This window comes from Dasypus novemcinctus, chromosome 6, assembly GCF_030445035.2.
Source record: "Dasypus novemcinctus isolate mDasNov1 chromosome 6, mDasNov1.1.hap2, whole genome shotgun sequence".
In the NCBI taxonomy this organism is placed as follows: domain Eukaryota; kingdom Metazoa; phylum Chordata; class Mammalia; order Cingulata; family Dasypodidae; genus Dasypus; species Dasypus novemcinctus.
The window spans coordinates 122,726,435-122,870,613 of NC_080678.1; the positions used below are offsets into that span (position 1 = coordinate 122,726,435).

Consider the following 144,179-nt stretch of genomic DNA (forward strand, 5'->3'; position numbering starts at 1 on the left):
ATAACCTCTTATAATACTCTTTATTTCTGTGGGGTTGTGGTGATACCCCTTCATTTCTTATTTTATGCATTTGCATTTTCGATTTTTCTTTGTTAACCTAGCTAAGGGTTTGTCAATTTTATTAATCTTCTGAAAGAACCAGCTTTTGCTTTTGTTTATTTTCTCTAGTTCTTTCTCCTTTTCAGTTTCATTTAGCTCTCCTCTAATCTTTATTCTTCAGTCTCCTTTTTGTGTTAGTTTTATCTTTTCCTCATTCCTTTAGGTGTGAAGTTAGGTCTTCGATTTTAGCTCTTCTTCTTTTTTAACATAGGCATCCATGGCAATGAACTTCTCTCTTGATACAGTTTTTGCCGAATTCCATAGGTTTTGATACATTGTGTTGTCATTTTCATTTGTTTCATTGATTTCTTTTGTGATTTTCTCCTTGACCTGCTGTTTGTTTAAGAGTGTATTGTTTTGGAAGAATATTCCTTGTTCATGGATAGGAAGACTAAATATTATTAAGATGTCTATCCTACCAAAACTGATCTACACATTCAATGCAATCCCAATAAAAATCAACACAGCCTTCTTTAAGGAACTAGAAAAACTAACTATGAAATTTATTTGGAAAGGAAAGAGACCCCAAATAGCCAAAGACATACTGAAAAATAAAAATGAAATTGGAGGAATCACACTACCTGACTTCAAAACATACTACAGAGCTACAGTAGTGAAAACAGCATGGTATTGGCATAAGGAGAAACACACAGACCAATGGAATCGAATTGAAAGCTCTGATATAGAACGTCACATATATATCCATATAATATTCGATAAAGCCACCAAACCCTCTCAGCTGGGAGAGAGTGGCCTATTCAACAAATGGTGCCTGGAGAACTGGATAGCCATATGTAGAAGAATGAAAGAGGATTACCATCTCACACCTTATACAAAGATCAACTCAAGATGGATCAAAGACCTAAATATAAGACCCAAGACCATAAAAACCTTGGAAAGCAGTGTAGGGAAACATCTACAGGATCTTGTAATAGGAAATGGCTTCATGAATATCACACCAAAAGCACTAGCAGCAAAAGAACTAATAGATAAATGGGACTTCCTCAAAATTAAAGCCTTCTGCACCTCAAAGGAGTTTGTCAAGAAAGTAAAAAGGGAGCCCACACAGTGGGAGAAAATATTTGGCAACCATATATCTGATAAGAAACTTATAACTTGCATATATAAAGAACTCATATATCTTGAAAATAAAAAGATAAACAACCTATTTAAAAAATAGGAAAAAGATTTAAACAGACACTTCTCCAAAGAGGAAATACAAATGGCTAAAAAGCACATGAAAAAATGCTCCAAATCTCTAGCTATCAGGGAAATGCAAATCAAAACTACAATGAGATACCATCTTACTCCCATAAGATTGGCAGCTATAAAAAAAACAGAAGAATACAAATGCTGGAGAGGATGTGAAGAAAGGGGAACACTCATCCACTGCTGGTGGGAATGCAGAAGGATCCAACCATTCTGGAGGACAGTTTGGCGGTTTCTCAAAAAGCTAACCATAGATTTGCCATATGATCCAGCAATACCACTGCTGGGTATATACCCATCAGAACTGAAAACAAGGACACAAACCGATATATGTACACCAATGTTCATAGCAGCATTGTTCACTATCGCCAAAAGTTGGAATCAACCCAAATGCCCATCAACAGATGAGTGGATCAATAAAATGTGGTATATACCCACAATGGAATACTACGCGGCTGTAAGAACAAATACACTACAAACACACTTGATAACATGGATGAATCTTGAGAACCTTATGTTGAGTGAAGCAACCCAGGCATTGAAGGACAAATACTACATGACCTCAGTGATATGAAATAAACAAGCTGCCTCAGAGAGCTAGAGACTGAATGATAGGCTTACAGGAAATCGGGGGGTGGAGGAAGGATGTGAGCCGACATCTGCAGGGGTGGAATTTATGATGAGCTGGTGGTAAGTATGAACACAAAGAAGAGATAAAATGGGGGCAAGGGGTTGCCTTTGGGTGGGGCTTTGCGGGTTTGAGGGGGGCTGGGGATGGGCGGATGGGTAATATTGCCCAAAAAGTGGGGGGAGGGAGGGGTAGCATACAACACAGGAGAGTGTCAGGTGTTGGTTGAGAGTAAAATGCTGAGAAAATCGTATCAAAATATAATTAAGAGGGTTACCTGTTTAGGATGCTCGGAAGGGATGGTCCGATGCGTGACGGGCTCCTGGGGAATGTCTGAATGCTCATTTTGCCAGAGTGGGTGATACCATTGGGTAGAGACCCAAGTAGTGAGAGTGGGGGTGGACCCACATCCTGGGGAGGACTAATGCCATCAAATAGAGGGAACTGTATCTCTCGAGAGAAAGGGTGGCTCCCAGGGCATTGGGGCAGCTGAGCAAGTTAGGACCTGAACACTGTTGCAAGTATCTCTGGACGTGGCTCCTCGGGAAATGGAGGTTGGCTGTCACTGTGGGCACCAAGGGGATGGGAAAATGGATGTTAAATGTGTGAAACCAAGGTAAATGTGGGGTAAGAGAGGAGTTTCATGAGAGTACACAAGGATGGATATAAAATATGTAATATTACATCATAAACATATAGGGGACGACAGAATGATAATGTAAACCATAATGTAAAACATAGGATAACTAAAAATGTTAGAAAACTGTGTGTCCTAAAGTATGCACCACAATGTAAGCACAGATGTCACCTGGTTTGAAAGCTATTGTCTCAGACTCTGTACATCACTTTAAGTAAATATGTTGTGAATAGGTTGTAAGAGTATCGCTGTGGAAGGGAAAAGGTTTTGTGGTGGATGTGTGGGAGTGCTGTATATTGCATACATGAATTGCTGTGGTCTAGGGCTCTTGTGAAGAGAAGTTCAATAATTAGGGGGAAAAAAAAAGGAAAAGAAAAAGATAGGATGTAGAATTTTTCCAAGTCAACACTTATTCTATATCTAACCTTTAAACCCATCGCTATATCCCATTTTGCTAGTAAGAGATTCTGACATTATATTGGGGCTTCAATATTCAGGAAGTTCTGGATCCTAGAGTGGTCCAACAATGGCAGCGGAGGAATACTGGTATAGGATACTATTGACAGGGGATATATGGCTGACAGGGAGCTATACAGGGCATATGTCCAGGGTGCATGGTAATGTTTGGATATACTCATAGCGGCAACAATTTAAAACTAAAGCTGGGGGGGTACTGGGTCCCTGGCCGGGGGTGCTGTGCCGTGGTCCCTAGGGGAGCAGCGGCAGTCCCCCAAGTGCAGTGGCAAGGACCGAGAAGGAATGAGGGTCCAACAGTGAGCCCCTGATACTAATGACTATGCTTGTGAGCCTATATGCCTGAAATAAGAACAAGGCCTAGAGCAGCACTGTGCCTGGGAATTTCCTCCTGACAGCCTTCATGTTACTCAAATGTGGCCAGTCTCGCAGCCTAACTCAGCATCTAGATGCAATGCCTTCCCCCTAGTGTGGGACATGACACCCGGGGATGAGCCTCCCTGGCACCGAGGGATCACTATCAACTAACAACTGATAATGCAACTGGAAAATGACCTTGAATTGAAGGTTCGATGCGGATCAGTAGAATATCCCTGTCTACATAGAATAATATGACTTTAAAATGCTGTTTGATCTAATGTAAGGGGGAAATAGAAAGGAGAAATGAGTTCATATGGCTATGAGTGTTTAAAAAAAAAAAAGAGTCTGGAGGCTGTCAGAAGGATTTCCCTTATGCACAACTGAGCAGAGTCTAAGAGACAGATAAAGTAGATACAATCCCCAGGTATTGGTTCCTTTGAGGGCTAAAGGGACCCACGGGTTCTATGGTCATGGCAGATAGGGTTCACTGCCATGTCAGATGGCCCTTCTTTGGATCTGGTGTTTCTGCGTGATGAAACTGGACCCAGAGGGGATCTCTTTTCATAAGACTATCATGCTACTTTACTGGAATTGTAGTTGGTATTGGGGTTTAAGATATATTTAGGGGATTGAATCTTTTTACTGACAATATGATAGCCAGGCCCTGAGCCTCAACAGACTCCAGCTCCTACAATTGGATTTATTGGACTCACCTCACTCAGCTAAGATGGAGTTGAAGAAGGACAACCACCACACCATGGAGCCTAGAGTGCCTACAACTGAAAGCAGGAGGATTGCATCCAGTAACCATGTGGAATCTGAGCCTCCTCTTGACATAGACGTGCAACGGACACAACCAATCCAAGGACCACAGAGAAAAGGTGGCATTGGAGTGGGAAAAGTGGACATGGTGGCTGATGGGTATGGGGAAAGGCAGGAAGAGATGAGATGTGGAGGCGCCTTTGGGACTTGGAGTTGCCCTGGATGGTGCTTCAGGGGCAATCACCAGACATTGTAAATCCTCCCAGGGCTCACTGGATGGAATGGGGAAGAGTGTGGGCCATGATGTGGACCAATGACCATGAGGTACAGAGATACCCAGAGATGTACTTACCAAATGCAAAGGATGTGTCATCATGATGGGAGTGAGTGTTGCTGGGGAGGGGGGAGAGGGGTGCGGTGGGGGTGGTGGGGTTGAATGGAATCTCATATTTTTTTAATGTAATATTTTTACAAAATCAATAAAAAAAAAAAAGAGTGTATTGTTTAACATCCATATCTTTGTGCTTAATCTGGTTCTCTGCCCCTAACTGATTTCCAGCTTTATTCCATTGTGGTCAGAGAAATTATTTTCATAATTTCAATCTTTCTAAATCATTCAGAGTTTTTTTTGTGACCTAGCATGTGGTCTATCCTGGAGAATGCTCCATGTGTGATCAAGAAGATTGTATTTGGGTGTAATATTCTAATATTCTGTATATGTCTATTAGGTACAGATCCTTTAATATATTATTCAAGGTGTCTGTTTATTTATTGATGTTCTGTCACAATGTTCTGTCTAATGGTGATAATGGCATATTAAAGTCCCTGACTATAATTGTAGAGGCATCTATTTACCCACTTAGTTTTCCCAATGTTTTCCTCATGCATTTTGAGGGACCCTGGTTAGGTGAATAAATGTTTTTTTTTTTTTTAAGATTTATTTATTTATTTATTTCTCTCCCCTTCCCCCACCCCGCCCTGGTTGTCTGTTCTCTGTGTCTATTTGCTGCGTCTTCTTCTTTGTCTGCTTCTGTTGTTGTCAACAGCATGGGAATCTGTGTTTCTTTTTGTTGTGTCATCTTGTTTGTCAACTCTCCGTGTGTGAAGTGCCATTCCTGAGCAGGCTGCACTTTCTTTCACGCTGGGTGGCTCTCCTTATGTGGCGCACTCCTTGCGCATGGGGCTCCCCTACATGGGGACACCCCTGAGTGGCACGGCATTCCTTGCACGCATCAGCACTGCACATGGACGAGCTCCACATGGGTCAAGAAGGCCCAGGTTTTGAACCGTGGACCTATCATGTGGTAGATGGACACCCTAACCACTGGGCAAGTCCACTTCCCTGAATAAATGTTTACAATTGTTCTTTCTTCTTGATAGATTATCCCTTTTATTAATATAAAATGCCCCTTTTTGTCTCTGACAATAATTTTGCATTTAAAGCCTATTTCGTCTGATATTAGTATATCTACTTTCACCCTTTTTTGGTTATTGTTTTCATGTAAAATTGTTTTCCAACCATTCACATTCAGTTTCCTTCCATTGCTGGGTCTATGGTGACTTTCCTGTAGACAGCATATAGATGGGCCATATTTTCTTATATATTCTGCCAATCTGTGTCTCTAGATTGAAGAGTTCAATAGTTTTACATTAGCCATATTTTCTTTAGGTTTATGTATGCCATATATTGTTTTTATTTCTCTTTTTACCTTTTTAGTTATTCTTACCAATAATTTTTGTTCTTACACTGCCCTCCAACCCTCTCCATTTTTTCCCTCTCAACATGCAGAACTTTCTTTTGTATATCTTGACAAGCATGTTTCTTATTGACAAAAACACTTAATTTGTGTTTATCTGTAAATATTTTGAACTCTCCCTCATTTTTTGAGTGTGTTTATTTATTTTTTAATCTTTTTTAAAGATATATAGATCACACAAAATGTTACATTAAAAATATAAGAGGTTCTCATATACCCCACTCCCTTCACCCTCCACTCTTTCCACATTGACAACTTCTTTCACTAGTGTGGTACATTCATTGCATTTTTTTTTCTTTGTTGCTTTATTTTTTTTTTAATATTTATTTATCTTTTATTGATTTTGTAAATATATTACATTAAAAATATATATGAGGTCCCATTCAACCCCACCACCCCCACCCCACCACTTCCCCCAACAAAATTCACTACCATCATCATGACACATCCATTGCATTTGGTAAGTACATCTCTGGGCATCTCTGCACCTCATGGTCAATGGTCCACATTATGGCCCACACTCTCCCCCATTCCATCCAGTGGGCCCTGGGAGGATTTACAGTGTCCGGTGATTGCCCCTGAAGCACCATCCAGGGCAACTCCAAGTCCCAAAGGCGCCTCCACATCTCATCTCTTCCTGCCATTCCCCATACCCATCAGCCACCATGTCCACTTTTCCCACTCCAATGCCACCTTTTCTCTGTGGACCTTGGATTGGTTGTGTCCGTTGCACCTCTATGTCAAGAGGAGGCTCAGATTCCACATGGATACTGGATGCAATCCTCCTGCTTTCAGTTGTAGGCACTCTAGGCTCCATGGTGTGGTGGTTGTCCTTCTTCAAAGCCATCTTAGCTGAGTGAAGTGAGTCCAATAAATCTGATTGTAGGAGCTGGAGTCTGTTGAGGCTCAGGGCCTGGCTATCATATTGTCAGTCCAGAGATTCAAATCCCCTAAATATATCTTAAACCCCAATACCAACTACAATTCCAGTAAAGTAGCATGAAAGTCTTATGAAAAGAGATCCCATCTGAGTCCAGTTTCATCACGCAGAAACACCAGCTCCAAAAAAGGGCCATCTGACATGGCAGTGAACCCCATCTGCCATGACCATAGAACCCGTGAGTCTTTTTAGCTCTCCAATGAACCAATACCTGGGGATTGTATCTACTTTATCTGTCTCTTAGACTCTGCTCAGTTGTGCATAAGGGCAATCCTTCTGACAGCCTCCAGACTCTTTTTTAGAGACTTGTAGCCATATAAACTCATTTCTCCTTTCCTTTTCCCCCTTACATTAGGTCAAACAGCATTTTAAAGTCATGTTATTATATGTAGACAGGGATATTCTGCTGATCCGCATCGAACCTTCAATTCGAGGTCATTTTTCCAGTTGCATCATCAGTTGGTAGTTGATAGTGATCCCTCAGTGCCAGCGAGGCTCATCCCTGGGTGTCATGTCCCACGCTGGGGGGAAGGCATTGCATTTAGATGCTGAGTTAGGTTTCAAGTCTGGCCACATTTGAGTAACATGAAGGCTGTCAGGAGGAAATTCCTAGGCACAGTGCTGCTCTAGGCCTTGTTCTTATTTCAGGCATATAGGCTCACAAGCATAGTCATTAGTATCAGGGGCTCGCTGTTGGACCCTCATTTGATGAGTACATTTTGGAACACTGCTACACAGCATGGATTATAGTTTATGCTGTAGTTTATACTCTCTCCCAGTCCATTCAGTGGGTTATGGCAGAATATATAATGCCTTGCATCTGTCCCTGCAATATCATTGAAGACAACTCCAAGTCCCCAAAATGCCCCCATATCACACCTCTCTTTCCCTCTCACTGTCTTCAGCAACTCCTGTGGCCACTGTCTATATTAATGATATAATATCTTCTATTGCTGGAGTCAAAAAAATTTTATAGTAGAATACCAGGATGTCCACTCTAATCCATATTTTTTCCTCCATCCTGAGGACCCTGGGATGGCGATGTCCACTCCACCTCTAAATTTAGAGGGTGCTTAGATCCCACATGGCTGATGGATGGGATTCTCCCACTTGCAGCTGTAGACTCTCTCAGTTCCCTGGTATGGTGGTTGACCATCATCACTTCCCTGTTAGCTGACCTGGGTAAGCCCAACGGAATGGAAAGTAGGTGTTGCAACTCTACTGAGGCTCAGGGCCCAGCTGGCACATAGACAGTCCAGAGATTCAAGTCTCTTGAGCATACAGCATCCTCAGCACAAACAACAGGTTCAATAAAAACGGACAGAAGAGGCATGTGTAGAGAGGTCACATCTCAGTCCAAATCCATTACACTCAGGAGCACAAATTCAAAAGTAGGGCCCACTGGCAAAGCACTGAACTCCAGAGCCATCTGTCATGACAGTTGAACTTGGGTGTCTCCATAACCCTCTGGAGCATCAGTACCTTGGTTTGTATCTACTTTGGCTATCTTTGAGATCCTGCTGAGATGTTCATAACCCCAAAATTAAAGGCCCAAGACAAGACCAGATGGCTTCGCAGTGAAGAATCTAATACCATTCTTGCTCAACCTCTTCCAAAAATTGAAAAGTAAGGAATGCTACAAAATTTAGGCTCTGAAGCCAACATCACCCTGACAAGAATGCAAGTGGACACAGAAGAACACACTGCAAATGGACACAGAGAGCAGACAACAGGGAGGATGGGAGGGGGGAGAGATATAAATAAAAAATAAATCTTTTTTAAAAGGCAAATAGAAATATAATTAAAAAAGAAAATTATAGATAAATATCGCTAATGAATATAGATGTAAAAATCTTCAACAAAATACTTCCTAACCAAATTCAAAAGCACATTAAATTATACACCATAATCTTATGTTTTTTGTTCTGAGGTACTGGTGCCAGGGATTGAAATCAGGAGTTCGTATGTGGGAAGCTGGCACTCAAGCACTGAGCCACATTGGTTCTCCAGCTTAGTTCTTTTTTTGTTTACTTATTATTTGTTTTTTTGTTTTTAGGAGGCACCAGGAACTGAAAATAAGACCTCTTATGTGGGAAGCAGGTGCTCAACTGCTTGACCAACATTAACTCCCTGATCAAATGGGTTTTATAACAGGTATGCAAGGATGGTTCAGCATAAGAAAATCAATCAGTGCAATATACCACATTAATAAATTGAAGAATAAAGATCACTTGATTTTTTTTATCAAGTGATCATTTTATCTTAAATGATCCATAAAACGCATTTGACAAAATATAACATCCATTTGAGATAAAAACTCTCTGAAACATAGCAATAGAAGAAAACTCTCTCAACATGATGTCACATATGAAAAACTCAAGACTAACATTGTACTGAACGGTGAAAGACCATTTTTTTCCCAATGACATAGGAAAAAAACAAGGATGTCCAGTATTTCTGCTGTTATTCAATATTGCACTTGATGTTCTAGCTATAGCAATTAGGCAAGTAAAAGATATAAAATGCACCCAAATAGGAAAGGAAGAAGTAAAAATTTCACAATTCCATAATAATAAGATCTGATATTAAAAAATTCTAAAAAATCCACAGCAAAACTACTAGAACTAATAGAAAACACCAGCATAGTGGCAGAATACAAGATTCATTTTAATATGCAAAAAGTCAGTAGAGTTTCCATATACTACTAATGAGAAAACTGAGGAGGGAGTTAGGGAAAAAATTCCATTTACAATATTGACTAAAATAATCAAATATTTAGAAATAAACAGCAAAAGGGCCAATATTCAGAGAACTACAAAACATTATTAAAAAAAACAAGGAAGACCTCAATAAATTGAAGTACATTCTGTGTTCATGTTGTTAGAAGTTTAAATATCACTAAGATGTCAATTTTACCCAAAATGATCTCTAAATTTAATGCAATCCTGATACAAATTCAAACAGCCTACTTTGTAAAATTGGAAAAGCCAATTACCAAATTTATTGAGGCACGTGGGCCCCTGAATAGCCAAAATTACCTTAAAAAAGAAACACGAAATTGAAGGATTCTCATTTCCTGTCTTTAAAGCATATTATCTATCTAAACTGGTAATAAACAACATGTACTGGCATAAAGATTGATTGATTGATGGGATTGAATCAAGAGTTCAAAATAGGTCCCCACATCTGTGGTCAAGTGATTTTTGACAAGGATGTGAAACCAACCTAGCTGAGTTAGAATAGTTTATTCAAAAAATGGTGCTGCTAAAACTGGATACCCATATCTCAAAGAAAGAAAAGGATCCTGTGGTGTTTAGGCTATTGTGTCAACTCAGCCAGGTAATTGTGCCCAGTTGTTTGGTTAAGCAATCACTGGGCTAACTGCAATACAAGGGCATTTATGGAATTTACTGCAGTGGTAAATCATAGATAGCTGGTTATAATTACATCAATCAGGGAGATTGCCATCAGCAGTGAGTGATACTTAACCCAATCAGGTGAATGCCTTAAAAGGGGAAGTGATTCCAACATTGAGAAGGAATTTTCCCAGCTTGTTTTTGGGCAGCCAGCATCTCCCAGAACTCATCAAGAATCTTCACTGGGTTTTCATTGCCTGTCTGTGAAACCTGGACTTGTGCATCCCCACGGCTGAGTGAGAGACTTTTATATAATTGCATACTACTGACAGATACCTCTTGTTGATTCTGTTTTCCTAGAGAACCCTGACTAATGCAGATCCCTATCTCATACCTCATTAACTTAAATTAACTCAAAATAGGTCAAGAACCTAAATATAGAAGTCTAGAAACATAAAACACCTAGAAGAAAATGTAGAGAAACAACTTTAAGCTCTTGTGGGAGGTGGTAGCTTCTTGGTGCTTACAACGAAACCACAAACAATAAAAGATAAATTAGATAAATAGGACTTAGGACTTACTCAAAATGAAACACTTTTGTGTTTCAAACAATTTTTTTATGAAGGTAAAAAGGCAAACTATTCAATGGGAGAAAATCTTCAGTAACCATATATGCAACATGAGTTTTATTTCCATGTCATATAAAGAAATCACAAAACTCAATGACAGAAAACCAACCCAATTAAAAAAATGGGCAAAAGACTTGAATAGACATTTTTTCAAAGAGGAAATACAAATGACCTAATAGGTCATGAAAAGATGCTCAGCATTAGCAGCTATTAGAGAAATGCCAATCAAGACTACAATGAGATAACATTTCATGCCTTTCAGAATGGCAATTAAAAAAAAAACACATAAAATGATGGTGCTGGAGAGCATGTGGAGAAATATGAACACTTCTTCACTGTTGGTGGGAATGTAAATAGTGTTGCCTCTGCAGAGGATGATTTGATGATCCCTCAGGAAGCTAAATATAGAACTGCTCTATGATCCAGCAATTCTATTACTAGGAATATATACAGAAGGACTGAAAGCAAGGATGCTAACAGATATTTGCACACCCATGTTCATAGTGGTATTACTGATAATTGCTAAAAGTTAGAAACAGGTTAAATGCCAATCAACTGACGAATGGATAAACAAAATGTGGTGTGTATATATATATATATATACATTATGGAATACCATTCAGGTGTAAGAAAAAATGAAATTGGGATGCATGTGACAACAAGGATGAACCTTGATATTAGGTTGAGTGAAATAAGACAGAAACAAAAGGATGAATATATGTTTTCACTGGTATGGACAGAATACTATTAGTAAGCTTATGGAATTACAGTATACAGCATAAGTTAGTAGGAGAAGAATGCTGGTTAAGAAGGGGGAGATGATCCTGAATGTATGTAGAATGTTTAATAAGGTGAATTATAAATATGCTGTAATGCATAGAGTTTATAGCAACATTAGAATGACTAGTACACATAGTGCTTATTTAAAACCTGGGATTGTAGTTGAAAGATGTAGTCTAGGGAGGTTAATGTTAATTGAAAGACAGCATAAGAATAATCTAGGGGTTATATAACAGCGATTTTGGTGGTAGAGGTGGATTGTGGTTAATACTATAAATACAAGAATGTTCTTCAACTATAAGATATGAAGAATTTGGTGATAAGTAGGAAAAATACAACTAATATAATTTATAGACTATAGTTAACCAAAAATATCATAATATTTTAAAAGAAGGTACTATATTAATGCTAAAGGTAAAAAAAAGGGTTTAGCTTTATGAGATATGAATATGATTAAGCATTTTTTCTTCAACTTATTCATTAAGAAGGGGATGTTCATTGGTCATGACATTTAACCAATCTCTATTTATCTTTCTTTTTTTTTTACAGGCTAAAAATAGTTTATTTCAAAGGCTGTGGCAGAACAAACTAAAAGTTCTTTTCCATCTCTGGACCTATAAAGGAACCTTCAAAAATAATGAAGCACACAAGCCAGTGTCCATATATTCTTCTTCCGTCTAGCTGGTCAGAATTTATCTAATTATTACAATCTTCAGGAGCATAAGCCCACTGTCTAAGAGACTCAAGTAATGGAATTCCTTTTCATTCTAATATTCAAAGGTCAAAACAATACTAATACTACTGCTATGAATGACCCCTCACTCCAACTCATCAAAAAAGACCACCATCCTCTTTCAGGAAGCTAACAGGTGGGCAGGCGATAGGGATCCACCTGGAAAACCAAGCATCCAAGCACGAGAGGAAGGACAGGGTCACACAGGGACAAGGCAGGGCACTAGCTCCACCCTCGGAGCTTCCAGTGAGCAGAGCTGGGAAGAGATCAACCCTTTAACCCTAAGAACTGCCCTCGGCCGTGTTTCGCGTCCAACCCAGCTTGGGCCACGGCCCAGTGAGAGCCCGAGCGTAGACAAAGTCCAAGCACCGAGCCGTGCACACGGCTCTATGTCAGCGGACCTGACCTCCCCGCCGCCTCCCGCGGAGGTGAGAGTGGATTGGAGGAGCCCATAGCCCGCCGCACCCCCCGCCCCCGCCCTGTCGAGCCTGGGGCCGGAGGGACACAGCCCGCTGGGCAGCCTGGGCCGGGAGGGGCGGGAAGGTCCCGGGCGCGGAGGCCCCAGCCGAGGGCGGCGACATCGGCGACCCCTTTGGCCTCGCAGGCGGCACAGTCCTCGTCGTCCTCCCTCAGCAGCGTGCACAGAGTGAGCTGGTGCTGGCGGTTCAGCTTCTGAGCCTTCTCCCGGCAGCAGCTCGACGTCTTCTCCGCGGCGGGACGAGAAGCCCGGGCCAGCCAAGCGGGCGGCCGAGTGAGGACGGGGCCAGGCAGCGCGACGGCGCCTGGAGCGCCGGGGCTGCGGGAGGACCCACCCAGAGAAGCCGGGCGGCGGCGGTTGTGGCAGCGCCGACGCGCCCCGCCTCCCCGCCGGGCCGCACTGCCCAGCCCGCGGGAGTAGGGTGAGGTTGTTTATAGGGTTAACTAAGATAAATGTAGCTGGACAGAATTTTTTAGATTGATACCTACACAAATTGTTAAGCTGCCTTTTGTTTATTAGTTTATTTTTTGAAGTTGAGATAAAGTTAGAAAAAAAAATCATTGAAGCAGTTCATTTAGCTCGTGGTTGAATTCCTGCGACCGAACTAGGAGGTCCAGGATTCAATCTCTAGTACCTTTAAAAAAACAGTCAATGGCGGGGGTGACGTCATCAAACAGCGTCGGAAGCCGTATCTGGAAAAAATGTTCGCTGATACTCTGGAGAATGGTGGAGACCGGAGGATTCCGCAAATGCTGAACTGAAGAAAGAGAAAGAGAAAGATAATCGGGTAGGAAATTTCCATCCGGGACCTACAGGTCCTTCTGCCTTCCCTCTCGGTGGGTCCCGTGCAAAACTTGGGAGTTCTCCGAGGCAGCAAGCAGCCTGGATCCCTCTTACCAGGGAAACAGATTTTGGAACTGACAGCAGTGAGTTAGAACCCCACGCATATCCAGGTACAGAGACAGAAGCCCACAGAGACCCAGTGCTGAAAACCAGTTGCCGCGGGGTGCTGAAAACAAGGGCCCCCATTTTAGGGGTTGGGGAGTAAGATCGCAGCAGAATGACTATGGACGAGCGGTGCACTCAGCCAGTCCAGTTAGTGTTGGTGGAATTCCCTTAATGCAGAACGGACTTTTCTGGGGGGTCCCATCTTTCTGGAATGACCCTGTCTGACTCCCAAAGGCAGGGTAAACTGGTAGGGAAGAAACTTTCGGTGGAAAAGCCAACGGAGAAAAATGGAGGCGGAGGGTTGAAACAAACTGCTCCTAGACAGGAGAGTCCCAGAAATTAAGTGTAAGGAAAATGGGGCACTGAATGAGGAAGAGAATTTAAACAAATTGTAGGAGCTGGAGACAGATATCTGCCCAAAAACAAACAGAACAGATCATGATTCCTGGAGAAGAAGGAGAGGAAATAACCTGGCAAGTTATGGTAGATTGTAACGTTTCACTTTCTGGTGAAAGAAGCACTTACAAGAGCTAGAAACGAAGTTAAGCTTCAGTTTACTGAAACTTAGCATGAAAGACTCCATCTAGGGCCTATTTCCCTTAGTTTGATCTGGCTCTCAGGCATTAAGAGTTGCAATCAAAATGTAAGGTGCTGAGCCCATTTTCAGTTACTGCCTAAGGTCTTGCAGTAGTACTTGCAGGTTATTTTCATGTTGGGTTTATAGGTGGTCATGATGCCAGACTTTCCATGATCATCATTTTTATATCATCCCAGACAAAAATCATTTGCTGGGCAAATGATCCAAGACATAAAGAAATCACAAGTGGCTGGGACACACATTCAAAACCCTTGAGAGAAAACAGTATACCAGGGAGAGTATAATGAGTACTAGAGTGATAAAAGGCCCAACTGCTCCATCATAGTATACTCCTAAGCCCAGGACCCATGCATGATATCACCCAACTGAAATCAATGTGATCCAATCAGGGCCTTTAGGAAAGCTTTACTGTTTAAACAATGCGGTCTATTTAATTATTTCATGCAATTGCATTTCACATTCCCCAAACGTGTGTATCCAGGTACCACAGGTGATGTTGGCAATGGCAAAAATGCCATCTTGTTTCAGCCAATAAGTAACAGGTTTGACAATGCTATTGTCTAAAGCACTTTTAACTACTAAATCAAACGACTTGCTGTGCAGCTATAGCTCTAGCATTAGATTAGTAATTTCTCCTATTGTGATTAGTAAATATCTAATTTTGTTTTCATTTGTGTTAACTGCAAGCCAAGTCAGCAGCAATCTGCCAGAAGAAGCAAACCCAGAATCATCAACTCCTTGGGTAAATCCTGTTTTGCCTGAGATTATAGATTGAGGGGAATGTTCCAGTAAGAAGTTTCATATTTATTATAAATTCCTAAGGGACTGTGAGGAGACAAAATGCACACTGACCAAACATTTGTTAGCTATTAAGGTAATTTACTGCCCAGGCAAACATCCGATAAAATTTCCACAATAAACATATTGCCTGACAGAAAAATGTAACTACAGTCAAGATGATGTTTATAAATTCATTACTAGGAATACTATCATTTGTCCTCAGTATCCAAGGGACTGTGGTATTAAGAGTTCAAGTGAAGAGCTGACCAAAATGTATTTTTGTTGTGAATTTTTTGCTGGTCCAATACCGTAAACCTGAAAGCGGACATGCATTGTTAAGGTAACTTGTAGTTTGTGGAGGCCTGTGAGTTATTATAATAAGTTTTCCAAACTCTTTATGATATCTTTATAATTCTCTCAACCAATTGTGTCTATAGTATGGTTGATACTGAGCAAAAACAGTTTTTTCCTTGTAATACACTTTAAGATCCGTTCCTGAGATACTGTGGTTCCAAGTGAGAAAGTTCATTTGCTAGGATAGCAAAGACATCATTGATCTATCAGTAGCCCAAAAATCTGCCAGTCAGACTGGAATAACCATCACAATAGTAAATATACACAATGGTAAGCCTAGTCTATGATATACAGATAAAATAAGGGAAAAAACATCTATATAAAAATTCAAGAATCATAAACTTTAGTTAATTCTTAAATTTTGGTTACAAGGTTATAGATCCAAGAAGGCTTAAAGCAGAGTAAAGAAGACCTTGGTTCTAGTATTCGTATTTGATATGAAGCAAATGGTGCTGCTTGATCCAAAGAGACTGAAGCATTTGTGATAAGAAGAAATTTGTTTTGGTTAGAACAATGTGGTCCCTTGCAATGTGTGTAGATCAGGGTTTATGGTGACAACTCCAACAGTCTGCAAGGTTACCTTCCTTTGAAATGTCCTTAGAGAAGCAGACAGTGGCATTGTCTTACCAAGCTAGTGCAAGGACAAAGCATAGGGAAATATAAAGATTTTATGCATTATGAGTATTAGTAAGGTAGAGTCTACGTGAGGACTTAGTTATGTTAGCACTTTATCTGTCACCTTGGGAATAAGTCATTTACTTTGTGATATTTTCTACTTCCCTTCCTAGGTTGTTTGATTTTTAAGTCTCCATAATTAGTCTAAGAGTCTAATGGAATTTTTTTTTTAAATTAAATTGTCTTTTTTTTAAAGATACATAGATGACAGAAAAATGTTGCATTAAAAAACATAAGAGGTTCCAACATAGCCCACACCCCAACTCCCACTCCTCTCACATCAACAACCTCTTTCATCATTGTGGCACATTCATTGCATTTGAGAATACATTTTGGGGCACTGCTACACAGCATTGATTACAGTTTACATTGTTGTTTATACTCTCTCCCAGTAGATTCAGTGGGTTATGGCAGGATATATAATGTCCAGCATCTGTTCCTGCAATATCATTTAGGACAACTCCAAGTCCTGAAAGTATCTCCAGTCTCATCTCTTCTTCCCTCTCTCTGCCCTCAGCAACTACTGTGGCCACTTTCTCCAGATCAATGCTATGGTTTCTTCCATTACTAGTCACAATAGTTCTATAGTAGAATACCAGTAAGTCCACTCTAATCCATATTTTATTCTTCCATCCTGTGGACCCTGGGTTGGTGATGTCCACTCCATCTCTATATTGAGAGGGGGCTTAGATCCCACATGGTTGATGGATGTGATTAGTTATGTCCATGGCTCAACACCTGTAATTAAGTTCCATTGTCTGAAGTTAGGAGTACTTGGCAGGGTTCCTTTTAATGAGAATCTGGGACTGTCTTTTGTCTGTGTCACTTCCAGTAGACCAATTATCCTGGTGAAATATGATTAACAGAGCATCTGTTATATGAGACAGGAAAGGTATCTTACTTTTTGGAGATAATCTTTGGCATAATGCTTTAAGGATTTGCAAATTGGGTCATGTCATGGTGTGACAATAAGTGATCAGTTCTCAATTTATTCTCAAAGATAGGTCTGCTAGGAACAATTTCATGTGGGGAGAATGTGAGTTTCCTAAAAGGAATTCTTTGAATAAACAGAGGGCCAAAGGTAAAATTTTGGGCCAGGAAAGGCTAGGTCCTTTAGTTAGTTTAGACAGTATTACAACTGTTTTACTAGTGGCTGTTTTTGCACGAAAATATGCCAGTGCATTTCTAAAAATATTCAGGCTTAAACCTTTTTGTGTATGCTTTTATCTTAGTGATGGAAACAGTAGATGGAAGTAAATTGGCAGAAAGGAGATAATTTACTGGTCCAAAATTTTCAGCAGGCATACCCGAAGTGAAGAACCCTTTTAGCTTCCATAGCATGCTGAAATTAGTAAGGATCTGGGGTTCTTAACCAGGGGAAAGATTTCAGGGGGTCTGCGAGCTTGGATTGAAATTTTTAATTTTAGGCATGCTGACACTGATTGTCATAAAACTATCTGCCGCTACCTTCTGAGAAGTCGGTGGTCTTCACCTGACTGGGAAAAGGGACCAAGGAAAAAATGAACCCTTGCTATAGATGTTAACCAAATTTCTTTCTGGTAGATAGCAGGGTTGGGTAGGAGCACAGAGTTCACCCTTTTTTTGTGGAAAAAAATTGTGAATGGCTATCTTATTCAATCAGTATAGCCTGTTTGGAAGGTACCATTAACAGCTCTAGCATAAGAAGCATTAACAAATAGAATGACATCTATCATGTCATAAGAGCATGTGTGTAGTCATTAATTTTGAAGTTAATAGTTTACAGTCATGGGGCATCCCTTGATTGGATAAAGATAGCAGAGTAGCAAGTTAAATAACATTGCAGCATTTTAGGTGAAGGCTAAGGGGTGAAGTAGAAGGATCACTTAAAAAGTTAGGTTTCTGGAGGAAAAATGTTAGGCCTGCTCAGAGTTAAGTTTGCTGAGGCTGTAATTATTTTGGCAGTTTCTGCTGAATCTTTAACACAATTTAGGTAAGAACAGACAACTGCATCGAGGTGGAGGCTCTAAATATGCAATACATTTGGAGTTTCCCCTATGTTCTTGAATTAACATCTCTAAGACTTGGTTATATAACCTTTTATTCCAATTATTTCCTGTTAAAAGGCGAATAGATCAGATTGAGTCTATGAAAATAATACAATACCATAAATTTAAGAATATTCAGTAAGAGTTTCAAATTCTGGAGGGGTCAGGCAAAAGATAAGATGAGTATTTTATGAATTATAGGTAGCTTAATTTAGTAAGGGATCCCTTGTGTCTAGAAAATACAACAATAAAATATTAGCAATAATCCAAAGAAAGCTATGATCATTCTTTATCAGTTCATTTAGCCCTAAGTAATTAATCTGTGTTTCATTAGATCTTCTGTTATCAATATCAAGAACCTATCAATTTCTTCATTAAAATTCTGGAGATCTTGAATCAGTACAGTGGTATGCTCTCAAAGTTATTTAAGGAATGTCATTAGAAGCTGGTTCCTCAGATAACTTGGTTTAGTCCTTCCCTGTAGGACTCTTGAGACAGCCCTTTATATTGAAGATGAAGCACACTGGCCTGTAGCTGATTGTGTTTTCAGGGAAGCATCAGAATAAAAACTATTGACAGAAAACTTAAAATGTTCATGGCTAACTTATTGCTGTTTTTCAAAAGTGAACAATAAGATGATAGGTCACAATAAATTAAGAACAACTGAATTTATTGCCAATAATACTACTGTCTAATATTAGACTTATCAGTATTTGGACAACTCATGGACGCTGAGGATATTGACAAGTCTCTAAGAACTTTATATAATTTCTGAAATACTTAAATTAATAACATTTTATCCTATAATTTAACCAACAGAAAGTTACAAAATCATTTTTAATTTGGTAACACTTCCTATGCAACTGATAACATATCAAATAAAACTAACTAGTTTATCACCTCTCCTTTGACAAGGTGAAAGGAAAAATCCTTTGTGATTTTTCAAGGGCCTTCTGTAAAATCCCAAATGAGTTTGAGATCAAAATTTTATTTATGTTTCAATTTTTGGAGGGAAGCTGTCAAAAGTTGTCAGGTTTTAGCATTTTGATAAATAGGACCATGGGAAACTGAAACAATATTTAGTTTCTTATTTAATAAAAATAACAAAATATTTAAAAAATAGAGGGAGTAGCATGGTGGTAAAAAAGTTCTTTGTTTCAAAAGTGAGAAGTAATTTTCTAAAATAATTAAATTATGTTTATATAAAGGATAGCACAGGGGATTTTTCTAAGATACCGAATCTTTTCCTCTAAACAGGTTGCTCAGATGTTTTAGAAAAACATTTTCTTATTAAAAGTAGAGCAGTAATCCAAGGATACTTTGTCATTGTAAAGGAAAGAAAATCAAATACTAGTTTTGCATTAAGATACTGTCTAAGGAAACTTAAAAATCTTATAAACCTATCAAATCTTAACCACCCATGACCATGACAGATAAAATCCCTTTTCTGAAAACCTTCTCCAACTTTCTATATCCATGCAGATTGTCCTATATATTCCTTTTTAGCTTCTGTAAAAACTGTCATTTTACTTTTGACAGAACTATTTTCCATTCCCTTTACAAAACACATCCTGCATACCTTACATATTATCAAAAGGTCTTGTAAACTGCCTTCAACCCAACATCCTTCAAAACTCAAGTCTTCCATGGTATAGCTTATATCATTACTTCTTTCCATTTTATGACTGAGCAAAATTCCGAAGGATGGATTTTACACATTGTGGTTATCCATTTATTGGGTGATAGAAATTTGGATTGTTTGTACCCATTTTTGTTAATAATGCTAATATGAACATTTGTATACAATTATTTAAATATCTTTCTTTAGTTTTGGGGGATATATGTCAAAGAAGAGAATTACTAGATGACCAGCTACTTCTGTGTGTATCTTATTGAAGGACTGCATAAATATTTTCCAAATGGTTGTACCACTGTATATACCTCCCAGCTATGTGAAAGGATTCCAATTTCTCCACATCCTTACCAACAGTTATTTTAGATTTTCAAGAACGTATAACCATCCCAGCAGGTTTGAAGTGATGTCAGATTTTGGTGTTAATTTCCTTATCCCTAATAACTTAAGATATTGAGCATTATTTCATGTGTTTGTTATCCAATTGCATATATTCCTTGGAAAAAAAGTCTATTCAAATACTTTGCCCATTTTTAATTAAATTATTTGTCTTTATGTTAAAACGTAAGGGATTTTTAAAAATATATGCATTCTGGGATATTAGGCACTTCTCAGATATGTGCTTGGAGAGGATTTTTTCCTTTATGCAGGTTATCTTTTCACTTTCTTGATAGGCTTTCCTGTGATTAAAAAGTTTTTAATTCTTGTGACAAACAATTTATTTGTTTCTAGTGTTTTTAATGTCATATCTAAGCATCAATTGCCACATCCAAAGTAATGAAAAATTATCCCTATATTTACTTGAGAGATATAGTTTTGCTCTTACATTTACCTCTCTAAATGACTTATTTATACATATTTAAAGATAAGAATCAAAATTCATGCTTTCCATGTACATATTTTGTTGTTCCACCACCATATGGTGAAGACATTGTTCTTTCCTGAGTGCAAGACCTTGGTGCCATTTATGTTGAAAATAAATTGATATATGTTTATTTCTGAAGTATCAAGTCTATTTCATTATTTTAGATGTTTAGCTTAATGCCAGTATCACACTATTTTAATAAAAGTAGATTTGTATTATGTTTTGAAGTACAGAATTGGATATCTTCTAGTATTGTTCTTTTTCAGTATAATTTTATCCATTAAGTTCCCTTTATAGTTCTGTGATTTCAAAGGTAAGCTCTTATATTTATTTTTAAACAAATCAACTTTATTGATAAATACTAATAAAGCATAAAATTCCTCTGAAATGTTCAGTCAGTGGTATTTGGTATAATCACATAGTTGTGCATTCATCATGTCCATCATGAAGAATTTCCTTCTTTCTTTGTTTTTCTAATTATTATTATTATATTTTTTATATGCACTATGAGATTTTGATATGCATTTATTGTATCTCTAAATGTTTTGGGGTAGAATTGCCACCTAACTATTTTAAATCTGCCATTCCATTAAATGAGAAGTCTTTCCATTTATTTAGGTCCTCTTTAATTTCTTTCAGCAATATTTTATAGGTATTATACAAATCTTGCATACCTTGGTTAAATTTACTCATGGCAATTTTATTATTTTTGATGCCTCTGAAAGTTAATTTTTTCTTAATTTTCTTTTTGGTTTCCTCACAGTTTGTTTGCCTAAGTACAACTGACTTTCGCATGCTAACTTTTATCCTGCAATTTTACTGCATTTGTTAGCTCTAAAAGTTAGGGTGTATATGTGCAAGAGTATAAGGAGACATGTTTGTGTGGCTGCTATAGGGTTTTTCTAAATATAATATCATGTCATCTCAGAATAGAGATAATATTCTTATTCTAAAACATATATTTTTCATATATTTTTAAAATTTAGATGAAATTAATATAGCATAAAATTAACCATTTTTAAGTGTGAAATACAGTGGCATTGAGTACATTCACAAGATTGTACAACCTTCTGTATCTAGGTCCGAAGTATTTATATCACACCAAAGGATACCTTGTACCCATTTACTAGTCACATCCCATTTTCCCCCATCCCCTGTTCCTGGCTTTCACTAATCTGCTTCTCCTCTCTATGGACTTGCTATTCTGGGTATTTCATATAAATGGAATACAATGGTTTGTAGTTTTGTGAGATTGGTTTCTTTCACTTAGCAGAATGTCTAAAATATATTTTTATTAAAGAGTTGTGAAATTACACAACAATCATGAACATGTGTGGAATTCCCATACAACCGTCCATCAACACACTATACTTTGTGGAACATTTGTTACAAATTATGAGATAATGCCATGAGACTATTACCACTAACTGTGGTCTATAGTATTCATTTTGTTAATTTTTTCCATCCCCCTATTATGAGCACAGTACATGTTTGCATTGATACAAAAATATTACAGTATTGCTGTTAACAATAGTCCATAGTCAGGAGACCTGAATCTCTGGACTGTTCATGAGACAGCCAGGCCCTGAGCCTCAGCAGACTTGCAAATCCTACCCTCTGGTTTATTGGACTTGCCCCAGCCAGCTAACAGGGAGGTGAAGAAGGTTAACCACCACACCAGGGAGCCAAGAGTGCCTACAACTGCAAGCAGGAGAACTGCATCCATCATCCATGTGGAATATAAACCCCCTCTCAATATAGAGGTGGAGTGGACATAACCATCCCAGGGACCACAGGATGGAGACCTAGAGTATGGATTAGAGTGGACTTACTGATATTCTACTATGGAACTATTGCGATTAGTAATGGAGTAAATTGTAGCATTGATGTGGAGAAAGTGGCCATGGTAGCTGCTGAGGGTAGGGAGAGGGAAGAACAGATCTGATGTGAGGGCATTTTCAGGACTTGGAATTGTCCTGGGTGGTACAACAGAGACAGATGCTGGACATTGTATGTCCTGCCATGGCCCACTGGGTGGACAGGGGGTGAGTGTAAACTACAGTGTAAACCATTATCCATATGGTGCAGCAGTGCTCCAAAATATATTCACCAAATGCAGTGGATGTCCCACAATGATAAAGGAGGTTGATGTGGGAGAAGTGGGTGAGGGGGGTGGGGACTATATGGGGACCTCATATTTTTTGAATGTAACATAAAAAAAATAGAACAAGAAATAGTGCAAATAATGCATAGTTTTCATTAACTGTATTTTTCCCGTGCTTCTCCACATTTTTACTACCTTGCAATATTGATGTACATTTGTTGTATTTCATGAAAGGACGTTTTGTATTTGTACTATTAACCAAAATTCTCATCTACCTCTGGGTGCACTATGCTATTCAGTCCCTAGATTATTTTAGAGCTTTCTTTCAATTCACATTTACATACCAAGACTACCCTTTTCAGCCTCAATCCCATTTATAGACCAGCTGCATTAGTTCTACTCACTATATGTTACCATCCATTTCCACACATTTGCAGTCAAGTTAATGAAAACTGGAAAGTGGACTTGGCCCAATGGATAGGGCGTCTGCCTACCACATGGGAAATCTGTGGTTCAACCCCAGGCCTCCTTGACCCATGTGGAGCTGGCCCATGCGCAGCACTGATGCGCACAAGGAGTGTCCTGCTGTGCAGGAGTGCCCTGCCACGCAGGGATGTCCCCTGCGTAGGGGAGCCCCAAGCGCAAGGACTGCACCCTGTAAGGAGAACTGCCCGGTACAAAAGGAAGTGCAGCCTGCCCAAGAATGGTGCCGCACACACAGAGAGCTGACACAACAAGATGACGCAACAAAAAGAAACACAGATTCCTGGTGCCACTAATAAGGATAGAAGCGGTCACAGAAGAACACACAGTGAATGGACACAGAGAGCAGACAACTGGGGGGAGGAAGGGGAGAGAAATTTAAAAAAAGTTAATGAAAACTTCCACATACATTAAGCATCAGTACACCACCTCAGCCCTCTTCTTATCTCCTAACAACCTTTAGGTTATAACTTCAAGCATTTATTCTTCATATTTACTTCGTATTAGTGAGATGATGCAATATTTGTCCTTTTGTTTCTGGCTATTTCACTAAAAAAATAATGTCTTGAAGTTCATCCATGTTTTCATATATGTCCCAATTTCATTTTTTCTTAAAGCAGCATGGAATTCCATCATATCTATATACCACACTTTGTTTATCCATTCATTGATGGACATGTGACTTGCTTCCATTTTTTGGCAACTATGAACATTGGTGTGCAAATGTCTCTTTGCATCACAATTTTCAATTCTTCTGAATATGTTCCTAGAAGAGGAATTGTTGGATCGTATGGCAAATCTATATTTAGCTTCCTCAGGAACTGCCAATCTGTCTTCCACAGAGGCTGCGCCATTTGACAATCCCACCAACAGTGAAGGAGTGTTCCTATTTCTCCACATCTTCTTCAGCACTTGTTTTCTGTTTTTAAATAATGGACATTCTGTGTGGAATGAGGTGATATCTCATTGTCATTTCGATTTGTATATCCCTAACAGCTAGTGATATTGAGCAGTTTTTCATGTCCTTTTTGGCCATTTGAATTTACTTCTTGGAGAAATATCTATTTAAGTCTTTTGTGTATTTTTAAAATTGAATTCCTTGCTTTTTGTTGTTGAATTGTATGATCTCTTTAAATAGAATGTGTTATTAGATATGTGTTTTCCAAATATTTTTCCCATTGAGTGGCCTGCCTTTTCACTTTCTTGGCAAAGTCCAATGAATCACAAAAATGCTTTTCAGTTTGAGGAGGTCTTATTTATCCCTTTTTCTTTCATTGCTCATGATTTCAGTATAAGGTTGAAGAGTCCACCTCATACCACCAGGTATTGAAGATGTTTTTTCCTATATTTCTTGTAGGAGCTTTATGGTTCTAGCTCTTATATTTAGGTCTTTGATCCATTTTGAGTTAAGTTTTATAAAAAGTGTGAGAAAGGGGTCCTATTTCTTTCTTTTGGCTATGGATATCCAGTTCTCCCAGCACCATTTGTTGAATAAATTATTCTGCCCCTACTGGGTGGCTTTAACAGCCTTGTCAAAAATCAGTTGACCACAGATGTGATTGTCTGTCCGTTTGGTTCCATTGGTCTGTGTGTCTATCTTCAGGCCACTACCATGCTGTTTTTTTTTTTTTTTACCACTGTAGCTGGGTAATATGTTTTAATGTCCAAAGTGAAAACCTTCCATCTTCACTTTTAATTTTTAGGATGTTTCTATTTGAGGCTACTTATCCTTCCAAATAAATTCATTATTATGTTTTCTATTTATGTACAAAATAGAAGTTTTATCAGGATTGCATAGAATCTGTATATCAATTTTGGTAGAATTGATTTTTACTAATAATTAGTCTTCCTATCCATGAGCATGGAATGTTTTTCCATTTATTTTGGTCTTTTTAAATTTCTTTTAGCAATTTATTATGGTTTTCTGAATACAAGTGCTCTACATCCTTGGTTAAGCTTATTCCTAAATATTTGATTCTTTTAGATGCTTTTCTAAATGGATTTTCCCCCATGAATTCCTGCTCAGATTGTGCATTATTAGTGTATAGAAATATTTTTGCATATTAACTTCTATCTTGTCACTCTACTGAAGTAGTTTATTAGGTCTAGCAGTTTTGTTATAGATTTTTCAGGACTTCCTAGGTATAAGATTTTATTATGTGCAAATAGTGAAAGTTTTACTTCTTTTCCAGTTTGGGTGACTTTTATTACTTTTTCTTGATCATTTGCTCCAGCTAGAACATCTAGTAGTATACTGAAGAACAGTGGTGTCAAGACATCCTAGTCCTGTTTTTGATCTCAGTGAGAAAATTTTCACTCTTTCAATATTGAGTACAGTATTCACTTTGGTTTTTTCATATATGGCCTCTGTCATGTTGAGAAAGTTTCCTCCAATTCCTCTTTCGTAGTATTTTTATCAAGAAAGAATGCTTTCCTTTGTAAAATACCTTTTCTGCATCAATTGATAAGATCATGTGATTTTTCTTCTTTGATTTATTAATGTGATGTATTACTCTGATTTTCTTGTGTTGAACCATCTTGCATGCCTGCTATGCAACCTATTTGGTCATGAAGAATGATTCTTTTTATTTGTTATTGTATTTACTTAGCATGTATTTTGTTGGGAATTTTTGTATCAATATTCATTAGGGAAATGGATCTACAATTTTCTTTTTGAAATATCTTTATCTGGCTTTGGTGTTAGGGTGATATTGGCTAAAGAGAATGAGTTCAGTAGTGTTCCTTCTTGTTCAGTTTTTGGAAGAGCTTAAGATTGGTATTAGATCTTCTTTGAATGCTTGGTAGAACTCACCTGTGAAACCTGGCCCTAGGCTTTTCATTTTGGGGAATTCTTTGATAATAGTTTCAATCTCTTGTGATTGGTGTGTTTAGGTCTCATATTTCTTTAAAGGTCAGTGTAGTTTGTTTGTACATTCCTAGGAATTCTTCCATTTCATCTACATTGTCTAGTTTTTTGGTGTACACTTGTTCACAGTATACTCTTTTTAAACAAATCAATTTTATTGGTACATATTAATAAAGCATACAATTCATCCAAAGTTTACAATCAATGGTATTTGGTATAATCTCATAGCTGTGCCATTATCACTTCAATCATTATTAGAGAATTTTTGTTATTTCAATGATAATAAACAAATACCTATTTCTGGCTATTCTTGCAGGATTATTTCTTTATTAAGCTGTTTTATTGAGATACAGTCACATCCCATATGATCTATCCAAACTGTCAGATCAGTGGCTTTTAATAGAATCACAATTTTGCACATTCATCATGATGAAAAGTTTTACAGTTTCATTACTTCAAACAGAAAGAGTCCATGTCCCTTAGCATTCCTTCCCCAGTCCTACATAACCATGAATCTTATTTCATCTTTATAAATTTACTTATATTTGCATTTTACATAAATAGAATCACTTTATATGTTTCACCATATATTTATTTTATAATAGCACAAACATACAGTATTTGTCCTCTTGTGTCTGACTTGCTTCACTCAACATAAAGTCCCCCAGGTTCATCCATGTTGTCATTTGCTTTATGACTTCATTTTTTCCTACATGTGCATAATATCCATCATGTGAATTTACCACAGTTTGTTAATCCATTCATTGGTTGATGAACACCTGGGTTGTTTCAAATTTTTGGCAATCATGAATGTTTCTATGAACATTGATGTACAGATGTCTGTTCATGTCACTGATCTCTTCTTTTTGGTATATATCCAGTAAAAGTAATGCAGGGTCATGTGGGAAATTTATATTCAAATTTTTTAGGAATTGCTAAACAGGTATCTAAGGTGACTGTACCATTCTACGTTCCCACCAGCGATGAATAAGTTTTCCTATGTATCCACAGCCTCTCCAACAATTGCAGTTCTCTTCTTAATAGTGCCCATTCTGATAGGTGTGAAATGATACTTCATTGTAGTTTTGATTTGCATTTCCCTAACCATTAGTGATGTTCAACATTTTTTTCCTGTGTTTTTTGCCATTTTTATTTCTTCTTTGTCAAATATCTATTCAGGTCTTTTGCTAATTTTTTAAATTGGATCATTTGTATTTTTATTGTTGAATTGTAACATCTATTTTTATATAATGGATATTAAACCCTTATCAGACATGTAATTGCTAGTTATTTTTTTCCCATTGAGTTGGCTGCCTTTTTGCCTTTTGACAGTCATGTGAGGTGCAAAAGTACTTAATTTTGAGGAGGTCAGATTTATCTATTTTTTCTTTTGTTGCACATGCTTTGGTGTAAGGTCCAAGAAACCACCACCTATCAAAATGTCTTTAAATATTTCTCTACATATTCTAGTAGTTTTATGGTCCTGGCTTTTATATTTAGGTCTTTGACCCATTTTGAGTTGATTCTTGTCTTTAGAGTGAGGTAGGGGTCTTCTTTCTTTTTTTTTTGGTTATGAATATCCAATCTTCCAGCACCATTTTTAAAAGAGACTGTTCTGCCCCATTAACATGGACTTTTAGATTTGTCAAAAATCAGTTGGCTGTAGAGGTGAAAGTTTATTTCTGGACTCTCAATTCTATTCCACTGACAATGAGTCTGTCTTCATGCCAGTACCATGCTGTTTTGACCACTGCAGCTTGGTAATATGTTTCAAGTTCAGGTAGTGAAATTCCTCCCATGTTGTTCTTCCTTTTTAGGATGCTTTTGGCTTTTTGGGTGTACTTTCCAATCTAAATGAACTTGCTAATTATGTTTTCTGTAGAGTAGCCTGTTGGAAATTTGATTGGTATTGCATTTAATCTATAAATCTCTTTCAGTAGGATAGATATCTTCATAATATTTAGTCCTCCAATCCATGAGCACAGAATGTCTTTGCATTTGCTTGGTTCTTCATTGATTTCTTTTAGCTTTTTTTTTTTTTTTTTTTAGTCTTCTGTACATAGACCCTTACTTATATTGTTTATTTAACTCCTAGGTATTTGAGTTTGTTTGTTTTTTTGTTGTTGTTATTATAAGGGGGAATTTTCCTCTTGATTCCTCAGATTATTCAGTACTAGTGTATAAAAACATTACTTATTTTTGCATGTTTATCTTGTATCCTGCTATTTTGCTGAACTCATTTATTAGCTCAAGTAGCTTTGTTTTAGACATTTCAGAATTTTCTAAATATAGATCATGCCATCCACAAATAGAGTTTTACTCCCTCTTTCCTATTTGGATCCCTTTAATTTTTTCTTTCTTCTAGCTAGAACTTTTAGTACCATGTTGAATAACAACAGTGACAGTGGTCATCCTTGTCTTGTTCCCAATCTGAGAGGGAAAGCTTTCAACCATTCCCCATTGGGTACAATGTTGGCTGTGGGTCTTTAATATATGTTTTTTACCGTATTGAGGAATTTTCGCTCTCTTTACTATCTTTGAATTGTTTTTATCAAGAAAAGATGCTGGATTTTGTTGAATGCCTTTTCTGTATCAATTGAAATAGTCATGTTTTTTTTTTTCTTTCACTTTGTTAATGTAGTGTATTTTGTAGATTGATTTTCTTATGTTGAACAAGGTTTGCATACCAGGAATAAATCCCACTTGGGTATGACTTGCAAGTATTTTCTTGGGAATTCTTTAGCATCTGTGTTAGAGAAATTGGTCTGTAATTTTCTTTTCTTGTAGTGTCTTAATCTGGCTTTGCAATTAGGGTGATGTTGGCTTCATAAAATGTGTTGGGGAAGTGGACTTGGCCCAATGGATAGGGCATCCGCCTACCACATGGGAAGTCTGTGGTTCAAACCCTGGGCCTCCTTGACCCTTGTGGAGCTGGCCCATGCGCAGTGCTGATGCATGCAAGGAGTGCCCTGTCACACAGGGGTGTCCCCCACAGGGGAGCCCCATGCACAAGGAATGTGCCCTGTAAGGAGAGCTGCCCAGCTCAAAAGAAAGTGCAGCCTGCCTAAGAATGGCACCACACACACAGAGAGCTGACACAAGATGATGCAACAAAAAGAAACACAGATTCCTGCTGTCACTGATAAGGATAGAAGCGGTCACAGAAGAACACACAACGAATGGACACAGAGAGCAGATAATGGGCGGAGGGAGGAAGGGAGAGAAATAAATAAAAAATAAATCTTTAAAAAAATGTGTTGTGTAATTTTCCCTCTTCAATTCAATTTCTTGGATGAGTTTAAACAGGATGGTGTTAGTTTCAAAATGCTTGGTAGAACTCACCTGTCAAGCCATCTGGTCCTGGGCTTTTCATTGTTGAGAGATTTTGATGATGGATTCAATGTTTAAATGTGACTGGTTTGTTAAGTTCTTGCATTTCTTGTAGTGTCAGTCTAGGTTGTTTGTGCATTTCTAGGAATTTGTCCATTTCATCTAGGTTGTCTAGTTTGTTGGCATAAAAATTCTCATATCCTCCTGTGATCCTTTTTATCTTTGTGGGGTCAGTTGTAACTTCCCCCATTTCAGTTCTGGTTGTATTTATTTGCATCTCTTTTTTTCCTTTGTTATTTTAGGTGCGGGTTAGTCAATTTTATTCATCTTTTCAAAGAATCAGCTTTTGCTTTTGTTGATTTTCTCTATTGTTTTTTTTTGTTGTTGTTATTCTCAATTTCATTGATTTCTGCTATAACCCTTTTTATTTATTTCCTTCTTATTTTTGAATTGATTAGCTGTTATTTTTCTAGTTTTTCTAATTGTTGTTAGATCATTGATTTTAGCTCTTTTTTAATACAGGTGTTTAGTGCTATACATTTCCTTCTTAAGATTGCTTTTGCTCTATCCCATAAGTTTTGATAATTTGTGGTCTTTACGTTTTTCTCAATATATTTACTGATTTCACTTGGAATTTCTTCTTTGACCCACTGATTATTTAGGAATGTGTTTAGCCTCCACACTTTTGTGAATTTACCTCTTATTATTGATTTCCAGTTTTATTCCTTTATGATCTGAGAAGGTACTTTGTATAATTTTAATCTTTTTACATTTATTGAAAGCTGTATTGTGCCCTAACGTGGTCTATATGTTTAATCTGCTGAATTTTGATGCAGTGTTCTTTATATGTCTTTTAGGCCTAACTCTTTTATCATATAGTTCAAATTCTCTGCTTCCTTGTTGATATTCTTTAGAGCTGTTCTATCTAGTTACGTTTATGCTTTGTTGAAGTCTCCAATGATTATTGTAGAGATGTCTATTTCTCCATTCAGTTTTGCCGGAATTTGCCACATGTATTTTGAGGTACCCTAATTAGGTATAGTAGATATTTATGACTGTTATATCTTCCTGGTGGATTGCCCATTTTATTATTATGTAAAAGTCTTATCTCTTATAACTTTTTTGTTTAGCTAGGCCAGTAGTTTATTTAATTAACTGAATGAAGATAATAGAAATGGGAGAAAATAACAGATTATGGGTCCCAGGTAATCTTGCAGGCTGGTCCAGTCAGAAATAAAGAGCACTCATATGATTGGTTGCTTTTTAAATCATTAATTATCCCTCCCCTTGTTAATGTTCAGGGGAGGAATTTGCTGTTTTGATTGGTTATCCCACCAATCAATTTCCTACTGTGTGTGTGTGTTGGGGGCGGGGGGGGGGGTAATGATAATGCCCCTTGAGATTATCCAGGGCTTTTCCTTGATTCCAGAGGAAATCTGGTTCTGAATGGAAAATTCTCAAGAGCTTATTCCAGCCACCATTGGCAGTCTTTTCCTTGGTGGATTCCAGGTCGATTTCATGACCACATGATTCACAGCCAGGTTTTCTGTCAGTTCAAACATTCATCCTCTCATTCCCTAAAGTAGCCTGTCTCAATAATGAGGTAGGTTACTAAGAAAAGGGCTTTCCCTGTTCCTAACACAATTGGCAAGAGCACCTGGGTTCTTGTCCTGGTACAGGGACATAAAAAGTTGAACATAGGGGATTTCCAACCATTTTCTTTCCTTCCTACACAAGAGATCTAACTGGAATATAATTAATGGCCCCATTCTATGGCTACCTTAGCCCTCTTATAAATTATATTGTGACCCACCAGTCTTGCAGAAGAAGATAGTCTCTTCCTCTTTAGACCAGGTGTGGGTAGCTCATCCCAGGTCCTGAGACCCCCAGTAGGGAGTCTGTGGTACTTTTTCTGGTCCTCCCTTATTTCCTGCTCCCCCTGCCTCAACTCCTGTCCTCCGGGCCTTGGATGTGAAGGTGGGCTTCTGCACTGGTCCACAGCCATCCACCAATGTATCCTGTGGGGTGTTATAAGGCTGGAGGCCCATGACCCTGCCAGCAAAACTAGATGTAGGGAGTCCTGCAGAGTGACCAGGACCAGCATGCATCTCAGGATGAGGCTGGAGCCAGGTACTAAGCCAGCCTGCAGAGGTCCAGAAGGGAGCAAGTGATGACCACTGGGGCCCTGGCCTCAAATAACTCTTATAACTCTTGTGTTTAAAAGTCTGTTTTGTCTGATATTAGTATAACTACCTCTGCTCTATTTTGGTTATAATTTGTGTGGTGTATGTTTTTCCAACCTTTCACTTTTAGCTGGTTTGTATCCCTGGGTCTAATGTGAGTCTCTTAAAGGCAGAATATGGATGACTCGTGTTTTTTATCCATTCTGTTAGCCTATATCTTTTGATTGGGGAGCTTAATCCATTCACATTCAATGGTATTAGTGTAAATGCATTAGTTTTTGGAAAAAATATATTTTATAAAATATTGCTCACATTTATAATAATTTTTATTGATACATATTAATAAAGTATAAAATTCATTCAATTTTTTATTGCTGTAATAAGAATGAAAAGTTTCTAATCGTGATTGTATAATGAATGCATAGCTATGTGGTTCTATCAAATACCATTGATTGTAAATCTGTTTTAATCTTTTATTATCTTTTCTTTAAAGATACATAGATCAACAAAATTGTACACTAAAAAAATATAAGAGGTTCCCATATACCCCACTCTCCCCCCAACTCCTCCCACGTCAACAACTTCTTTCATCAGTGTGGCACATTCATTGCATTTGATGAATACATTTTGAGGCACTGCTACACAGCATTGATTACAGTTTACATTGTAGTTTACACTGTCTCCCAATCCATTCAGTGGGTTATGGAAGGATATATAATGTCCTGTATTTGTCCCTGCAGTATCATTCAGGATAACTCCAAGTCCTGAAAATGCCCCCTTCTTCCCTCTTCCTGCCCTCAGGAACTCCCATGGCCACTGTCTCCACATCAGTGATACATTTTCTTCCATTGCTACAGTCACAATAATTCTGCAGTAGAATATCAGTAAGTTCACTGTAATCCATATTTTATTCCTCCATTCTGAGGACCCTGGGATGATAACATCTACTTCACCTCTAAATCGAGAGGGGGCTTAGATCCCACATGGCTGATGGATGGGATTCTTCTGCTTGCAGCTATAGACTCTTGGTTCCCTGGTGTGTGGTTGATCTTCTTCACCTCCCTCTTTGCTTGTCTGGGTAAGGCCAATGAATCAGAGAGTAGGTGTTTCAGCTCTGCTGAGCCTCAAGGCCCAGCTGGCACATGGACAGTACAGAGATACCAGTCTCCTGAACATACACCAACTGCAGCACCAACCATAGGTTCAGTAAAAGTGACAGAAAAAGCATGCATAGAGAGGTCACATCTGAGTCCAACTCCATCAAACTCAGGAGCATTATTTCCAAAGTAGGGCCCACTGGTAATTCACCAAACTCCAAAGCCATTTGTCATAACTGTAGGACCTGGGTGTCTCAGTAGCCCTCAGGAGCACCATTACCTGGGGTTGTATCTATTTTGGCTGTCTCTGAGAACCTGCTGACGTGAGTAAGCACAATCCTCTAATGACCTTCCCTTTCATTTTGAAGTATCTTAGCTGTATAAACTCATTTGTCTTCACCATTTCCCCCATTCAAGATCTTTTTCTAATTGTATCACCAGCTGGTCCTTGTTAGTAATCCCTTGGCACCAGGGAGGCTCATCCCTAGGAGTCATGTCCCATGCTGGGGTGGGGGGAAGGTAATGCATTTACATGCTGAGTTTGGCTTAGAGAGTGGCCACATTTGAGCAACATGGAGGCTCTCAGGAGGTAAATCTTAGGCACTGTGAAGCTCTAGGGCTTGTTGAAGTTTCAAGCACACAGACTCATAAGCATGTTCTTCACTATCAAGAGCCCATCACTGGACCATCCTTCTGTGGTCTTTGCCCTTTTACTTGGATTGTTGCTGCTCCATTGGAGAGTGCAGTAGATTTTCCTGGAATGGGAACTCAGCACTCCCTCCATTGTCCTGTGATACTCTACCCTCTATGTCAATTCCCAATGAACATGTGAACATATCTGAAAATCTTATATGCATATACTGGAGAACTCCCTCACACCCAAGCATTTCCCATCAATGACAGCCCCATCAGTGCTCCTCCTGTGCCCTAGTTGAACCCCTCTCTGATTCAAAAGTTCTTCAAAAACGAAGTCTAATATATTGTCCAATTCCATGATTGATTGGAAATTGAAATAGTAATGATAGGTTTAAAGATTTGAAATTGAATACATAAAAATTTAGAGAAACTAAAATAAAGTGAAAAATAAACTGGGGCATCAAGAAATGAAAAATACAAAAAAATTTTTTGGCATTTTATCTTTCATCGAGGTAATACATGTTGCCATATATGTAAAGTCACAAGGCAATCTCTTCCATGTCTTCCTCAATGATACAACCTTTTTTTAAAAAATTATGTAATCAAAAAAGTTTTAGGTCCCAATAAAGTCACATATAGAATATAGGGAACTCCCATATACACAGCATCAAACATTTCCCCCTTCCCCAGCAATGATCTTTCTACATGTGTATGTTACATTTGCTGCAGGTGATGTACAGTATTGAAACATAGCTCCTAACCATGGTTCCATTGTGGTTTACATTATGGTTTATATTTCCGACTGTACACTTTTATAAATTTTTGGTTATATTATGGTTTACATTATGATTTATATTTTAGACTATACACCTTTATAAATTTTGGTGATACTTAACATGGCCTGTATCCATCATTGCAGGGTCCTGCAGAACACTTTGATTATGCCCCAGTTAACCCATCTTCCAACTATTCTATTCCTCTCTCCCCCTCTCCTCAGGGCCCACGGTGATACACAAGTTTCACTGATTGGAGGACAAGATTCATAGATACTTGGAAAAATGCTGAGGGCTTGACAAACTACTCTGTCCTCCCCCATTGGGAGCCACCCATATTCCTGAGAAACACCCACCCCTCTGAGGGCATCAGGCCTCCCAAGGATGGGGGTATAACACCTTCTCATTGTATGGGTCTCCACCCACTGAAATAACACACTGACATGATGAGCACCCTCACACTCCATATAAGCCTGCCCAGGTGCACCCTGTGCCAGATGGCCCAGTCAAACACCTGAAACCAGTATCCCTTCCTTGTTATATTTTCTAAAGAGTTTTCTCAACATAGTTTCAATCACTTACCCAACAATCTCCCATGTTCACTTGGTCCCCCTCAAAGTTCCCCCCAATTCCTTGGACCATCTGACCTATCCTGCCAACCAAGGCCCCCCTCAAGCCTGCAACACCCAACGCAATAGTATCTCAATGCCCCTGTCTTAACCTTTGCTGCACAACTACTTACCTCCACTTTATCATAGATTTTGCCCATGTGGGCATTGGCTCACAATCTTCATCTCTCCCCCTATTTCCTATAAGCCTATCCCCCAGTCTCTAGCTCACTGAGACAGCTTGATTTGCTTAATTCATATCAGAGGGGCCATATAGTATTTGTCCTTCAATAGGTGACTTGCTTCACCCAATATAAGATCCTCAAGATTCATCGGTTATCCCATCTGTTAGTACTGTATTCCTTCTTATAGCTGAGTAGTATTCCATTATATATGTAAACCACATTTTGTGTATCCATTCATCTGTTGACAGATATTTGGGTTGATTCCAACTTTAGGCTATAGTGACTAATGCTGCTATGAACATTGGTGGGCATATATCTGTTTGTGTCTTTGTTTTCAGTTCTTCTGGGTATATACCCAGCAATTCCATTGCTGGGTCCTATGGCAAATCATGGTATAGTTTTTTGAGGAACCACCAAACTGTCCTCCACAGTGGCTGGACTCTTCTACATTCCCACCAATAGTGGATGAGGGTTCCTATTCCTCCATATCCTCTCCAACGCTTGTAGTCCTCTGTGTTTTTTAAAATTTATTTTTAAAGATTTATTTATTTCTCTACCCACCCCTCTCTCCCCCAGTTGTGTGTTCTCTGTGTCCATTTGCTGCATGTTCTTGTCCGCTTCTGTTGTCAGCGACACGGGAATCTGTCTCTTTTTTGTTGCATCATCTTGCTGTGTCAACTCTCTGTGTGTGCGGCACCATTCCTGGGCAGGCTGCACTTTATTTCGCACTGGGCGGCTGTCCTTACGGGGCGCACTCCTTGCACATGGGGCTCCCCTACATGGGGACACCCCTGTGTGGCATGGCACTCCTTGAGCGCGCATCAGCACTGCACATGGGCCAGCTCCACATGGGTCAAGGAGCCTGGGTTTGAACCGCGGACCCCCCCATGTGGTATGTGGATGCCCTATCCATTGGGCCAAGTCTGTGTTTTTAATAGCCACCAGTCTAATGGGTGTAAGATGGTATCTTACTGTAGTTTTGATTTGCATTTTCTGGATAGCTAATGATGTCGAGCATCTTTTCATGTGCTTTTTAGCCATTTGTATATCTTCTTTGGACAGTGTTCAAATCTCTTGCCCATTTTTTAAAAGGGTTGTTAGACTTTTTATTTTTTGAGATATAAGATTTCTTTATATGTGCTGGATATTAGGCTCCTATCAGATATATGGTTACCAAATATTTTCTCCCATTGTGTTGGCTGTCTTCACTTTCTTGTTAAACTCCTTTGAGGTTCAAGAGGCTTTTATTTTGAGAAAGTCCCATTTATCTATTTTTTCTTTTGTTGCTCGTGCTTTGGGTGTGAAATTCATGAAGCCATTTCCTATTACAAGGTCATGTAGATGCTTTCCTACATTGTCTTCCATGGTTTTTATGGTCTTGGCTCTTTTATTTAGATCTTTGATCCATCTTGAGTTAATTTTTGTATAAAGCGTGAGATATGTTCCTCTCTCATTCTTTTGGTATGGATGTCCAGTTGTCTGAACACCATTTGTTGAAGAGACCATTCTCTCCTAGTTAGATGAGTTTAGTGGCCTTGTCAAATATCAGTTGACTATAATGTGAGGATCTATATCAGAACTCTCAGTTTGGTTCCATTGGTCAGTATGTCTATCCTTGTGCCAGTGTCATGCAGGTTTTTTTTGTTTTTTTTGTTTTTTTGTTTTTTTTTTAATTAATTTTTTTTATTGACTTTGTAATAATGTTACATTAAAAATATATATGTGAGGTCCCATTCATCCCCACCCCCCCACCCCCCCTCTCCCCCCCCAACAACACTCGTTTCCATCATCATGACACATCCATTGGATTTGGTAAATACATCTTTGGGCACCTCTGCACCTTATAGACAATGGTCCACATCATGGCCCCCACTCTCCTCCATTCCATCCAGTGGGCCCTATGAGGATTTACAATGTCCGGTGATTACCTCTGAGGCACCATCCAGGGCAGCTCCATGTCCCAAAGACGCCTCCATCTCTCATCTCCTCCTGCCCTTCCCCATACCCATCGTCCACCATGTCCACTTTTCCCAATTCCATGCCACCTCTTCTATGTGGACATTGGATTGGTTGTGTCCATTGCACCTCTATGTCAAGAGGAGGCTCAGATTCCACATGGATGCTGGATGCAGTCCTCCCATTTTCAGTTGTAATCACTCTAGGCTCCACGGTGTGGTGATTGTCCTTCTTCAACTCCATCTTAGCTGAGTGTGGTAAGTCCAATAAATCAGATTGTAGGTGCTGGAGTCTGTTGAGGCTCAGGACCTGGCTATCACATTGTCGGTCCAGAGATTCAAATCCCCTAAATATATCTTAAACCCCAACGTTAACTGCACCTCCGGCACATTAGCATGAAAGACTTATGAAGGGAGATCCCATCTGAGTCCAGATTCATCACACATACACACCATTTCCAAAGAGGGGCCATCTGCCCTGATAGTTAACCCCATCGGTCATGACCATAACTCTCATGGGTCTCTTTAGCCTTCAAAGGAACCATTATCTGGGGGTTGTATCTGCTTTATCTGTCTCTCTGACTCTGCTCAGTTGTGCATGAGGGCAATCCTTCTGCCAGCCTCCAGACTCTTTTTTAGAAACTCGTAGCCATATAAACTCATTTCTCCTTTCCATTTCCCCCTTACTTTAGGTCAAACAGCATTTTAAAGTCATGGTATTTTATGTAGACATCGATATTCTGCTGATCCGCATTGAACCTTCCGTATAAGGTCCTTTTCCAGTTGCATCATCAGTTGGTATTTGATAGTGGTCCCTCGTTGCCAGGGAGGCTCATCCCTGGGTGTCATGTCCCACGCTGGAGGGAAGGCATTGCATTTACATGCTGAGTTTGGCTTCGAGACTGGCCACATTTGAGTAACATGAAGGCTGACAGGAGGAAATTCCCAGGCACAATGTTGCTCTAGGCCTTGTTCTTATTTTAGGTTTATCAGCTCACAAGCATAGTCATTAGCATCAGGGGCTCACCGTTGAACCCTCACTCCCTCCCGGTCCCCGCCGCTGTACCTGGGAGACTGTCGCTGCTCCCCTAGGGACCACGACAGAGCACCACTGGCCAGGAACCCAGTACCCCCCCTGCTGTGGTTTCCAATTGTTGCCACCATGAGTATATCCAATCATTACCATGCACCCTGGACATATGTTCTGTATAGCTCCCTGTCAGCCATATATCACCTGTCATTGGTATCCCATACCAGTATTCCTCCTTTGCCATTGTTGAAACACTCTGTGATCCAGAACTCCCCGAAATTTGAGGCCCAATATAATGTCATGGTCCCTTACTAGGGAATGGCATATAGCGATGGGTTTAAAGGATAGATAAAGAACTTGGATAAAGTTAAATAAAGAACTTAGATAAAGAATGTTGACTTGAAAAAATTTCCACATCCTATCCTTTTTTTTTCCCCCCCCCCCTAATTATTCAGCATTTCTTCATAGGAGTCCTAGACCACAGCAATGCATATATACAATATACAGCACTCCCATACATCCATCACAAAACCTTTTCCCTTCCACAGCGATACTCTTACACCCTATTCACATCATATTTACTTAAAGTGATGTACAGAGTCTGAGACATTAGCTTTCTAACAAGGTAATATCTGTGCTTACATTATGGTGCATACTTTAGGATACACAGTTCTTTACATTTTTAGTTATCCTATGTTTTACATTATGGTTTACATTATCAGTCTATCATCTCCTATATGTTATGGTGTAATATTACATGTTTTATATCCATCCTTGTGTACTCTCAAGAAACTCCTCTCTTGCCCCCCATTTACTTTGGTTCCACACATTTAGCGTCCATTTTCCCTTCCACCTTGGTGCCCACAGTGACAGCCAACCTCCGTTTCCTGAGGAGCCACTTCCAGAGATAGATGGAATAGTGTTCAGGGCCTAACCTGCTCAACTGCCCCAATGCCCTGGGGGCCACCCTTTCTCTCGAGGGATAGAGTTCCCTCTATTTGGTGGCATCAGTCCTCCCCAGGATGTGGGTCCACCCCCACTCTCACTACTTGGGATTCTACCCCATGGTGTCACCCACTCTGGCAGAATGAGCATTTAGACATTCCCCAGGAGCCCGTCCTGCTTCAGACCCTCCCCTCCGAGCATTCTAAACAGGTAACCCTCTTTATTATATTTTGTTATGATTTTCTCGGCATTTTACTCTCCACCACCTCCTGTCCCTCTCCTGTGTTCGTATGCTACCCCTCCCTCCCCCCACTTTTGGGCACCGTTACCCAACCGTCCCTCCCCAGCCACCCTCAAACCCGTAAAGCCCCAACAAAAGGTAACCCCTTGCCCCCATTTTATCTCTTCTTTGTGTTCATACTTACCACCCTCTCGTCTTAAATTGCACCCCTGCAGACATCGGCTCATATCCTTCCTCCACCCTCCGATTTCCTGTAAGCCTATCGTTCAGTCTCTTGCTATCTAGGGCAGCTTGGTTATTTCATATCATTGAGGTCATGTAGTATTTGTCCTTCAATGTCTGGGTTGCTTCACTCAACATAAGGTTCTCAAGATTCATCCATGTTATCACATGTGTTTGTAGTGTGTTTGTTCTTACAGCCGAGTAGTATTCCATTGTGTGTATATACCACATTTTATTGATCCACTCATCTGTTGATGGGCATTTGGGTTGATCCCAACTTTTGGCAATAGTGAACAATGCTGCTATGAACATTGGTGTACATATATCGGTTTGTGTCCTTGTTTTCAGTTCTGCTGGGTATATACCCAGTAGTGGTATTGCTGGGTCATATGGCAAATCTATGGCTAGTTTTTTGAGAAACCGCCATACTGTCCTCCAGAATGGTTGGATCCTTCTGCATTCCCACCAGCAGTGGATGAGTGTTCCCCTTCCTTCACATCCTCTCCAGCACTTGTATTCTTCTGTTTTTTTCATAGCTGCCAATCTTATGGGTGTAAGATGGTATCTCATTGTAGTTTTGATTTGCATTTCCCTGATAGCTAGAGATTTGGAACATTTTTTCATGTGCTTTCTTGCCATTTGTATTTCTTCTTCGGAGAAGTGTCTGTTTAAGTCTTTTTCCCATTTTTTAAATGGGTTGTTTATCTTTTTATTTTCAAGATATAGGAGTTCTTTATATATGCAAGTTATAAGTTTCTTATCAGATATATGATTGCCAAATATTTTCTCCCACTGTGTGGGCTCCCTTTTTACTTTCTTGACAAACTCCTTTGAGGTGCAGAAGGCTTTAATTTTGAGGAAGTCCCATTTATCTATTAGTTCTTTTGCTGCTCGTGCTTTTGGTGAGATATTCATAAATCCATTTCCTATTACTAGGTCCTGTAGATGTTTCCCTACACTGCTTTCTAAGGTTTTTATGGTCTTGGCTCTTATATTTAGGTCTTTGATCCATCTTGAGTTGATCTTTGTATAAGGTGTGAGATGGTAATCCTCTTTCATTCTTCTACATATGGCTATCCAGTTCTCCAGACACCATTTGTTGAATAGGCCACTCTCTCCCAATTGAGAGGGTTTGGTGGGTTTATCGAATATTATGTGGCTGTATATGTGAGGTTCTATATCAGAGGTTTCAATTCGATTCCATTGGTCTATGTGTCTCTCTTTATGCCAATACCATGCTGTTTTCACCACCGTAGCTTTATAGTATGTTTTGAAGTCAGGTAGTGTGATTCCTCCAATTTCGTTTTTCTTTTTCAGTATGTCTTTGGCTATTCGGGGTCTCCTTCCTTTCCAAATAAATTTCATAGTTAGTTTTTCTAGTTCCTTAAAGAATGCTGCGTTGATTTTTATTGGGATTGCATTGAATGTGTAGATCAGTTTTGGTAGGATAGACATCTTAATAATGTTCAGTCTTCCTATCCATGAACAAGGAATAGTCTTCCATTTATTTAGGTCTTCTTTGATTTCCTTGAACAATCTTGTATAATTCTCGTTGTATAAGTTCTTTACCTCTTTAGTTAAATTTATTCCTAAGTATTTGATTTTTTTATTTACTATTGTGAATGGTATTTGTTTCTTGATTTCCTCCTGATCTTGCTCATTATTGGTGTACAGAAATGCTACTGATTTTTGCGCATTGATCTTATAACCTGCGACTTTACTAAACTCATTTATGAGTTCTAGAATCTTCGTTGTAGATCTCTCAGGGTTTTCTATGTATAGGATCATGTCATCTGCAAATAATGAAATTTTGACTTCTTCCTTTCCAATTTGAATGCCTTTTATTTCTGGTTCTTGCCTCAGTGCTCGTGCAAGTACTTCTAAGACAATGTTAAATAGGAGCGGAGACAGTGGGCATCCTTGTCTTGTTCCTGAGTTTAGAGGGAAGGAGTCTAGGATTTCTCCATTGTAAACAATATTGGCTTTAGGTTTTTCATATATACTCTTTATCATGTTCAAAAAATTCCCTTGTATTCCAATCTTTTGGAGTGTTTTTATCAAGAAAGGGTGCTGTATTTTGTCAAATGCTTTTTCTGCATCAATAGATATAATCATGTGATTTTTTTCCTTCAATCTGTTTATATGGTGTATTACGTTGATTGATTTTCTTATGTTGAACCATCCTTGCATACCTGGGATGAATCCCACTTGGTCGTGGTGTATAATACGTTTAATGTGTTGTTGAATACGATTAGCAAGTATTTTGTTGAGTATTTTTGCGTCTAGGTTCATTAGAGAAATTGGTCTGTAATTTTCCTTTCTTGTGATGTCTTTGTTTGGCTTTGGTACTAGGGTAATGTTGGCATCATAGAAGGAGTTGGGTAATGTTCTTTCCGTTTCGATGTTTTGGAATAGTTTCAGCAGGATTGGTGTCAGTTCTTTCCGGAATGTTTTGTAGAATTCACCTGTGAAACCATCTGGCCCTGGGCTCTTCTTAGTTGGGAGATTTTTGATAACTGATTCTATCTCTCTGCTTGTGATTGGTTTGTTAAGATCATCAATTTCTTCTTTCGTCAATATGGGCTGCTTATGTGTTTCTAGGAATTTGTCCATTTCCTCTAGATTGTCATTTTTGTTGGAATATAGTTTTTCAAAATATCCTCTTATGATAGTCTTTATTTCTGTGGGGTCAGTGGTGATATCGCCTTTCTCATTTCTTATTTTGTGTATTTGCATCTTCTCTCTTTTTTTCTTTGTTAGTGTTGCTAAAGGTTTGTCAATTTTGTTAATCTTCTCAAAAAACCAGCTCTTGGTTTTGTTTATCTGTTCAAGTGCTTTCTTATTTTCTATTTCATTTAGTTCTGCTCTTATCTTTGTTATTTCCTTCCTTCTTCTTCCTGTTGGGTTACTTTGTTGTTGTTTTTCAGTTCCTTCAAATGTGCAGTTAGTTCTTCAATTTTTGCTCTTTCTTCTTTTTTGATATATGAATTTATGGCTATAAACTTCCCTCTCAGTACTGCTTTTGCTGCATCCCATAAATTTTGGTATGTTGTGTTGTCATTATCATTTGTTTCAAGGTAGTCATTGATTTCTTTTGAGATTTCCTCTTTGACCCACTGTTTTTCTAAGAGTGTGCTGTTTAATTTCCAAATCGTGGGGTGAAATCTGGGCTTCTGTCCCTTGCAAATCTCCAGCTTGAATCCACTGTGGTCAGAGATAATGTTTTGTATGATTTCAATCTTTCTGAATTCGTTCAGCCTTTCTTTGTGGCCTAGCATATGATCTATCTTGGAGAATGATCCATGTGCGCTTGAGAAAAATGTATATCCTGCTGTGTTTGGGTGTAGCGATCTATATATGTCTATTAGATCGAGCTCCTCTAATATACTATTCAGATGTTTTGTTTCTTTGGTGATTCTCTTTTGAGATGTTCTGTCCAGATTTGATAGTGGTGTATTGAAATCCCCCACTATAATTGTAGATGTATCTATACTTTCACTTAGTTTTTCCAGCGTTTGCCTGACGTATTTAGAGGCACCCTTGTTAGGGGCATAGATATTTATGATTGTTCGATCTTCTTGACAGATTTTCCCTTTCACTAAAATGTAGTATCCTTCTTTGTCTCTCACAATTGTTTCACATTTAAAGTCTATTTTGTCTGATATTAATATAGCTACTCCTGCCTTTTTTTGGTTATTGTTAGCTTGTATGATTGTTTTCCAGCCATTCACTTTCAGTCTCCATGCGTCTCTGGGTCTAAGATGTGTCTCTTGTAGACAGCATATGGATGGGTCATATTTCCTTATCCAATGTCCCAGTCTGAATCTTTTGATAGGTGAGTTTAATCCGTTGACATTCAGTGTTATTACTATCAAGGAATTATTTGTGTTAGCCATATTTTGATTGGATTTGTGTTTGTCATATTTTGTTTGTATATATTTTTTTGTCTTTTTTGTTGTTGTTGTTGGTCTTATACTCTCCTCCAACTTTGCCTTTCCTGTTTTTTCCTTTCTTCCTGCAGAACTCCCTTTAGAATTTCTTGAAGGGGAGGTTTCTTGTTGGTATACTCTTTCAGTTTCTGTTTGTCTGTGAATATTTTGAACTCTCCATCATGTTTGAATGCTAGTTTAGCTGGATAGAGTATTCTTGGTTGGAAGTTCTTTTCCTTTAGTACCTTGACTATATCATACCACTGTCTTCTTGCCTCCATGGTTTCAGAAGAGAAATCAGCACTTAATCTAATTGAGCTTCCCTTGTATGTGATGGTTTTCTTTTCTCTTGCTGCTTTTAGGATTTTCTCTTTGTCTTGAGCCTTGGATAATTTGATAAGTATATGTCTTGGGGTGGGCCTGTTGGGGTTTATGACTTGTGGAGTGCGCTGTGCTTCTTGGATATGGACATCTGTCTCTTTCAGTAGATTTGGGAAGTTTTCAGCCATTATTTCCTGCAACACTCCTTCTGACCCCTTTCCCTTCTCTTCACCTTCTGGAATGCCTATAATACGTATGTTTGAGCGTTTTGCATTGTCATTCAGGTCCCTAAATCCTAATTGGATTTTTTCTATCTTCTTATTGACCCCTTCTACTATCTGTTTGATTTCTGATGTACTGTCTTCCACATCACTAATTCTCTGCTCTGTCTCTTCTAGCCTGCTGATATTTGCTGCAAGTGTATTTTTGATTTCTTGAACTGTGGTGTTCATTCCCATCATATCTGTTATGTTTTTGCGTATGTCTGCAATTTCCCCTCCAAGTGATGTCTTCATGTTGTTAACCTCTTTCATTACTGCATCAAATTTGTCGGTGATAAATGTTCTGAGTTCTTTCATTGCTTGTGCCAAGTTTTGCTCCCCTTCGTGATTATTGGTTTGTTGATTGGATTCAGTCATGTTTTCCTGATTATTGGTTTGGTTTGTAGATTTTTGTTGCTTTCTGGTCATCTCTTTATTTTGTCGAATTTAATCAGTTCCTTAGCTTCTTTGTCTACTTTTGGAGGTTAATTAGTTGTTATTTTTGCATAGGTGTTATATCTTCTCTTTGTCACTTTTTTCTTCTTATTCAAGTTACTTGTTGTTGGTTAGGTTCACTTTAGAAGAAAGTATTAGTGTTGGGGAAAGGCAATTGTGTCAGCAAGGGAAAAGTGTAAAGTAGTATTAGTAATGTATGTTAACAAAGCAAGAATATGAGATCTGGGAGGATGGAGGTTAGATTCATGTAGATTGTATAGAGTTATAGCTGTAGGTAGAGTACCTTTTATGAAGTAGATGCAGAATATGGTATGAACTACAAAGCTATTGTTTTCATGAGAGAGGGAAAAAGAAAAGAAAGGTAATAGTTTCAAGAGTGGATAACAGACAGAAAACAGGACAAAGGTATTAGAAATTAAGAGTTAGAAAGTTTGTGGATCAAAGAATGGGAGGTGGGGGGTGGAATATAGGAGAGACAGTAGATGATAGTGGATATGAAGATGCAGGGGAAGGGGGATAGTGTAGGTAGCCTAAATCAGTTCACACAGAAATGAGGTAGTGGAGGATGGGAAAACCCAGTAAATATGAGGTGTTCCCTGTAGCACCTATTGTGTACTTGAATTAAAATAAAATAAGTGGAAAATGAGGGACAAGAGGGAAAGAGAAAACCGGAAAAAAAAAAACACTAATTATAATAAAGAAAAAAAAGAAAGACAAGAAGAAAGAAAGAAAGAAAAAGAGGATAGGCACACGGTGGGGAACATATAGGGCGAAGAGAGATTCAGGTATACACGTGTCACAATTACAACACTATCTAAAACAACAAGCAAAGAAACCCCTAAATAACTGTATATATATATAAAAAAAAAAAGGACTTTGGGGGGCACGCTAGGAGAAAAGACTAGAGGATAATGCAATATTAGCAATCAGGGCGTCAAAAAGAGTAGAAAATAAGATAAAGTGAAAATAGAAACAAAACAATATGAACCAATAAAGATAAAACGCCAACGTTAAGGTCCAGAGCACTCAAGGACCCCAGGTAGACCCCAGGGCGTGATGGGTTCGGGGGTGGAAAGTCTGAGACACTGAAGACTCAAGAGGTGTGAGTCTGGGGTGTGGACCGCCAGAGTCCAGGGGACCCAGACCTGGCAACCTCAAATCTGGTCCACAGAAAGCTTAGGAGCCCCGCAGTGCAACACAGCCCTCAGGGATCCCCGTAGCTGGGTGCCAGCCCCGTGGGGGAAGCCAGATCGGCGAATTCTATATTGAATGTCTGATCTCTGAAATTCACCTAACTCCTCAGGGTATCAGCCTTTGGACAGCTCCCTCCCTGTGCTCACACGCAACGGCCACTTGAGGGCGCCTCTACACCACGGCCAGTTCAATGACCCAGATCCCAAGCCCCGCCGGGTGGGGTGGGCTTCAGCTGGAAACGCCGAAAACAGACTCTAAGATCCTAAATCCCAAACTTCGCAAAATATTCCCCAATCTGCTTCCAGACGTGTCCTCCTCCCTCACTGCACCCTACAACAGTCTCCCAATTGTGTCCCCTTATTGTCCAAAATCCAATTCCGTTGCAGATCGGCAGCCGGACCTGTGGGGATGGGGCTCCAGGCGGAAGCCCCCCTGTCCGGAGGCTAAAACGTCCCCCGCTTCACAGGGAAACACCGTCTGTCTCCGCAAATCAATCTGCAAAGGAGTCTTGTCCCAACAATCCCTCACCAGCCAGCCCAGTATCCGCGAATTTTTCAGCACCACAAAGCCTCTAGAATGAGGAAAAAAAAAACAAAAACCCTGGCCGCCGCGGCTCCGGAGCTGCCGGAGCGCCCGCTACCGCGGCTCCGCCCACCCAAGGAGGGAACTTCCCGCGCCCAGCTGGGACCCCCGTTTATATATTATAGACGTATCCTCTCTGTTACCTTCCCACCGAATTGACGTGCAGACACCTTCCAACCAGCAAAAATCCCCGAAACAGCGCGGTCCCAAAGAGCCTTCAACGCTGCCCAGCCGCCCCCTGCAGAGACACTACCAGGCAAGCTCACGCTGCCACCATCTTGCCGGAAAACCCTCTGTCATGCAGTTTTGACCACTGTAGCTTTGTAGTATGTTTTAAAGTCAAGTAGTGTGATACTCTGATCTTATTTTTCTTTTTTAATGTATTTCTGGCTATTTGGGGCCCCTCACTCTTACTTAGCTTTTCGATTCAGTAAAAATGCTGTGGTAATTTTTATTGGGATTGTGTTAAATTTGTAAATCAGTTTGTGTAGGTTAAACACCTTAATGATGTTTAGTCTTCTTATCTATGTACAGGGAATATTCTTCCATTCATTTAGGTCTTCTTTGATTTCCTTAACAGTATTATGTTGTTCTCTTTGTACAACTCATTTACATCTTATTTCAATTTATTCCTAGAAATATGATTCTCTTAGTTGCTCTTGTAAATAAGATTTTTCCGATTTCCTCCTCTGATTGCTCATTATTGGTGTTCAATAGTGATACTGATTTTTGCACATTGATCTTTTGAACAGCCAGTATACCAAACTCATTTGGAAGCTCTAAAAGCTTTGCTGTAGACATCTCAGTGCTTTCTATGTATAGGATCAAATCATCTGCATATAGTAAAATTTTTCTTCATCCTTTACAATTTTGATCACTTTTGTATCTTTTTCCTGTTTAGTACTTTTTACTGTCTAAGTACTTCTAACACAGTGTTAAATGAGAGCAGTGAATGTGGGCATCCTTGTCTTGTTCCAGATCTTAGAGGGAAAGCTTTTAGTATTCCACTATTGAATATGATGTTCATTTTTGGTATTTCAAAAATACTCTTTATCATATTGAAGAAGTTTCCTTCTATTCCTACCTTTTGAATTTTTTTTAAATCAGGAAACGGTGCTGTATTTTGTTAAATGCTTTTTTTTTTGCATCTATAGAGGTGATCATATGTTTTCTGTGTGTGTGTGTGTGATCTCTTTATGTGGTGTTTTATATTTATTGATTTTCTTCTGTTGAGCCATCCTTGCTTACCAGGGATGAAACCCTCTTGGTCATAGTGTGTAATTCATTTGTTGTGTCATTGAATATGATTGACTATTTTGTTGAGGATTTTAGCATCTAGGGTTATTAGAGAGATTGGTCTATTGTTTTCTGTTCTTGTGTCGTCTTTGTTTGGCTTTGGTGTTAGGGAGCTGTTGGCATCGTAGAATGACTTAGACAGTGTTTCCTCAACCTCTATGTTTTGGAAGAGTTTAAGCAGGAATGGTGTTAGTTTTTTCTGGAATATTTGGTAGAATTTACATGTGAAGCCCTCTAGTCCTGGGTTCTTCCTGTTTGGGAGGTTTTGATGACTAATTATATCTCTTTAGTTGTGATTGGTTTGCTGTGTTCATCATTTTCTTCTCTCATCAATGTAGGCTGCTTGTTTGTTTGTAGGAATTTGTCCATTTTCTATAAATTGTCCATCTTGTTAGGAAACAGTTTTTTAAAATATCCTCTTTTGATAATCTTTAATTGAGTGGGGTCAGTGCTGAAGATTCCTTCCTCATTTCTTATTTTATGTATTTGCATATTCTTTTTTCCTTTGTTAGTCTCAGTAAGGGCTTGTCAATTTTATTAATCTCAAAGAACTGACTTTAGTTTTCTGTTTATGTTTTCTAATGCATTCCTTTTTAAAATTTTTTTATTATTTTATTCATTTTTTAAAAAAATATTACATTAAAAAAAATGAGGTCCCTATTCACCCCCCACCGCCCCCACCCCACCACTCCCCCCACAGTAACAGTCTCCCCCATCATCATGATACATCCATTGCATCTGGTAAGTACATCTCTGGGCATCGCAGCACCCCATGGTCAATGGTCCACACCATAGCCCACACTCTCCCACGTTCCATCCAGTGGGCCATGGGAGGACATACAATGTCCGGCAATTGTCCCTGCAGCACCACCCAGGACAACTCCAAGTCCTGAAAATGCCTCCACATCTCATCTCTTCCTTCCATTCCTCGCACCCAGCAGCCACCATGGCCACTTTTTCCACACCAGTGCCACATTTTCCTGATTATTAACCACAATAGTTCATGAATAGAATATCATTAAGTCCACTCTAATCCTTACTGTATTCCTCCTTCCTGTGGACCTTGGCTTGGTTGTGTCCATTCCACATCTATGTCAAGAGGGGGCTTAGATTCCACATGGATGCGGCGGCTTGCTCGGTCGGTAGAGGTGGGGTCTGGCTGCGGACGAGGGGTCAGTCCAGCTTTGGACGAGGGGTCGGTCCCGCTTGGGACGAGGGGTCGGTCCCACTTGGAACGAGGGGTCGGTCCGGTAGCAGACGAGGGGTCGGTCTCACAGGGGTTGCACGGTTCGGCTGATGGGGTCGCCCGGCAAAGCCTGCGACGAAGGGGTCGCCCGGAGAAGCAGGTGATGAACTGGGGTAAAGGGAGGCCAAGCCCTTGTCGGGGGCTCTCAGGACTGGAGGGCGCAAGGCAGAAAAACTACCACGGAGACAAGGTAAACACGCAAGTCCACTTTATTGAGGGAGAGGCAACAGTTTTATAAGGGCTGGGGAAGGCTGATTGGTCGAAGCCACGCCCTGTTCTGATTGGTTGCCAGCGAAAGGTCAGTGGGCGGTACTGGACGGGGGAGGGGTGGTGATTAGGGATTGGCTGTCGCTGTTGCTGGGGGAAGTGGCAGGGTTTAGTGATTGGTGGCTGCTGTTGCTGGGGTGGGGGGCAGACTGGAGTTTCCCACCCACGCCTGGCTGTTGCTGCTGTTGGGGGAGGGGAAAAGGGCAGACTGGATTTCTCCGCCCTGCGCCTGCGCAGGGAGAAAGAAGAAGAAGGGTGCCGCCCCACAAGGCATCGTGTGGCGTCATCTGGGATGAGGGGCGGCCGCGGAAGCATGGCTGCCGAGAAGGGGAGACCCGAGGGCACTCTGCGTCCATGCCAAGCTCCCTTCAGGGGTGGCGGTGAGTCCGACCAGCCACCCTATTATGGGGGCATCGGAATTAGGCCTACCGCGGCTGCTCCCCCGCCAGGCCAGCAAACCACACTTCAGCCCGAGGGGTGACCGCACATGGATACTGGCTGCAATCCTCCTGCTTTCAGTTGTAGGCACTCTAGGCCCCATGGTATGGTGGTTGACATTCTTCAACTCCATGTTAGCTGAGTGGGTTAAGTCCAATAAATCAGAGTGTAGGAGCTGAAGTCTGTTGAGGCTCAGGGCCTGGCTACCATATTGTAAGTCCAGAGACTCAAATCCCCTAGATATATCTTAAACCCCAGCACCAACTACAATTCCAGTAAAGTAGCATGAAAGGCTTGTGAAAAGAGATCCCATCTGAGTCCAGCTCCATCAAGCAGAAACACCAACTCCAAAGAAGGGCCAACTGACATGGCAGTGAACTCCATCTGCCATGACCGTAAAACCTGTGGGTCTCTTTAGCCCTCAAAAGAACCAGTACCTGGGGTTGTTATCTACTTTATCTGTCTCTGAGACCCTGCTCAGGTGTGCATAAGGGCAATCCTTCTAACAACCTCCAGACTCTTTTTTAGAGACTCATAGCCATATAAACTCATTTGTTCTTTCCATTTCCCCCTTACTTTAGGTCAAACAGCATTTTTAACTCCTGTTATTAAATGTAGACAGGTATATTTTGCTGGTCCACGTTGAACCTTTAATTCAAGGTCATTTTCTAGTTACGTCAAAAGCTGGTACTTGGTACTGATCCCTCGGTGCCAGGGAGGATCATCCCAGGGTATCATGTCCCGCACTGGGGGGAAGGCATTGCATTTACATGCTGAGTTTGGCTTCGAGACTGGCCACATTTGAGTAACATGGAGGCTGTCAGGAGGGAACTCTTACGCACAGTGCTACTCTACACCTTGTTCTTATTTCAGGTGTATAGGCTCACAAGCATATTCATTAGTATCAGGAGCTCACTGTTGGACCCTCATTCCTACCTGGTCCTTGCCGTTGCACCCAGGGGACTGCCACTGCTCCCCTAGGGACCACGACAGAGCCCCCACCAGCCAGGAACCCAGTACACCCCCAGCTGTTGTTTTTAATTGTTTCCACTATGAGTATATCCAAACATTTCCATGCACCCTGGACACATGCCCTGTATAACTCCCTGTCAACCATATATCGCCTGTCAATAACATCCCATACCAGTATTCCTCTGCTGCCATTGTTGAACCACTCTGTGATCCAAAACTTCCTGAAAAGTGAAGCCCAATATAATGTCAGGTTCCCTTACTAGTAAAATGGAATATAGCAATGAGTTTAAAGGTTAGATATAGAATACATTTGATTTGGAAAAATTCTACATCCTATCATTTTCTTTTCTTTTTTCCTAATTATTGAGCTTCTCTTCACAAGAGCCTTAGATCACAGTAATTCATATATACAGTACTCCCACGTATCCAATATAAGCCCTTTACCCTTCCATAGTGATAATCTTTTAACTTATTCATATCATATTTACTGAAACTGATGTACAGATATTGAGACAATAGCTTTCATACAAGGTAACATTTGTTTTTACATTGTGGTTTATACTTTAGGCTATACAGTTTTCTAAATTTTTAGTTATCCTATGTTTTACATTATGGTTTACATTATTAGTCTGTCGTCCCCATATGTTTTTAATGTAATATTATATGTTTTATATCCATCCTTGTGTACTCTTGTGAAACACTTCTATTGCCCTCACAGTTATGTTGGTTCCATCTATTCAATATCTATTTCCCTCTCTCCTTGGGGCCCACAGTGATAGTCAATCTTCATTTCTTGAGGAGCCATGTTCAGAGATATTTGCAACAGTGTTGAGGGCTTGACTTGCTCAACTGCCCGAACGCCCTGGGAGCCACCATTTCTCTTGAGAGATACAGTTCCCTTATTTGATGGCATTAGTCCTCCCAAGGATGTGGGTCTACCTTCACTCTCATTATATGGGTCTTTACCCAATGGTATAACCCACTCTGGCAAAATGAGCATTCAGATATTCCCTAGGAGTCTGTCTTGCATCAGATTATCCCCTTTAAGTATCTTAAACAGGTAACTTTCCTAATTATATTTTGAAAAGGTTTTCTCAGCATTATACCCTCAACCAACACCTGACAATCTCCTATGTTCGTATGTTGCCCCACCCTCCCCCCAATTTCTTGGGCAATATTACCCATCCGCCCATCCCTAGCCCCCCTCAAACCCGCAAAGCCCCACCCAAAGGTAACCCAATGCCCCCATTTTATCCCTTCCTTGTACACATACTTGCCTCTAGCTTATCATACATTTCACCCATGTAGATGTCAGCTTACATCCTTCCTCTAACCCCCGATTTCCTGTAAGCCTATCTTCCAGTCTCTAGCTCTCTGAGGCAGCTTGCTTATTTCATATCATTGAGGTCATGTAGTATTTGTCCTTCAATGCCTGGGTTGCTTCACTGAATATAAGATTCATCCATGTTATCACGTGTGTTTGTAGAGTATTTGTTCTTAAAGCCGAGTAGTATTCCATTGTATGTATATACCACATTTTATTGATCCACTCATCTGTTGATGGGCATTTGGGTTGATTCCAACTTTTGGCAATAGTGTACAATGCTGCTATGAACATTGGTGTGCATATATCAGTTTGTGTCCTTGTTTTCAGTTCTGATGGGTATATATGGCAAATCAGTGGTTAGTTTTTTGAGAAACCACCAAACTGTCCTCCAGAATGGTTGGATCCTTCTGCATTCCCACCAGCAGTGGATGAGTGTTCCCATTTCTTCACATTCTCTCCAGCATTTGTATTCTTCTTTTGTTTCATAGCTGGCAAACTTATGGGAGTAAGATTGTGTCTCATTGTATTTTTGATTTGCATTTCCCTGATAGCTAAAGATTTGGAGCATTTTTTCATTTGCTTTTTAGCCATTTGTATTTCTTCTTTGGAGAAGTGTCTGTTTAAATCTTTTTCCCATTTTTTAAATGGGTTGTTTATTTTTTTATTTTCAAGATATAGGAGTTCTTTATATATGCAAGTTATAAGTCTCTTTTCGGATATATGGTTGCCAAATATTTCCTCCCATTGTGTAGGCTCCCTTTTTACTTTCTTGACAAACTCCTTTGAGGTGCAGAAGGCTTTCATTTTGAGGAAGTCCCATTTATCTATTTGTTCTTTTGCTGCTCGTGCTTTTGGTGTGATGTTCATGAAGCCAGTTCCTATTACAAGGTCTTGTAGATGTTTCCCTACACTGCTTTCCAAGGTCTTTATGGTCTTGGTTCTTCTATTTAGGTCTTTGATCCATCTTCAGTTGATCTTTGTATAAGGTGTGAGATGGTAATCCTCTTTCATTCTTCTACGTATGGATATCCAGTTCTCCAGGCAACATTTGTTGAATAGGCCATTCTTTCCCAGTTGAGAGGGTTGGTGGCTTTATCGAATATTATGTGGCTATGTATATGAGGTTCTATATCAGAGCTTTCAATTCGATTCCATTGGTCTGTGTGTCCCTCCTTATGCCAATACCATGCTGTTTTCACTACTGTAGCTTTGTAGTATGTTTTGAAGTCAGGTAGTGTGATTCCTCCAATTTCCGTTTTCTTTTTCAATATGTCTTTGGCTATTTGGGGCCTTTTTCCTTTCCAAATAAATTTCATAGTTAGTTTTTCTAGTTCCTTAAAGAAGGCTGTGTTCATTTTTATTGGGATTGAATTGAAAATGTAGATCAGTTTTGGTAGGATAGACATCTTAATAAAATTTTGTCTTCCTATCCATGAACAGGTTATATTCTTCCGTTTATTTAGGTCTTTGATTTCCTTGAACAGTCTTGTATAGTTCTCGGTGTATAAGTTTTGTACATCTTTAGTTAAATTTATTCCTAAGTATGCGATTTTTTTATTTACTATTGTGGTGGTATTTGTTTCTTGATTTCCTCCTGAGCTTGCTCATTATTGGTGTACAGAAATGCTACTGATTTTTGCGCATTGATCTTAAAACCTGCGACTTTACTAAACTCATTTATGAGTTCTAGAAGCTTTGTTGTAGACCTCTCAGGGTTTTCTATGTATAGGATCATGTAATCTGCAAATAATGAAATTTTGACTTCTTCCTTTCCAATTTGAATGCCTTTTATATCTGGTTCTTGCCTCAGTGCTTCTATGACAGTGTTAAATAGAAGGGGAGAGGGTGGGCATCCTTGTCTTTTTCCTGACTTTAGAGGGAAGGATTTTAGGATTTCTCCATTGTAAATGATGTTGGCGGTGGGTTTTTCATATATACTCTTTATCATGTTCAAAAAATTTCCTTGTATTCTGATTTTTTGGAGTGCTTTTATCAAGAAAGGGTGCTGCATTTTGTCAAATGCTTTTTCTGCATCTATAGATATAATCATGTGATTTTTTTTTGTTCAATCTGTTTCTATGGTGTATTACATTGATTTTCTTATGTTGAACTATCCTTGCATAACTGGAATGAATCCTACTTGGTCATGGTGTATAATTCGTTGAATATATTGTTGGATACGATTAGCAAGTATTTTGGTAAGTATTTTTGCATGTAGGTTCATTAGAGAAATTGGTCTGTAATTTTCCTTTCTTGTGTCTTTGTTTGGCTTTGGTGCTAGGGTAATGTTGTCATCATAGAAGGAGTTAGGCAATGTTCCTTCTGTTTTGATTTTTTGGAATAGTTTCAGCAGGATTGGTGTTAGTTCTTTCCGGATTATTTTGTAGAATAAACGTGTGAAGCTGTCTGGCCCTGGGCTCTTCTTAGTTGGGAGATTTTTAATGACTGATTCTATCTCTTTACTTGTGATTTGTTTGTTGAGATCATCAATTTCTTCTTTTGTCAATATAGGCTGCTTATGTGTTTCTAGGAATTTGTCCATTTCCTCTGAATTTTCATTTTTGTTGGAATATAGTTTTTCAAAGTATCCTCTTATGATAGTCTTTATTTCTGTGGGGTGAGTGGTGATATCTCCTTTCTCAATTCTTGTTTTTTGTTTTTGCATCTTCTCTCTTTTTTTCTTTGTTAGTCTTGCTAAAGTTTGTCAATTTTATTGATCTTCTTAAAAAACCAGCTCTTGGTCTTGTTTATCTTTTCAAGTGCTTTCTTATTTTCTATTTCATTTAGTTCTGCTCTTATCTTTGTTATTTCTTTCTTTCTTTTTCCTGTGGGATTACTTTGTTGTTTTTTTACTGATTCCTCAGAATGTGCAGTTAGTTCTTCAATTTTTGCTCTTTCTTCTATTTTAATGTATGAATTTATGGCTATAAAATTCCATCTCAGTACTGCTTTGTTGCTTCTCATAAATTTTGGTATGTTGTGTTATCATTATCATTTGTTTCAAGGTTGTTACTGATTTCTTTTGAGATTTTCTCTTTGACCCACTTTTTTTCTAAGAGTGTGCTGTTTAATTTCCATATCTTGGTGTGAGATCTGGGCCTCTGGCCCTTGCAGATTTCCGTCTTCACTCCACTGTAGTCAGAGATATTATTTTGTATGATTTTGAACTTTCTGAATTCATTAAGCCTTTGTGGCCTAGCATATGGTCTATCTTGGAGAATGATCCATGTGCACTTGAGAAAAGTGTATATCCTGCTGTGTTTGGGTGTAATGATCTGTATATGTCTGTTTGATCCAGGTCCTCTAATATACTGTTTAAATATTTTGTTTCTTTAGTGATTCTCTTTTGAGATGTTCTTTCCAGAGTTGATAGTGGTGTATTAAATTCCCCCACTATAATTGTATATGCATCTATTCTTTCACTTAGTTTTTCCAGCGTTTGCCTCACGTATTTAGAGGCGCCCTTGTTAGTAGCATAAATATTTATGATTGTTCATTCTTCTTAAGAGATTGTCCCTTTCACTCATATGTAGTGTCTTTCTTTGTCTCTCACAATTGTTTCACCTTTAAAGTCTATTTTGTCTGATATTAATATAGCTATTCCTGCCTTTTTTTGGGTATTGTTTCCTTGTAAGATTGTTTTCCAACCATTCACTTTCAGCCTCCATGAATCTGTGGTTCTAAGGTGTGTTTCTTGTTGACAGCATATTTCCTTATCCCATGTCTCAGTCTGAATCTTTTGATAGGTGAGTTTAATCTATTGACATTCAGTGTTATTACTTTCAAGCAATTATTTATGTTAGCCATATTTTGATTGGACCTGTGTTTGTAATATTTTGGTTTTTTTTCCTTCTCTTTTTGTCTTTTTTGTTGCTCTTACACTCTCCTCCTACTCTGCCTGTCCTGTTTTTTCCCTTCTTCCTGCAGAACTCCCTTTAGAATTTCTTGAAAGGGAGGTTTCTTGTTGGCATACTCTTTCAGTTTCTCTTTATCTGTGAATATTTTGAACTCTCCATCATTTTTGAATGCTAGTTTAGCTGGATAGAGTATTCTTGGTTGGAAATGTTTTTCTTTTAATACCTTGACTATATCATACCACTGCCTACTTGCTTCCATGGTTTCAGATGAGAAATCAGCACTTAATCTTATGGAGCTTCCCTTGTATGTGATGGTTTTCTTTTCTCTTGCTGCTTTTAGAATTTTCTCTTTGTCTTGAGCATTGGATAATTTGACAAGTATATGTCTTCGGGTGGGCCTGTTGGGGTTTATGATGTTTGGGGCGCATTGTGCTTCTTGGCTATGTACAGTTGTCTCTTTCAGTAGATTTGGGAAGTTTTCAGCCATTATTTCCTGAAACACTCCTTCTGACCCCTTTGTCTTCTCTTCTCCTTCGGCGATGCCTATAATACGTATGTTTGTGCGTTTTGCATTGTCATTCAGATCCCTAAGTCCTAGCTGGATTTTTTCTATCTTTTTGTCGATCAATTCTACTATCTGTTTGATTTCTGATGTACTGTCTTCCACATTGCTAATTCTCTCCTCTGCCTCTTCTAATCTGCTGCTATTTGCTGCAAGTGTATTTTTGATTTCTTGATCTGTGGTGTTCATTCCCATCATATCTGTTATCTTTTTGCGTATGTCTGCAATTTCATCTGCAAATGTTGTCTTCATATTGTTAACCTCTTCCTTTACTTCATTAAATTTGTCTGTGATATATGTTCTGAGATCTCTAATTACTTGTGCGAAGTTCTGCTCCCTTTCCTGGTTTTTAGTTTGTTCATTAGATTCAGCCATGTTTTTCCAATTACTGGTTTGTTTTGTAGGTTTTTGTTGCTGTCTGGTCATCATTTTATCTTGACGGGTTTAATCAATTCCTTAGCTTCTTTGTCTAGTCTTGGGGATTAATTATCTGTTGTTTTTGCGTAAGTGTTATATCTTCTCTTTGTCACTTTGTTCTTATTCTAATTTCTTATTGCTGGCTGAGTTCACTTTGAAGGAAAGTATTAGGGTCACGGAAAGGCAATTGTATAAGAAAGGAAAATGTGTAAAGTAGTATTGGTAATAAATGTTAACAGAACAACAGTATGAGATCTGGGTGGATGGATATTAGATTCATGTAAGTTGTGTAGAGTTATAGCATTAAGTAGAGTACCTATAATGAGGTAGTCGACTGAATATGGTAGGAGTATGGTATGAATAAAAAACTAGTGTTTTCGTGAGAGAGGGAAAGAGAAAAGAAAGACAATGGTTTTAAGAGTGGATAAAGACAGAAAACAAAACAAACGTATAAGAAATTAAAAGTTAGAGAATTTGGGGATCAAAGAAAGGGAGGTGGAATATAGGAGAGACAGTAGATGATGGAGGATATCAAGATGTGGGGTAAATGGGATAGTGTAGGTGGCCAAAATCAATTCACACAGAAATGAGGCAATGGAAGATGAGGAAACCCAGCAAATGTGAGGTGTTCCCTGCAGCACCTATTGTATAATTAAGATAAAATAAAATAAGAAGGAAATGAAGGACAAGAGAAAGAAAAAAGAAAAGAAAGATAGAAAAAGGGGGGATGGTAAAGAAAAGAGAGGGGATCAAGTAAGGAAAAGATAAGAAGATATAGAACAACAACAACAGCAACAACAACAAAAAACCCCTAAATAAATGAAGAAAAAGACCTTGGGGGGTACAATGGGAGAAAAGACTAGGAAATTATGCAATATTAGCAACCAGAACAATAAAAAATAAAAAGTAAAATGTAAAAAAAACAAAACATTTTTGAGGCTAGGACAATGAAGGACCTCAGATGGTCCTCAGGGCATGGTGGATTCAGGGATGGAAAGTCTGTGATATTGCAGACTCAAGAGGTGTGCGTCTCTGGGGTGTGGGCCACCAGGGCTTAGGGGACACAGACCTGGCAACCTCAAGTCCGGTTAAAAGGGAGCCTGGGTGCACTGCAGTGCAACACAGCCTTCAGGGATCCCCGTAGCTGAGTGCTAGCCCTATGGGGGAGGTCACATCCTCAAACTCTGACCTATGTGTCAGAAACCCACAATTCCCCCTCTCACTAGGGTCTCTTCTGTGGCTGTATCACCAATTCGACTTCAGGACACCTCCCACCCTGCAAGCCCCTGAAACAGCCAGGTGGGTGCGCCTCTACACTGCAGCCAATTTAAGGATGCTGCAGGTCAGCAGCCAGGCCCAGGGGGCGGGGCTCCAGCCGGAAGTACTGATATCAGTGTCAGAAACCAAAAATCCCATGCCTCGCAAAAGATTCCCCTAATCGACTTCCAGACACCTCCCACCCTGCTAGCCTCCGAAACAACTTCCTGGTGACATCTCTTCACTGTGAGTGATCCAAGGCCACTGCAGATCTGCATCCAGGCCCAGGGTGTAGGGCTCTGGCCAGAATCGCTGTTATTCGTGTCAGAAATCAAAAATTCCCCGCCCCACAAAACACTCTGTCTGTCTCACCAAACCGGTCTCCGAAGGCCTCCTGCCCCGCAAGCCCCTGAATAGCCTGCTCAGGGCTTATGAATTCCCGAGCACCGCAGAGCCTCCAGGAATCACTGCGTTGCTGGTGCCGCAGTGCCGCCTGCCCCAGGGGGAGCGTCCTGTGCACAGCCCCCAACTCCGTGTAAGAGAGCCTCAATTTTATCTTTTACATGAATCTTCTCTGTTACCTTCCCACCCAATCAATGTCCAGACACCTCCTGTCCTGGAAAATCCTGAAACAGCCCAGTTCTGAAGAATTTCTAATGCTGCCCAGCCGCTTCTCTGCAAGAGAGACTATAAGGTGCACTCACTCAGCCACCATCTTGCCTTGCCTCCCTTGCATTCCTTTTTTTAAAAGTCTCTCACAGTACATTTATTTTTTTTTCTCTTTTTTTTAAGTGTTACATTCAGAAAACATAAGAGGCTCCTATATACCCCCCACCCCCTCACCCCACTCCTCCCACATCAACAACCTCTTTCACCATCATGGCACATTCATTGCATTTGTTGAATACATTTTGGAGCACTGCTGCACCACATGGATAATGGTTTACATTGTAGTTTACACTCTCCTCCAGTCCACCCTGTGGGTCATGGCAAGACATAAAATGTCCTGCATCTGACCCTGCAGTACCACCCAGGAAAACTCTAAGTCCTAGATTCTATATGAATGATGGATGCAGTTCTACTTGCAGTTGTAGGCACTCTTGGCTCCCTGGTGTGGTGGTTGACCTTCTTCACCTCCCTGTTAGCTGACCAGGGTAAGTCCAATAAACCAGAAGGTAGGAGTTGAAAGTCTCCTGGGGTTCAGGGCCTGGCTGTCACATGAACAGTCCAGAGATTCAGGTCTCCTGAGTATAGAACAACCCAGCATGAACCACAGGTTCAATAAAAGTGACAGAAGAGGCAAGTGTGAAAAGGTCACCTCTGAGTCCAACTCCATCACACTCAGGAACACAAATTCCAAAGTAGGGCCAACTGGCATGGCACTGAACTCCAGAGCCATCCGCCATGACCATAGGACCTGTGGGTCTCTGTAGCCCTCAGGAGAACTAGTACCTGGGATTGCATCTACTTTTGCTGTCTCTGGGACCCTGCTGAAGCATGCATAAGCATGACCTCTCGACCTCCCAACTCTTTTGGAGACTCATGGCCATATAAAGTCATTTCTCATTTCCATTTCTCCCTTGTATTCAAGGTCAAAAAGCAGTTTATAACACCTGATATTACTTGTAGGCTGAGATATTCTGCTGGTCTGAGTTGACCCTTTTTTATGAGGTCTTTTTCCTAGTTACATCATCAGCTGGTGCTTGGTAGTAATCCCTCGGTGCCAGGGAGGCTCATCCCAGGAGTCATGTTCCAGGCTGGTGGGAAGGTAATGCATTTACATGCTGAATTTGGCTTAGAGAGTGGCCACATTTGAGCAGCATGGAGGCTCTCAGGAGGTAACTCTTAGGCACCCTGCAACTCTAGGCCTAGTTCATATTTCAGGTGCACACTCTCATTAGCATAGTCGTCAGTAGCAAGGGCTCATTGTTGGACCATCCTTCTTTATTGGTCTTTGCCATTCCACTTGGGGGATTGTTGCTGTTCCATTGGGGAATGTTGTACAGCTCCCCTGGCTAGGAACTCAGCACTCCCACAGTTGTGATTTTTAATGTAACTCCTATGAAAATATCCAAACATATTTATATACTCTGTATACATGCCCTGGAAAACTCCCTCCCAACCATGTGCCCCCCATCAATAACACCCCACACCAGTGATCCTCCCCTGCCAGAGTTGAACCTCTCTGTGGTTCAAAACTTCTTCAAAAATGGAACCTATTATATTGCCAAGTTCCATTAATAGTAAAATGGAATATAGTGATGGGTTTAAAAGTTATATATAGAATACATAGTAATTTAGAAAAATTAAATAAAAGAAAAATAAATTGGGGTATCAAAAAATGAAAAGGCTTTGTTTTTGATATTTTGCCTTTCACTATTGCAATAGATGTTGCCCTCTATGTACAGTGGCAAGGCAGTTTCTTTCATTTCTTCCTCAGTGTCTATATACATTCTTTTTTTTTTTTTTCCAATTTTTAAGTTTGTCTTCACAAAAGTTTTAGATCACAGTAATTCACATATACTGTATAGGGTACTCCCACATATCCAACATCAAATACTTTGACCCTTCCCCAGAAATGATCTTTTTACATGTTAATATTATATTTGCTGCAGCTGATGTACAGATATTAAAACATAGCTTTCAAATATGGTTCCATTTGTTTCTGCATTATGGTTTATATTTTAGACTATTCAATTTCTAAAGTTTTAGTTATCTTATGTTTTACATTATGGTTTACACTTTAGCCTATAGATTTTTATACATTTTTGGTATAATTTAACATGTCCTATATCCACCATTGCATGATCTTATAGAACACATCCATTACCCCACAGTTACACTGATTCCATCTGTTCAATACATCTTTCCCCCTCCCCTCAGGGTCCACAGTGACAATCTGCATTACTTAAAGGACCATATTCACATATAATTGCAACAATGTTGAGGGCTTGACATACTCGACTGCCCTAACCCATTGGGAACCACCAATTCTCAAGAGATAGAATTCCCTCTGAGAATATTAGTCCTCCCCAGGATGTGGGAATACCTTCGCATTCATTTTATGAGTCTCTGCAGAATGATATAACCCACTATGACAAAATGAGCACTCACACTCTTTCTCGAAGCCTTCCCTTTGTCAGATGCCCCCCCCCTTAAGCATCTTGAACAGGCATCTTTCCTTATTATATTTTCTAAAGATTTTTCTTAACATTATTGTTTCAACCACATACTTGTCAATCTCCTATTTTCAAACTCCCCCACTCTCTCCCTAGTTTATTGGGCCATCTGACCCATCCTCCTATCCCTAGCCCCCTTCAAGCCTGCAAAGCCCCACCTAAAGTTATCCCTATGCCCCCATTTTGTCCCTTCTCTGTACAAATACTTACCTCCAGCTTATCATAGATCTCACCCATGTAGGTGTCAGCTCACAACCTTCATCTCCCCCAAATTCCTTTAAGGCTATCATCCAGTCTCTAGCTCTCTGAGACAGCTTGGTTTACTTATTTCATATCAGTAAGGTCATGTAGTATTTGTCCTTCAATGCCTGGCTTGCTTCACTCAACATAAGGTCCTCAAGACTCATCCATGTTATAATATGTGTTTGTAATGTATTCTTATAGCTGAGTAGTATTCCTTTGTATGTATATACCACATTTTATTTATCCATTCATCTGTTGATGGGCATTTGGGTTGATTCCAACTTTTGGCAATAGTGAATAGTGTTACTATGAACATTCTAGTGCATTCTTATTTTCAAGTTCATTTATTTCTGCTCTAATCTTTGTTATGTCATTCTTTCTCCTTGCTTTGTGATTCGTTTTTGTTCTTTTTCTAGTTCATCCAGGTGAGCATTTAGGTTTTGATTTTAGGTCTTTTTTTTTTTTAATATACACATATATGTCTATGAATTTCCCTCCCAGTACTGCTTTTGCTGCATCTCATAGGTTTTTATATGGTTTGTTGTCATTTCATTTTTTTCCAGATAGTTACTGATTTCTTTCGGTGATTTCTTCCTTGATGCATGGATTATCTAAGAGTGTTTTAACTTCCATATCTTTGCCCCTAATCTCTTTTTCTGACCCTTACTTATTTCATTCCATTGTGGTCAGAGAAATTATTTTTTATAATTTCAATCTTTTGAATTTATCAGATGTTGTTCTGTGGCCTAGCATGTGTTCCCTGCTAGAGGATAATCCATGTGCCCTTGAGAAGCATGTATATCCCACTGTATTTGGATGTAATGTTCTGTGTATGTCTTTTAGGTCCAGATCCTCTAATGTATTATTCATGGTCTCTGTTTCTTTACTGATCCTCTGTTGAGTTGTTCTGTCTTTTGGTGGTAATCATATACTAAATTCCACCAATATAATTGTAGGGGCATCTATTATTCCAGTTAGTTTTTCCAATGTTCCTGTCAATTATTTTGATCTGATTTATGTACCTTCTTTTTAGGTACATAATGTTTATGATTGTTCTTTCTTCTTGATACATTTTCCCTTTTATTAATATATAGTGTCTTTCTTTGTCTCTTACAATAGTTTTGCATTTAATGTTTATTTTGTCTGATATTAGTATAGCTACTCCTGGCCTTTTCTGATTATTGTGTCCATGTACAATTATTTTACAATCATTCACTTTTGACTTCTTTTCATCCCTGGGTCTTAGATGAGTTTCTTGTAGATAGCATATAGATGGTCATATTTCCTTGTCCATTCTGCCAATCTTTGTCTGTTGATTGGAGAGTTTATCCATTAATATTCAATGTTATTACTTTCAAGGAATTACTTACATTAGCGATATTCTTTTTAGATTTATGTATGTCAATTTGTTGTTTCACTTTTATTGTTTGTTCTTACACTCTCATCCAACTCTTTCTCTCCTGTTTTTTCCTTTCATTCTGCAGAACTCCCTTTAGTATTTCTTGAAGGGCAAGTTTCTTATTGAAATACTCTTTAATTTTGTTTACCTGTGAATACTTTTAACTGTACCTCAGCTTTGCTGGATAGAGAATTCTTGCCTGGATTTTTTTTTTCTCTTCACAACTTGTAGCAGTTTGGTATAGTTATATATCCCACAAATAGATATTGGATTATGTTTGTAAACTGGTCTATACCTGGTTGTGAATAAATTATGATAGAGCTTTGATTAGGTCATGTCAGTAGGGTGGTGAGTCCCCACCCCTTGGTGGGTCAGGACTTCACAGATAAAAGGCATGGTAAAGGACAGAGTTGAAGAGTTTTAATGTTGGAGTTTTGATGCTGAAATCTTAAACTGGAGCCCCAGGAAGAAGCACACAGAGGAAAGAGAAACAAGACCCAGGAAGAGAGGAACCCTGAGCCCAGGAAGAAGCAAGCCTTGGGAAGAAAGGAACCCTGAGCCTGGAGAGAAGCAAGACCTGGGAAGAGAGGAACCCAGGAAGCCTGTGCCCTCGGACACATCAGCAGACATCTTGCTTCAACATGTGGAAATAGACTTTGGTGAGGCAAGTAACCTGTGCTTTATGATCTGATATCTGTAACCTACTAAACCAAATAAATATCATTTATAAAAACCAACAAATTTCTGATATTTGCATCAGCACCCCTTTGGTTGACTTATACAGAACTTGGTATTGAGGAGTGTGGAAGTCCTTTTGCAAATACCAAAATATTGGAATGGTTTTATAAATGGATAAGGGGTGCTTTTTGGAAGAAATGTGAGATGCTTGGATGAAAAGACCTACAGTGCTTTGAAGAGAATGTTGATAGCAATATGGATGCTAAAGCGACTTTTTATGATGCCTTAGAAGTATATGATTAAACTATTATTGGAAACTGGAGGAAAAATAATCTGTGTTTTGAAGTCACAGAGAACTTAGCAAGATTGTCTTCTGGTGTTGTATGGAAGGCAGAATTTGAAAATAGTGAGCCTGGGCATTTAGTTGAAAAACTTTCCAAAGTAAATCTGGAGTATGCAGCTTGGCTTTCCTTGCGGTTTATAGCAAAATGCTAGATGGGAAACATGTACTGAGGGCTGATTTGTCAGGCACAAAGAAAACAGAAACTGATTCTGGAAATCAAGCTCTCAGAGGAAAGGACTGCATTGGAGGACTTAACTAAACTTGGAACTTGTAAATCAGGATTGAAGATGTAGTTGTCTTGGAAAGACTTGTGGAAAATCTCACTATCTGATAGCTTGGATCCCTGCTTCTTGCTTGCTTAGCCAATTGAGAGAGCTGTATGAACAAAAGCACTGTCAGCTTGGACTAAAAGGGACATGGAGAAGAGAGATTGATGGAGAAACAGCTCTATGAGGAAAACCATGGAAGTTGAGATCTGGAATTAAGACATCACCTTGTGCCAAGAAAGGAACCCACTTGTGAACAGAAAGGGTGAGTTTGCACCAGCAGTTAAAGAGGGTAGATGTTTCCACTCATGTTCAGGGAGAGTTTTGCCACCCCAGGATACAGAGAGGATGGAGCACATTCCTCAAGGATTAGGGCGATTAAAGTCAGCACTCCATAGGTCTGAGAGGGGTGCCCCTGTCCCCCATGGATTAGGGAAGGCCAGGTGGTCAACTCATTGCTCTAAGGGAGTTGAGCTTATGTGCCTAAGGTTAGTGAGGATGTTCCCTTCACCTCACTGTCTTAGGGGGGTTAAGTCTCTAACCCAAAGATTGGATAAAGTATGGCAATCACCCCAATGCTCTTCAAGGGTGATGTCTGGAGCTTGGTCAACACCAAGATGCTGAACTAGGGTGGAAACAAGAAAATGGTCATTGGTCAAGCCCATGGAAAGAGTGGGTTCCCATAAGGCACCAAGGAGAAGAAACCATCATCTTAAGAATGACTCTGGGGAAGCTGATTTGGCTTAACTGATAGAGCATCTGCCTACCATATAGGAAGTCCAGGGTTCGAACCCAGGGCTGTCTGGCCCATGTGGTGAGCTGGCCCATGGGCAGTGTTGCCATGTGCAAGAAGTACCACAGAGGGGAGCCCCACATGCAAGAAGAGCACCCCGTAAGGAAAGTCGCCCCACATGTGAAAAGTGCAGCCTGCCCAGGAGTAGCACTGCACACACTAAGAGCTGACGCAGCAAGATGATGCAACAAAAAGAGACAGATTCCCGGTGCTGCTGACAAGAATACTAGTGTACACAGAAGAACACACAGTGAATGGACACAAGAGAGCAGACAATGGGGATGGGGGAAGGGGAGAGAAATAAAGTAAATCTTCAAAAAAAAGAATGACTCTGACTTTGAAATTGAATGGAGGATGCCCTGCCGGTTTACTGAACTGCAGAGGACCTGTGACTCATGTTTCCCTTGCATTTTCTAATTATTGTAATGAAAAGGTTTATTCTATGTCTGTCCATTTGTGTATTGGAAGCAGATAAATTGTGTTGTAACTTTCAGAGGTCTATAGCAGATGGGACTTTGCCCAAAGACAAATTGTATTTCTTTAAATTGATTGTGAAATGATTTAATACTTCCATTGTTACTGATTTAAGATTTTCTTGAATATTATAATGTCTTTTTGGATTTCAGAGGGTGAAGTGTAACAGTTTGATATAGTTATGAATTCCAAAAATAGATGTTTTGCCTTAAATCACTGTAATAGGTGTTTCCCTGTATGTACTGTGGAAGGCAATCTCTTCCATTCCTCAGTGTCTACATCCTTTGTTTTAAATTTTCATTTTGTCTTCAAAAAAGTTTTAGATCACTTTAAAGTCAAATATCCAATAAAGTCACATATTCAACATCAAACCCTTTTCCCCCTTCCCCAGTAATGGTCTTTTTTCATGTGGATTTTATATTTACTGCAGCTAATGGACAGATATTGAAACATAATCCACTCCTCACCCCCCACTCCCCAACCCCATCATTTTTGTAAATTGTATTTTTTGAAGATACATACATCACAAAAAATATTACATTAAAAAACATAACAGGTTCCCGTATACCCCCCATGCCCCCACAATACTCCTCCCATACCAACAACCTCCCCTGTCATTGTGGCACACTAATCACACTTGGCAAACACATTCTGGAGTGCTGCTGCACCACATGGATAATAGTTTACCCTGTAGTTCACATTCTCCCCCAGTCCATTCAGTGGGTTAAGGCAGGATATATAATGTCCAGCATCTGACCCTGCAATATCATTTAGCACAGCTCTTTAAGTTCCAAAAATGCCCCCACCTCACATCTCTTATTCTCTCTCCCTGCCCTCAGCAATTACTGTGGCCACTTTCTCCACCTCAGTGCTACAATTTTTTTCTATTATTAGTCACAATAGTTTTATAGTAGAATATCGATAAGTTCACTCTTCTGTGGACCCTGGGATGGTGATGTCCACTCCACCTCTATATCAAGAGGCGGCTTAGATTCCACATGGATAATGAATGCAATTCTTCTGCTTGCAGTGGTAGGCACTCCCAGTTCCCTGGTGTGGTGGTTGACCATCTTCACCTCCCTGTTAGCTAACCTAGATAAGTCCAAAGAACCTGAGAGTAGGAGTTGCAACTCTGCTGAGAGTCAGGGCCCAGCTGGCACATGGGCAGTTCAGAGATGCAAGTCCCCTAAGTATACACCATCCCTAGCACCAACCACAGGTTCAGCAAATGTGACAGAAGAGACATGTGTAGAAAGGTCACATCTGTGTCCAGCTCCATCATTCTCAGGAGCACAAATTCCAAAGTAGGGCCCATTGACATGGCATAGAACTCCAAATGCATCTGCCATCACATATACCCTGTGGGTCTCTGTAGCCTTCAGGAGAACCAGTACCTAGGGTTGTATCTACTTTGGTTATTTCTGGGGTCCTGCTGAGGTGTGCATAAGCGTGACCCCTCTGATGACCTCCCGACTCTTTTTTTGATGACTTTTAGCCATATAAACTCATTTGTCTTTGCCATTTCCCCCTTTTATTCAAGGCAAAAAAGCAGTTTTTAACACATGATCATACATGTAAGCTGAGATAGTCTGCTGGTCTGAGTTGACCCTTTTATTCAAGGTCTCTAGTTGCATCACCATTTAGTGATAGGTAGTAATCCCTCAGTGCCAGGGAGGTTCATCTTCAAAAGTCATGTCCCACACTGGGGGTGTTCTAGAAGCTTTCTTTTATATTTATCAGGGCTTTCTATGTATAGGATCACATCATCTGCAAATAGTGAAATTTTGAGTTCTTTCTTTCCAATTTGGATGCCTTTTATATCTGGTTCTTACCTCAGTGCTTGAGCAAGTACTTCTAACACCATGCTAAATAGGAAGGGCGATCATGGGTATCCTTGTTCTTGATTTTAGAGTATAAGATTTTAGGATTTCAACTTTGTAAATGATGTTAGCTGTGGGTTTTCATATATACTCTTTATCATGTTCAGAAAGTTTCCTTCCATTCCCAACTTTTCAGTGTTTTCATCAGGAAAGCATGGTGTATTTTGTGAAATGCTTTTTCTGCATCTATAGATACAATCATGTGATTTTTTTTCCCTCGATCTATTTTTATGGTGTATTACATTGATCATCTTATGTTGATTCATCCTTTCATTCCAGGGATGAAATCCATTTGGTCATGGTGTATAATTCATTTTATGTTTTCTTGAATCCAATTAGCAAGGATTTTGTTGAGGATTTTAGCATCTAGGTTCATTAGAGTTTTGTCTGTAATTTTTTTTCTTGTGGTGTGTTTGTTTGGCTTTGGTTTAATGTAATGTTGGCAACATAGGTTGAATTAGGCAATGTTCCTTCCATTTCAATATTTTGAAAGAGTATAAGCAAGATTGGTGTTAGTTCTTTCTGGAATCTTTGGTAGAATTTAACTGTGAAGCCATCTGTCCCCGGGCTCTTCTTACTTGGGAGGTTTTTAATGACTGATTCTATCTCCTTACTTGTGATTGGTTTGTTGAGATCATCAGTTTCTTCTTTCATCAATGTAGGGTGTTTATTTTTTTCTAGGAAATTTTCCATTTCCTCTTACTTCTCCTTGTTGGCATCTAGTTTTTCAAATTATTCTCTTAAGATAATCTTTATTTCTGTGGGATCAGTGGTGATACCCCCTTTCTCATTTTTTATTTTGTGTATTTGCATCTTTTCTCTTTTTTTATTAGTCTAGCTAAGAGTTTGTCAATTTTATTGATCTTCTCAAAGAACCAGGTTTTTAAAAATTTTCTAGTCCTTTCTTATTTTCTATTTCATTTAGTTCTGCCCTGATGTTTGTTATTTCTTTCTTTCTACTGCCTTTGGGGTTAATTTGTTGTATTTTCACTAATTCCTCCAAGTGTGCAGTTAGGTCTTTGATTTTATCTCATTCACCTTTTTGCTATATGAATTTGTGGCTATGAATTTCCCTCTCAGTACCCCTTTTACTGTGTCCCATAAGTTTTGATAAGTGGTGCTGTCCTTTTCATTGGTTTCATGGTACTTACTGATTTCTTTTGAGATTTCCTCCTTGACCCCACTGTTTGTCTAAGAGTGTGTTGCTCAAATTCCATATCTTGGTGCCTAAGGGTTGTCTGGCCCTTGCAGGATTCTAGGCGCATTCCACTGTGCTCAGAGAAATGGTTCTGTATGATATCAATTTTTCTGAATTCATTGAGACTTTCTCTGTGGCCTAGCATGCAGTCTTTCTTTGAGAATGATCCATGTGCCCTTGAGAAGAATGTATAACCTGCTATATTTGGTTGTAATTTCTGTATATGTCTATTAGGTCCAGATCTTCTAATATGTTATTCAGTCTTTGTTTCCTTATTGATTCCCTCTTGACATGTTATGTCTAATGGTGATAGTGGTGTGTTAAAGCCCCCCACTATAATTGTAGAGGCATCTATTCCTCCACTTAGTTTTTCCTGTGTTTTCCTCACAGATTTTGAGGCATCCTGGTTAGGTGCATAAATGTTTATGATTGTTCTTTCTTTTTGAAAGATTACCCCTTTTATTACTCTGTTGTGTCCATCTTTGTCTCTCAGAATATTTTTGCATTTAATCTCAATTTTTTCCAATATTAGTATAGCTACTCTTGCCCTTTTATTAGTCATTCTTTGCTTTTAAGATCGTTTTCCAGTCATTCACTTTCAGCATCCTTGAGTCCCTGCATCTAAGGTTGGTTTCTTGTAGACAGGATATAGATGTGTCATATTTCCTTATCTATTCTGCCAATCTGTTTCTCTTTACAGGTGAATTTAATCATTTAACATTCGGTGTTACTATTCTTGTATTAGTCATCCAAATGGGTGCTGATGCAAAATACCAGAAATGGGTTGGTTTTTATAAAGGGTATTTATTTGGGGTAGGAGCTTACAGATACTAGGCCCTGAAGCATAAGTTACTTGCCTCACCAAAGTGAATTTGGAGCAAGATGGCTGCTCACATCTGCAATGGTTCAGGTTTCCTGGGTTCCTATGTTCCTGGGGCTTACTTTTCTCTGAGTTCAAGGCTCCTTTCTTCCTGGGGCTGGCTTCTCTTTCTTCTTCATGCTGACCTCCCGGGGCTCCAGCTTATGTCTTCAGCATCAAATTCCAACATCAGAAACCCTCAACTCTGTTCTTTCCCATGCCTTTTTCTGTGAATCCCCACCCACTAAGGGGTGATTCTCAATGCCCTAATCATAGTACAGTGATCCCCAGGTACAGACCAGATTACAAGCATAATCCAATATCTATTTTTGGGATTCATATCAAACTGCTCCAGTTCTCAAGGAATTACTTATATTAGCCATATTTTCTTTGGATTTGTTTGGGTCATGTGTTGTTTTTATTTCTCTTTTTGTCTTTTCAGTTGTTCTTACACCCTCTTCCAACTCTGTCCTGTTTTTTTCTTTCCTCCTACAGGACTCCCATTAGTATTTCTGCAAGGTTAGGTTTCTTGTTGGCATACTCTCTTAGTTTCTGTTTATCTGTGAGTATTTTGATCTCTGTCATTTTTGAATGTCAGCTTTGCTGAATAGAGTATTCTTAGCTGGACTTTTTTTTCTTTTAGTACCTTGACCATGTCATACCACTGCCCTCTTTCCTCCGTTGGTTCAGACTAGAAATTAGTACTTAATCTTACTGAGCTTCCCTTGTATGTGATGGTTCTCTCTTCTGTTGCTGCCTTCAGTATTTTTTTTTGTCTTGAGCATTGAATAATTTGACAAGTATATGTCTTGTTGTAGGACTGTTGGAATTTATGCTGTTTAGGGTGCATTGCTCTTCCTGGGCATGTACATCCATCTCCTTCAGTAGGTTTGGGAAGTTTTCAGCCATAATTTCCTCCGACACCCTTTCTGTCCCCTTTCCCTTCTCTTCTCCTTCTGGGATGCCTATAATGCATATGTTTGTGCCTTTTCTGTTGTCATTCAGATATCTAAGTGCCTTCTGGATTTTTTCTATCTTTTATCTGTCAATTCTACCATCTGTTTGATTTCAGATGTACTGTTTTTTACATCATTAATTATTTCCTCTGCCTCTTCAAATCCGTTATTATTAGCTAAAAGTGTATTTTTGAGTTCTTGGATTGTGGCATTCATCACCATCATGACTGTTAGCCTTTTGTGTATGTTTCCAGTTTCTTCTGTATGTGGTTAAGTGTTTTCTTAATATCCTCTATCCTTTATCTCTTTCTTCACCTCCTTAAGTTGGCCTGTGATATTTGGACAGCTTTGATTACTTGTTTGATGTTCTTCTCCTCTTCCTGGTTTTCAGTTTCTTCATTGGATTGGGCCATGTCATCCTAATTTTTGATATGGCTTGTAATTTTTTGTTGTTGTTTGGTCATCATTTTATCTTGATGGGTTTGTTCAATTGATTACCTTCTCTGTATATTCTCAGGTTTAATTTAGGTGCTGTTTATGTGTGTGTGTTAAATCTGCTCTTTGACACTTTGTTCTTATTCTATTTCCTTGTTATTGTCTAAGTTCCCTCGAAAGAAAGTGATTAGGGTCAGGGAGAGCAAAAGAGGTAAGAAAAGAAAAAATATAATAGTATTGATAGTAATCCTTAGTAGGAGAACCATTTAAGACCTAAGAGAATGGATATTAAGCTCATGTAATCTGTGTAGAATAAAAAAAATGGAGTATCTACAATGAGATGGGAAGCTGAATTTTGAGAATATAATATTAATTAAAAGGCCAGAGTGATGAGGATAAAGGGAAAGAGAAAACAAAGGACAATAACATAAAGAGTGAACGAAAGAAAACAGAATAGATGTGTTAGAAATAAAAAGCCAGAAAAATTGGGGGATTAACAAAGAGAGGTGGAATGTAAAAGCAACAACAGAAGATGAAAGGTAGCAAGATGTAAAGTCGAGATAGTGTTTGTAGCTTAAATTGGTTAACACAGAAATGAGGAAATGGAGGACTGAGGAAGCACATGAAGCAAGAAACACCACCAGCAGCACCTAATAGAAAAAAGGGGTGGGTGGGTGGAGGGATTAAGAGGAAGGAAAGACAAGAAAACAAACAAACAAAAAACTACAGACAAACCCTCAATCAAGGAGTCCTCTTTGAAATTGAATAAACTGATATGGAATCTGTCCTCTCCCCTTTCTCCCTTTCTCACTTCTCTTTCTCTCAGGGCAGCAGGAAGCCCTTGTCAGAGTTACCCTCTGATATTCAAATGAGACCCTTATGAACCAACTCACCACAGAAAATAATGACTTTAAGACTCACACCCACACCTTGCTGGGAACCCTAAGTATGCAATTGGTTGCCTATCAAGCACTTCCTATTGTCCCCCTCAGGTGTGTTGCACAGGACTAGTTAATTGCATGATTCCACCTTCTTCCAGACCAATTTTCCCTATCCCAGGACATTTCGGTAAATTTGGATGCCTCAGCAGATTCACCTCTCTTCCTAGGCTCTTCCCAAGCCAGCTGGCATGCTTCTCCAAGCTCAGAATGGGGGGCCAGACAATTGAACCCACCCTCCTCAGGCCCTTCTGAACCCCTCCCCAGAACCCTCCCACTCTTGGAGTTTCTCTGAGACAGGCTCGGGTCATGCTGGAGTTTGGGGAGTGCTAGGTTCAGGAAATATGGGCTCAGGGAACACAGGTTCAGGTTGACGTGGGATTTGGTAATGGGTTTGGGGAATGTGGGTTTGGGAATCGCAGTTTCGGAGAATGCGGGGCTCAGGGAACACTGCCATGTGGCCAGTGGTGTTAGGGGAGTGCCAGGGCCACTAGTCTTAGGGTAAGCATTTAGTCTTCCCACAGCTTCAGGCACAAGTTCCAGAAATCCACGGTTTTACCTTGAGCAATCATTCCTTTTGTTGCACTCTCTCCAGATCAATGTCCAGAAACCTCTTGCTTTGTGGGTTCCCAAAACAGCTCACTCAGGCAGGACTTGTCCCTACTCAGCCAGTTTTTTGCAGGTGAGATGACAAGGGTGACACTCACTCAGACACCATCTTGCCCTGCCTCCCCAGTGTCATCTTAATATCCTTCATCTCTTCCTTCACTTCATTACGTTGATTCTTGATCTTTGTTTGAACATCCTTGTTTAGTTGTTCCATATTCTGCATCTCTTCCTTAAAATCCTGGACAGATGAGTAGAAAAAATACAAGAAACAAAATAGAGAAGAAAATAGAATAAATAGAATAAATCCTTTGTGGTGTGGGGGTGGAGTTCCAGGTGCTCAACAAATCTGTTTGTGTGGGCTGAATGGGCATGCAGTTGCCCAAAGAGGCTGAGAAAACACAGCTTCCCTTCTATTCTTTTGGGGTTGGGAATAGAGCCCCAGGACTCTCACTGATGTTTGTTAGCTGAAAGTGCCTGCAGTTGATTGGAGAGGCTGGTGCAGGTCCACCCAGCTTCTTCCCTGCCAAACTTAGGGTTGGAGCCTATGCTAGCTAGGGCTGCAATTCAATCCATGTGGAAAGAAGCTGGTCCCTACCACCTCTGATTGTCAATAGACCCACATCCCCTCATGTCAGTAACAGAGTTAAAACAGGGTCTACCAGGCTCTTTTTAACTTGGACAGGTTCAAATATTAGCTGTTCTTAGGATTCTACTTTAGCCCACCAAATTTACTAATCAGAAGCAAAGGTGGCGCCCAACCATCTCTTCTCCCTATTTTGGTAAATGGAGCTACCAACTTCAGCTGCAAAATAGCTCCTTAAGTGGATTATGCCACCAGTGGAAGATGGGCACTGGCCTCCACAGTGTGGAGTGCTCTAATCACAAATCTTCAGTGCAGATGGCCATTCTCCTTCCATTCTTTCAAGGATGTTACAGGATGCTCTTCTGGTCTCCTGAGTCCCCCAAACATAAGATTTAAATCTCGTTACATTGCTAACTGCCCTGTAGGATTAGCTGGCAGTTTGAACACCTTACTCAGCCACTTGCTTACCCCAACTCTCCATGTTGATCTAATTTTTATATGGTGTGAGATAGGGGTCATGTTTCTTTCTTTTGGAGATGGAGATCCAGTTCTCCCAGTTCAATTTGCCAAATAGGCTGCTTTGGCCCAGCTTTGAGGGCTTGACAGCTTTGTTAAAAATCACTTGACTGTGGATGTGCAGGTCTATTTCTGAGTTCTTGATATGGCTCCATTGCTCAATTTGTCCCTGTTATGGCACTGTAGCTAAGTAAAAAGAGAGAAGATGTAAATAAATAAAGTCAGAAATGATAGGAGGATATTACCATGGACACTGTACAGGTAAGTGAATGCTATGATAACCTCTATGTCAAAGAACTAAATAATGTAGATGAGATGAACAAATTCCCAGAAATACATGAACCACCTACACTGACCCTAGAAGAAATAGAAAACCTCAAAAAACCAATCACAAGTGAAGAGATGGAAACAGTCATCAAACACCTCCCAAAGGGGAATGGATGTGGTTCAAGCAGTTGAGTGCCAGCTTGCCACATACAAAACCCTGTGTTCAATCCCTGGCCCAAGTACCTAAAAAAAAAAAAAAAATCCTCCCCAAAATGAACATCCCAGGACCAAATGACTTCATACATGAATTCTACCATTCATTCAAAGACAATCTAATACCAGTCTTGCTCAAGCTCTTAAAAAAAATTGAACAGGAAAGAAAATTACCAAACACATTCTCTGAAGCGAACACCACCTTCATACCAGATAAGCATACTACAAAAAAAGAAAATTACAGAGCAATATCTCTAATGAATATAAATGGTAAAAATCCTTAACAAAATAGTTGAAAGCAGAATCCAAAAGCACATTAAAAGAATTATACACCACAATGTAGTGGGCAAGGGAGGTTCAACAAAAGAAAATGAGTTAATATAATAAACCACATAGATAAACTGAAGATGAAAAATCACATGATCCTCTTGATTGAAGCAGAAAAGACACTTGACAAAACACAGTATCATTTCTTGTTAAAAACACTCATAAGATTGGTATAGAAGGAAGCTTTATCAGTATGTTAAATATAGGAAAAACACACAGATAGCATTGAATTCAATGTCAGAACTCTGAAAACTTTCCTGCTGAGATGAAGAATAAGGCAAGGATGCCTGCCGTCATCAGTGTTTTCAATATTGTGCTAGATGTTCTAGGTGGTACAATAAGGCTAGATAAAGAAAATTCACTCAGATAGGAGAGGAAGAAGTAAAACTTGCACTATTTGCAGATGATATGTCCTATATCTAGAAAATCCTGAAATATCCACAGCAAAGCAATGAGAAATCAGATGAATTCAGCAAAGTGTTGGGCTACAAATATGCAAAAATCAAAAGCATTTCTCTACACTACTGATGTGCAATTTGAGAAGGAAATAAAGACTTCTATTATAATAGTGACTAAAGCAATCAAGTCTTTAAGAATAAACTTAACCAAGCACATATAAGACCTGTATGCAGAAAACATTGCTAAAAGAAACAAAAGAAGCATTAAGTGAATAGAAGGGTGTTTCATGTTCATGGTTTGGAAAAATGAATATCATTAAGAGGTCAGTTCTACCTAAAGTGATTTATAGATTCAACACAACCTCAATAAAAATCCCAGTAGCCTTTTTTTCAGGAGTCAAAAAACCAATTACCAATTTTATTTGGAGGGAAAGAGTCCCTGAATAGTCAAAAATGTTTTATAAAGAAAGAATGAGTTTTGAGGATTCTTCCTGACTTTAAAGCATTTTACTCAGCTAATGAGTAAAATCATCATGGTATTGGAATAAAGACAGACAGATTGACCAATGGAAGCAAACTAAGAACTCAGAAACAGACCCTCACATCTACAGTCAAGTACTTTTTAACAAGATTGTTAAGCCCCAGCCACCTGGGCCAGAACTGACTCTTGGAAGGTGGTGCTGAGGGAACTCAATAGCCATATCCAAAAGAAAAAACGAGGATGCCTATCTCACACTTTCAAAAGTAATTAACTCTAAATGGATCAAGTACCTAAATATAAAATCAGCAACCATAAAACTCCAAGAAGAAAATGTTAGGAAATATCTTCAATATATTGTGGTAAGTGGTAGTTTCTTAAACCTTACACCAAAAACACAAGCAACAAAAGAAAAAAGAAAAAAAAGACTAATAGGACCTCCTCAAAATTAAACACTTCTGTACCTCAAAAGACTTTATCAACAGGGTGAAAACTCAGCCAACCCAATGAGAGAAAATATTTGGCAGCCACATATCTGATAAGGGTTTAATACTAATGATGTATAAAGAGATCATACAGCTCAACAATAAAAAGAAAAACTACCAAGTTAAAAAGTGGACAAAAGATTTGTAAAGATAATTATCCAAAGAAGTTACACAGGGCAAAGAATCACCTGAAAATATATTCAACATCACTAGTGATTAGGGAAATGCACATTTAAAACTATGAACTATCATTTCACACTTACCAGACTGGCCCCTATTAAAAATTCAGAAAACTAAATTTTGGAGAGGATGTAGAGAGATAGGAGCACTTATTCACTGTTTTGGGAAATATAGAATGGTATAGCCTCTGTGGAGAATTATTTGCCTTTTCATAAGGATGTTGAATATAGACTTGCCATGTGACCCAGCAATACTGTTACTAGGTATATACCCAGGGAAACTGAGTGCAGTGTCACAAGCAGACGTCTGCACACCATTGTTCATAATGGTGTTATTCACAATTGCCAAAAGTTTGAAACAACCCAGCCGTGCATTAGCTAATGAATGGATATCCAGATTGTGGTATAAACACATGATGGAATATATGCAGCTGTAGGAAAAATGAAATCATGAAGCATATAACCACATGGATGAACATGGAGGACATTATATTGATTGAAGCAAGCCAGACACAAAAGTACAAATACTGTATAATTGTGCTATTTTGAACTAAATATATTATATAATCTCATGGAATTAATAATTAGAATATAGGTCGCCAGAAAATAAAATGAGGGTAGAGAATGGAAAGATGAGGGTTAATCTGTGAAGTGGTTAAAAGTTTTTAAAAAAAATCTTTGGTAGTAAGTGACAATAGTGAGAGCATTTCATAGTGTTTGTAATGGCCAAAAGGGAAAATCTAAGAACAAGTGTATTACTAGAAGGAAAGCTAAAAAATGTAACATTGGTCAATATAACATAGTGAAACCTCAAGTAAAATACAAATATGGGAGATATTGCATATATATGGCTGTTTCACAGAATATAAATACAATTATGCTAGAGAGGAGACAGAAAAGCAGGTATATACAGAAGTGGAAGCAATGAGAGATTGAGAGGTGATGAGTTCTGTTTGGTTGGTTGCTTTTGTTTTTTATTTTTCTGGAATAATGAAAATGCTCTAAACCTGATTAAATTGATGAATGCAAAACTATGGATTATACCAAATATTGATTGTACACTTTAGATGGATTTATGCTTTATTATTATATATCAATAAAATTAATATAAGGATGAAGAAATATGAACATTTCTGATTGACAATGTAGCAGAAATGAAAAAGGTTAAGGATAAGGAGCATGTAGGAGGCAAAGTTAGTGAAGAGGCTGCATAGTACTCTCTAGGACATTTTATTATTACTACCTCTCCTTAGATAAAATGAGAAGCTATTTTTAGAAATGTTTTAGTAGGAGAAAATTAAATTGCAATATTTACAATAGAGTATTATGAACATTTATGGTTTCCTTACTAAAAATTTGAATTTGTATCTAAATGGGAATGAAGGATTTCACTATTAATTCCTAATTTTAGTGGATTTTTAAAGTCTGAATATAGTTTTGCAAATATCACTAGGAAAATCTTGTAAGATATATAAACCTATATAGATAAATGTATGTAGCAGTTTGATATAGTTATGAATTCCAAAAATAGATAGATACTGGATTATCTTTGTAAACTGGTCTGTACCTGGGCATGATTAAATTATGATTAGGGCTTTGATTGGGCCATGTCAGTAGGGCATTGAGCCCTCGTCCCCTGGTGGGTGGGGACTCACAGATAAAAGGCATGGCAAAGGACAGATTTAGAGCTTTTTGATATTGGAGCTTTTTGATGTTGGAGGTTTTTGATTTTGGAATTTGATGCTGAAGTCTTAAGCTTGAGCCCTGGGAAGTAAGCACACAGAGGAAATAAAAGAAAGCCCCGGGAAGAGAGGAAACCTGAGCCTGCAGAGAAGCAAACCCTGGGAAGAAAGGAACACAGGAAGCCTGAACCCTGGGAAATATTGGTCACTGTCTTGCTCTAACACATGAAAATAGACTTTGGTGAGGGAAATAAATTATGCTTTATGGCCTGGTACTGTAAGCTCCTACCCCAAATAAACACCCTTTACAAAACCAACTTATTTCTGGTATTTTGCATCAGCACCCTTTTGTCTAATACTATATGTATGACAATGTATTTCCTATAATTAAAGTATGCTGTTGTATAAGGTGTGAGATAGGGTCCTCTTTTTTTCTTTTGGATATCACTAACCAGTTCTCCCAGCATCATTTGTTGAACAGACTGTTCTGGTCCAGCTGGGAGGGTTTGAGAACCCTGTAAAAAATCACCTTTTTTGTGTTGTTTATAAAATGATTTTAAAATTAATTGTTTTAATTTTTAAAGGAGCTTTAGGTTACATAAATGCTACAGAAAAATATATGGGATACACATATGCCCCACTCCCTCTCACACTCAAACTTTTCACATTGACATCCTTCATTAGTGGGTACATTTGCTACAATTGATGAAAACATACTGAAGTGTTGCTCCCAACTGCGGTGGCTTGCTCGGTCGGTAGAGGTGGGGTCTGGCTGCGGACGAGGGGCCAATCCAGCTTAGGATGAGGGGTCGGTCCCACTTGGGACGAGCGGTCGGTCCGGCAGCAGACAAGGGGTGGGTCTCACAGGGGTTGCGCGGTTTGGCTGACGGGGTCGCCCGGCGAAGCCGGCGATGAAGGGGTCGCCCGGAGAAGCAGGCAACGAACTGGGGACAAAGGAGGCCAGGCCCTTGTCGGGGGCTCTCAGGACTGGAGGGTGCACGGCAGAAGAACTACCACGGAGACAAGGTAAACACGCAAGTCCACTTTATTGAGGGAGAGGCAACAGTTTTATGGGGGCTGGGGAAGGCTGATTGGTCGAAGCCATGCCCTGTTCTGATTGGTTGCCGGAGAAAGGTCAGTGGGCGGTACTGGACGGGGGAGGGGTGGTGATTAGGGATTGGCTGTTGCTGTTGCTGGGGGAAGTGGCAGGGTTTAGTGACTGGTGGCTGCTGTTGCTGGGGTAGAGGGCAGACTGGAGTTTCCCGCCCACGCCTGGCTGTTGCTGCTGTCGGGGGGAGGGAAAAGGGCAGACTGGATTTTTCCGCCCACGCCTGGCTGTTGCTGCTGTCGGGGGGAGGGGAAAAGGGCAGACTGGAATTTTCCGCCCTGCACCTGTGCAGGGAGAAAGAAGAAGAAGGGTGCCGCCCCACAAGGCATCGAGTGGCGCCATCTGGGAGGAGGGGCGGCCACAGAAGCATGGCTGCCGAGAAGGGGAGACCTGAGGGCACTCTGCGCCCATGCTGAGCTTCCTTCAGGGGTGGCGGTGGGCTCGACCAACTACCCTATTATGGGGGCAGCGGAATTAGGCCTACCGCGGCCGCTCCCCCGCCAGGCCAGCAAACCACACTTCAGCCCCAGGGGTGACTGCACCCAACCATGGACTATAGTTAACATTATAGTTTATACTCAGTCCCACACAATTTTGTAAGTTATGATGAAATATATAATAGCCTTTATCTGTCTTTGCAGTGTCATGCAGGGCAATTCCAGTGTCCTGAAAATGCCACCGTATTACACCTATCCTTTCTTCTCCCTCCTCTCTGAACCTCTGGTAGCCATTGCTTCCACATCAATGATAAAAGTTCTTCCATTGCTAGAGTAGCAATCAGTCTGTAGTTAAATAATGTCTGATTTAGTCCATTGTTCATTCCCCAATCTTGAAAATTTTGGAATGATGATGTCCACTTTACCTCTAATTGAGAGGGGCCTTCGATCCCATGGAGCACATGGATGGAACTATCTCACTTGCAGTTGTAGACACTCTCTGTTCCTTGGGATATGTGTTGCCCACCATCAGCTCTTTCTTGTCCTGAGTCCACTGAACTTGAACCTAAGTGTTGCATCTCTGCTGAGATTCAAGGGATCAACTGACACATAGGAAGCCCAAAGATTCAAGTCTCTTGGACATATATCAATTACATTGCTAATTATAGGTTCAAATAGAAGGGTTAGAAGAGCTATATGTAGGGAAGCTATATGAGTCCAACTCTGTTACACTGGGTAGCATAAATTCCAAAGTAAGTTTACTAAATTCCTGAGCTGTGCCCTACTCATAGTGTCAGTATGTCTCGAGAGCCCTCCGGAGCCCCACTATTTGAGACACTGTTTATTGTGGCCATCAGTGAGTTTCTGCTGAGACTAACTTTTAACCATAAAAACCCATTTGTATTTACCATTTCTTCCTTATCATCAAGTCTGTTTACAGGCGCATTGCTAGTTGTTGCTTGGTAGTAATCCCTCAGTGCCCGGGAAGCTCATCCCCAGGTGTCATGTCCCTATTGGGATAAGGTAGTGCATTTATATGCTGAGTTTGACTTAGAGAAAAACCATAGTTGAGCAGCAAGAAGGCTTTCAGGAGGTTACTTAGACAGTACATAATACTAGGCTAAGTTTTAATTTCACAAGAAAAGGTTCATAAGTACAATCACCATTATCAAGGGCCTGGCATAATGATCTGTCCTCCTTCATTAGGCACTGCCCTTGTACTCAGAGGGTTCTTGTTGTCCTGTTAGAGAATGTAGCAGAGCTCCCCAGGAGGGGAATTCAATATTCCTTCAGTTATAGTGTGGATCTCCACTGACCATGATAATGCCCCATAAACACTTGAACATACTCATGTGCCTTAGAGGCATGCTGTAGGTGAATCCCTACTCATGCATCCCCCATCACCAACAGCCCACACTAATGATACTCTCCTGCCCTAGTTGTGACCCTTCTAAGATCCAAAGACTCCAAAAATGAAACAAAATTAATAAGCAAATGAAATAATGATAGCTTTAAAAAAGAATAAAATACAACAAAATTAAAATAACTTTAAATAAATTTTAATTGTCTTTTTAAGGTACATAGATAACAAAAAGTTACATTAAAAAATATAAGAGGTTCCCACATACCCCATACCCCACACCCCCACTCCTCCCACATCAACAACCTCTTTCATCATTGTGGCACATTCATTGCATTTGGTGAATACATTTTGGAGCACTGCTGCATCACATGGATTATAGTTTACACTGTAGTTACACTCTCCCCCAGTCCATTCAGTGGGTTATGGCAGGATATATAATGTCCAGCATCTGTCCCTGCCATATCATTTAGGATAACTGGATGGTAGGCTTACAGGAAATTGGAGGGGAGAGGAAGGTTGTGAACTGACACTTAGATTGGTGAAATCTATGATAAAGAGGAGGTAAATATTAGTACAGGGAAGGGTTAAGACAGGTCACAAGGACTTTTTCACTTACCACCAGAACTTCCTTGGATCTACATGGCAGGAGGCTCACTCCTACCACCTCTGAGGAGGGAGCCAGAAGCTTGGGCAAGCTAAGTTTATGTCCTGTGGGAGCCTATTCAGGAACCCCTTTAAAATGGCAGGCTAAAGTCACTTCTAATTAAAAGGAGCTCACAGAGTGCCTGATAAACTCCCAGCAGAATCCTGCTTGATAGGCCACATGCCTGGTCAACTCTCAAGGACACTTTCACCCACCACCAGAACTTCCTTGGATCTACATGGCATTGGATCATGCTCCTACCACCTCTGAAGAGGGAGTCAGAAGTCTGAGCAGACTGAGTTTTTGTCCTGTCTGAACCTATTTAGGAACCCTTATAAAATGGCAGAACAAAAGAGCACTCAGGCCTTAATTAAAACTCATACCATGAGATACTCGCCTGCAAGGAGTCCACACACCATGGAGGCTGCAGGGTGGGCTGCGGGCCAGGCAGCGAGACTGGGGACTGGTCCTTATGGCTCTTAACTGGCCCCAAGGACAGAGCAGTGCTATCACAGTGGTCCAGGCATCATCTTCCATGGCCTTGCTTAGATGTCGGCCATACAAAATCCATCAAGCATGGTAATGAATTCAATAGAAGAGGTGAACATCTCTGAAGTGATATGAAAATTATCCAATTTCTTATGACCCTTGCATCTGGCAAAGAAGTGCTGGTATTATCATGAAGTTATTAGTGTCCACAAAGAAGGTACCAGGGATTGAATCCAGGACCTCATACATGAGAAGCAGGCACTCAATCACTTGACCTACAACCGCTCCCCATAACCTCTGCTTTTGACAAAGGATATACACCATTCATACACATGCTGGAATTTACCAACCTGATCTTAAATAGGAAATATGTAATGATCTTTTCTGCTTTGTAACTTTTACTCTGAATTGTGTGAACTGGATTAAATCCGAACCGTGTTTCTTCAGAATGGCAAAATCCATTGGACTTCTTGTTTATTTATTTTTTAAAATGGTAATAATAATGGCTAAGACTTATATAGCACTACTTATCATCCAGACACTACTCTAAATGCTTTACCTATATTAGCCCTTTTAATCTTTACCACAAGTTATTTAATCCTCACAACAACCTTATGAAGTAGATGTCATTATCATCACTATTTTGCAGATGACAAACCTGAAGCACATAAAGGTAAATGACTAACTCAAATGCACAAAGCTAATAAGTGGCAGTACTGGAATTTAAAACCAGGCCCTCTAACTTAAGAATCCATGACTCTAATCACTTTGCCAAATGCCTCCCCAAAGGTAGTGCCTCTAAATTACCTGTATCCCACATACAGTCACTCAGCCTTTTGCCTACCTCTGATTTTACTTCCTCAACTCTTGGCAATCCTCAGACAAGGATTGTATGCAGACTTGCCTTTGAAGAATAAGCTATGGGACAGAAAAGAACACTTGTTAATTACTAACTTAAAAATATTCCTACCAAACTGATATCTAGGCATGTAAATATGAATTGCCAACATTACCTATCAACTTCACCTCCAGTTGGTCTCCTGTAATGCTCAAATTAGGATCTGAACCCAGATTCCATGTAAAAGAATGCAGGAGATTTGAAATATCCATTTTAACTGCCATCTGCTCTCTATATCTGATTAAAAGAGTTTGCCTATACTACCTTCACTTTTTTTTAAAGATTTATTTTTATCTATGCCCCCCCTGCTATTGTTTTGCACTTGTTGTCTGCTCTCTGTGTCCATTCACTGTGTGCTTTCTGTGTCTGCTCATCTCTTTAGGAAGCATGGGGAAGTGAACCTGGGACCTCCCATGTGGGAGAGAAGCGCTTAATTGCTTGAGCCACCTCAGCTCCTTGCTTTGTTATATTTCTCATTGTCATTCCTCTTTTTGTCTCTTTGTTACATCAGCTTGCCATGCCTACCTGTTGCACCAGCTTGCTGTCTTGCTAGTCTTCTCTAGCAGGCACTGGGAACCGAACTTGGGACCTCCCATGTGGTAGATGGGAGTTCATTTGCTTGAACTATATCCTTTTCCCTACCTACACTTATTACATTCATTTTTCCTGTTAAAAATAACCTTAATGCACATCTTTGAAAATTTGAAGTTGGCAAAGTCACAAGTATCAAAATTTAGATCATTGGTTTCATTAGACATTTCCTTTCATTTCTAAACCCAACATTTATTACATTTCAAATTTTTAACCAAAACTTTTCTTTTAGTTTGATTTGCATTAAATATTTTATGAAAAACTTTATGATTTTATTAATTGTATCATGTATTTGTAATCATTTTCTTGTTTTAAACCATCTGTTTCAAAAATGGGAAAATGAAATCAATCTACAAAACATCTGGATATTTCAAGGGAGCTGCATTATTTACCTTTTTATTTTTCCTTTTCCTTTAGGTGTTTGAGATATCATCAAATTTCAGTACAGGATGTTCTAGTCAGATAATTTGTGCTTGCTCTGCCCCCATTAAGTCAAACATGTGGATTTATGGGGCAAATTAATGAATAGTCCTTTATTTTGTATCAGTTTCCAAAAGCTATCTAGCCTTTTTGGACTGAGCCATTGGCACATTTCTTCTAATTAATTGGTTCCTTGCAAAAACAATATCCTGTACAGTCTGTCAGCTCCATCTTATTCTCACATTCTTGTCATCCTCTGCCACTTCTAGGCTGATACTAGGCCGGCTGTATATATTGATACAAGGCCAAAGACCCTAGGCCTACTCAAGACCTGGACCTAAACATGACGAAGGCAAAAAGCATAGCAGTAACCTCAGCTTGGGGCCTAAAATCTTTCACTAAACTGAGTAACTGCTATGATCTGAGGCCCAATGTAGCCTCTAATCCTCTGTATTTCCAGCTGTCACTAATGCCCACCTTCGCAATTGAATCATCTAAATATAGTAGGGCTTCTGTCTCAGTTTTCCTGATTAACTCTTAAGTGGTCAGAATTTGAGCCTATTCTAAGTCATAATCCTTCTGGTATCTTAATATTCAATTTTGTCAACCACTATCATGAGAATTAGATTCATTTGATGTTATCCTGAGTTTTTGGATGGAACTCTGCCTTGACTTGGCCCACCACCCCAAACTGTAATACTTAGCACTCTTAATAGAACACCACATTAATAATTCCTTGAACCATATTTGAAATTCTCTAATACCCCACCCAGCTACCCTTTTGGGACAAGACTATTCGGTCAGGCTAGTTTCCCCACTATTCCCAAATCTGCTGGCCTTTATGTTGTCACCAAGTCTAAGCATGCCTAAACCTAGAGCTTGTCACCATTATGATGTGGAAGTCTTTACATAAAGACTGTTGTATATCTACTCAGCTCCTCTTTTGACCCCAGCATGGCTTAGTAATTTGGAGAATAGGGCTTGAGGTGGTATTCTGCAGATGCTAGAAGAGAGACTTTAGATGTCAGGGAGACCACCCATGAAATGCAAACTAAAACCACAATGCAATCTGGTACATACCCACTAGAATGACTAAATAAAAATATGGAAAATACTAAGTGTTGACAAGATATGGGATAACTAGAATTCACATTATGCTACCAGTGGAAGTGTAAATTGTTATATCCACTTGCTGGTATATAGTAAAGCTGTACATATGCATATGCTAAGATACAGCAGTTCTACTCTTAGGCATAAACCCAAAAACAAAGTCATACCTGTGTTTTTCAAAAGACATATAATAAAATATTCAAAGTAACACTATTTGTAATAGACAAAAACTGGGAAGTACCCCAATGTCTATTGACTGTAGAATAGATTGTGGATATCTGTACAATGCATGCCATAATGAGAATAGATGATTTACATCTACACTCAACAATATGGATGAATCTCAGAACTCTGAAAAAAAAACAGACACAAAAGTGCAAATGCTATGTGATTTCACCTTTAAGTTCAAGAACAAGCAAAACTAATATCTGTTTTAGGAGTTAATATAGTTACTGTGCTTAGGGGAGACTGACTAGATTGTGCATAAGGAAGGGTTTGGGGTTGCTAATGTGTTTCTTTTTCAGATTTGTAATAATTCATCAATTGTACATTTTTGGTCTTTTCTGTTTGCTGTAAGTCCTATAATTCAATAAAAAGCAATTTTTTAAAAACCCTGTCTGGCAGGGATGGGAGGTACCACTTGCCTTTTCATCTCCTGGCAATGGCTTGCCAAATGAAGCTGGGAAAGTGTTGGATTCCTCTAGGTTCTTGGTATGTTGCATAAAAGAATTTAAGAGTGTGCCAGTTGAATTAGGCCAGGAAAAAGAATTTTTTGGGAAATGGGGGAAAAGAACAGAGCTTGCTTAGAAATGGGAGAGAAGGATGGAAATAAGCACTGAGATTTGGTGTGGCTTCTCTAGGCAGAGAAAGTCTCTTCCTTTTCAATGTAAGCATTGAGGGCTATAAATTTCTCTCTCAGTACTGTTTTTGCTGTGTCCAAGACGTTTTGATTTGTTATGCCCTCATTTTCATAGATCTCAAGATATTTTTGGAATTCTCTTGCAGTTGCTTTTTTGACACATTGATTATTTGAGAGTTTTTTAATCTCCATATATTTATGAATTTTCACTTTTTCTGTCTATTATTGCTTTCCAGCTTCATTCTGTTATGATCAGAGAAAGTATTTTGCATAATTTCAATCTTTTTCAATTTACCGAGACTTCTGACCCAACGTATGATCTATCTGGGACAGTGATCCATGAGTGCTTGTAAAGAATGTATATCCTTCTATTTTGGGATGCAATGCTCGATAGCTGTGTTAGGCTTAATTTATTTACCATATTATTCATGATCTCTATTTCTTTATCCTCTATTCATATGTTCTATCCAATACTCAGAGTGGTGTATTGAAGTCTCCAACTATTATAGTGGCATCTATTTCTTCCTTCTGTTTTGCCAGTATGTCTCATGTATCTTGCAGCAATCAGTTTGGGTACCTAAGTATTTAGTATAGTTTCTTCTTGGGAATTGACCCTTTTATTTATATATAATTACCTTCTCCATCCTTTATAAACTCTACATTTAAAATCAATTTTGTCCAATTTTAGTATCCCTACTCTAGCTTTTTTGTTACTATTTGCATGGAATATCTTTTTCCAACCTTTCATTTTTAATGTGGTTGTGACCTTAAGTATGAGGTGAATCTCTTGTAGACAACATTTGGATGACTTATGTTTTTTATCATTCTATTAGTGTATGTCTTTTGATTACCTGCTTATTCAGCCACCATCTTTCCAGAATGCTTCATTATATTTTTAATCCCAGTCTTCCTCCAGAGAATTCAAACTCTTTGTTCATATAGAACCAGTGTATCTGCTTCCCTGTTGTATCTCCAGGGCTTTGAATATTTTCTGTTACAAAGACTGAAACTCTATAGTATTTATTGGATTAATTAATAAATTAGCCTTTCAATCGTCCTTCTCAATGATCTTAATTCTTCATTTTCCAACATCTTGAGAGGATTTTAACTTTTTAATTATCTTGTGAATTAAATCAAGATAAACAGAATATATCTCATTTAATGAAATCCTGATTAAGTCCAGTATCTGCAGTCTATGCAATCAGGGTTTTCTTCCTGGAATGGATCACTCATTGGATTTATTAAATGCTTTCCCTTAAAAAAGGGAATGCAAATAGAGGTTCCATTTTTCCATAGATAAATAAGCAGAACAGCACAGAGCCTTGGGAATGGAGCAAAGTGTGGTTTGTCTCTGGAACTTGCCTCAGAATTGAGTAGATCACAAGGTTACTTATTTTTTGTGTTCTTGGGAGTTCTCCAAACAATGAGATGTGACCTGGCCTCTCCCCATTACCATTTATAAATACTGTCAATTTTCATACATTGATTCTATCAAGATACTATCTTAAAATTAATTTTATTGGTATGTGATTTTTACTTCTCCAGTTATTTTAATTCTCTTGCAAATTGAGGCCAACCTTTTTTAACAAGCTGAAATTAGTGAGTTTGTCATCATTTCCTGTTCACTCCTCAGTGCACTCTGATATGGTTTACACATCCTGCACTTACATGCATTGCCCTTGAGAAGCTGCTTATATCCATCTCAATGAAACTACTGAAAGCATCTTCACCTTACAAGAATCCTCAACAAATTCTCTGATTTCCTCCTTTTATCATCCATTTCTGTTCTGTTCTCCTAGGTCACCACATTCTCTTGGATTTATTCTGGCCCCACATTACATATTTTCAAGCTATTTTTGAAATATTAAATGTTAAAGCTCATTAGAATATAGTCCCAATCCTTCCTTTATTTCTATCTTTCTACCTAGTCAATATTTTCCATTCCTTTGACTTATTTATCATCTATGGTTATATAACTTAACAGTTTTCCTCTCCAAATATCATGTCTGAGTTACAGACCTGAAAATATATTTTGCACTGAGATTCTCATTGTTTTATCATCAATAAATTAGATGGATCCATCACCTTTTGAAAATTTGCTCTTTAATAATCCAAACCAGATTGAATGAAATTACCTATCATACAGTTGCTCAATAAAGAAACTTTGGTGTTATTCTTCAAAAATATTGGTATTTCTATGAGAGATTTCCTACCTCCAAAAAATGAAATAAATTTAGATCATGTAATGAGTAACCTTGCATTTTTTCCTTTAAATTATCTCTTCTTAAGTGCCTCTTAAAACCCATAGGGCCAAATTGTATGTTTTATTTGCTAGAATGACTCTGTGCCTTTGGACAGAGTTGTCTTTCAACATATACACATTTATAAAAAAAGAATCACTTTCTTGAAAAGTATAGCCTAGAATTGACAGTGATCAGAAAGATCTGTGTGCTTGCTGTTTGGCATAGCATAGACATACTGAACTCAGCTTGGAAGGTAAAGTGGCTTTATTGACCAGTGGAGGACAGGAAGTCTAATCAAACTCAAATTGACCTCCTTGTTGAGGCGTTTTCTTGCACCTTTTATATAGGATTGCAACAAAGAAAATTAGTCATTACATTGAGCAACCTGAGAATAGGCTGGGGAATTTCTCTAGTGTTTTTCTCTTAACATCAAAATACATAATAATCCTGGGGTCTCTAATTCTCATGGTGATAAAGATAATAGACTGAAGCATTACATGTGTACATTTTTTTCTTTACAAAGTGGAACTAACAGGTATGGTTAGTATCAAAGTAGACAGTTTTATGTGCTTTCCTACAGACACTTAATGTGTACCCTATAGTGCTTGGTATGTTTCACATTACATTTTAATCTTGCTATAAAAACTAGGCTGAAAATACATACAGCTATATAAGAAATCTATGAAAATGGAGTAATTGATTACCTAAAATGCATGATAAAATAGTAATGAAATACAATTGTTTTAATTTCAGTAGCATGAATTTTAAAAAGTGACAAAATATATATTTGTATATAAATACCTGTGCCTAAAATGGAAATACATTCCTTGATTTCTCTACAGAAATAATTTATTCTTCTATTTTTCATGATATATCTGAACAATTTTGTCATAAACTCATAATTGCCGCTAACTGGCAAGATAATTAGTAATATGCAAAGTGAGATCATAGGTGATGACATCTAACCTCCACACCTATTCAAAAGACCTTTGATTCAAGCCTGGTCTAGGGAGACTGAAATGAAAAATAAGGATTGTGAGAGAGCAGCAGCAGGTTACTGCCTTCAATTTCTTTCATTAATTGGCTTAACTGAAAAAGAAATAAGTAGAAATGACTGACAAATATTATCTATGAATGCTTTAGATTTTATTTCTTATGTTTTTGTCTTGCTTTAGTATATTTGCTCCCTTAATGTCATTGTTTACTGGTACTGCTAGTGGGTTTTAATTTGTGCATTAACATCCATGGTCCATTGAGTTTTGATTAAGATTACCAGTTTGCTACCATTTCTTGCTCTTTTATATGTCTTGAGGATTAAAAAACAAAAGAAAACAAGCATATTGGTCTGCTAATACCTGCTAGAAGATAGTCTTTTTTTAAAATTGGGAAATGTGACATTTGCCTTCTTTTTCAAAAAGATCCATGATTATGGGTACCACTTATCTGCAGGATCAATTGTAGAATCATATGTTACAAACTGGATATTCTGATAGAAAGCAATGCATAGTGCTTAATTATATTCAATAGGCCTAGTGCCTTAAAATATAGCATGTAGCTCTGATTACAGCAATGCTTCTGAATGATCATAAAGGAAAAATATTTTCTGGAGCAGGTTCTTTGATAGTGCCAATAATTATTTAGCACTACTAAAATAGTAAGCTTTGTTAAAACTCAAATTGAATGTACTATTAAAGCATATACAAGCATGCATTGATAATTTTAGCTTAAAAATTCTTATAACCCAACTTATTCATAAGATCAACAATGAAACTTAATCATTTCTTTTGGGAATCCCTAATATTTTGAAGTTTGAAGGTAGGTCTGACATAATAAGACCTATACTGGATAGACTTTCCCTTGCTTTATAGTAGAATATACGCACTTTAGAACAATTAAATTTTCCCTGCATATTTTTTTCAGCACAAATATTTCTACTTACATAGATTCATATGGATGAATGAGAAAAATGTGTAGATTTCAGTTCTCAGATATGCAGATTAGTAAGTATCTTCTTGGTATAGGTGCTTTAGAGTACTTACCCAACACAACCAAAAGCCATAAAAGTGTGGGGTATCTTTGATAAAGGAGAAAGTTTGGTTTTAAGAGTTTTAGAAGGAAGTGAATGACACAAGGTGTGTCTTGAGTAGATTTATCTTTACTAACATTTGAGTTAATCAAGATATGTCTTTTGAATTATAGGACTGATGATATTATCAACTACAGAAAAAGATACTGTGCTGTCAAAATGATGCTTTTTCTAGAGAGAAAGAAGCTCTGAACTACACACGTTGGGAAAGCAGACTCATTAAGACTTGGATTCCTTACATTCTCCATCCATTTGGGTTCTCATGAATAAGGGAGAAAATTTTCACCAGGTGGGAGAGACCTAATTTATTTTGTAAATGATATTAATCAGATGGTATTATTTAATTTGACAGAAGGAGTTTGGGCCCAGGCCATGTGAGGTCAGGTTAATTTATTTTGGATATAAATATTCCTGGATTTATAATTATTGGATCATTTTCAAAACAAAACATTTAATCTGTTACCATTCAAGGAAGGATTTATGCAGTTACAACAGGAGGAGAGACCAAAATATGAACAAACAAGCAAATGTACAATGAAAAATTATATGAGTAACCTGAAGGAATAGTAGAATTGTGATATGGGCTACTGGAAGGGCAAACAATACCTTAGGTTGGAGCTCAATGAAAAGATCTTTGAGGAAATGACAAAACAGAGGAGACGGAAGGAACATGAGTATGATGTGGAAAACTGAGGAGATTTCCATGGAAATGAAGGATGATTATAGTGTTCAGTGCTGAAATAATAGCTAACATGAATATATTTGTGTTTTTCTGGGTGATGAATTCTTATTCAATCCTTGGATGCCTGGAGGAGTCCTAATTTAAAATTACTTAATTTTAACATAAATAATTTGTTCAAGTGGCATATGTTGACTGACATTAATCTTGACTGACATCTAGGTTAATCAGAGAGTAAGCTTTAGAAGAAGAGAATTTATTTTGGATTTCTGGGATCATGGCGGTGGAAATGTCTTGAGTTATATTTGACTTTTTTTTGCCTTTATTATGAAAATAGAGATATACACTGTCATTTTAGAGCCAACACTGGAATAAATTGAAGCAATTGAATAGATGTGTGAGATTGTCATGATAGTGTACAGAAATGGGAGAAAAAGGGGCTTATAGTTCATCCTTGATGTGTTCTAAAAATATTGTTCGAGTAGTGCCATGCAGAACACAAGAGGAAGGAGTGACTAGAATAACATAAAAACACTCAGGGGACTGAGATGCCCGATGAATCTAAGAAAAACAAAGTTCCAAAAGATCCAGTTTGATTTTACTTCCAAGTTATAGACTGAAGCACACATGCTTGATTTATTCATGGGGAGCTTTTTGGAGATGGTAGCATGATTTACTTAAGAAGTTTGTGATGTTACTAACTCATCATTTAAGGCTGTGTGAGAAAAGGGTAAAAGTGCTCATGTAGATTGTGAAAGAAGGAAAAAGAGATCAGGAACAAGAGATGACATAATCACAGGGGGCATTTGGATTCATAATAGAAGAGAAACAATACAATAAGGGTAAATGATGAGGTGAGTTATTGTGATGGGAGAGATTTCAAAAAGAAACAGAAAAGACTAGAATTCATTTAGAGACATTCAACTTGAACAGGTGACAAGACTCTTCAATGAGAAGGAGTAACTAATGGGTTTGAATGCAGGAATAACTAGACATTATGATGTTAAGTTGACATCATTTTTTAAAAATTTCATCATTCACCTGATTATGATGTTAATCTCATCTTGTAAAAGTAATATGAAATGTGAGAATATGTTGTATTTAAACTATGGAACTTGAAATGATTTTGGAAGATGGAAGAATAACTCGATTATCAAGATGTAGTCTTTTTCCCAAATATATTTGAAAGCACTAGGAGTTGTGGTTCTGTATTTAGTCATAAAGCAAAAACAGTAATAGGCTATGTCACATGCAGTAATAAACATGACAGGAAATTAAAATCACCTCCTAGGTTGGCAAATATGGAAAATAGTAAGATATTTATGTGCTTATAGGGTAAATACAGTTCTTAGGAAGCATATGCTGAAATATGTATGCTTGGAATACATTTGGAGGTAAATATTATATGAGGTGGAAGCTAATGTTTGGGAAGTGAGTTTAATGCAATGGAGGATTCCTCATGACAGGAGAACCTGTGTGTGGATTTAATTGTAACAAACTATATGAAGAAGTTTTTACAACAAGGTGAGGATCTTTAATGAAATGAGAGGTGACATTCCATGTAATACCTAGAAGTTGCATGTAACCCTTAAGAAAGATGAAATTGGAAAAAGATATTTGAAATTGGGATATAGGAAGAAAATAGTTTTAATCTAGTTGTGTCTTTTTCTGGCCCCATGAGTTTGTCATATAACCTCAGCTCTCTGAACCTCTATTTGGGACATTTGCTAAATAAGTAAATTAACCTTTATCAGCTGGGTTACTAAGAAGATTAAATTATTAAAAATATGTAATTCTTCAACCTCAAATGGCTACAAATGGCTAAGTTAATCCTAGATCTGATAACCATATAATAGTACAAATGGCTAAGTTAATCCTAGATCTGATAACCATATAATAGTATTTATTATTTTTTTCTTTAATTTTTATTGGTATATATTCCTAAGTTTCTTAGTTGATTTCCAAATACATTGGGGTAAGATATAGGACTCAGTGTTGAGGGGGTTGCATTGTTAGACATCACATATGGAAGAATTAAAATGACTTAGGACAGGAAGGGAGTGAGTGTCCAGAAAACAGAAATGCATGTGAGAGAAACAATGCTATTGCAAACCCTAAGTTATAACAGAAATTCTAGTCTGCATCATCTTGTGGTGAGGACCCAATTCCAGATGTTATTATGGTCAGGGATTCCTTTTAATTCTCTGAGCATCATGGGCTAATTAGTAAATATAAGCCAGGGATTTTTCATACTGTTATCTGTACAATGAAGATAATCATATTGTCTTCATTAGCCAGAGAAGACAAGACCTCCAGCATCTTGTCCCTGGGAAAGGAGAGTCCTCCCTTTATTTCTCTTGAGCACACCTCATGTTCTTTTTGTTGATTGGGCTGTGCATATTCCAGGGTAAAGTATTTGGCATTCATGATAGGTGTGCCTGAACGTTGTGGTCAAGACTTGAATATTAAGATTCTTTCTCCATTCTCAGCTTTACTCACCTTCTGCCTTTCTGGTTGTGAATGAAAATTCAGAGGAAGATAGATGCCAGCTAAAGTATTGACAATGCAATCACAGGTGAGTAGGGAATTCTTCTTTAACTGAATTGAACCCCTTTGCCAGCAGATGGGAAGATCTCCCCTATTGGTGTGGATATTCCAAGTGTATTCAGGAGCTATCAAGGATCTGAGCTTAAATTAAGTTTATACAGGACTCTTTATTAGGGTAAGCTAGGGACTGATGAATGAATAATCTTGCAAGAGTTGGTTCAAGCTTCCATAAAGACTGTATTCTCTGAAAAGATGACATGTTTTCTTTTTCTCACACATCCCATTGCCTCATTGGATAAATAATAAATTCATGGATCTTGTTAGTACCTGATATTGGCCCTGTCATGTAGTGAAATAGAGGTGACAGAGATCAACAAGAAGAAAAGCTTATATTCAGAAGAGAGGCTGAATTTTCAGCTGTGGAATCAATCCAATATAACAGGTACTGTAGTGTAGAGGTAGGCCACAAGCATGAAAGGTTAGTAAATTAAAGGATATGAGGAATAATTTATTTATTTTACCCAAATTTAATTGTCTTAAAATTTTGATGAAACATGTTTGCACATTTTGAATTTTTTTAAAAAAGAAAACTAAAATTCACCCTACCATTGTTCAAATTTCCCAACTTCAATTTTCTAAATAAAATTTATTCAAATTTTATAAATGGATGCAATGTATAGGAATTGTTTTTTCCTTCATTGTGGCTATCATTTGAGGAGCTTTATAATACATAGGAATAAAATTTATTTCTATGTGAAAATTTTTAAAGATTTGGAGAGTCCAGAAGCAATGAACAAGATTCTTTTAATCTTTCTCAGAGAGAAGAAATGAAGTTAAAAGTGCGACAATGAAAACTGGTATTTGTAGGTCCCAGAAAAAGTTGAGACTGGGAAGTCTCCTTCCACAGGAATTGTCAGTCTAAGATCATATATCAGTACAACTCTCTCAGGAGTCCCTAGCTCATGATCCTGAACCATCTGTATTTATACATTATAATGAATACCTAAGTTATGTAGCACAGGAAAACAGGACTTACTGATTTGATACCTATTCAGTTGAGCTGAATACTGAATATTTCTTCAAGTTTCTCTGACATTTTAATGAATAATAGACCCTGTGAATTGAATTTAGATAGAAAGCAATTCATTCATTAATTTGCATTTGTCAAAATGCATAACATATTCTTAAATGATCTTATAAATGAGAGGAAAGTGAGCACATCTATATAGGGGAATAATCTAGCCATACTTATTTTTTTAAATGAAATATGGTTATTGCTTGCCTTACAAATCTGTAAATTTACTTAAAATTGGAAAGATTGATTTAGTTTTGAATGCTCAAATGAAAGCTTTATAATCAGCAGAAAGAAGGCAAATAAAAAATTTAATGGGAAATTTCAGGTGTATATAACATTCCATGTCATTTGTTTTTCTTTTACAATGGGATGTTATGTATTCAGAGTGTGTATATGTCTGTGAGTGCATCTGAAAGGCAAATGACAATTCCGCATTGCTAATGATGTTACTGGAACCCCATACACATGAGCTTTATATGCACAGTTTCTGCTTCTTTAAAGCTGTTATTTTGTACATCACACTTAGGACTTTGGATAAGATACTGCTATGTGAACACAAATTTCTGTGATGTTTTAGGAGTATGTGACCTTGAAGGACGTGGCTGTAGACTTTACCCAGGAAGAGTGGGACCTGTTAGACATATCCCAGCAAAAGCTGTTCAAAGAAGTGATGCTGGAAAATATCAATAACCTTGTCTCAGTGGGTGAGATTAAAAATTTTTCTACCATATATATTTTCTATCTTTTATCTATCTACCATCTCCAACCTATCTATATCTATGTATGTATTTATCATAAATCTCTCCCATTTATTTATTCAAATATCAGCTTCTCCATATTGTATAATCTCTAATTTTTCTTACATTTATTTTATAATTTTAGTGTATTTATACTTTGCTTTAAAAAAATAAACTGCCTAAATGAATGTTTCCTTATTTTTATTTACATCTAGTTCACCCCAATAAAATATAATCATCTTGACCACAACTTAATGTCTTTCTTGAATCTCAATTTCCAACACTCAGTGCTGTGCTGAGAACTCAAATGAATACTTTTTGAAAGGATAAATAATAAAGTGTGGTGAAATAAATATTCTCCAAGGGCTATGCTGTGGCTTCAGAACATTTTAGTAAAAATATTGCATATGACATTTTCCATATAGAATTTAGATAATTCTTTTGGGATTTATGTTAATTGGATTCTTTTTGAACATTATATTCAGTCACTTTGGAAACAAATTTCTCACCATTTAGAATATAGGTGATACTGCAGTTTCTGTTTTTATTAGTGCATATATAACAATACATGTTAGCCCTAATTGAAATCGGGAAGAGTCAAGTGTTACAATTTCTGATGAAACATTATCAATGATCTGAGTTCTAGGTTTTGTTGCATTGCTGACCTTCAGTGCGTACCTTATTTTTTGGTAACCTGCCAAGTACATCATGATCAAGCTCTGTTTCTATCACATCTCAACATCCAGGTAAATTTTTTTCATACAAACAGGATATCAAGTCTGCAAAACAGATGTGCTTTCCCAATTAGAACAAGAAGTGTGGAGAGAAGGAGTAGGATTTCCTCAACACCAGAATCCAGGTGAGCTCTAAGGACCTGTGCATCAGAAGGGGAGTCTCATAGTGAGTATATGCTTGAATATTTTAACTTCAGGATTTCTTAAGTGAATTATGATTTCTTTAGGTTTTCTTACATGAGGTATGATTTATAAAATGTAGCTGGGGATATTGAGAGAATTGTATTCTCATGTGTTTTTTTCCATATATTTCTCAAACTTTATCAAGTGTCATTGGCATTGTGAAAAGGATATTCATTTGTTATTGCATTTAAACCTCCAAATAATGATCCTTTTCCTGGTCTTATTCTTAAAATATTTTTCCCTCTTTTTAATCTCTCTGACATCCCACTTCTTTTTTTTTCATATCATGCCTGAATATCCTTTCTGATTGTAATGTCTTATAATGTTTTCTTATCCCTAAACTATTGATTTGATATTCTTTCCCAGCTAATTGTGAATGTGGGAAACATACTGAAAGAGATACTTGGAACTTTCCAAAATTTTTGTCCCCCTGTTGCTATTCTGACAATTTTTTTTTCAATACTGCAGGGAGGAAAAGTGCCTTTAAAACATCTGAAATGATAGAAATGATGTTCAACCAACCTACCCGTAGGAAAGATACTTCTAAAATAATGACATTGGTGAGCAGAATTTTTTGAATCTAGTATTCCTAATAGATTCCTAGGGATGGAATGAATGAGGAATTCAATAAAATAATGAAATTGGAATTAATATAAGGATTAAGTGCTAATCCAGCAAAAATCCATGGTAGTTTGAATTAAGGTAAAAATTAACCTAAACACAAACTCTTACCTGAGTTAATGTTTAAAAAAAAAAATGGATAAAAGTTTCATGTACACAATCTTTGAAACATCATGAAGCTCAAAATTGATCAGATATCTCTGTAATTCGATTGTTATAATAGAGAATATCTGTGTGTTTGGAGTAGAATAACGTGTATATGAAACCAATATGGTAAATATTTTAATTGGAGACTAGTGGGTTAGTCTAGGTTTCAAATGTAGGGAACTGAAGAAATTCATTATTATGGACAAATGTTTTACAGTCTAACATCTCATTTCCCACAGCAGAGCTCTCACTCCCAGAAGTATTCCTTTAAATATAATTATTTGCAAGAAGATTCTTCTCACCCATCCACAGTGAACCAACATGAATTAATTTACATGACAAAGAAATCCTCTTTCATGACACCACCTGCAACAGTCCTCAGTGGTCATTCATCTTTTAATCAACATCAGCATATTCAACCTAGAAGTAAATCATTTAAATGTTACCAAAGCGCTAAAAATTGTATGCAATGCTCTGACTTCAGACAATGCAATGGAATTCCAATTGGAGAGAAACCCCATGAATATCATCTATGTGGGAAAGTTTTCAGTCGACATTCCCATCTTCAACAACATGAGAGAACTCCTACTGGAGAGAAACCCCATGAGTGCCATCTTTGTGGGAAAGCCTTCACTACATTCTCTTCCATAAGACAACATGAGAGAACTCACACTGGAGAGAAACCATATGAATGTCATTTATGTGGGAAAGCCTTTAGTTATTATTCTTCCCTTCAATATCATGAGAGAATTCACACTGGAGAGAAAGCCCTTGAATGTCATCTATGTGGGAAAGCCTTTAGTCAGTATGCTCATCTTAAGAAACATAAGAGATCTCACACTGGAGAAAAACGCTATGAATGTCATCTTTGTGGGAAAGCCTTCCATCACTCCTCTTCCCTAAACAAACATCAGAGAACTCATACTGGAGAGAAACCCCATGAATGCCATCTTTGTGGGAAAGCCTTCAGTCAATTCTCATCCCTAAAAAAACATCAGATAACTCACACTGGAGAGAAACCCCATGAATGCCATCTTTGTGGGAAAGCTTTCAATCAGTCCTCTTCCCTTAAACGTCATGAGAGAACTCACACTGGAGAGAAACCCCATGAATGCCATTTATGTGGGAAAGCCTTCAATACATCCGCTCATCTGAAAGAACATGCACAATCTCACACTGGAGAGAAACCCTATGAATGTCACTTTTGTGGGAATGCCTTCAGTCAACTCTCTTCCCTAAAAAAACATCAGAGAACTCACACTGGAGAGAAACCCTATGAATGTCTTCTTTGTGGGAAAGCCTTCAGTTACTCCTCTTCCTTAAGACAACATGAGAGAACTCACACTGGATAAAAACCATATGAATGTCATCTTTGTGGGAAAGCCTTCAGTCAAGCCTCTAAGCTAAAAAGACATGAGAGAACTCACACTGGAGAGAAACTGCACAAATTTCATCTATTCAGGGAAGATTTCATTTGGCATTCCCATCTTCAATGACATGAAAAACCTCATACTGGAGAGAAATATGAATGCCATACTTGTAAGAAAGTCTTTTTCATCCCTCTTGCATAAAAAAAAAAAACCATGAAAAACTCACACTGGAGATAAACTCTATGACTGTCATCATTGTGAGAATACATTCAGCAAGTATTCTAATCTTAGATGAGATGAGACAACTCATACTGGAGAGAAACACTATGAATGTCATCAGTGTGGGAAAGCTTTCAGTCAGCATTTCCATCTTCAACGATATGAGGGAACTCACACTGGAGAGAGACTTTATAAAAGTCATTTATGTGGAAAAAACTTCAGTCAATTTTCTCATCTTTAATACCATGTGAGGACTTACACTGTAGAAAAGCTCCATGAATGTTGTCTATGTCAGAAACCTTTCTCCTGTATTTCTGCCCTCAGGCAAAATGACAGAATTCATGCTGGACATAAACTATATCATATGTATGGGGAATCTTTAATTTTTCTAGAGTTAGACAATAGGAGATTACACAAATGGAGAGAATTCCTATGAATGTCAGCAATTTGAGAAAGTCATCAGTCATGATTCTTATTTTAAATATAACAACTCACAGTATAAATCTTTTGCATATTTAAGAGACTTCAGCCATATAGTTAAGCTTTAATCATACCAGATAACTCACATTCTGAAGTTCCTGTAGTCATCCATACTACTTCAGATAATCTAGTAACATTCATACTGGTGAGAATCCATATGCATGTCATTTATGTAATAAAGCCCTTAGTAGGTAAATTATATACTATGTGAGAAAACACATAGTGTTAAATATAATGGAATTGGAGAAACCCCTTCTACCAATCTAATGATAAGCAAATTAGATAACTCACATGTGAAGAATTCTACACCTGTACTCAATGATGGATTGCCTTAATTCATAATTTATCATTTAAATTAAATGAGTGAACTCCAAAAGAGTGAAGCACTAGGTCTGTAATCACTGTGCACTATTCAGTCAAAGCTAAGCTTTAGTGTGCTAAAGGAAACTCAGTTTAAGAATCACCACAAAGCATTAAGAGGAAGAAGAATTCATTAGGAGAATGAAGCCCTTGAGGGATTTTCCAGAAAATTCATAATGAAGAATGCAATGCAAATTCATTAGGAATTATTTATTCAGAGATTGGAGAGGTTGTGTGCATCATTAATTTTCTTTCTGTGATGGATATTGTTTGAGGGTTTTGGCCAAAGAAATGGTTATCTGATGGCTGATTTTGTGAATATCAACTAGAAATTTAATAGGTTTGGGGATTGGAGAATGTGCAAAGTCTGATTTTGGAATATTTCCCACATAAATGAATGTAGTTCTCTCTTCTTTCCTGGATCAGTGATTAAATAGCTGAACAGGGGGAATAGATATGGTCATTTTTTTTCCTAATACAGGAAATAATACTTCATCTCCATAACTAGAATCTTTATGAGTGGGTGTGAGAATCATGCACATAGTAGTTCGCTGTGCCAGGCAGAGGTCCAGATCATTACCACTCCCCATCACTAATTTCCCAGTAGGAAGTATACAGGAAAAATGCACTGCAGTCATCATCTTGTGCTAATAAATATCTAATAGATAATGATAATAAAATATCTAATAGATTCCAAAATCTTCCATGCCCATAGGCCATGCCATTTTGATGGTTGACATTTGGAAATCCTGTCCTTGACATTATTAAAACATTAAGATCCAGAGCATGTAAATATGGAATCTTCACAGCTGTTTTATTTAAAGCAAATCAATTTTATTGATCCATTTTAGGAAAGCATACAATACATCCAAAGTGTAGAGTCAATGGTATTTGACATAATCACATAATTGTGTATTCCTCGCTTCAATCATTATTAAAACATTTTTTATTATTTCAATAATATTTTTAAAAAATTCATCACCTCTCAATCTATGATTCTTCTACTTTTGGCTATTCTTGCATGTTTATTTATTTTAAAGAAGTCTACTTGAGATATATACACATACCATATAGTCTCTCCTAAGTGTATAATCAATGAGTCTTAGTATAATCAAAATGTGCCTTTATCACCAAAATAATTTTAGAACAATTTCATTACTCCATAAAGAAAAACTTCACATGCCTTAGCAGTTATCTCAAATCTCTGTTATCCTGTCACAACCCTTTATTACTAATCTAATCTTCATAAATTGATTTATATTTGCATATTAAATAAATGGAGTCATGCAATTTTGACTGTTTTTGTATATGGTATGAGAGAATGGTTTACCTTTTTTGTTATACTTAAAAAAATTTTTAAGCATTCTTAGATTACATAAATGTTATATAAGAAAGGTAGGGAATTCCCAAATGCCCCACTCCCTATGCCTCCCACACATTCCCACTTTAACAACATTGTTCATTATTGTGGTACATTTGTTATGATTGATGAACACAGATTAGAGAATTGCCAGTAAGTGTAGATTATAGTTTACATTTTACTTTAAACTCTGCCCTGTACAATTTTGTAACTTATGACAAGATATATAATGGCCTGTATCTGCTATTGCAATGTCATTCAGGGAAATTCCAATGACCCAAAAATGCCCCCATATTATACTTATCTTTCCCTCTCCCTCCCCTGAGAACATCCAGAGGCCACTGCTTCCACATCATTGATTAAAGTTCTGCCATTGCTAGAATATGGTAAATCTATAGTAGAATGACAGTAAATCTCTAGTCCATTGATCATCCCACAATACTGAGGATTCTAAGATGTTTATGCCCACCCCACCTCTAATTGAGAGGGGGCTTAGGTCCCATCAGGCAGATGGATGGGACTGTCTTGCAGTTGTAGACTCTGTTCCTTGGGATGTTTTGTCCATCATCATTTCCTTGTCCTGGATGAGTCCAGTGAGCTGGTGAATAGCTGTTGCAACTCTGTTGAGATTCAGAGCCAAACTGGTAATGGAAATCCCAAAGATTTAAGTCTTCCTAACATAAAACTATCAATTCAAGTACTAACTATAGGTTCAAATAGAAGGGGCACAAGAGCCATGTGTAGGGAAGTCACACCTGGGTCCTACTCTGTCACCCTGGGGACCATAAATTCCAAATTAGGACCAATTGGCATGGCATCAAACTCCTGGGCTGTCTTCCCTGCCAATAGTGTATGGATGTCTCTGGAGCCCTCAGTAGCCCCAATATTTGAGATGATATCTACTGTGACAGTCAATGGGATCCTGCTGAGACTTGCATAAGCCTAACTCTGGGATGACTTCCCAACTCACTTTGAAGTCTCTTAGCCATATAAACTTACATGATTTACCATTTCCTCCTTTTGATCAAGGGGTTTTTCCAGTCGCATTGCTATTTGGTGGTTCATAGTAATCCCTCTGCCTATGAGGCTCATCCATGGGAGTTATGTCCCACACTGGGGGGAAGGTAATGAATTATATGCTGAGTTTGGCTTAGAGAGAGGCCCCATTTGAGCAACAAGGAGGCTCTCAGCAGGTAACTCCTAGGCAACCTAGAATACTAGACTAAATTTCAGTTAGAAAAGAAAAGGTTCCTAAGTATAGTCATCAATACCAAGGGCCCATCAGTGATCCATCCTACTTCACTAGTCAATGCCCTTGTACTTGGGGAAATCTTGCTATCTCATTAGCATGTGGGAGAACTCACCAGGATAGGAATTGTATATTCTTTCAGTTGTGTGGATCTCCACACTGTGACAATGCCCCATGAACATTGGAACTCATTCATATGCCTTATGGGTATGCCCCATGTGACCTTTGTCCCATGCACCCCCATCACTGACACCCTGCAGCAATGATCCTCCCTTGCCCCAGTTGTAACATTCTGTGATCCAAAACTTCAAAAACAAAGTCAAGAGCTTAACCAAATAAAATTAGAAATCAAATAATGATAGTTTTAAAAATGACAAAGAATACAAAATATTTTTAAAATGAAATAATTTTAAAAATTAAAAAATTTGGAATTATGTCTTTCATCACAGTGGAATCTGTTGTATGTAGCATGAGATTTTCTTCCATTTATCCCTCCAGTATGTTATTTTTTTTTTTCATTTTAACTTCAAAGAAGACAAGAAACAGAATAGTCATGTAGAGAACATAGGGGATTCCCACATACCCAACATCCTCCCACTTTTCCCCTTTCTCCTATTAATAACATTTTACATTAAGATGGTACATTTGTTATGATTGGTGTACAAATATTGAAGCATTGCTACTAAGCCTGGTCAATGATTTACATTATGTTTTACATTTTGGAACATACACTTTTATAAATTTTGATGAAACTCAACATGGCTTGTATTCATCATTGCAAGATCATGCAGAACAATTCCAGTGCACCCAAAATGCCCCATGTTCCATCTATTGTATTCCTCCCTTTCCCTCCCTGCAGGACCCATCACAACCATCAAGCCTCACTCCTTAAAGTACAAGATTCATAGTTAACTTGCAACAACATTGAGGATTGACATACTGGCCTGTTCTCCGCTATTAGGTGCTACTTATGCTCTTGAGACTTCCACCCCTCTGAAAACATAGCAGTACTCACCAGGATATGAATCCAATACCTTGCCATTTTTTGTATGGGTCTTCATCCACTGATATAATGCACTATGATAAGATGAACACTCACATACTCCCTAGAAGCCTCCCACAGGTGCTCCCTGTCCCACCTGCCTCCCACATATAACACCCTAAACCAGTAACCCACGCCTGCTATATTAGCAAAAAAAGTCCCAACATTGTACTTTATTTTTTAAACTTTTTTATTTATTTATTTTTAATTCATTTTAAAAAAATATTACATTCAAAACATATGAAGTCCCCATTCACCCCCACTGACCCCACCCCACCACTCACCCCACAGCAACACTCTCCGCCATCATCATGACACATTCATTGCATTTGGTGAGTACATCTCTGGGCATCACTGCACCTCATGGTCAATGGTCCACATCATAGCCCATACTCTCCCACGTTCCATCCAGTGGGCCATGGGAGGATCTACAATGTCCGGTAATTGTCCCTGCAGCACCACCCAGGACAACTCTGCGACGGTTTGCTCAGTCAGTAGAGGTGGGGTCTGGCTGCGGACGAGGGGTCGGTCCCGCTTAGGATGAGGGGTCGGTCCCGCTTGGGACGAGGGGTCGGTCCGGCAGCAGACGAGGGATCGGTCTCACAGGGGTTGCGCAGTTCAGCTGACGGGGTCGCCCAGCAAAGCCGGCGACGAAGGGGTCGCCCGGAGAAGCAGGCGACGAACTGGGGACAAGGGAGGCCAGGCCCTTGTCGGGGGCTCTCAGGACTGGAGGGCGCACAGCAGAAGAACTACCGCGAAGACAAGGTAAACACGCAAGTCCAACTTTATTGAGGGAGAGGCAACAGTTTTATAGGGGCTGGGGAAGGCTGATTGGTCGAAGCCACGCCCTGTTCTGATTGGTTGCCGGAGAAAGGTCGGTGGGAGGTACTGGATGGGGGGGGTGATGATTAGGGATTGGCTGTCGCTGTTGCTGGGGGAAGGGGCAGGGTTTAGTGATTGGTGGCTGCTGTTGCTGGGGTAGAGGGCAGACTTGAGTTTCCCGCCCACGCCTGGCTGTTGCTGCTGTCAGGGGGAGGGAAAAGGGCAGACTGGATTTTTCCGCCCACGCCTGGCTGTTGCTGCTGTCGGGGGGAGGGAAAAGGGCAGACTGGATTTTTCCACCCTGCGCCTGCGCAGGGAGAAAGAAGAAGAAGGGTGCCGCCCCACAAGGCATCGTGTGGCGCCATCCGGGAGGAGGGGCGGCCACGGAAGCATGGCTGCCGAGAAGGGGAGACCTGAGGGCACTCTGCGCCCATGCCGAGCTTCCTTCAGGGGTGGCGGTGGGCCCGACCAACCACCCTATTATGGGGGCAGCACTTTGGAATAGGCCTACCGCGGCCGCTGCCCCTCGCCAGGCCAGCAAACCACACTTCAGCCCGAGGGGTGACCGCATTTCCCCCTTCTTTTCAAATAAGGGCCAGGATGGCAGCAGTAACAAGTAGCTGAGGCCCAAGGGCAGTAAGCAAATGAGGGAAGTGGGCTGAAGGGGGAGGTGGGTATGACGGGGATACAAATGTACAATTAGGGGGGCGGTATCTTGCCATTGCAAACAAGGTGGCCAATGTCCAATTCTTGTTGATCTCGGTGGCTATAAGGTCCATCTGCTGTTAAAAGTCCAGAATGACAGCACGCTACAGGTAGTTGATCTCTCCTTGGCGGCGAAGAGCGGCAGAGGCAGACTGTGTGATGGTCTAGAAGATCGCAGCTGTGAGGACAAGTCGTGTCAGGGCACCAGTGGCGGTGGTGGCGGCAGCATTGGGAGTGGTGGAGACGTAGGCGAGGGCAACAAGAAGGCCAAGGTCTCCATGGGCACAAGAGAGGGTTCAAGCAAAAAAGGAGGGGGGGGGACGAGAAAGGACGCTTTGGATGGCTGAGAAGAGGAGTGAGGTCGAGACAGGAGGAAGCTCCGCAGAAGTATGGGGAGGCAAAAGCAGAAACATTATTAGATGCTAGAAAGCAGGCCGCAGGCCGGGGAAAGTGGGTTGCGGGCCGTTTAGTGGGACTGGAGCTGCTTGAGAGCGATGACGGCATGGGGGGCCGTGGATACAGAAGACTTGGGGCTGTTTCAAAGAGATATTACACCGGTGAGTGTCTAGGAGACCGGCGAGGGCCCGAACTTGCGGGGCTTGCTTAGCAGATAGGATGTTACCCATTGCTAATGGCCTTTTGGAGCCGATAAGAAAAGGGGCCCTTACCTTGAGAGCACGGCGATGGGAGCCGAGGTGCACGGTGAGATCAGGGGTCGGAGCCAGTGGGGCTCTGATGATGGTCGCGGGCCAAGAGAAGGCCCCAACGAGGGGAGGGCAGAACGATGAGCAGTGGAGCAAGGCAAAGGGGAGCAAGCGTGGAGGGGAGGAGGCAGAGGTGAAGGCAGAGGTGGAGGTGCTCAGGCACGCGCTCCTGGGAGTTTTATTGGCGCCTCTTAATCATAGCGGGTCGGTATAAGCCCCCGACACGGAAGGAGAAAGCCATCCAGCGATTCTCCCAGATCGCCGTGGATCATATGAGGTCACCAAGGTTCAGGAGCAGCAATGCAGAGTGAAAAGATAGGGGTGAGGAGAGAGGAGGGCGTAGGGCTGTGGTAGGGTTACTTCAGATGTGCAAGCATGCGCTCCCGAGAAATCCAAGGCTCCTCTTAATCATAGCGGGTCAGTATAAGCCCCCGACATGGAAGGAGAAAGCCATCCAGCGATTCTCCCAGACCGCCGTGGATCATATGAGGTAGCCAAGGTTCAGGTAGCAGCAATGTTGCACGAGAGAAGTCCCACGGTGAGAAGGGGGGGGCGCCAGGTTATGGAGTGAGGCTGTGGTGGAGTTGCCTTGCCCCACGTTGGGCGCCAGCTGCGATGGTTTGCTCGGTCAGTAGAGGTGGGGTCTGGCTGCGGACGACGGGTCGGTCCCGCTTGGGATGAGGGGTCGGTCCCGCTTGGGACAAGGGGTCGGTCCCACTTGGGATGAGAGGTCGGTCCGGCAGCGAGGGATCGGTCTTACAGGGGTTGCGTGGTTCGGCTGATGGGGTCGCCTGGCAAAGCTGGTGACGAGGGGGTCGCCCGGAGAAGCAGGCGATGAACTGGGACAAGGGAGGCCAGGCCCTTGTCGGGGGCTCTCAGGACTGGAGGGCGCATGGCAGAAGAACTACCACGGAGACAAGGTAAACACGCAAGTCCAACTTTATTGAGGGAGAGGCAACAGTTTTATAGGGGCTGGGGAAGGCTAATTGGTCGAAGCCACGCCCTGTTCTGATTGGTTGCTGGAGAAAGGTCGGTGGGAGGTACTGGATGGGGGAGGGGTGATGATTAGGGATTGGCTGTCGCTGTTGCTGGGGGAAGGGGCAGGGTTTAGTGATTGGTGGCTGCTGTTGCTGGGGTAGAGGGCAGACTTGAGTTTCCCGCCCACGCCTGGCTGTTGCTGCTGTCAGGGGGAGGGAAAAGGGCAGACTGGATTTTTCCACCCACACCTGGCTGTTGCTGCTGTCGGGGGGAGGGAAAAGGGCAGACTGGATTTTTCCGCCCTGCGCCTGTGCAGGGAGAAAGAAGAAGGGTGCCACCCCACAAGGCATCGTGTGGCGCCATCCGGGAGGAGGGGCGGCCGTGGAAGCATGGCTGCCGAGAAGGGGAGACCCGAGGGCACTCTGCACCCATGCCGAGCTTCCTTCAGGGGTGGCGGTGGGCCTGACCAACCACCCTATTATGGGGGCAGCAGTTTGGAATAGGCCTACCACGGCTGCCGCCCCTCGCCAGGCCAGCAAACCACACTTCAGCCCGAGGGGCGACCGCACAACTCCAAATCTCGAAAATGCCTCCACATCTCATCTCTTCCTCCCAATCCCTGCACCCAGCAGCCACCATGGCCACTTTTCCCACACCAATGCCACATTTTCTCAATTACTAACCACAATAGTTCATGAATAGAATACCAGTAAGTCCACTCTAATCCTTACTGTATTCCTCCTTCCTGTGGACCTTGGATTGGTTGCCAACATTGTACTTCAAACCACATACCCACAAATCTTCACAGTTCATCCATTCCCTCTCCCAACCCTCACCTTGGTTCCATGGACAGCAACCACCGCCACACTACCCACAGGTCAGGACTGCCAAACCCACTAGCATCACTGCTCCACTGTAATGCCGACCCACTGCACAACTACACCCACCTTAGATTTTTCATATATGAGCATTGGCTCACAACCCTCTACTCACTTTCTCTTCATAAACCTATCTTCTATACCCTAGCTTTGGGAATCTGTTCAACTTGCTTAATTCATGTCAGCAAGGTCATGTAATATCTGTCCTTCAGTGCCTGGCTTGCCTCACTCAACATAAGGTCTTCAAGGTTCATCCATGTTATGCATTGTGTTAATACTGCATTATTTTTCATAGCTGAGTAATATTCGTTTGTATGTATATACCAGAATTTGCTTATCCATTCATTTGTTGATGGACATTTGGGTTGACATAGTGAATAATGCCACCATGAACAGTGGTGCTCATATATGTTTGTATCCCTGCTTTCAATTCTTCTGGTTTATACACTGCAGTGGATTGCTGAATCATATGGCAGTTCAATAGTTAGTTTCCTGAGGAACTTCCAGACTGTCCCTCAGAATGGTTGTACCATTTTGCATTCCCATGAGCAGTGGGTAACTGTTCCCATTCCCGAACATCCTCTCCAACACTTGTATTTCACAGTTATTTTTAATAGCCACCAGTCTAAAGTGTGTAAGATATCTCATAGTTTTGGTTTGCATTTCCCTAATAGCTAGTGATATAGAGCATCTTTTCAAGTGCATTTTAGCCATTTGGATTTCTTCTTTGAAAAAGTGGCTATTCAAATCTCTTACCAATTTAAGAAAATGGCTTGTTTTTCTTTTCATTTTCAAGATGTAGGATGTCTTTATATATGCTGGGTATTAGACCCCTATTAGATATATGTTTATCAAATATTTTCTCCCATTGAGTAGGCTGCCATTGCACTTTCTTGACAAATTCCTTTGAGGTGCAAAAGTTTTAAATTTAGAGAAGGTCCTATTTATTTTTTCATTTGTTGCTCATGCTTCGGGTGTAAATTTCATGAAAACATTTCCTTTTTTTAAATATTTTTTTTAATTTTTAAATTCATTTTGTAAAAATATTACATTAAAAAAATATGAGGTCCCATTCAACCCCACCACCCCACCCCATCACTTCCCCCCCCCCCCCCAGCAACACTCACTCCCATCATCATGACATATCCATTGCATTTGGTAAGTATATCTCTGGGCATCGCTGCACCTCATGATCAATGGTCCATATCATAGACCATACTCTCCCACATTCCATCCAGTGGGCCCTTGGAGGATCTACAATGTTCAGTAATTGTCCCTGAAGCACCACCCAGGACAACTCCAAGTCCCAAAAATGCCTCCACATCTCATCTCTTCCTCCCATTCCCCATACCCAGCAGCCACCATGGCCACTTTTCCCACACCAATGCCACATTTTCTCTGTGGACCTTGGATTGGTTGTGTCCATTGCACCTCTATGTCAAGAGGAGGCTTAGATTCCACATGGATATTGGATGCAATCCTCCTGCTTTCAGTTGTAGGCACTCTAGGCTCCATGGTGTGGTGGTTGACATTCTTCAACTCCATGTTAGCTGAGTGGGGTAAGTCCAATAAATCAGAGTGTAGGAGTTGAAGTCTGTTGAGGCTCAGGGCGTGGCTATCATATGGTCAGTCCAGAGATTCAAATCCCCTAGATATATCTTAAACCCCAGCACCAACTACAATTCCAGTAAAGTAGCATGAAAACCTTGTGAAAAGACATCCTATCTGTGTCCAGCTCCATCACACAGAAACAACAGCTCCAAAGAAGGGCCAACTGACATGGCAATGAACCCCATCTGCCATGACCCTAGAACCTGTGGGTCTCTTTAGCCCTCAAAAGAACCAATACCTGGGGTTGTATCTACTTTTTCTGTCTCTGAGACTCTGCTCAGGTGTGCATAAGGGCAATCCTTCTGACATCTTCCAGACTCTTTTTTAGAGACTCATAGCCATATAAACTCATTTCTCCTTTCCATTTCCCCCTTACTTTAGGTCAAACAGCATTTTTAACTCCTGGTTATTACATGTAGACAGGGATATTCTGTTGGTCCACGTTGAACCTTTAATTCAAGGTCATTTTGTAGTTGCATCATCAGTTGGTACTTGGTAGTGATCCCTCGGTGCCAGGGAGGCTCATCCCCGGGTGTCATGTTCCACGCTGGGGGGAAGGCATTGCATTTACATGCTGAGTTTGGCTCCGAGACTGGCCACATTTGAGTAACATTTCAGGCATAGAGGCTCACAAGCACAGTCATTAGTATCAGGGGTTCACTGTTGGACCCTCATTCCTTCCTGGTCCTTACCGTTGCACTGGGGCACTGCCGCTGCTCCCCTAGGGACCACGACAGAGCACCCCTAGCCAGGAACCCAGTACCCCCCCAGCTGTAGTTTTTAATTGTTGCAACTATGAGAGTATATCCAAACATTACCATGCACCCTGGACATATGCCCTGTATAGCTCCCTGTCAACCATATATCACCTATCAATAACATCCTATACCAGTATTCCTCCACTGCCATTGTTGAACCATTCTGTGATCCAAAACTTCTTGAAAAATGAAGCCCAATATAATGTCAGGATCCCTTACTAGTAAAATGGAATATAGCAGTGGGTTTAAAGGTTAGATATAGAATACGTATTGATTTGGAAAAATTCTACATCCTACCTTTTTCTTTTCTTTTTTCCTAATTATTGAGCTTCTCTTCACAAGAGCCCTAGAACACAGTAATTCATATATACAATATACAGTACTCCCACACATACACTATAAAACCTTTTCCCTTCCACAGCGATATTCTTATAACTTATTCATATCATATTTACTGAAACTGATATACAGACTCTGAGACAATAGCTTTCAAACAAGGTGACATCTGTGCTTACATTTTGGTCCATACTTTAGGATATACAGTTTTCTAAATTTTTAGTTATCCTATGTTTTACATTATGGTTTACATTATTAATCTGTCGTCCCCTATATGTGTATGGTGTAATAGTACATGTTTTATATCCATCCTTGTGTACTCTCGTGAAACTCCTCTCTTACCCCACATTTACCTTGGTTCCATCCATTCAACATCCATTTTCCCCTCCCCTTGGGGCCCACAGTGACAGCCAACCTCCATTTCCCGAGGAGCCACGTCCAGAGATACTTGCAACAGTGTTCAGGGCCTGACTTGCTCAACTGCCCTAATGCCCTGGGAGCCACCCTTTCTCTCGAGAGATACAGTTCCCTCTATTTGATGGCATTAGTCCTCCCCAGGATGTGGGTCCACCCCCACTACCAGTTGAAGAAATGTAGTACCACAGACAGAAATCTCACATGGATTCATGATTCTGAATGGCCTGTCTTCTCTTACTATAACACAAGAGAATCAGTTCTGCTAAAAGACATCCAGTATGATGATGGAATGAAATCTCTTGATGGATGGCCACTTACAGGAGGCTTCCTTGGGTGAGTAACCTAAAGGAGAACATAGAAGCAATGGAGGACAATGAGACTAGTTTTCACTTTCAGACTCAAAACATAAATATTTAATATCATTCTGACAACAATGACTCCTGCTGAGCCAGGCAAATGGGGAATCCAGAGATGATTCCTGACCGTTTTAACACTCATGGTGAAAGAAGAGAGAAGGTTAGAATGCCAAACAACAGCAGGAGCAAAAGGTCCACAGACTCCCTTGCTAAATATTTGCCTCAGGGAGAAAATTTGTGCGACAATATGAATGACTAAGACATGGTGAAGCCTAGAGCACTCCCTAATTGTTTGCTATCCTATACATTCTTTGTGGAAAATATGGGTTAGCACTGAAGAGTCATTCTGCTGAACAGAATCCATTGTGGAAATGTATTGGGACTGCAGTGTTCTCATATTGATTAGAAGGCTGACACTGTTTCTGTTGTTTGGGATTACTTTTTGACTGAGAAGGATCCAGATTGCTTTCAGCCCATCTTTAGGCATTTTTCTTTGTGTTACTGAAACAAAATCTAAAGGGCCAAAGGTGTGAAAATTGGCACACCATCTGCATTATCACAAACAAAATTTTCAATAAGTTTAAATAAACTGTGTGGTCCACACAATGTAGAGGAAATATCCTTATAACAAATGCTATTATTCTTTCATTGATGACATTATTTCAAAATTGGCATAAACTCTGAACCCCACGTGACCTACCCTAAACTCATATTAGCATTTCACTTTTGGTCTGGATCAGGGAAACCATATTCAGTTGCCCCAATATGAGGAGACAGTTTAAAATTAAGTTAAAGCTCATTAAGTTAAGGCTGATATAAATCAAAGCCTTCATGTTCCTGTTTAGTGTACCATGAACAGAATAGAACAAAAGACCCCTTGATACACTGCATCTTTCCTTTAGAGGGCTGGCCACACCCCCCTCCCTGATGCATTTGTTTACTTTCAATGGGGTCATTACTCCACAAGTTGCAAGACTCATAGGCGCTCTGAGGTTCATTTCCCTTCGTTGATGTGGAGACTGTGGCCACAGGAATTGCTAAGGGCAGGGGGAAGGAAGAAGAGATGTGATGTGGGGACATTTTTAGGACTTGGAATTATCCTAAATGATATTGCAGGGTCAGATGCTGGAAATTATATACCTTGCTATAACCCACTGAATGGACAGGGGAGGAGAGTATAAACTACAACATAAACTATAATCTGTGCACTATGGCAGTGCTCCAAGATGTATTCACCAAATGCAATGACTGAGCCACAATGATGAAAGAGGTTTTAATGTGGAAGGAGTGGGGGGGTTGGGGGTATACGGGAACCACTTACATATATATATATATTTTAAGTGTTCCTTTTTTTTTTTTAAATTCTACTCAGTTTATTCATTTTTTAAAAAGATACTACATTAAAAAAAATGAGGTCCCCATTCACCCCACCGCCCCCACCCCACCACTCCCCCCACTGTAACAATCTCCCCCATCATCATGTCACATCCATTGCGTCTGGTGAGTACATCTCTGGGCATCGCTGCACCCCATGTCCCGTGTTCCACACCATAGCCCACACTTTCCCACGTTCCATTCAGTGGGCCATGGTAGAACATACAACATCCGGCAATTGTCCCTGGGGCACCACCCAGGACAACTCCAAGTCCCGAGAATGCCTCCAGATCTCTTCTCTTCCTCCCCTTCCCCGCACCCAGCAGCCACCATGGCCACTTTTTCCACATCAATGCCACATTTTCTCGATTATTAACCACAATAGTTCATGAATAGAATATCATTAAGTCCACTCTCATCCTTACTGTATTCCTCCTTCCTGTGGACCTTGGCTTGGTTGTGTCCATTCCACATCTATGTCAAGAGGGGGCTTAGATTCCACATGGATATTGGATGCAATCCCCCTGCTTTCAGTTGTAGGCACTCTAGGCTCCATGGTGTAGTGGTTGACATTCTTCAACTCCATGTTAGCTGAGTGGAGTAAGTCCAATAAATCAGAGTGTAGGAGCTGTAGTCTGTTGAGGCTCAGGGCCTGGCTATCATATTGTCAGTCCAGAGATTCAAATCCCCTAGATATATCTTAAGCCCCAGCACCAAATACAATTCCAGTAAAGTAGCATGAAAGGCTTGTGAAAAGAGATCACATCTGAGCCCAGCTCCATCACGCAGAAACACCAGCTCCAAAGAAAGGTCAACTGACATGGCAGTGAACTCCATCTGCCATGACCATAGAACCTGTTGGTCTCTTTAGCCCTCAAAAGGACCAATACCTGGGGTTGTATCTACTTTATCTGTCTCTGAGACTCTGCTCAGGTGTGCATAAGGGCAATCCTTCTGACAACCTCCAGACTCTTTTTTAGAGACTCATAGCCATATGAGCTCATTTGTCCTTTCCATTTCACCCTTACTTTAGGTCAAACAGCATTTTTAACTCCTGGTTATTACATGTAGACAGGGATATTCTGCTGGTCCACGTTGAACCTTTAATTCAAGGTCATTTTCTAGTTACTTCATCAGCTGGTATTTGGTAGTGATCCCTCGGTGCCAGGGAGGCTCATCCCCGGGTGTCATGTTCCACGCTGGGGGGAAGGCATTGCATTTACATGCTGAGTTTGACTCCGAGACTGGCCACATTTGAGTAACACGGAGGCTGTCAGGAGGGAACTCTTAGGCACAGTGCTGCTCTAGGCCTTGTTCTTATTTCAGGCATATAGGCTCACAAGCATAGTCATTAGTATCAGGGGCTCACTGTTGGACCCTCATTCCTTCCTGATCCTTACCGTTGCACCTGGGGGACTGCTGCTGCTCTCCTAGGGACCACGACAGAGCCCCCCATGGCCAGTAACCCAGTACCCCCCAGCTGTTGTTTTTAATTGTTTCCACTATGAGTATATCCAAACATTTCCATGCCCCATGGACATATGCCCTGTATAACTCCCTGTCAACCATATATCGCCTGTCCATAACATCCCATACCAGTATTCCTCCACTGCCATTGTTGAACCATTCTGTGATCCAAAACTTCCTGAAAAGTGGAGCCCAATATAATGTCAGGTTCCCTTACTAGTAAAGTGGAATATAGCAATTAGTTTAAAGGTTAGATATAGAATACATATTGATTTGGAAAAATTCTACATCCTATCTTTTTCTTTTTTCCTAATTATTGAGCTTCTCTTCACAGGAGCCCTAGCTCACAGTAATTCATATATACAATATACAGCACTCCCACACATCCACCATAAAACCTTTTCCCTTCCACAGTGATAATCTTTTAACTTATTCATATCATATTTACTGAAACTGATGTACAGACTCTGAGACAATAGCTTTCAAACAAGGTGACATCTGTGCTTACATTGTGGTCCATACTTTAGGATATACAGTTTTCTAAATTTCTTAGTTATCCTATGTTTTACATTATGGTTTACGTTATTAGTCTGCCATCCCCTATATGTTCTTGGTTTAATGTTACATGTTTTATATTCATCCTTGTGTACTCTCGTGAAATTTCTCTCTTGCCCCCACATTTACCTTGGTTCCATCCATTCAACATCCATTTTCCCCTCCCCTTAGGTCCCACAGAGACAGCCAATCTCCATTTCCTGAGGAGCCACGTCCAGAGATACTTGCAACAGTGTTCAGGGCCTGACTTGCTCAACTACCCTAATGCCCTGGGAGCCACCCTTTCTCTCGAGAGATACAGTTCCCTCTATTTGATGGCATTAGTCCTCCCCAGGATGTGGGTCCACCCCCACTCTCACTACTTGGGTCTCTACCCAATGGTACAAACCACCCTGGTAAAATGAGCATTCAGACATTCCCCAGGAGTCCGTCCCACGTCAAACCATCCCCTCCGAGCATCCTAAACAGGTAACCCTCCTAATTATATTTTGATACGGTTTTCTCAGCATTCTACTCTCAATCAGCACCTGACACTCTCCTATATTCATATGTTGCCTCTCCCTCCCCCAATTTTTTGGGCACTATTACCCATCTGCCCATCCCCAGCCCCCCTCAAACCCGCAAAGCCCCACCCAAAGGCAACCCTTGCCCCCATTTTATCTCTTCTTTGTGCTCATACTTACCGCCAGCTCATCATAGATTCCACCCCTGCAGATGTCAGCTCACATCCTTCCTCTACCCCCCGATTTCCTGTAAGCCTATCTTCCAGTCTCGAGCTCTCTGAGGCAGCTTGCTTATTTCATATCATTGAGGTCATGTAGTATTTGTCCTTCAATGCCTGGGTTGCTTCATTCAGCATAATGTTCTCAAGATTCATCCATGTTATCACGTGTGTTTGTAGTGTATTTGTTCTTAAAGGCAAGTAGTATTCCATTGTATGTATATACCACATTTTATTGATCCACTCATTTGTTGATGGGCATTTGGGTTGATTCCAACTTTTGGCGATAGTGAACAATGCTGCTATGAACATTGGTGTACATATATCGGTTTGTGTCCTTGTTTTCAGTTCTGCTGGGTATATACCCAGCAGTGGTATTGCTGGGTCATATGGCAAATCTATGGCTAGTTTTTTGAGAAACCGCCAAACTGTCCTCCAGAATGGTTGGATCCTTCTGCATTCCCACCAGCAGTGGATGAGTGTTCCCCTTTCTTCACATTCTCTCCAGCATTTGTATTCTTCTGTTTTTTCATAGCTGCCAATCTTATGGGAGTAAGATGGTATCTCATTATAGTTTTGATTTGCATTTCCCTGATAGCTAGAGATTTGGAGCATTTTTTCATGTGCTTTTTAGCCATTTGTATTTCTTCTTTGGAGAAGTGTCTGTTTAAATCTTTTTTCCCATTTTTTAAATGGGTTGTTTATCTTTTTATTTTCAAGATATAGGAGTTCTTTATATATGCAAGTTATGTCTTTTATCAGATATATGGCTGCCAAATATTTTCTCCCCTTGTGTGGGTTCCCTTTTTACTTTCTTGACAAACTCCTTTGAGGTGCAGAAGCCTTTAATTTTGAGGAAGTCCCATTTATCTATTTGTTCTTTTGCTGCTCGTGCTTTTGGTGTGATATTCATGAAGCCATTTCCTATTACAAGGTCCTGTAGATGTTTCCCTACACTGCTTTCCAAGGTCTTTATGGTCTTGGCTCTTCTATTTAGGTCTTTGATCCATCTTGAGTTGATCTTTGTATAAGGTGTGAGATGGTAATCCTCTTTCATTCTTCTACATATGGATATCCAGTTCTCCAGGCACCATTTGTTGAATAGGCCATTCTCTCCCAGTTGAGAGGGTTTGGTGGCTTTATTGAATATTATATGACTATATATAATAGGTTCTATATCAGAACTTTCAATTTGATTCCATTGGTCTGTGTCTCTCCTTATGCCAATACCATGCTGTTTTCACTACTGTAGCTTTGTAGTATGTTTTGAAGTTGGGTAGTGTGATTCCTCCAATTTTGGTTTTCTTTTTCAATATGTCTTTGGCTATTTGGGGCCTCTTTCCTTTCCAAATAAATTTCATAGTTAGTTTTTCTAGTTCCTTAAAGAAGGCTGTGTTGATTTTTATTGGGATTGCATTGAATGCGTAGATCAGTTTTGGTAGGATAGACATCTTAATAATATTTAGTCTTCCTATCCATGAACAGGGAATATTCTTCCATTTATTTAGGTCTTCTTTGATTTCCTTGAACAGTCTTGTATAGTTCTCAGTGTATAAGTTTTATACATCTTTAAATTTATTACTAAATATTTGATTTTTTATTTTACTGTTGTAAATGGTATTTGTTTCTTGATTTCCTCCTGATCTTGCTCATTATTGGTGTACAGAAATGCTACTGATTTTTGCGCATTGATCTTATAACCTGTGACTTTACTAAACTCATTTATGAGTTCTAGAAGCTTTGTTGTAGATCTCTCAGGGTTTTCTATGTATAGGATCATGTCATCTGCAAATAATGAAATTTTGACTTCTTCCTTTCCAATTTGAATGCCTTTTATATCTGGTTCTTGCCTCAGTGCTCGAGCAAGTACTTCTAAGACATTGTTAAATAGAAGGGGAGACATTGGGCATCCTTGTCTTGTTCCTGATTTTAGAGGGAAGGATTTTAGTATTTCTCCGTTGTAAACAATGTTGGCTGTAGTTTTTTCATATATACTCTTTATCATGTTCAAAAAATTTCCTTGTATTCTGATCTTTTGGAGTGTTTTTATCAAGAAAGGCTGCTGTATTTTGTCAAATGCTTTTTCTGCATCTATAGATATAATCATGTGATTTTTTTCCTTCAGTCTGTTTATATAGTGTATTACATTGATTGATTTTCTTATGTTGAATCATCCTTGCATACCTGGAATGAATCCCACTTGGTCTTGATGTATAATTCATTTAATGTGTTGTTGAATACAATTAGCAAGTATTTTGTCAAGTATTTTTGCGTCTAGGTTCATTAGAGAAATTGATCTGTAGTTTTCCTTTCTTGTGATGTCTTTGTTTGGCTTTGGCACTAGGGTAATGTTGGCATCATAGAAGGAGTTAGGCAATGTTCCTTCTGTTTCAATTTTTTGGAAGAGTTTCAGCAGGATTGGTGTTAGTTCTTTCCTGAATGTTTTGTAGAATTCACCTGTGAAGCTGTCTGGCCCGGGGCTCTTCTTAGCTGGGAGGTTTTTAATGACTGATTCTATCTCTTTACTTGTGATTGGTTTGTTCAGATCATCAATTTCTTCTTTCGTCAATATGGGCTGCTTATGTGTTTCTAGGAATTTGTCCATTTCCTCTGAATTGTAATTTTTGTTGGAATATATTTTTTCAAAGTATCCTCTTAAGATAGTCTTTATTTCTGTGGGGTCAGTGGTGATATCTCCTTTCTCATTTCTTATTTTGTGTATTTGCATCTTCTATCTTTTTTTCTTTGTTAGTCTCACTAAAGATTTGTCAATTTTGTTGATCTTCTAAAAAAACCAGCTCTTGGTCTTGTTTATCTTTTCAAGTTCTTTCTTATTTTCTATTTCATTTAGTTTTGCTCTTATCTTTGTTATTTCTTTCTTTCTTCTTCCTGTGGGATTACTTTTTTTTTTTTTACTAATTCCTCCAAATGTTCAGTTAGTTCTTCATTTTGGCTCTTTCTTCTTTTTAATGTGTGAATTTATGGTTATAAATTTCCCTCTCGGGAAATACTGCTTTTACTGCATCCTATAAATTTTGGTATGTTGTGTTACCATTATCATTTGTTTCAAGGTAGTTATTGGCTTCTTTTGAGATTTCCTCTTTGACCAACTGTATTTCTAAGAGTGTGTTGTTTAATTTCCATATCTTGGTGTGAAATCTGGGCCTCTGGCCCTTGCAGATTTCCAGCTTCACTCCACTGTGGTCAGAGATATTATTTTGTATGATTTCGATCTTTCTGAATTCATTAAGCCTTTCTTTGTGGCCTAGCATATGGTCTATCTTGGAGAAAGATCCATGTGCACTTGAGAAAAATGTATATCCTGCTGTGTTTGGGTGTAATGATCTGTATATGTCTATTAGATCCAGCTCCTCTAATATACTGTTTCAATATTTTGTTTCTTTAGTGATTCTCTTTTGAGATGTTCTGTCCAGAATTGATAGTGGTGTATTAAAATCTCCCACTATAATTGTAGATGCATCTATTTTTTCACTTACTTTTTCCAGCGTTTGCCTCACATATTTAGAGGCGCCCTTGTTAGGAGCATAAATATTTATGATTTTTCATTCTTCTTGCAAGATTGTCCCTTTCACTAATATGTAGTATCCTTGTTTGTCTCTCACAATTGTTTCGCATTTAAAGTCTATTTTGTCTGATATTAATATAGCCACTCCTGCCTTTTTTTGGTTATTGTTTGCTTGTATGATTGTTTTCCAACCTTTCGCTTTCAGCCTCCATGAGTCTCTTATATATTTTTGATGTAACATTTTGTGTGATCTATGCATCTTTTTAAAAAAAAAGAGACAATTAAAAAAAAAAAGAGGATAGCCCCTGAACTGAAGACTGAAATTTCACCCAGGAGTGGACCTTTTTTTCCTCAATCAGGACTCTGACTTGCTGCAAATGGAAATCCCAGCCTCGTGAGAAACGAGATATTGTGGTTTCACCCCAATTTGTTGAGTGGCTGTATATGCTTTCACTCTTTCCTATGTCTTTGATTATTCTCTTCTGTGATTGCTCAATTGTTAAAATCACTTGATATAACCACAAACTCACTTGATTAAATAGTTTCCTTTGCACAGCATTCAGAGTTTCTACCTCTTCCTTAGCAAAACAGACACTATGCCATTTGATCTAAAACCATGGCCACTATTTTCCACTGGGTGATGTTTTTACTTCATCTTCTCTACCTATTTTCTTGGTATAAAAAAATTCCCTCAGAGATAATTAGAGAAAGTCAGATTACTTTCCTTTTTATACCAGTTGTCCCCTGAAAATGTAGTCAGTGCAGGTTTGTGCTTCCGACTTTATTAACAGACAATCCTGCTTGAAGTGCTTTCTCGAGGAATCCTCATCTTTCAAAACAAAGTTTCATGGCTTTCTTACCCCCGGATCCTCATTATCATATATTCATCATTATTCTGGTGGCCCATTTCCATAAAGGACAACACCAAGCCACTCATACTATGACTCAAATTCTTAAACATCATAGAGTATCACAATATGATTTTACTTTCTCCAAGTGGAAGAAGGTGCCAAAATCTTCTCCTCTGCCCAAGTGTAAAAAACACACATATATTTTCACTGTTGCTAAAACAGATGATGAGAGTTCTTAAGTGGACAGTTGAACATGCATGTCTGAAGTTTGGGGAAAAGGAATAAGCTAGAAATGAGGAAAATTTCAGTTAATTAATAGTGTCCCTGATTCCAGACACAGTCCGTGGCATCATAGTGCTTGATTACTATCTGCTGCATGGACCAATCAATAGTTTGGACTTTTAAAAATAAAAATATCATAGAATCAGTTTAGAAAAAAAATAGTTGTAATAGAGTAATGTTACTTTATAAATAGTATTGAGAAGATTTCCTCTGCTCCCTTTATAATATAATCCTAAATTGACCACTGGATTTGTCTTTGTTTGAAAATTAAAAGACACTTTCTCTTTAAATTAATCAGAAAAAGGATTTAAGATCAGGTTTGAGGGAAAAGCTATAAAGAAAATAGTAAGTGGCTATGTTATTAAATTATAAAGGCTGTATGAAATGCAAACATTTCTGGGAAAATGCAAAGTTTTCATGCCTTCTCAAAAAGAAGTTGAAATACCAAGCAAGGTAATGAATAGGAAAGAAATTATAACCCTAGTCATATATTTTAATGAACATTTTTACACTATTTTTAAAAGTTTTCTCTGTATGTCTGAAATTCTGATCGCTAAGCATGTCAATTACAATGTTGTTTTTGCCGTTTTCCTTGCCTAACTGCATGTAAAACTCATAAAATGAAGTCCATGGAATTTTAGTCCATTTAATTGTATCGGATTGAAAGGAAATGCATGTTCTTAGGGAAAGAACGTCTTTTCTCCTAAATTATGAAGTGTAATCTAAATAAGTAGAACTGTGAATAAAAATAATAAATCGTGCTTTGGTGGATTAAATCAAAATTTTTATGTACACGTTTACATCATATCCCAATGTAGCAATTTTATTTTCATACAACCCTTACACACTTTTTTCTTATTGACTGCATTTCCTGAGAGCTGCCATGAAACGCTGAATCACAGTAGAGAGAAGTTGCATCTTTGTCTACACTTCCACATTTCACGTCAGGTATGATTTGTGCTAACATATATTATCAATACATGCCTAAGGAGTTCCCTTTTATGCTTTTTGTTCTCAGTGTCCTTCTTTTTGCCCTATGCTCATATTTTATGGTTTTCAATTTTTTTTCTTTCTATTAATATTGATTCTCTCTTGTAATCTGTTCATGGTGATTTAATTAATTGATTTTCTAATACTAAAGAAACCTGTGTTCCTGGGATAAACCAACTCTGTCACGATATATACTTTTCATGCCTCCTTCATTTGAGGTTACAAATACTTTGATAACCATTTTGACGTTTAAGTTAGTGAGTGAGAAGTGCTCCTAATAAACTTATTTTCTCATATTAAGTTTAAGGGTTTGTATCATTTTATGCTAGCCACAGGTCAAATTGGGCATAGCTATTTCTCTTGCCATTCTCTAACATCTTCTGTAAAATTACATTTATTCTATTACTTTTGCGTTAGGTGACACTCGCATTGAGTCAGGTGTTTTCTTTAGAAGACATTTTTAAACTGCTGATCCTATGTCTTATATATTTAGAAGACAACTATTTCTCTTTGACTCCATTTCGGGAATCTGAATTTTCCTAAGAATGTGTCCACTTCGTCTAAATATCCAAATTTATTGTCATAAAATCATTTCTTTTAAACCTTTTCACACCTAGAGCATATGGAGTGATACATTTTCCGTGGTGTACATATGATTTGTACCTTGTATTTTATCTTGATTTATTTTGCCAAGGGTTTGTCTTCCAAGAGAGCCAGCATTTGGGGGAAGAGACTTGCACTTGAAATTTCCTTGTGGGTGGGACTTCCCGCCTGCTGTAGGCTGTGCCTAGAGACCTGGGAATGGCGAGCTGGAGTTCCGGGGCCATGGATTCTGCAGAGCCTCACAAGTGCCTAAGCCTCAGGCAGTGGGTCCCACCCTGCCCCCAAAATCCTCAGTGCCAAGGCATCCGCGCGCCCAAGGCATGCCCTGTCTCATGAGCCTGTTTTCACTGCCACTCAGAAGTGCACCTGCGAGAAGAGAAAGTACAGGGAGCTAATAGGGACCTGAAAGCCGGTTCTGTCAGTCTCCCACTTCTGAAAACTCAGAATTGGAGACCTGGAAACCTGTAGAAGTGTCAAGGCCAGGTCCCTGATTTATCAGGACAATCCTCTTTCAGCAGGGTGCGTTGCCTGGCGCCATTTGGTGACGCCATTCAAGGATCTGGAGCCAAAAGTATTTCACAGGGGGAGGCACGGAGGTGGATAGATAGATTTGTATTTTTGTCACTGGAAATAAAGATCTGGGCTTTGTTTCTGGCGGGAGTGTTGGGACTCATTCTCTGGTAAGGGAAGTTGGGTCGCTGTGCCTGTTCCAAAGGGTCAAATCTCTGTGGCAGAACATTGGCCTGCAGACCTTGTTCAGAACTAGAATACCCTAGAATATGTGATTGTTTTTCCAACAACGACTGCAACAAGAAGATTTAGGAAAAACATTGTAAAATGTTTGAATAGTGGATCAAGGACTTCTTGGGAACACACCCTCACAAAACTTTACTATTTGCTCTCTGAGACTGGACTTGGGCCTGAAATGACATACCTGCTTCCAAATGAAGAGACTTGACAAGAAATGACCTGGAGAATGCATGAGCTCAGCACAAGTTGTAAAGAAAAGTCAGGGGCATATTAATTCTCAAACATTGTCCATTAGCACTTGTCGTGATGAAGCAGGCTAGTAAGAAAGGGAATTAATAGATGGATCTGGAACCCGGCAGAGAGTCCATGTGGACATCAGCAACCCCCAAGTTGGCTGCTGGAAGAACCCCACCCCCTGGATTCTGCTATCCAGAACAAAGACTTCTTCTGGATGCAAGGAAAAGCCCCAGATGTTCCCTAGGGGATTTATCATTGGGTCCTCACTAAGGGATTGATGGGTGGGGTAATCAATCCAAACAGCAAACAGCTGAAACCCCTCCCCTGTCATTATCAAAGGGGTGGAATAATTAATAGATTATAAAGCAAACCCACCAGGTCTGAGTGTGCTCTAGGTCTGCTCTCTTCCCTCTGGACCGTTCCTGTCCTCTCTGTGCCGCTTACACGTTTTTTTTCTATGCCTTGTGGCCACAAGTATACCTGGGGATTTATAATCTATAATGGGGAAATGTAGCTTGTAAATAAGCTGTCTTTATCCCTTTTCACCCCCTTCCGTCTACCTGGAACCCCTGCTCTGTTATTTTCTGCCCTTTTTCTTCCCTCCCTACCTAAATAAATTACTGACCTAATTTCCTTCACTTTCTGCACATCACGTGAGGACCTGAATAAAAATCTGCCTACATCCTCCAATGTCATCGATATTTTGTGGGACCTTTTTAGACCTCAAATATGAGAGAATGACAAGCATCTCTTGAATATTTTATTTAGAAAATGGATTTCAGTCCTTTCTAAAATTCGCAAACATTTTATTTAGTTGGAAAAAAAGGGGCAACAAAATGCAATTAAAACAAATATATTTCTGGGAATTTCAAGAAAGTTGGTGAAAAATAAAACCTTCATTCTGAGGATAGAGCTTTAAGATATCAAAAGGAAATTTGGTTATCCTTCAACTTAGTCTAAATTATGCCATAGTAACAAAAGACCTGCAAACACTAATAACTTAAGAAAACAAAAGTTTATTTCTTAATCATCTTTCTAGGATTCCTGTTAACGGTGTTACCCCTATCTGGGACATAAAGGTGTCATGGTAGTAAGAAGAGATTAATGGCATAAACAGATGGTGAATCTTGTTCAGACGTGGCGCTCATACCTTCATGAAATGCACTCCTATTTCACTGTCTCAAAAAAGATACAAGACAAATCCTCAAAACAGCAAGGGAGAAACATTAGACATTATGACCTGACTGGTCTGGTCCATGATGATAGGCAAGAAATATTTGCCTGTTTTCAAATATATTTTGTCTCATCTCTTTGGTCAAAATTATTAACTTTCAATCCTTAAGTACACAAAGTAATCTTACCTTCCTCCCCCAGGTATTATATGAAAGGTCTTTCCTAACCCAGTTTGGACTCAAAACCAAAGCTTCCAAAACTCTCAAAGCAGGGAGCTGAGGTGGCTTAGACAATTGAGTCCCTCTCTTCCACACGGGAGGTCACAGGTTCTGTTCCCAGTGCCTCCTAGAGAAAAGATGCGCAGACAGCAAATGCAAACAATGAAAGGGTGTGTGTGTGTGTGTCAGAAATAAAAAAACAAAACAAAACAAAAAGAAACACTCAACGCGTCTGACAGTTCCTGATGGACCCCTCTTCTTCTAGATATTTAAGGAAAAATTCATTACACTGACATAGATGGAATGTGGAATGTAATATTTTAATAAAAATTGCCTTTTATAATTAAAAAGAAGAGGTAAAACAAAACCAACTGGGCCGTAGCAATACCATGATGCAGCTGGGAAGGTGTTTGTGGCTACTAGTTCCCTTTAGCCTAGGATACCTTCCTGCCTAATTAGGTCAATTTCTACTCCATGGACAACATGCCCAAAATTGATTTTCCACTTTCCCTTATAGGGCATGGTCTCATTTTTTAAGGCATTAGAGTTTTTGATCCCACTGGGGGTTTTCCACCTTGGTAGCATTCTTGTGGTCCAGAGGACATAAGCAATCATAATGTTGTGGAGGCAATTAGGCAAGTCTAAAATCTATAGGCACGCTAGAAACCTTGGACAGAAGCTGAAGTGAGTCTCCAAATGTTGACTATCTACTTTTTTCAGAGAAGCCTCAGCTCTGTTCTTAAGTCCTCCTTTCCGGTGATTTTATCAGGCCCTACTAGATTATCTATGATAATAGACTTTACCTAAAATCCAGTGGTTATGAAATTAAACACATCTTCAATATATCTTCCTAAGCAACACCCAGAATAGAGTTTGATTGAATAACTGGATAGCACAACCTAGTTAATTTGATGAAAATTTGAATAAGATATTTTTAGGAAAATGCTGAGGAAAATGTGCAAGTTCCAAGTGAAATGAGTGTTGCTGCACAATAAATAATATGGCCAAGCAAATGATTATGAAATGAGTACTTGAAAATAATAGAAAACAAATATTTGCACATGTATAAATTAGAGAACACAGAAACAGTCATATTTGCAATGATAGGATGGAGTATGCAAAATTACCTAGTAGACTCTGACCATCCATTTAAAATTAAATTTCCACTTACTTTTATTATTCCAAGATTCTTTCTAAAGGTGTGAAATATTTCATGAAGAGATTAAATAAAAGGATTTTTAAAAATGGGCAGGACCCCCTTGGTTATCATAATGCTTGTTTCTGTTTTTGAGGCTCAGTAATTTACTAATCTCTGAGGGGAGAGAGAAGGGAAAATAGGTGTAATATGGGGGCATTTTCAGTATCTTGGATTGTACTACATGACATTTCAATGACAGATACAGGCAATTATATATTTTGTCATAACTTACAAAATTGTACAGGATACAGTGTAAACTATAGTGTAAAGTATAATCCACTGTTAGTGGCAATGCTTAAATATATGTTCATCAATAGTAACAAAAGCACCACAATAATGAAGAATGTTGTTAACATGGGAAAGTGTCCGGGCAGGAGAGAGTGGGTTTATAGGAATACCCAACATGTTTTATGTGACATTTATATAATCTAAACTTTCCTTTAAAAAAAAATATAAAGTGAGGGTGACTTCAAAGTCTTCACAATGAACAAAAACTGATAATATGTTACCAAAAGACCGAATTACTAGTGATACTAAAACTAGAAGGAATACGGTAGCCTGAAAGGAAAAAAAAAAAAAGGGAAAAAGACTTGGAGAAGAGTGTAGAAATGAAGATTATTATGAAGGTTCAATTAATAGGCAAAAAGAAAGACAGTAGTACGATATTGCAACAGAAGGCCAAAGGACAAACTGGATGAGGTAAATAATGCCATTGCAAATTAACTTTGAATGCTTTTATATATATAAATATACATATATATATATATATATATATATATATATATATATATATATAATAATCGGGGTACCTGGTCAACATCACAGACATCATCCATGTGCAGAAAGGACCTCTCACCAAACTAAGGAGAGTAGGGGCACATGTGAAAAATGGAAAATGGAGATTGAAAAGGCTGATGGCATTCATGATTGCTGGAGCATTTTCTCCTTTGCCACTTTCTCTGAAATTCACCAGTTTTTCCATCAAAATCGAATAAGACAGTTAGTCACTGATGCAGCATTTCTTGCAACAAATAAAATATTTTCAAAAAGTGACCTAGAAATTGAAAGAAGCTCTCCCCAAATGGGATGGTGTTTAATAACTGGGCATTGATTTATGGATTTTTTCTGTTGTACAATAATTTCTACAGTAAAATCAAGACTGCTATCAAGCACCTATTGACAACTATCAGTGGTGGTACATGAATGATTTTGTGTTCAAATGAAACCCAGATGAATATATAATTATGTAGGAAACAAACAGTTAATATGAGGATGTAGTATAAGCAGTAACACACATCACATTGTAACTTAATGGTACTCTATACGACTACACAGGCATTGTGACTTTTAGGATAATGATTATTCTATTTCCCTTATTGCTTTGAAGTACAGATATTTTAGAGGATACTTTGTAGACCTCAAAACCCATGAAAGATCTTAAATAAACTGTCTGAATAAAAAAACTGCTGTGAATGCCTTTTTACTCTCATAATATGTGGTTACCTAATTCCACCTATTCTCTCTTTACAAACTCCAACTAGAGCAGCTATGCTACTTTGTGTCTTTAGACTCTTCGTTTTCCATTTCTCCCCATTCTTGTTCACTTCTTTTTTAATGTAATCCACAGCTTGTATAATGAAAGAGTGAAAGGCTGGAGTATATAAGGCAAACTGATGGTAACCTCACATTTTTGAGGGTGAGGGATGGAGATGACCTGTCATCAGTTTGAAAAGCAAGGATTATTATCCCTTATAAAATGCTGGCAGGAGCAGAGAAGTGTTACCTGGTGGGAATCCCACCATGCATGTATCAGGTCCACTTCTTGGGCTGAATGGCAAAATAACCACTTCCAATTTCACCAGCTCTTTCACAACTTTGAAAACCGTCAGCAGGGGGTGACAGGGAGATGAGGATTCTGGTTCAGGGAGTAGTCCTCAAGACCCACTACCTCATGCTCGTCATGGAAGGAGTGAATTCCGAGGTGAGATGAGTCCTCAGAGCAAGATCATGTCTGCTTATTGGCCCCCTGGGTTACTTTTGGTCATCTGAGTGCTATTGTTTTGTGGGAGGAACTGAGACAATGGGTATGTCCAAACTCCACCTGGAAACCCAGCTGCGCCTGCTCGCCAGACATGCCCAAGCACACATTTACACAACTGTACCTCAATTTTGTGCTGAGAGCAGCTCTCAGGACTTGAACAGCAGCCAGGAGCTAAAGGAGTGCTCAACTGCTTAGTGCAAAATCCTTGCCGGGAGAGGGGACTTGCACTGCCAGAAGCCAGTGCGCTTTGTTTCTTTGTGCTTTCAGCCTGGAACTCTAAAGCAGTGGCAAACAGGTCTCAACATCTCCCTAGTCCACAGAGGTGCCCTGCACCAGGGAAGCCAAAAGTCAACAACACCTGAGTGCATCCTCAAGGCCAAACAGGTAGAGATATGGTGAACTTGGCCTTCTTGACCAGACATGCCAATCCCTATTTCACTTGTATCCACCCTGTTCTGACCAGGATATCAGTAGCAAATTCCCACCATTTTCCTCCTTTTAATGGGACCCAACCTGTCTTGCCTTGAGAAAATATGAATACATGCCCTTGTGTATAGAGGTAGAAATGGATTTTGTTGGATATATCAGATTCTTTTAAGCTTCATCTGTAGCAGTAACTGTTGTGTGAATCTATGGGTTTTATTTCGCCTGTGCATGTGTCCATGTGTTTATGTCTATGTGATGTGTGTATGAGTGCATGTGAGTATGTTTGTGAGTATGTGTGTGTTTGCTTCCTTCAAAAGCTTGGGTGATGCAACAACCTCTGCTTGGTGTAAAATTAATATAAACATTTCCATGAGAATATCCTTGCCATCAAGCTTCAGAGAATCCACCTGAATTAGTCAGCTAAAAAGGTGCTGATGCAAAGTACCAGAAATCTGTTGGCTTTTATAAAGGTTATTTATTTGGGGTAGAAGCTTACAGTTACAAGGCAATAAAGCATAAGTTAGTTCCCTCACCAAAGTTTGTTGACATGTGTTGGAGCAAGATGGCTGCTGGTCTCTGTTTGGGTTCAGAATTCCACTTCATGTGCTGTCCCCAACTTCTGGTCTCAGCTGTAGTCTGCACTAAGGCTAGTCTCTCTCCCTGGTGCTTGTTTTCCTAGGGTTCAGCTGCTCTGTTCTCTCCACAAGGTTGGATGTAAACTCTCAATCTCTCTCTCTTCCTGGGGCCTCTGCCATGTCTACAGAGCCATCTGTATTCCTCTGTCTTTTTCTCCTCTGTATTTACATTCGGGGGAACCAGCATCAAAGACTGCAACTCTCCTCTACCATGCCATTTTCTCTGTGAATCCCCACCCACCAGGGGGATGGTGGCATGAGGTCATACACACATGGCCCAAAGCCCTAATCATGGTTTAATCAAGTGAAAGTGAAACCTCTGAATTGAACCCAATCCAATATGCCCACAGGAAAAGACCAGTTTACAAACATAATCCAATGTCTACTTTGGGAATTCGTCAGGAATACCAAACGGCTATACCACTCCAGTGGAATACATACACAGTCTGCACACAGGGTAGCCTAGAAGACTCTGCTGTGTGTGCTTACTGCTAATTTTGCATCCATGGTACCTCTGGATTGATATCTATGAATGAGACTTTTGCTGAGAGCTCCTTCTCACAACTTTACATGGAAAGAACATACAACAAATCCTTGGCAGACTTTTTGCAAATCTTTAAAAATATTTATTTTCTTTCTTTATTTGCCTATACCCCCACTTTGTTGTTTTGTCATCTGTTCATTGTGTGCTTTTTTAGTCTGCTCATCTTCTTGTTTTAGGAGGCACTGGGAAACAAAAATGGGACTCTCCATGTGGAAGGAAGGTGCTATGCCCAATTGCTTGAGCCACATGTGCTTCCCCCTGACAGACTTTAAACATGACGGGACAGAAAGTGAATGGATGGTATTAGACAACATACACAGAATTTCTTTTCAAGGGTGTGTTTATTCTACCAATGTAAACTCACATATGGTATGATCATCGACAAGGTGTTTATAGGAGTTAGCACATCAAAGGAAGGGAGGAGAACTAAGTACATGGTGATTAGCTAAAGGCTTAATATGTACATACAGTTTATTTATGATAACAACGAACATTTACCCTTCAATATAAGGGTAATTTTACATGAAATATCTCAAATACTCGAAGTATTCACAGTAAAGTTTTCCTCCATTTGATGTATTTGGTCCATATGAAACTTTCTCCATCATTTCTCAACCATTTAGATGATGCAATGATGAAAAAGTAATATTCATGCATGATGAAGCCCCACTCTTAGGGGCAATAACTCTACATTCATCTCCTTACTGATAGATATTGCAGAAGCTTCCTGGTGCCTATTCCAAACCACAGGGTTGGGGAAATACTCATTTCCCTGAAGAGCCATGATCAGGGAATTCAGCACCCATTCACTCCTTTTTACACAGAAAACTCATTTCATATTTGAATTCCCTTCCCATTTTTTCAGAAGAGAAAGCAAGGCAGAAAAACCACCAAAGTCCTTTGCCCCACAACTGGGTCCAGTGAGTTCCTGAATTGTCCAATGCCATGGATGTGACAATGGGTGGGTGGAGATGAAATGTTTTTAAAAAGACACTCATTTAACCAAGACTTAGCCCAAGGGTACCTAGCCTGTTATCCATGATAAGTCCAGAAGTAGTACAGAGTTTGGAAATCTGCCTTCAGTCACTGAATACCTTACGGTGTGGAAGTGTTGCCAGTGGGCCAGAGTTAAATCCTCCATTTGGGATTCAGAGCCATTGACCCTTCTCTACGGCTTGGGATTTCCCTAGAGCACGATGTTTCAATCTCCCAGACTTTGCACTAAAGCAAATGCTGTCCATTCTAAGGTGTTGGAAATAAATGCTTCCTCCACCTAATGCGAAGCCTTGAGAGAGTTTTGCAGCGTCATGATCAGAAACTGAAAATCTTCCTCACTGAGAGGTGGTTCAGCTGGTGTGGAGTCCTGCTCATCGGAATCCAGATTGAGAGATGGTGCTGTTTCTTGACATTCTGTAATCAACAGTAGTTCATCTAAAATGTTAGAGGTCTCCACGTCTTGCTCAAGCTCTTCAGCAGGCAGATGCATTGGATCTTCCATTGATTCTGCCTGCTGATGCCTCACCTGTATCTTGGTGGATCCAGGCTGCTGAAGATTTCCTGTGGGAGACTCGCATTCTGCAGTCACATCCTGGAGTTCCTCAGCACTCCACAGCATGAAGTGAGATGTGTCTGGCTGACTCACATCCTGCATTTGTTGCTTTTCATTCTCAGGTTGAATCCGGGGGTTGTCTTTTAACTGGAATGCTGTTGTGGATTCACAGTGCTCCTGGCATATTCCCTGCAATGGTGACCCAAAAAGAGTCAGAGTATCTGAGAACTCTCTTCGTGGGGGCAATTGTTTCATAAGTGTCGGTGAGTCGTGAGCATTCTCCCACCCATGCACATTCTGTGTGGATTGGACCACCTGTTCCTTGGGTCCTGGAGTCAGGCAGCTCGGGGACTTATCCCAAGGACAAGACGATGTTTGGGAGATAAGAAGAGCGGGTTGAAGCTCTTGGTTTCCAATGAAAGTGTTGCAGTTTAGTAGGTGATGGGAACTGCTCGGTACACTGGACATGTGGCTCTGCCCCTGTCCATTGGGCAGATGGGGTCTCCAATGAGGTTCGTCTGAGGAGGAACTCATGCATGCCCTCAAGGTCTTCCCTGGGTAACGAGCTCTCCGGTTCTGAAACCATATCTATGTGAGGAAAGAGAGACACAGAAATAGGGCAGATCAGAACTTCCAGCCCGATTCACACTGTCCTCTTTGGCAAGCAAGTATAGGAATTTCAAAAACCCTAAGATTAGGTGACCACAATGGGAGATCAGTGGTCTTTGGAAGACATATCCAAATACAGGGTGATTATTTACCAAGGAAAAGGAACAGTTTCCATAAAGACAAGATGAATGTCTACATCTTTGACACTCTGTGGAGTAGTTCCATCTTATTAAATTTTTTCTGGGAATCAGGGCTTTCACATGACAGAGTTTGCATGATAGGGCCTGCATATAGAGAATTGTTTCCCCTACCTATTCAGTTATCACCACATCCTCACGTATAATATATTATTCAAGTTCATTCCCCCAGCTAGGTGTTCTAGTGAACCCAAAAAAACTCATCTACACAGACTCAAAGGATTTCCTCTTTTCTTCTGGTGCTGGACTTTAAATTTAGACCTCCAGTTCATGTGCTGAATTTATAGGTAGAAATCACATGACCTGAGGCCTGAAGCCCTGCCCCATTCAGTAATCAATTACAGCTGATTGATTCTGTAGCTGAAAAGTCAGAGCACATAAAATGAGCCATGTTATCTCAACAATTATTCAGAAAGCAAACTCTTTTGCAGAGGTTGACATGTTTTCCTCCTCCCTGGTATACGTATAAGAAAGCATGGCTAGTTCACATATTTATGTTTAAGGCAAGAGGGTCTCCAAACCAGTAAGAGATTTCCAGCCCTCTGTGCACATAACCTCATGAGTCTGCTTCATAATTCATGAACACATGATATACACAAAACCACACAATTTTGTGGAACACCAGATTTCTCAACTGGGTTGGGCTTTCCACCCACTGCACTCCTTCTCATGTCACTGGCAATATCTGTAGACCAATAGGGACATCCAGCTGAGCTTAGTGGTCCAGGCAGTATCTCTCCCGGCACCTTTGCCTAGAGTCCTGGGATACCATTCATCATCCTACAACACAGTGGACAGCTCCTCATAATGTAGAATTATTTTTCCACAATTTATAGCTGTGCCCTGGTATATTCTCTGAAAAAGGATGTGTCCTCCAAACATGTATCAACATTCACACTTTTTTCCCATTATTTTCCTGAACTTTCATCCAAATGCGGGCATTTCTAGCTGTTTGGTTTGAAACTTCCCTATTTTGCAAGAAGGCCTCTTAAAGAGCTCAGTGTTTACATTCCCACCCCTAAGGTTAGGTCTGAGATGACTGTGATAACCCAAAAGAGCCTAAGTATATCCAGCTCCATATCTGAAGGGTGATAGCAATGCCAGTTGCGAGAAATGCAGTGCCACAAACAGAAAACTTACCTGAATTCTGGATTCTGGAAGGCCTGTTTGTGTAGCCAGTCCTTCTCGGGTTGTAATACCAGGGAATCGGTTCTGCTCAAAGGCCTCAACCAGAATGCTGCTTTGAGATCTTGTGATCCGTGTTCGCTTACGGCGAGCTTCTTTGGGTAAGTATTCTAAAACAGAACACAGGAGTAAGTGAGGGCGTTCAGACCAGGTTTCACCTTCACACTCAAAACCCTAGTATTTGAATATCATTCTGATCATCTTGATTGCTGCTGAGTCACCCACCCTGGGGAGCCCAGAGTCCATTACTGACCCTTGGATGCAGTACTCAGGGTGACAGAATACATGAGGTCACAACGCCATGCATCAGCGGGAACAGAAGTTCCAAAGCTTCCCTTGATAATAAAATGACTGAAGCCCATAACCAGTCGAAACCTGTGAACATATCTGGCATGGTGATGACCACAAGAAGCCATAAATAGTTGCTTTCTGTGATGGTTTGAGATTAATTTTGTGATTCCCAAAAAGAGAAATATTATGTTTGTAAACAAATCTATTTCTCTGGCTGTGATACCCTTTCATTGTATTGAATTCAGGGAGGCGCCTCTCAAGAAGTGTACTTGATAAAATCAATTTAGGGCTTTTCAATGGTTTATGTCAAACAGTAAGGCATAACTCAGGTTGAGTCCCTGCCCCCATTGACAGACTCATGTTAATGCACACACTCAAGAAGACACACAGGAAGAGAGAGAAGACACACAGGAAGAGAGTGCTCTGTCATTTTTTATCCTGGCGCTCTGGAAATTGATGAGCCATTTGCTGATGGTTTCAGCTGATCTTGGGAAGAGAGCCAAGACTAATATTGAAGGCCCAGAAGAAAGGAGCCCTATGACAAGAGAGAAAGGAAGTCCTGATAGACAAGCCCTATGCCAGCCTGCATCTGAGAGAAAGGAATCCCTGAGGGGAAGGCTGAAACCTTTCAGAGATTAGCGACCATCTTGTTTCAACACGTGGGAAATGACTTTGGTAAGAAAAGCAACCTTGAGCTAGACTCTTTAGGGCCTTGTAACTGGCCCCAAAGAGAAAGCAACTTTGTAACTGGATGCTTTAGGCCCTTGTAACTTTTTCCAGAAATAAGTAGCCTTTATAAAAGCAAACAGATTTCTTGTGGTTTGCATCAGCACCCCTTTGGTAGATTAATTCAGTATTCTATGCATTCTTTGTGAACAATGTGGGTCCCCTTTGAAGAGTCCATTCAGCTGAACAGGTGAAAAGCAGTGGGACTGCAGTGTACTCACCTTGAGTCCAAAACTGGCGCTGCTCCTGCCAATGGGACTGTTCTACCCCTGAGGAGGATCCAGATTTCTTTCGGCCTTCCCTTAAGCATTTACTTCTGCGATTCTGGAACCAAATCTGAAGGACCAAAGAAGATGCAAGAGTCAGCAACATGGCCTCCCTTATTGCAAACAACAGTACCAATAAAATAAAAGGAGTCATCCACAAGACCCTGGAGGAAATATCCCTATGACGAATGTTATGATTCTTGCAAAGATGCCGTGACTGCAAAATATTACCATAAAAGTCAGAATACCACATAAGCTATGCCCAAATCATATTAGCATTTCACTTTTTATCAGACTCAGGGAATCCAGATATAGGTTCCATTATGTGAGAAGAGAGTATTTGCTGTCCATGAGGAGGCATTCTCTCTCTCTCCCCCTCTCTTGCTCTCCCTCCCTCTGCTTGTTGTTTTTTCTCTCTTCTTCTTTCTCTCTGGTTCTCCTCTAACATCTTCATTTTGGCTAAATCTGGATATCTTCTACTTGTCTTTATCTTTCAGCCATGATTTTTAACAATGTCACCAAAAAAGTCATATGTGAATAGGATCTCTGATAAAAATCTCCTAAGACAGGTACAACAGATTGTCCACATCTGACTGTTGAACATCTGTTCATTCTTATTTCTGTCTTAGTTCACTCCAGATTCAGCAGTTCATATGGAAAATCCTAGGGACTCTTAACCCTAGTATCAAAACTACTTGCAGTGACATAATTAATCGATCCCTTTGGTTGATTCCTCATTGTGTAAGTCTGATAGAAAATCTTTCCTTTCACTTCTTCATCTCTAACTTGGAAAACTGGATAATCCATGATAAAACTGAATATCTGCACATGTCACCCAGAAATTGGCATAAAATAGCCACACAGTTTGCTATAATTATCTGAAATATTTTCAGAATAGGACTGTTGAAAAACCAGCAGAAATTTGAAACTGAGGGCTCAATTAATACCCTTGTAGAAACAGCCTCATATTCCCTAGTTTCTTTCCTTAACATCATTCTGAATGCAGACTACAATCCAGAGACATCCCATAAGCGGGAGATCCCACAGCATGTGCTTTCTTCCATGACATTTGAGTCAATTCAGAATCCTATAGGCAGAACTGATGCCACAGAGACAAGAAACATTCCTTTCCTCAGCATGCCCTTGGTTTACTGGACGTTATTCCATCTCTTATAAAGCCCTGAGTACCTTATTTTCCAGTACAGTATCACCACTCCTTCATCCTGCTTCAGCTATTTAAAGATTTTCCTGATATAATAGAGTTCTCTCCAGTTAACTTGGTGATAATTAGAGTCAGATCAGATTAAACGTATTCCATTTTTCCCATTCAAAAGAGGTCAGTACAGAATTGAGCTTCTACCTCTTAGGGGAGGGAATCCCACTTGTATTGATTTTCAGTGAAATTCTCATCTGAGGAGTCAGAATTTCCAAGAGTTTCTTACTCTATTGTCCCTATTATTATATATTCATCATAATTCACGGGACTATTGCAGAGAATTAATGACACCAAGCCAGTCATATTGTGATTAAATTTCTTAAGCACTCCAGAGTGTCATCACAGCATTTTTCTTACTTTCTCCGATGGGGAACAGGTACCTACCCTCTAAACATGCCAGTCCCACAGAGTTACATCATTGGTAAAACAGACAGCAAGAGTGAATGCATTTGCCCCTTCAATGTCTTCCATTGCTAGAGTCACAATACTTCTACAGTAGAATACCAGTAAGTCCACTCTAATCCATATTTTATTCCTCCCTCCTATGGACCTTGGGATAGTGATGCCCACTCCACCTCTAAATCAAGAGGGGGCTTTGAAGGACATTATATATCCTGCCATAACCCACTGCATGAACTGGGGGAGAATGGCCCACTGGGTGGACTGGGGGAGAGTGTAGACTTCAATGTAGACCACTGTCCATGTGGTGCAGCAGTGCTCCAAAATGTATTCACCAGGTGCAGTGAATGTGCCATGATGATGGAGGAGGTTTTTGATGTGGGAGGAGTGTAGTGAGGTGGGTGGGGGTATAGGGGGACCTCATATTTTTTTAATGTAACATTTAAAAGAAAATAAAGAAGAAAAAAATAAAATAAAATAAAAACACCCAGGGAAAGGTGGCAGCTAGCTCTCTAAAGGCCGATTAACCTAAGGAGACAATTTAGCTCAGTTGAGGAATTCCTGACTTGCATATACAAAGCATGATCCACCTAGTTGTCAGTATCCAGCTTGTATCTTATGATAATAAAATATAAACATTTTTTTGTTTTAGAAAAAAAAAACTACAATGTAAATTATAAGCCATGCCCTGTAGCAGTGTTACAAAATGTATTCGACAAATGCAACGAATGTGCTATAATGAGGTGAGGTTTTTGATGTGAGCAGACTGGGGGGGTAGGGTGTGGAGTATAAGGGAAACTCTTGTATTTTTTAATGTAACATTCTTTTGTGGTCTAGGTATCTTTTTTAAAAAATACCATTAATTAAAAAAAAAGTTTTAAGAAAAGGGCTATTGCATTAATTGCATGTTCAACATTACATGATAAAATTGGGAAAAATCCTTCAGCAAAATTCCTTCATAATAGGAGAATTCCTGGAAAGTAGTTAGGCAGTTTTCCCCATTATTTTGAATGTGAGAGACATTGCAGGCGATCCATGCTTACCTGAATTCGATCCTCTGGAATGCCAATTTCTTTGGCCAATTTTTCCCTGGCAGCTAGACTCGGGTAGTGGTTCTGTTCAAACAATGCCTGCAGGGCCCCCTTTTGACTCTCGTCTAAAAAAATCCTCTTTCGTCGGGCCTCTCTTCTGAGCATGCCTGATGAAGAGAGAAGGGTTAAAGATTAAATAATTTACCTGTGAATGAAAATGTGTGGTGAGAGCAAGTTCTTCACATTTATTCTGTGCTGAGAACTACCAAATGTAGTGGAATATAGATAATTTGACTTGAAGCATCGACCTAAATTCCAAGCAAAGTTCAATACATGCAGGCATACTTTGACATCCTAGAAAGGATCCTAAACACTGATGTAGGATTAATATCCACAGATTCACCATAGCTCAAAAAATTAAAAGTAAACACAAAGAGAGGCTTGAAGAAGAAGAAAAATTAATGCAAAAACTCTAAGGGAGAGTTTAAATGAAAACAAAATCACAAACAAAACACACACACACTAAACAGAAATAGGAGGTTTCCTACACCATGCCAGAATCACATGATGTGTTTCTTCATATGTTTTCTTGAACACAACCCTCTCAACTGAAACTGTCCATTAGAGCAGCCAGATGTGGGATTCCTGCCTGTTCTGTTCACTTGCACATTCCATCATCCTCTTTTACAGGCTCCATCAACCCACCACCCCAACTCATCAGAGGAAAGCACCCCATCAACAAGTTGTCCCTCCATTCACAACTGCAATTTAAACTTTCCTAAACTCTGGTAAACAAGCCAGGCATCTCCATGATGGAAGAATAAGTATAGTACTGGAAAGTTACCACTTGAAGTGCTGGTCAAAGCCATACTGGGCAGAGTCATCTCCATCCCTCCGAAGCAAGGTCGCAACTGAGGAGCTCCCAGAAACGCGGGCTTTATAAAGGCCCAGCATGCCCCGCCTACTTCTCTACGCCCCGCCTACTTATCTAAGTCCCTCCCCCTTTGACCCGCCATTTCCTATAGAGGACAGGTATCGGAGTACCGGAAAGGATAGATTCCACAGGAAAACCGTGCACCCCAAAGATAAAAGCCTTTTATTCTCTGATCTCAAGTCCTCTTCCTTCCATATTATTTGGAATCATACTTATTATTAAAACGTAGAAAGCCACACTTAGCCTCGTACATTTCCCTTAGCTTTTCCTGACATGTAAGATGTTCCTACAACGAATGGCATCTCAGCAGAAGAGGGTAAAAAGAGGGGAACTTGTGTAGGGTGGTAGCTCGTGTGTGATGCAGTTTCCATTCGGGGGCGCTGCGCCCGGATCCCAGCGCGGTATTGAGCGCCGACCCGCGAGGCCCGGCGGGCGCGGAACGCTTGCTGGAGCGCTGGGGGGAGCGCCGCCTTCCGGGCTGCGGGCGGCCAGCGCCGGCGCCTCTGGGCAGGGCTCCCGCCTGCTGAGGGCGGGAAACGCGCGCGGGCCACCGCGGCGCCAGGGCCAACGGCTTTGCGCGCCAAGGCGCCGCGTGACTTCACTCGAGAGGACAGGCGAGATCTTGCTGCGGAGCGCGAGATGCTGAGGCTGCGCGGCCAGCGGGACATCGGGGGCTGTCTCCATGGGCGCCACAGCCTCGGCGACCGCAGCCATTCCCGGCCTCGTCCGTGCAGGGCCTCCGCGCCGCACCGGCCAGGCAGGCGCCTGCGGCCCTGGCGCTCCAGCGGGTAAGCCACTGTGCCAGTCGGCGGCTGCAAGCCCTGGCACGCCGTGGCCCCGCCCCCTTCGTGCTTTCCCCTAACCAAGGCCTTCCAACAGTTGCTGACGCCTCAGCAGGCGCCTCCGCGGACCACTTTCCAGTCGCGGGTAGCGGGTTTTCCTCAAGGCGTGGGCCCCTAGCAACCTTAGCCTCAGCGGCTCTATGGCCGCCGCTCCCAGGTCATCGAAGGCAGGGGCCAGGCCTGGGACGACGAGGGAGACTCAGCTCCAGGGTGGCGACGAACCAGGCGCGCTGGGCAGCAGGTGTAGCCAAATCTCGACCGCTGGTCGTCCGGAGGCCACTCGGACCATCCCTACCGCTTGTGGACATGCTCTGACTTGTCGCTGGGCTCCCGCTGAGGCTCTACTCACCCATAGCACCAGACTCGTGAGCCAAGAGCTCCACCACTGTGAGCGGCAATCTAGACGGCTTCTTCACCTTCAAGTCGGGTGCGAAGGCCTTCGGCGATATGTCTCTCCTCGTGAAGGACTGGGACAAGCTGCGCCGTGGTACTGGCGCCCTAAGGCCCCGAGTGTTAGGAGAACTCTACCACTTCCAGTGCCCCATAGAACCCCCCAAAAGATGCCAACGTTCAAGGCCATGAAGGATTACATCTCCTACAAGCTGGTGCAGATGCACACGTAGCTTTTGGTGAACAGATACTACAAGAACTTCAACTGGCTGTTCAATCACTGGCCTAGGGAGTCCCCATCATCTCGGTGCACCACTGCTCTGAGGACCAGGCCAGTGGCCGCGTGGAGAAGGACTTCATCTCCAAGCACAGGAAGGGCATGATCTGGAGGATGAACCATGTGGCCCACCAGTCCTTACTGGCAGGGGTAGATGTCTTCTAGCACTTCCTTATGTTTTCAAACAGCATGGGTGAGAAGGCCTGAAAACAGGATAAGAGGAAGGCAGAGAAGGATGAGATGGTAGACTCCATCTTCTTCCTGACCTTGAGCATGCCACCCCCCATCCCCCAACCCCACTGTAGTCACCTTTGCCATGAAGGAGGTGGAGAACTAGATGGACTGATGGTTTCAAGTGTTTCATCAAGAAGATGGATGACAGCGCTTTGCAGCTCAAACACATGGCCAAAAAGTTCACACAAAGCAGGCGACCAGCTTCAAGAAGGAGTGTCAAAAGGTGGGCTAGGCCTTCCACAGCCTCAGCCAGGCCTTTGATCTGGACCAACTGGCCTACTCGTTGGGCCTGAAACAGGTCATCCCTTCACAAGAGGTGCCTATGATGCAATGAGTGAGCTCTTCCCCTAGCAGACCAGGCAGTCCCTTTTAGCAGTGTATCAGGGACACCTTGCCCCCTTCCCAGATATCATTCACTTGCAGAAAGACGCTCTTACCAAAATCAAGAAGCCTAAGTGACATGTGGAAGAAGGGAAAATGTAGGTTCAAAAAGCTGATGACTTTCAAAATTGCTGGAACACTTATTTCATTTGCCAGTTTTCCTGAAACTCTCCACTTCCTCCAAATTCCAGTAAAAGGCTTTAAACCGCAAATGCAGCATTTGTTACAACAAATAATTATGTCTTTTCATTTAGTGGCCCAGAAATTGGGAGAAGCTCTCCCCAAATAGGACAGTTTTTAATGCCTAAGCACTGATAGTAGAACTTTTTACAGCTGGAGGAAAATTTCTATAGCAAAATCAAAGCGGCTATCAAGGATGGCTTTATGTTCCAATGAAATGCAGCTGAATATATAATTATTTAGAACAGAAATAGTTAATATGGTTAAGTGACAGAAACTGTATGACATATCACATTGTAACAAACTCATACTCTGTATGCCTACACGATCATTATGACTTTTGGGATAATGATTATTCTGTTTCCCTTATTGGTTTTTGAAGGATGGCTATTTTTTTTTATTTTTTTGTCTTTATTTTTTTAATGTAATATTAAAAAAATATTACATTAAAAAAATACGAGGTCCCCATATACCCCCCACCCTCCTCACCCCACTCCTCCCCCCATGAAAACAATCTCCACCATCATCATGAGACATTCATTGCATTTGGTGAATACATCTCAGAGCTCTGCTGCACCTCATGGTCAATGGTCCACATCAGAGTTCACACTCTACCACGTTCTACCCAGTGAGCCATGGGAGTACATACAATGTCCAGTAACTGTCCCTACAGCATCACCCAGGACAACTCCAAGTCCCCAAAACGCCTCCACATCTCATGTATTCCTCCCATTCCCTATCCCCAGCAGCCAACATGGCAACTTTCTCCACATCAATGCCACATTTTCTTCGATTACTAATCACAATAGTTCATGAATAGAATATCAGAAAGTCCACTCTAAACCATACTCTATTCCTCCATCCTGTGGATCTTAGAATGGTTGTGTCCACTCCACATCTGTAACAAGAGGGGTCTTAGATTCCACATGGGTACTGGATGCAATCCTCCTGCTTTATGTTGTAGGCACTCTTGGCTCCATGGTGTGGTGGTTGATCTTCTTCACCTCCATGTTACCTGACTGGGGTAAGTCCAATAAACCAGAGTGTAGGAACTGAAGTCTGTTGAGGCTCAGGGCCTGGCTATCACATGGTCAGTCCAGAGATTCAGGTCCCCTATGTATATATTAAACCCCAGCACCATCTCCAGTTCTGGTAAAAGTAACAGGAGAGGCTTGTGAACAATGATCACACCTGAGTCCCTCTCCATCACACAGAAACACAAACTCCAAAGTAGGGCCAACTGACATGGCACTGAACTCCATCTGCCATGACCATAGAACCTGTGGGTCTCTGTAGTCCTCAGAAGAACTAATAAATGGGGTTGTATCTACTTTATCTGTCTCTGGGACTCTGCTGAAGTGTGCATAAGTAAACCCTCCGATAACCTCCCAGCTCTTTTTGGAGACTCATAGCCATATAAGCTATTTGTCCTTTCCAATTCCCCCTTTTATTCAGGTCAAAAAGCATTTTTAACTCCTGGTATTATATGTGGACTGAGATATTCTGCTGGTCCGAGTTGACCTTTTTATTCAAGGTCATTTTCTAGTTACATCATCAGCTGGTACTTGGTAGTAATCCCTTGGTGCCAGGGAGGCTCATACCCAAGAGTTATGTCCCACGCTAGGGGGAAGGCAACGCATTTACATACAGAGTTTGGCTTCGAGACTGGCCACATTTGAGCAACATGGAGGCTCTCAGGAGATAACTCTTAGGCACCCTGCAGCTCTAGGCCTTGTTCTTATTTCAAGTCCACAGGCTTACAAGCATAGTCATTAGTATCAAGGGCTCATTGTTGGACCTTTCTTCTTTTTTGGTCTTTGCAGTTGCACTTGGGGGATTGTTGCTGTTCCTTTAGGGACTGTGATAGAGCTCCCCTGGCTAGGAACTCAGCACTCCCTCAGTTGTTTTTAATTGTAGCCACTATGAAAATATCCAAACATTTTTACGTACCCTGGATATATGTCCTGTAGAACTCCCTGCCAACCATGTGTCCCTTGTCAATAATATTGCACATCGGTATTCCTCCCCTGCCATTGTTGAACCTCTTTGTGATCCAAAACTTCCTGAAAAGTGAAACCCAACATATTGCCAGGTTCCATTAATAGTAAAATGGAATATAGTGAGGAGTTTAGAGGTGAGATATAGAATACATATTAACCTGGAAAAATTAAGGTAAAAATTAATTGGGGTATCAAAAAATTTAAAATGCAAAAGCTTTGTTTCTGATATTTTGCCTTCCATCACTGCAATGAGTGTTGCCCTGTATGCAAATTGGCAAGGCAACTGCTTATGTCTCTTCCTCAGTGTCTAAGTCCTAACTTTTTCTTTTCTTTATTCTAATTATTAAGCTTATCTTCACAAGTGTTTTAGATCACAGTAGTTCATATATACAATATAGGGTACTCCCACATATCCAACATAAACCCTTTTCCCTTCCACAGCAATAATCTTTTTACATATTCATACTATATTTACTGAAACTCATGTACAGATATTGAGACAATAGCTTTCAAACAAGGTAAAATCTGTGTTTACATTGTGTTTTATATTTTAGACTATATGATTTCCTAAATTTTTAGTTATCTTATGTTTTACATTATGATTTACATGTTCGCCTATCATCTCTTATATATTTTTGGTGTAATTTTACATGTCTTATATCCATCCTTGCGTACTCTTGTGGAACACTTCTATTGCCCACACAGTTCCATTGGTTCCATCTATTCAATACCTCTTTCCCCTCCTCTTAGGGCCCACAGAGACAGTCAATCTTCAATGCTTGAAGGGCCATGTTCAGAGATACTTGCAACGGTGTTGAGCACTTCGCATGCTCAACTGCCCTAATGCACTGGGGGCCACCATTTCTCTTGAAAGATACAATTCCCTCTATTTTAGGGCATCAGTCCTTTCCAGGATGTGGGTGTACCTTCAATCTCATTATATGGGTCTCTATCAAATGATATAACCCACTTTGGCAAAATGAGCATTCACATGTTCCCTAAGAGCCTGTCCTGTGTCAGATTATCCCCTTTAAGCATTTCAAACAGGTAACCTTCCTTATTATATTTTTGAAAAATTTTCTCAGCATTATACTCTCAACCAAATACCTGACAATCTTCTATGTTCGTATGTTGCCCCACCCTCCCCCCAATTTCTTGGGCAATATTACCCATCCTCCCATCTCTAGTCGCCCTCAAGCCCACAAAGACCGACCCAAAGGTACCGTATGCCTCCATTTTATCCCTTCCTTGTACAAATACTTACCTCCAGTTTTTCATAGACCCATGTAGGTGTCAGCTTACATACTTCCTCTACCCCCCAATTTCCTGTAAGCCTCTCATCCAGTCTCTAGCTCTCTGAGGCAGCTTGGTTTACTTATTTCATATCATTGACGTCATGTAGTATTTGTCCTTCAATACCTGGGTTGCTTCACTCAAAATAAGGTTCTCAAGATTCATCCACGTTATCACATGTGTTTGTAGTGTATTTGTTCTTAAAGCCGAGTAGTATTTCATTGTATGTATATAGCACATTTTATTTATCCATTCATCTGTTGATGGGCATTTGGGTTGATTCCAACTTTTGGCAAGAGTGAACAATGCTGCTATGAACATTGGTGTGCATATATCGGTTTGTGTCCTTGTTTTCAGTTGTACTGGGTATATACCCAGCAGTGGAATTGCTGGGTCATATTGCAAATCTATGGCTAGTTTCTTGAGAAACCACTAAACTGTCCTCCAGAATGGCTGGATCCTTCTGCATTCCCACCAGCAGTGGATGAGTGTTCCCATTCCTCCAAATCCTCTCCAGCATTTGTAGTCGTCTTTTTTTTTTTTTTATAGCTGCCAATCTTATGGGAGTAAGATGGTATTTCATTGTAGTTTTGATTTGCATTTCCCCGATAGGTAGAGATTTGGAGTATTTTTTCATGTGCTTTTTAGCTATTTGTATTTCTTCTTTGGAGAAGTGTCTGTTTAAATCTTTTCCCCATTTTTAAAATGGATTGTTTATCTTTTTATTTTCAAGATATAGGAGTTCTTTATACATGCCGGTTATAAGTCTCCTATCCGCTATAGCATTACCAAATATTTTCTCCCATTGTTTAGGCTCTCTTTTCACTTTCTTTTTTATTTTTTTTATTAAAATTATTTATTTATTTTTAAAAAATTACATTCAAAAAATATGAGGTCCCAATCAACCCCACCACCCCCACCCCCCACTCCCCCCACAGCAACACTTTCTTGACAAACTTCTTTGAGGTGCAGAAGGCTTTAATTTTGAGGAAGTCCCATTTATTTATTTGTTCTTTTGCTTCTCGTGCTTTTGGTGTGAAGTTCATGGAGACATTTCCTATGACAAGATCTTGTATATGCTTCCCTACACTGCTTTCCAAAGTCTTTATGGTCTTGGCTCTTATATTTAGGTCTTTGATCCATCTTGAGTTGATCTTTGTATAAGGTGTGAGATGGTAATCCTCTTTCATTCTTTTACATATGGATATCCAGTTCTCCAGGCACCATTTGTTTAAGGCCATTCTCTCCCAGTTGAGAGGGGTTGGTGGCTCTATCAAATATTATATTACTATGTATATGAGGATCTATATTAGAACTCTCAATTTGGTTCCATTGGTCTGTGTGTCTCTCCTTGTGCCAATACCATGCTGTTTTCACTACTGTAGCTTTGTAGTATGTTTTGAAGTCAGGTAGTGTGATTACTCCAATTTTGTTTTTCTTTTTCAATATGACTTTGGTTATTCGGGGCCTCTTTCCTTTCAAAATAAATTTCATAGCTAGTTTTTCTAGTTCCTTAAAGAATGTTGTGTTGATTTTTATTGGGATTTCATTGAATGTGTAGATCAATTTTGGAAAGATAGACATCTTAATAATATTTAGTCTTCCTACCCATGAACAGGAAATAGTGTTCTATTTATTTAGGTGTTCTTTGATTTACTTGAACAGTCTTGAGTAGTTCTCTGTGTATAAGTTTTTTTCATCTTTAAATTTATTCCTAGGTATTTGATATTTTTATTGACTATTGTAAATGGTATTTGTTGCTTGATTTCCTCCTGAGCTTGCTCATTATTGGTGTACAGAAATGCTACTGATTTTTGCGCATTGATCTTATAACTTGCGACTTTACTAAACTCATTTATGAGTTCTAGAAGCTTTATTGTAGACCTCTCAGGGTTTCTTATGTATAGGATCATGTCATCTGCAAATAATGAAATTTTGACTTCTTCCTTTCCAATCTGAATGCCTTTTATATCTGGTTCTTGCTTCAGTGCTCGAGCGAGTACTTCTAAGGCAATTTTAAATAGAAGAGGTGAGAGTGGGCATCCTTGTCTTGTTCCTGATCTTAGAGGGGAGGATCTTCTGATTTCAACATTGTAAACAATGTTGGCTGTGGGTTTTTCATATAAACTCTTTATCATGTTCATAAAATTTCCTTGTATTCTGATCTTTTGCAGGGTTTTTATCAAGATAGTGTGCTGTATTTTGTCAAATGCTTTTTCTGCATCTATAGATAAAATCATGTGATTTTTTTCCTTCAATCTGTTTATATGGTATATTTCATTGATTGATTTTCATATGTTGAACCATCCTTGTATAGTCAGAATGAATCCCACTTGGTCATGGTGTATAATTCGCTTAATGTGTTGTTGAATACGGTTAGCAAGTATTTTGTTGAGGATTTTTGTGCGTATGTTCAGTAGAGAAATTGGTCTCTAATTTTCCTTTCTTGTGGTGTCTTTGTTTGTCTTTGGTACTAGGGTAATGTTGGCATCATAGAATGAGTTAGGTAAAGTTCCTTCTGTTTCGATTTTTTGGAAGATTTTCAGCAGGATTTGTGTTAGTTCTTTCCGGAGTGTGTAGTGGAATTCACTTGTGAAACCATCTAGCCCTGGCCTCTTCTCATTTGGGAGGTTTTTAATGACGATTCTATCTCTTTACTTGTGATTGGTTTTTTGAGATCATCAATTTCTTCTTTCATCAATAGAAGCTGCTTATGTGTTTCTAGGAATTTGTCCATTTCCTCTGAATTGTCATTTTTGTTGGAATATAGTTTTTCAAAGTATCCTCTTAGGATAGTCTTTATTTCTGTGGGGTAAGTGGTGATGTCTCCTTTC

At 39.7% G+C, this 144,179-nt stretch overlaps 1 protein-coding gene and 1 pseudogene across 3 annotated transcripts; both read left to right on the forward strand.

The window, feature by feature from the left end:
- Positions 1-13,179: 13,179 nt before the first annotated feature.
- Positions 13,180-99,828, forward strand: LOC101419846 (zinc finger protein 596-like). Of its 3 annotated transcripts, none has more exons than XM_058299354.2 (7): positions 13,180-13,629; positions 89,500-89,675; positions 92,555-92,640; positions 94,265-94,391; positions 95,194-95,283; positions 95,810-95,901; positions 96,352-99,828. In XM_058299354.2, exons 3-7 carry the CDS (start codon positions 92,608-92,610, stop codon positions 97,459-97,461), a joined length of 1,452 nt encoding a protein of 483 aa, XP_058155337.1. In that variant the 5' UTR covers positions 13,180-13,629; positions 89,500-89,675; positions 92,555-92,607; the 3' UTR covers positions 97,462-99,828. The 3 variants fall into 3 exon arrangements, 2 of the variants coding, with proteins under 2 accessions (XP_058155337.1, XP_058155335.1); XM_058299352.2 differs by having other exon boundaries at positions 13,489-13,629; positions 96,349-99,828; XR_011649120.1 differs by having other exon boundaries at positions 13,493-13,629; positions 94,265-94,387; positions 96,349-99,828.
- A 36,602-nt stretch (positions 99,829-136,430) lies between these two features.
- On the forward strand, positions 136,431-138,126 carry LOC131278951 (sorting nexin-18-like; annotated as a pseudogene).
- The last annotated feature ends 6,053 nt before the right edge of the window (positions 138,127-144,179 follow it).

Bases quoted from the DNA above. Each gene is read 5' to 3' on its own strand.
- LOC101419846 (XM_058299352.2), top strand. From the start codon at position 92,608: ATGCCAGCTAAAGTATTGACAATGCAATCACAG. The intron at 95,284-95,809 runs GTGAGCTCTAAG...TCAATACTGCAG, and splicing joins TCCTCAACACCAGAATCCAG to GGAGGAAAAGTGCCTTTAAA. The intron at 95,902-96,348 runs GTGAGCAGAATT...CATTTCCCACAG, and splicing joins CTTCTAAAATAATGACATTG to CAGAGCTCTCACTCCCAGAA.